This window comes from Pelobates fuscus, chromosome 9 (assembly GCF_036172605.1).
Source record: "Pelobates fuscus isolate aPelFus1 chromosome 9, aPelFus1.pri, whole genome shotgun sequence".
NCBI lineage: Eukaryota > Metazoa > Chordata > Amphibia > Anura > Pelobatidae > Pelobates > Pelobates fuscus.
In genome coordinates this window covers 4,531,401-4,675,579 of record NC_086325.1, presented here as the reverse complement: position 1 = coordinate 4,675,579, position 144,179 = coordinate 4,531,401, and the positions used below count along the sequence as shown (strand labels likewise).

Genomic DNA, 144,179 nt, shown 5'->3' with positions numbered 1-144,179 from the left:
ACTGGGAGTATTATTACTGTGGGGCTCTGTTATACACTCAGACACATTACTGGGAGTATTATTGCTGTGGAGCTCTGTTATACACTCAGACACATTACTGGGAGTATTATTGATGTGGAGCTCTGTTATACACTCAGACACATTACTGGGAGTATTATTGCTGTGGGGCTCTGTTATACACTCAGACACATTACTGGGAGTGTTATTCCTGTGGAGCTCTGTTATACACTCAGACACATTACTGGGTGTATTATTACTGTGGGGCTCTGTTATACACTCAGACACATTACTGGGAGTATTATTGCTGTGGAGCTCTGTTATACACTCAGACACATTACTGGGAGTATTATTACTGTGGAGCTCTGTTATACACTCAGACACATTACTGGGAGTATTATTGCTGAGGAGCTCTGTTATGCACTCAGACACATTACTGGGAGTATTATTACTGTGGAGCTCTGTTACACACTCAGACACATTACTGGGAGTATTATTGCTGTGGAGCTCTGTTATACACTCAGACACATTACTGGGAGTATTATTGCTGTGGAGCTCTGTTATACACTCAGACACATTACTGGGAGTATTATTGCTGTGGAGCTCTGTTATACACTCAGACACATTACTGGGAGTATTATTGCTGTGGAGCTCTGTTATACACTCAGACACATTACTGGGGGTATTGTTGCTGTGGGGCTCTGTTATACACTCAGACACATTACTGGGAGTGTTATTGCTGTGGGGCTCTGTTATACACTCAGACACATTACTGGGAGTATTGTTGCTGTGGGGCTCTGTTATACACTCAGACACATTACTGGGAGTATTATTGCTGTGGAGCTCTGTTATACACTCAGACACATTACTGGGAGTATTATTACTGTGGAGCTCTGTTATACATTCAGACACATTACTGGGAGTATTATTACTGTGGGGCTCTGTTATACACTCAGACACATTACTGGGAGTATTATTGCTGTGGAGCTCTGTTATACACTCAGACACATTACTGGGAGTATTGTTGCTGTGGGGCTCTGTTATACACTCAGACACATTACTGGGAGTATTATTACTGTGGGGCTCTGTTATACACTCAGACACATTACTGGGAGTATTATTGCTGTGGAGCTCTGTTATACACTCAGACACATTACTGGGAGTATTGTTGCTGTGGGGCTCTGTTATACACTCAGACACATTACTGGGAGTGTTATTCCTGTGGAGCTCTGTTATACACTCAGACACATTACTGGGAGTATTATTACTGTGGAGCTCTGTTATACACTCAGACACATTACTGGGAGTATTATTGCTGTGGAGCTCTGTTATACACTCAGACACGTTACTGGGAGTATTATTGCTGTGTAGTTCTGTTATACACTCAGACACATTACTGGGAGTATTATTGCTGTGGAGCTCTGTTATACACTCAGACACATTACTGGGAGTATTATCGCTGTGGATCTCTGTTATACACAGACACATTACTGGGAGTATTATTACTGTGGAGCTCTGTTATACACTCAGACACATTACTGGGAGTATTATTGCTGTGGAGCTCTGTTATACACTCAGACACGTTACTTGGAGTATTATTTCTGTGTAGTTCTGTTATACACTCAGACACATTACTGGGAGTATTATTGCTGTGGAGCTCTGTTATACACTCAGACACATTACTGGGAGTATTATTGCTGTGGAGCTCTGTTATACACTCAGACACATTACTGGGAGTATTATTACTGTGGAGCTCTGTTATACACTCAGACACATTACTGGGAGTATTATTGCTGTGGAGCTCTGTTATACACTCAGACACATTACTGGGAGTATTATTGCTGTGGAGCTCTGTTATACACTCAGACACATTACTGGGAGTATTATTGCTGTGGAGCTCTGTTATACACTCAGACACATTACTGGGAGTATTATTGCTGTGGAGCTCTGTTATACACTCAGACACATTACTGGGAGTATTATTACTGTGGAGCTCTGTTATACATTCAGACACATTACTGGGAGTATTATTACTGTGGGGCTCTGTTATACACTCAGACACATTACTGGGAGTATTATTGCTCTGGAGCTCTGTTATACACTCAGACACATCGCTGGGAGTATTATTGCTGTGGAGCACTGTTATACACTCAGACACATTACTGGGAGTATTATTGCTCTGGAGCTCTGTTATACACACAGACACATAACTGGGAGTATTATTGCTGTGGAGCTCTGTTATACACTCAGACACATTACTGGGAGTATTATTGCTCTGGAGCTCTGTTACACACTCAGACACATTACTGGGAGTATTATTGCTGTGGAGCTCTGTTATACACTCAGACACATTACTGGGAGTATTATTGCTGTGGGGCTCTGTTATACACTCAGACACATTACTGGGAGTATTATTGCTGTGGGGCTCTGTTATACACTCAGACACATTACTGGGAGTATTATCACTGTGGATCTCTGTTATACACAGACACATTACTGGGAGTATTATTGCTGTGGAGCTCTGTTATACACTCAGACACATTACTGGGAGTATTATTACTGTGGAGCTCTGTTATACACAGACACATTACTGGGAGTATTATTACTGTGGAGCTCTGTTATACACTCAGACACATTACTGGGAGCATTATTGCTGTGGAGCTTTGTTATACACTCAGACACATTACTGGGAGTATTATTGCTGTGGAGCTCTGTTATACACTCAGACACATTACTGGGAGTATTATTGCTGTGGAGCTCTGTTATACACTCAGACACATTACTGGGAGTATTATTGCTGTGGAGCTCTGTTATACACTCAGACACATTACTGGGAGTATTATTGCTGTGGAGCTCTGTTATACACTCAGACACATTACTGGGAGTATTATTGCTGTGGAGCTCTGTTATACACTCAGACACATTACTGGGAGTATTATTGCTGTGGAGCTCTGTTATACACTCAGACACATTACTGGGAGTATTATTGCTGTGGAGCTCTGTTATACACTCAGACACATTACTGGGAGTATTATTACTGTGGAGCTCTTTTATACATTCAGACACATTACTGGGAGTATTATTACTGTGGGGCTCTGTTATACACTCAGACACATTACTGGGAGTATTATTGCTCTGGAGCTCTGTTATACACTCAGACACATCGCTGGGAGTATTATTGCTGTGGAGCTCTGTTATACACTCAGACACATCGCTGGGAGTATTATTGCTGTGGAGCACTGTTATACACTCAGACACATTACTGGGAGTATTATTGCTCTGGAGCTCTGTTATACACACAGACACATAACTGGGAGTATTATTGCTGTGGAGCTCTGTTATACACTCAGACACATTACTGGGAGTATTATTGCTCTGGAGCTCTGTTACACACTCAGACACATTACTGGGAGTATTATTACTGTGGAGCTCTGTTATACACTCAGACACATCGCTGGGAGTATTATTGCTGTGGAGCACTGTTATACACTCAGACACATTACTGGGAGTATTATTGCTCTGGAGCTCTGTTATACACACAGACACATAACTGGGAGTATTATTGCTGTGGAGCTCTGTTATACACTCAGACACATTACTGGGAGTATTATTGCTCTGGAGCTCTGTTACACACTCAGACACATTACTGGGAGTATTATTGCTGTGGAGCTCTGTTATACACTCAGACACATTACTGAGAGTATTATTGCTGTGGGGCTCTGTTATACACTCAGACACATTACTGGGAGTATTATTGCTGTGGGGCTCTGTTATACACTCAGACACATTACTGGGAGTATTATCACTGTGGATCTCTGTTATACACAGACACATTACTGGGAGTATTATTACTGTGGAGCTCTGTTATACACTCAGACACATTACTGGGAGTATTATTGCTGTGGAGCTCTGTTATACACTCAGACACGTTACTGGGAGTATTATTGCTGTGGAGCTCTGTTATACATTCAGACACATTACTGGGAGTATTATTACTGTGGGGCTCTGTTATACACTCAGACACATTACTGGGAGTATTATTGCTGTGGAGCTCTGTTATACACTCAGACACATTACTGGGAGTATTGTTGCTGTGGGGCTCTGTTATACACTCAGACACATTACTGGGAGTATTATTACTGTGGGGCTCTGTTATACACTCAGACACATTACTGGGAGTATTATTACTGTGGGGCTCTGTTATACACTCAGACACATTACTGGGAGTATTATTGCTGTGGAGCTCTGTTATACACTCAGACACATTACTGGGAGTATTGTTGCTGTGGGGCTCTGTTATACACTCAGACACATTACTGGGAGTGTTATTCCTGTGGAGCTCTGTTATACACTCAGACACATTACTGGGAGTATTATTACTGTGGAGCTCTGTTATACACTCAGACACATTACTGGGAGTATTATTGCTGTGGAGCTCTGTTATACACTCAGACACGTTACTGGGAGTATTATTGCTGTGTAGTTCTGTTATACACTCAGACACATTACTGGGAGTATTATTGCTGTGGAGCTCTGTTATACACTCAGACACATTACTGGGAGTATTATCGCTGTGGATCTCTGTTATACACAGACACATTACTGGGAGTATTATTACTGTGGAGCTCTGTTATACACTCAGACACATTACTGGGAGTATTATTGCTGTGGAGCTCTGTTATACACTCAGACACGTTACTTGGAGTATTATTTCTGTGTAGTTCTGTTATACACTCAGACACATTACTGGGAGTATTATTGCTGTGGAGCTCTGTTATACACTCAGACACATTACTGGGAGTATTATTGCTGTGGAGCTCTGTTATACACTCAGACACATTACTGGGAGTATTATTACTGTGGAGCTCTGTTATACACTCAGACACATTACTGGGAGTATTATTGCTGTGGAGCTCTGTTATACACTCAGACACATTACTGGGAGTATTATTGCTGTGGAGCTCTGTTATACACTCAGACACATTACTGGGAGTATTATTGCTGTGGAGCTCTGTTATACACTCAGACACATTACTGGGAGTATTATTGCTGTGGAGCTCTGTTATACACTCAGACACATTACTGGGAGTATTATTACTGTGGAGCTCTGTTATACATTCAGACACATTACTGGGAGTATTATTACTGTGGGGCTCTGTTATACACTCAGACACATTACTGGGAGTATTATTGCTCTGGAGCTCTGTTATACACTCAGACACATCGCTGGGAGTATTATTGCTGTGGAGCACTGTTATACACTCAGACACATTACTGGGAGTATTATTGCTCTGGAGCTCTGTTATACACACAGACACATAACTGGGAGTATTATTGCTGTGGAGCTCTGTTATACACTCAGACACATTACTGGGAGTATTATTGCTCTGGAGCTCTGTTACACACTCAGACACATTACTGGGAGTATTATTGCTGTGGAGCTCTGTTATACACTCAGACACATTACTGGGAGTATTATTGCTGTGGGGCTCTGTTATACACTCAGACACATTACTGGGAGTATTATTGCTGTGGGGCTCTGTTATACACTCAGACACATTACTGGGAGTATTATCACTGTGGATCTCTGTTATACACAGACACATTACTGGGAGTATTATTGCTGTGGAGCTCTGTTATACACTCAGACACATTACTGGGAGTATTATTACTGTGGAGCTCTGTTATACACAGACACATTACTGGGAGTATTATTACTGTGGAGCTCTGTTATACACTCAGACACATTACTGGGAGCATTATTGCTGTGGAGCTTTGTTATACACTCAGACACATTACTGGGAGTATTATTGCTGTGGAGCTCTGTTATACACTCAGACACATTACTGGGAGTATTATTGCTGTGGAGCTCTGTTATACACTCAGACACATTACTGGGAGTATTATTGCTGTGGAGCTCTGTTATACACTCAGACACATTACTGGGAGTATTATTGCTGTGGAGCTCTGTTATACACTCAGACACATTACTGGGAGTATTATTGCTGTGGAGCTCTGTTATACACTCAGACACATTACTGGGAGTATTATTGCTGTGGAGCTCTGTTATACACTCAGACACATTACTGGGAGTATTATTGCTGTGGAGCTCTGTTATACACTCAGACACATTACTGGGAGTATTATTGCTGTGAAGCTCTGTTATACACTCAGACACATTACTGGGAGTATTATTGCTGTGGAGCTCTGTTATACACTCAGACACATTACTGGGAGTATTATTACTGTGGAGCTCTTTTATACATTCAGACACATTACTGGGAGTATTATTACTGTGGAGCTCTGTTATACACTCAGACACATTACTGGGAGTATTATTGCTCTGGAGCTCTGTTATACACTCAGACACATTACTGGGAGTATTATTGCTGTGGAGCTCTGTTATACACTCAGACACATTACTGAGAGTATTATTGCTGTGGGGCTCTGTTATACACTCAGACACATTACTGGGAGTATTATTGCTGTGGGGCTCTGTTATACACTCAGACACATTACTGGGAGTATTATCACTGTGGATCTCTGTTATACACAGACACATTACTGGGAGTATTATTACTGTGGAGCTCTGTTATACACTCAGACACATTACTGGGAGTATTATTGCTGTGGAGCTCTGTTATACACTCAGACACGTTACTGGGAGTATTATTGCTGTGGAGCTCTGTTATACATTCAGACACATTACTGGGAGTATTATTACTGTGGGGCTCTGTTATACACTCAGACACATTACTGGGAGTATTATTGCTGTGGAGCTCTGTTATACACTCAGACACATTACTGGGAGTATTGTTGCTGTGGGGCTCTGTTATACACTCAGACACATTACTGGGAGTATTATTACTGTGGGGCTCTGTTATACACTCAGACACATTACTGGGAGTATTATTGCTGTGGAGCTCTGTTATACACTCAGACACATTACTGGGAGTATTGTTGCTGTGGGGCTCTGTTATACACTCAGACACATTACTGGGAGTGTTAATCTTGTGGAGCTCTGTTATACACTCAGACACATTACTGGGAGTATTATTACTGTGGGGCTCTGTTATACACTCAGACACATTACTGGGAGTATTATTGCTGTGGAGCTCTTTTATACACTCAGACACATTACTGGGAGTATTATTACTGTGGAGCTCTGTTATACACTCAGACACATTACTGGGAGTATTATTGCTGAGGAGCTCTGTTATGCACTCAGACACATTACTGGGAGTATTATTACTGTGGAGCTCTGTTATACACTCAGGCACATTACTGGGAGTATTATTGCTGTGGAGCTCTGTTATACACTCAGACACATTACTGGGAGTATTATTGCTGTGGAACTCTGTTATACACGCAGACACATTACTGGGAGTATTATTGCTGTGGAGCTCTGTTATACACTCAGACACATTACTGGGAGTATTATTGCTGTGGAGCTCTGTTATACACAGACACATTACTGGGAGTATTATTACTGTGGAGCTCTGTTATACACTCAGACACATTACTGGGAGTATTATTGCTGTGGAGCTCTGTTATACACTCAGACACGTTACTGGGAGTATTATTGCTGTGGAGCTCTGTTATACACTCAGACACATTACTGGGAGTATTATTACTGTGGAGCTCTGTTATACATTCAGACACATTACTGGGAGTATTATTACTGTGGGGCTCTGTTATACACTCAGACACATTACTGGGAGTATTATTGCTGTGGAGCTCTGTTATACACTCAGACACATTACTGGGACTATTGTTGCTGTGGGGCTTTGTTATACACTCAGAAACATTACTGGGAGTATTATTACTGTGGGGCTCTGTTATACACTCAGACACATTACTGGGAGTATTATTGCTGTGGAGCTCTGTTATGCACTCAGACACATTACTGGGAGTGTTATTCCTGTGGAGCTCTGTTATACACTCAGACACATTACTGGGAGTATTATTACTGTGGGGCTCTGTTATACACTCAGACACATTACTGGGAGTATTATTGCTGTGGAGCTCTGTTATACACTCAGACACATTACTGGGAGTATTATTACTGTGGAGCTCTGTTATACACTCAGACACATTACTGGGAGTATTATTGCTGAGGAGCTCTGTTATGCACTCAGACACATTACTGGGAGTATTATTACTGTGGAGCTCTGTTATACACTCAGGCACATTACTGGGAGTATTATTGCTGTGGAGCTCTGTTATACACTCAGACACATTACTGGGAGTATTATTGCTGTGGAGCTCTGTTATACACTCAGACACATTACTGGGAGTATTATTGCTGTGGAGCTCTGTTATACACTCAGACACATTACTGGGAGTATTATTGCTGTGGAGCTCTGTTATACACTCAGACACATTACTGGGAGTATTGTTGCTGTGGGGCTCTGTTATACACTCAGACACATTACTGGGAGTGTTATTGCTGTGGGGCTCTGTTATACACTCAGACACATTACTGGGAGTATTATTACTGTGGGGCTCTGTTATACACTCAGACACATTACTGGGAGTATTATTGCTGTGGAGCTCTGTTATACACTCAGACACATTACTGGGAGTATTATTACTGTGGAGCTCTGTTATACACTCAGACACATTACTGGGAGTATTATTGCTGTGGGGCTCTGTTATACACTCAGACACATTACTGGGAGTATTATCACTGTGGATCTCTGTTATACACAGACACATTACTGGGAGTATTATTACTGTGGAGCTCTGTTATACACTCAGACACATTACTGGGAGTATTATTGCTGTGGAGCTCTGTTATACACTCAGACACGTTACTGGGAGTATTATTGCTGTGGAGCTCTGTTATACATTCAGACACATTACTGGGAGTATTATTACTGTGGGGCTCTGTTATACACTCAGACACATTACTGGGAGTATTATTGCTGTGGAGCTCTGTTATACACTCAGACACATTACTGGGAGTATTGTTGCTGTGGGGCTCTGTTATACACTCAGACACATTACTGGGAGTATTATTACTGTGGGGCTCTGTTATACACTCAGACACATTACTGGGAGTATTATTGCTGTGGAGCTCTGTTATACACTCAGACACATTACTGGGAGTATTGTTGCTGTGGGGCTCTGTTATACACTCAGACACATTACTGGGAGTGTTAATCTTGTGGAGCTCTGTTATACACTCAGACACATTACTGGGAGTATTATTACTGTGGGGCTCTGTTATACACTCAGACACATTACTGGGAGTATTATTGCTGTGGAGCTCTTTTATACACTCAGACACATTACTGGGAGTATTATTACTGTGGAGCTCTGTTATACACTCAGACACATTACTGGGAGTATTATTGCTGAGGAGCTCTGTTATGCACTCAGACACATTACTGGGAGTATTATTACTGTGGAGCTCTGTTATACACTCAGGCACATTACTGGGAGTATTATTGCTGTGGAGCTCTGTTATACACTCAGACACATTACTGGGAGTATTATTGCTGTGGAGCTCTGTTATACACGCAGACACATTACTGGGAGTATTATTGCTGTGGAGCTCTGTTATACACTCAGACACATTACTGGGAGTATTATTGCTGTGGAGCTCTGTTATACACAGACACATTACTGGGAGTATTATTACTGTGGAGCTCTGTTATACACTCAGACACATTACTGGGAGTATTATTGCTGTGGAGCTCTGTTATACACTCAGACACGTTACTGGGAGTATTATTACTGTGGGGCTCTGTTATACACTCAGACACATTACTGGGAGTATTATTGCTGTGGAGCTCTTTTATACACTCAGACACATTACTGGGAGTATTATTACTGTGGAGCTCTGTTATACACTCAGACACATTACTGGGAGTATTATTGCTGAGGAGCTCTGTTATGCACTCAGACACATTACTGGGAGTATTATTACTGTGGAGCTCTGTTATACACTCAGGCACATTACTGGAAGTATTATTGCTGTGGAGCTCTGTTATACACTCAGACACATTACTGGGAGTATTATTGCTGTGGAGCTCTGTTATACACGCAGACACATTACTGGGAGTATTATTGCTGTGGAGCTCTGTTATACACTCAGACACATTACTGGGAGTATTATTGCTGTGGAGCTCTGTTATACACAGACACATTACTGGGAGTATTATTACTGTGGAGCTCTGTTATACACTCAGACACATTACTGGGAGTATTATTGCTGTGGAGCTCTGTTATACACTCAGACACGTTACTGGGAGTATTATTGCTGTGGAGCTCTGTTATACACTCAGACACATTACTGGGAGTATTATTACTGTGGAGCTCTGTTATACATTCAGACACATTACTGGGAGTATTATTACTGTGGGGCTCTGTTATACACTCAGACACATTACTGGGAGTATTATTGCTGTGGAGCTCTGTTATACACTCAGACACATTACTGGGAGTATTGTTGCTGTGGGGCTTTGTTATACACTCAGAAACATTACTGGGAGTATTATTACTGTGGGGCTCTGTTATACACTCAGACACATTACTGGGAGTATTATTGCTGTGGAGCTCTGTTATGCACTCAGACACATTACTGGGAGTATTGTTGCTGTGGGGCTCTGTTATACACTCAGACACATTACTGGGAGTATTATTGCTGTGGAGCTCTGTTATACACTCAGACACATTACTGGGAGTATTATTACTGTGGAGCTCTGTTATACACTCAGACACATTACTGGGAGTATTATTGCTGAGGAGCTCTGTTATGCACTCAGACACATTACTGGGAGTATTATTACTGTGGAGCTCTGTTATACACTCAGGCACATTACTGGGAGTATTATTGCTGTGGAGCTCTGTTATACACTCAGACACATTACTGGGAGTATTATTGCTGTGGAGCTCTGTTATACACTCAGACACATTACTGGGAGTATTATTGCTGTGGAGCTCTGTTATGCACTCAGACACATTACTGGGAGTATTATTGCTGTGGAGCTCTGTTATACACTCAGACACATTACTGGGAGTATTGTTGCTGTGGGGCTCTGTTATACACTCAGACACATTACTGGGAGTGTTATTGCTGTGGGGCTCTGTTATACACTCAGACACATTACTGGGAGTATTATTACTGTGGGGCTCTGTTATACACTCAGACACATTACTGGGAGTATTATTGCTGTGGAGCTCTGTTATACACTCAGACACATTACTGGGAGTATTATTACTGTGGAGCTCTGTTATACACTCAGACACATTACTGGGAGTATTATTGCTGTGGAGCTCTGTTATACACTCAGACACATTACTGGGAGTATTATTACTGTGGAGCTCTGTTATACACTCAGACACATTACTGGGAGTATTATTGCTGAGGAGCTCTGTTATGCACTCAGACACATTACTGGGATTATTATTACTGTGGAGCTCTGTTATACACTCAGACACATTACTGGGAGTATTATTACTGTGGAGCTTTGTTATACATTCAGACACATTACTGGGAGTATTATTACTGTGGGGCTCTGTTATACACTCAGACACATTACTAGGAGTATTATTGCTGTGGAGCTCTGTTATACACTCAGACACATTACTGAGAGTATTGTTGCTGTGGGGCTCTGTTATACACTCAGACACATTACTGGGAGTATTATTGCTGCGGAGCTCTGTTATACACTCAGACACATTACTGGGAGTATTATTACTGTGGGGCTCTGTTATACACTCAGACACATTACTGGGAGTATTGTTGCTGTGGGGCTCTGTTATACACTCAGACACATTACTGGGAGTGTTATTCCTGTGGAGCTCTGTTATACACTCAGACACATTACTGGGTGTATTATTACTGTGGGGCTCTGTTATACACTCAGACACATTACTGGGAGTATTATTGCTGTGGAGCTCTGTTATACACTCAGACACATTACTGGGAGTATTATTACTGTGGAGCTCTGTTATACACTCAGACACATTACTGGGAGTATTATTGCTGAGGAGCTCTGTTATGCACTCAGACACATTACTGGGAGTATTATTACTGTGGAGCTCTGTTACACACTCAGACACATTACTGGGAGTATTATTGCTGTGGAGCTCTGTTATACACTCAGACACATTACTGGGAGTATTATTGCTGTGGAGCTCTGTTATACACTCAGACACATTACTGGGAGTATTATTGCTGTGGAGCTCTGTTATACACTCAGACACATTACTGGGAGTATTATTGCTGTGGAGCTCTGTTATACACTCAGACACATTACTGGGGGTATTGTTGCTGTGGGGCTCTGTTATACACTCAGACACATTACTGGGAGTGTTATTGCTGTGGGGCTCTGTTATACACTCAGACACATTACTGGGAGTATTATTGCTGTGGGGCTCTGTTATACACTCAGACACATTACTGGGAGTATTATTGCTGTGGAGCTCTGTTATACACTCAGACACATTACTGGGAGTATTATTGCTCTGGAGCTCTGTTATACACTCAGACACATCGCTGGGAGTATTATTGCTGTGGAGCACTGTTATACACTCAGACACATTACTGGGAGTATTATTGCTCTGGAGCTCTGTTATACACACAGACACATAACTGGGAGTATTATTGCTGTGGAGCTTTGTTATACACTCAGACACATTACTGGGAGTATTATTGCTCTGGAGCTCTGTTACACACTCAGACACATTACTGGGAGTATTATTGCTGTGGAGCTCTGTTATACACTCAGACACATTACTGGGAGTATTATTGCTGTGGGGCTCTGTTATACACTCAGACACATTACTGGGAGTATTATTGCTGTGGGGCTCTGTTATACACTCAGACACATTACTGGGAGTGTTATTGCTGTGTAGCTCTGTTATACACTCAGACCCATTACTGGGAGTATTATTGCTGTGGAGCTCTGTTATACACTCAGACACATTACTGGGAGTATTATTAATGTGGAGCTCTGTTATACACTCAGACACATTACTGGGAGTATTATTGCTGTGGGGCTCTGTTATACACTCAGACACATTACTGGGAGTATTATTGCTGTGGAGCTCTGTTATACACTCAGACACATTACTGGGAGTATTATCGCTGTGGATCTCTGTTATACACAGACACATTACTGGGAGTATTATTACTGTGGAGCTCTGTTATACACTCAGACACATTACTGGGAGTATTATTGCTGTGGAGCTCTGTTATACACTCAGACACGTTACTGGGAGTATTATTGCTGTGTAGTTCTGTTATACACTCAGACACATTACTGGGAGTATTGTTGCTGTGGGGCTCTGTTATACACTCAGACACATTACTGGGAGTATTATTGCTGTGTAGCTCTGTTATACACTCAGACACATTACTGGGAGTATTATTACTGTGGGGCTCTGTTATACACTCAGACACATTACTGGGAGTATTATTGCTGTGGAGCTCTGTTATACACTCAGACACATTACTGGGAGTATTGTTGCTGTGGGGCTCTGTTATACACTCAGACACATTACTGGGAGTATTATTGCTGTGGAGCTCTGTTATACACTCAGACACATTACTGGGAGTATTATCGCTGTGGATCTCTGTTATACACAGACACATTACTGGGAGTATTATTACTGTGGAGCTCTGTTATACACTCAGACACATTACTGGGAGTATTATTGCTGTGGAGCTCTGTTATACACTCAGACACGTTACTGGGAGTATTATTGCTGTGTAGTTCTGTTATACACTCAGACACATTACTGGGAGTATTGTTGCTGTGGGGCTCTGTTATACACTCAGACACATTACTGGGAGTATTATTGCTGTGGAGCTCTGTTATACACTCAGACACATTACTGGGAGTATTATTACTGTGGGGCTCTGTTATACACTCAGACACATTACTGGGAGTATTATTGCTGTGGAGCTCTGTTATACACTCAGACACATTACTGGGAGTATTGTTGCTGTGGAGCTCTGTTATACACTCAGACACATTACTGGGAGTATTATTGCTCTGGAGCTCTGTTATACACTCAGACACATCGCTGGGAGTATTATTGCTGTGGAGCACTGTTATACACTCAGACACATTACTGGGAGTATTATTGCTCTGGAGCTCTGTTATACACACAGACACATAACTGGGAGTATTATTGCTGTGGAGCTTTGTTATACACTCAGACACATTACTGGGAGTATTATTGCTCTGGAGCTCTGTTACACACTCAGACACATTACTGGGAGTATTATTGCTGTGGAGCTCTGTTATACACTCAGACACATTACTGGGAGTATTATTGCTGTGGGGCTCTGTTATACACTCAGACACATTACTGGGAGTATTATTGCTGTGGGGCTCTGTTATACACTCAGACACATTACTGGGAGTGTTATTGCTGTGTAGCTCTGTTATACACTCAGACCCATTACTGGGAGTATTATTGCTGTGGAGCTCTGTTATACACTCAGACACATTACTGGGAGTATTATTAATGTGGAGCTCTGTTATACACTCAGACACATTACTGGGAGTATTATTGCTGTGGGGCTCTGTTATACACTCAGACACATTACTGGGAGTATTATTGCTGTGGAGCTCTGTTATACACTCAGACACATTACTGGGAGTATTATCGCTGTGGATCTCTGTTATACACAGACACATTACTGGGAGTATTATTACTGTGGAGCTCTGTTATACACTCAGACACATTACTGGGAGTATTATTGCTGTGGAGCTCTGTTATACACTCAGACACGTTACTGGGAGTATTATTGCTGTGTAGTTCTGTTATACACTCAGACACATTACTGGGAGTATTGTTGCTGTGGGGCTCTGTTATACACTCAGACACATTACTGGGAGTATTATTGCTGTGGAGCTCTGTTATACACTCAGACACATTACTGGGAGTATTATTACTGTGGGGCTCTGTTATACACTCAGACACATTACTGGGAGTATTATTGCTGTGGAGCTCTGTTATACACTCAGACACATTACTGGGAGTATTGTTGCTGTGGGGCTCTGTTATACACTCAGACACATTACTGGGAGTGTTATTCCTGTGGAGCTCTGTTATACACTCAGACACATTACTGGGAGTATTATTACTGTGGGGCTCTGTTATACACTCAGACACATTACTGGGAGTATTATTGCTGTGGAGCTCTGTTATACACTCAGACACATTACTGGGAGTATTATTACTGTGGAGCTCTGTTATACACTCAGACACATTACTGGGAGTATTATTGCTGAGGAGCTCTGTTATGCACTCAGACACATTACTGGGAGTATTATTACTGTGGAGCTCATTTATACACTCAGACACATTACTGGGAGTATTATTACTGTGGAGCTTTGTTATACATTCAGACACATTACTGGGAGTATTATTACTGTGGGGCTCTGTTATACACTCAGACACATTACTAGGAGTATTATTGCTGTGGAGCTCTGTTATACACTCAGACACATTACTGAGAGTATTGTTGCTGTGGGGCTCTGTTATACACTCAGACACATTACTGGGAGTATTATTGCTGCGGAGCTCTGTTATACACTCAGACACATTACTGGGAGTATTATTACTGTGGGGCTCTGTTATACACTCAGACACATTACTGGGAGTATTGTTGCTGTGGGGCTCTGTTATACACTCAGACACATTACTGGGAGTGTTATTCCTGTGGAGCTCTGTTATACACTCAGACACATTACTGGGTGTATTATTACTGTGGGGCTCTGTTATACACTCAGACACATTACTGGGAGTATTATTGCTGTGGAGCTCTGTTATACACTCAGACACATTACTGGGAGTATTATTACTGTGGAGCTCTGTTATACACTCAGACACATTACTGGGAGTATTATTGCTGAGGAGCTCTGTTATGCACTCAGACACATTACTGGGAGTATTATTACTGTGGAGCTCTGTTACACACTCAGACACATTACTGGGAGTATTATTGCTGTGGAGCTCTGTTATACACTCAGACACATTACTGGGAGTATTATTGCTGTGGAGCTCTGTTATACACTCAGACACATTACTGGGAGTATTATTACTGTGGGGCTCTGTTATACACTCAGACACATTACTGGGAGTATTGTTGCTGTGGGGCTCTGTTATACACTCAGACACATTACTGGGAGTGTTATTCCTGTGGAGCTCTGTTATACACTCAGACACATTACTGGGTGTATTATTACTGTGGGGCTCTGTTATACACTCAGACACATTACTGGGAGTATTATTGCTGTGGAGCTCTGTTATACACTCAGACACATTACTGGGAGTATTATTACTGTGGAGCTCTGTTATACACTCAGACACATTACTGGGAGTATTATTGCTGAGGAGCTCTGTTATGCACTCAGACACATTACTGGGAGTATTATTACTGTGGAGCTCTGTTACACACTCAGACACATTACTGGGAGTATTATTGCTGTGGAGCTCTGTTATACACTCAGACACATTACTGGGAGTATTATTGCTGTGGAGCTCTGTTATACACTCAGACACATTACTGGGAGTATTATTGCTGTGGAGCTCTGTTATACACTCAGACACATTACTGGGAGTATTATTGCTGTGGAGCTCTGTTATACACTCAGACACATTACTGGGGGTATTGTTGCTGTGGGGCTCTGTTATACACTCAGACACATTACTGGGAGTGTTATTGCTGTGGGGCTCTGTTATACACTCAGACACATTACTGGGAGTATTATTGCTGTGGGGCTCTGTTATACACTCAGACACATTACTGGGAGTATTATTGCTGTGGAGCTCTGTTATACACTCAGACACATTACTGGGAGTATTATTGCTCTGGAGCTCTGTTATACACTCAGACACATCGCTGGGAGTATTATTGCTGTGGAGCACTGTTATACACTCAGACACATTACTGGGAGTATTATTGCTCTGGAGCTCTGTTATACACACAGACACATAACTGGGAGTATTATTGCTGTGGAGCTTTGTTATACACTCAGACACATTACTGGGAGTATTATTGCTCTGGAGCTCTGTTACACACTCAGACACATTACTGGGAGTATTATTGCTGTGGAGCTCTGTTATACACTCAGACACATTACTGGGAGTATTATTGCTGTGGGGCTCTGTTATACACTCAGACACATTACTGGGAGTATTATTACTGTGGGGCTCTGTTATACACTCAGACACATTACTGGGAGTGTTATTGCTGTGTAGCTCTGTTATACACTCAGACCCATTACTGGGAGTATTATTGCTGTGGAGCTCTGTTATACACTCAGACACATTACTGGGAGTATTATTAATGTGGAGCTCTGTTATACACTCAGACACATTACTGGGAGTATTATTGCTGTGGGGCTCTGTTATACACTCAGACACATTACTGGGAGTATTATTGCTGTGGAGCTCTGTTATACACTCAGACACATTACTGGGAGTATTATCGCTGTGGATCTCTGTTATACACAGACACATTACTGGGAGTATTATTACTGTGGAGCTCTGTTATACACTCAGACACATTACTGGGAGTATTATTGCTGTGGAGCTCTGTTATACACTCAGACACGTTACTGGGAGTATTATTGCTGTGTAGTTCTGTTATACACTCAGACACATTACTGGGAGTATTATTGCTGTGGAGCTCTGTTATACACTCAGACACATTACTGGGAGTATTATTGCTGTGGAGCTCTGTTATACACTCAGACACATTACTGGGAGTATTATTACTGTGGAGCTCTGTTATACATTCAGACACATTACTGGGAGTATTATTACTGTGGGGCTCTGTTATACACTCAGACACATTACTGGGAGTATTATTGCTGTGGGGCTCTGTTATTATTATTATTATTATTATTATTATTTTTATTATGTTATTATTTATATAGCGCCAACAAATTTCGTAGCGCTGTACAATGGGTGGACTAACAGACACATAATCAGACCACTGGACGTACAGGAACAGAGGGGGTTGAGGGCCCTGCTCAATGAGCTTACATGCTAGAGGGAGTGGGGTATAGTGACACAAACGGGTTAAAGTAGGGGAATTAAGTAGTTTGTTAGAGAAGGGTTTATTGAGTGCTTGGTAGGTCATTTTTGACAGTTGCAGTAAAGGAGTCATGGGGTGGGGGATGAGAAGCCTGCTGACAGTTTAATTGATACGCTTTAACGAAGAAGTGAGTTTTCAAAGATTTTTTGAAGGAGTGGAGGCTGGGTGAAAGTCTGATTGAGGAGGGAAGGGAGTTCCACAGAATAGGTGCAGCCCTAGAGAAGTCTTGAAGGCGAGCGTCAGAGGTGGGGATCCGGGCAGAGGATAGGCGTAGGTCTTGGGATGAGCGCAGGGGTCTCGACGGGACATACTTGTGTATGAGGGAGGATAGGTATGTTGGAGCAGCATTATGTAGGGATTTGTAAGCAAGTGCCAGAATTTTGAATTGGGCCCTATATCTAACTGGAAGCCAATGCAGGGACTGACAGAGCGTGGAGGCGTGGGAGGTGCGACCGGACAGGAAAATAAGCCTCGCAGACGCATTCATTACAGATTGCAGCGGTGCAAGCTGGGAACATGTAAGACCGGTCAGAAGGGGATTGCAGTAGTCGAGGCGAGAGAGAACAACAGCATGAACCAATATCTTAGCCGCGTCTGGCGTTAGATATGGGCGGATGCGCGCTATGTTCTTGAGTTGGAAGCGACAGGATTTGACTATCGATTGGACATGGGGAATAAAAGAGAGGTCAGAATCGAAAAGAACCCCTAGGCAGCGAGCCTGCGAGGTAGAGGTGATAGTAGCGCCGTTGACTTGGATGGAGACAACAGGAGTAGCAGCACTTGAGGGAGGAAAAACTAGAAGTTCTGTTTTGGACAGGTTGAGTTTAAGGAAGTGAGCAGCCATCCAGTTGGAAATAGCATAGAGGCAGTCAGAAACACGAGTCAAGGTGGGCGGAGAGAGATCAGGGGAGGACAGGTAGATTTGCGTATCATCTGCATATAAATGATATTGGAAACCAAAGGAGCTGATGAGTTTACCAAGGGAGGCAGTATAGATGGAGAACAATAGGGGGCCGAGGACAGATCCTTGGGGGACGCCGACAGAGAGGGGTTGGTGAGAAGAGGCAGAACCAGAGAAATAAACACTGAAAGAGCGCTGGGAGAGGTAGGAGGAGCACCAGGAGAGAGCAGTATCCCGTAGACCAAAGTTACGAAGAATGTGAAGAAGCTGTTGATGATCAACAGTGTCAAATGCGGCAGAAAGATCAAGGAGGATTAGGATAGAGTATTGGCCGTGAGATTTAGCAGCAATTAAGTCGTTGGATACTTTGGTCACAGCAGTTTCGACAGAGTGACCAGCGCGGAATCCAGACTGAAGGGGGTCAAGCAGAGAGTTGGATTCGAGAAAGTCTGTCAATCTGGCGTACACAACTCTCTCGAGGATCTTGGAGGCAAATGGGAGTAGTGAGATAGGGCGGTAGTTGGATGGGGAGTTGGGATCAAGGTTGGGCTTTTTCAGAATCGGGGTTACGGTTGCATGTTTGAAGGGTGAGGGAAATGTGCCAGAGGAAAGGGAGAGATTGAAAATGCTAGCAAGAGGAAGAGCAAGAAAGGGAGACAAAGTGCGGATGAGATGCGAGGGAATAGGATCGAGAGAGCAGGTGGTGGGGCGGGAGGACAGGAGCAGTGCAGAAACCTCTTGTGCTGTAGCAGGTGCAAATGTGCATAGGGTGGCAGGGGGAGTGGGGTTGGGTGATATAATGATAGGGGAAGGAGAGAGATTAGAGATCTCTTTCCTGATTGTAGAGATCTTCTCAGTGAAATGAGATGCAAAGTTTGTGGCGGACAAGGTGGTGGAAGGAGGGGTAGTCACAGGGCGAAGAAGAGCATCAAAAGTGTGAAACAGGTGTTTGGGTTGATGGGACAGTGTGCTTATGAGGGTTTTGAAGTAGTTTACTTTTGCAGAGGAAAGAGCCATGCTGTAGGAGCGCAGCATAAATTTATAGTGGACAAAGTTAGATGCAGAGTGAGACTTTCTCCAGCAGCGTTCAGCAGTTCTGGAACATTTTTGGAGGTAACGGGTCAGCTTAGTGTGCCAGGGTTGTAGTTGGGGGCGCTTGCTGCGTTTAACTGTAGGAGGTGCCATGATGTCAAGTTGAGAGGAGGGAGTGGAGTTGTAGAGTGAGGTTGCAGAGTTAGGGCAGTTGAGATTTGAGATGGGTAAAAGGAGTGTTTGGAGTGTGGTGGAGAAGTGCTGGAGATCGAGGGAGTTGAGGTTTCTGCGAGGTTGGAGAGTTGAAGGTGTAGAGATTTTGGTATGAGGTATGCAGATGTTAAATGTTAGCAGATGGTGGTCAGACAAAGGAAATGGATCAGTGGAGAGATCAGAGGTGGTACAGACAGGGGCGGACTGAGAACCCTCAGGGCCCCCGGGCAAAATAAATCAAGGGCCCCCTTACAGGCCCCACCCATACTCCGCAGCAAGCGCCACCCATGTCCCGCCTCCATGCACCGCCTCCAGCCACACCCTACACAATCTTTAGACACAAGGAACAAAAGTGCAATAATCCCTTCAAGGCCCCAGTAGAGACTACAATTGAGGGCTAATGGGCCATGGAGGGGGGTCTTTCTAGCAGAGGCTCTCAGTGTCCTTTAGAGAGTGTGTTAGAAAGAATCCCCTCCAGGCCCTATTAGAAACTACAATGGAGTCTAACAGGCTTGGAAGGGGGTCTTTCTAACAGAGGCCATCTCAGTGTCCCTGCTGGAAACAGTCGCCTCCAGGCCCCAGTAGAGACTACAATTGAGGGCTAATGGGCCATGGAGGGGGGGAGCATTCTAGCAGAGGCTATCTCAGTGTCCTTTAGAGAGTGTGTTAGAAAGAACTTCCTCCAGGTCCCATTAGAGACTACAATGGAGTCTAATGGGGCCTGGAGGGGGGTCTCTCCAACACTCTGGTTCCTATTCACAATATAGCAACACAACATAGCTGATACCTAGGCCAAGTTGGCTCCTCTTACCTTAATTACTGTTGCTGGCTGGCAGTCTGTGGGCTTGCTGGAAGGCTGTGGGCTTACTGGCTGCGGCTGGCAGGCTGTGGGCTTGCTGGCAGGCTGTGGGCTTGCTGGCTACTGCCGGCAGGCTGTGGGCTTGCTGGCTGCGGCTGGCAGGCTGTGGGCTTGCTGGCAGGCTGTGGGCTTGCTGGCTACTGCCGGCAGGCTGTGGGCTTGCTGGCTGCGGCTGGCAGGCTGTGGGCTTGCTGGAAGGCTGTGGGCTTACTGGCTACTGCCGGCAGGCTGTGGGCTTGCTGGCTGCGGCTGGCAGGCTGTGGGCTTGCTGGCTGCGGCTGGCAGGCTGTGGCTTGCTGGCTGGCAGGCTGTGGCTTGCTGGCTGCGGTTGGCAGGCTGTGGGGTTGCTGGCTTTAAGCCTAACTGGTGGCCTGTAGGCTGGCTGGCTGTCTACTGGCCAGCCTGTGGGCTGGCTGGCCTGTGGGTTGGCTGGCTTGCTGGCTACTGGGGCACTCGTAGATTATTTAAAGAAATAATCCATGCACAATAACCACTACTACTCTGTGTAGTCGTTATGGTGCCAGGAGGGCCGGGCCCCCCTCCCAGAGTAAGTAGTCAAACCGTTTAAGAACAGTTTGACAACTTACCTGGGGTCTGCTGGGATATGAGGCTGTAGTAGGGTATAGGAGCAGTGGTGCAATGTGTAAGGGGTGCAGTCTGTGTGAAAGGTTCAGTGTGTGTGAGGGGGTGTAGTGTGTGAATGTGTAGGGTGTGTGGGGCAATGTGTGTACGAGGGGGCTGTGTATGTGTGTGGCAATGTTAGTATGGGGGGCTGTGTGTGTATGGGTGGGCAGTGTATGTGTGTGTGTGTGTGTGTGAGGCAATGTGTGTAAATGTGTATGGTGTGTGTGGGGGCAGTGTGTGTGTATGGTGTGTGTGGGGGCAGTGTGTGTGTATGGGGGGCAGTGTGTGAATGTGTATGGTGTGGGGGCAGTGTGTTTATGGGGCTAAAGTTCACTCTCACCACTGCGACCACCAGGAATACCTGGTGGTCACAGTGTTGAGAGTGAACTCTAGCCCGTAGCTCCAGGGCTAGAGTTTACTCTTGCAAGAGCCGTAACGTTGCCGTGGTAACCGCGGCAACGATCTGTGCTCGCGCAAGAAGGACCCAGAGGAGCTGCAGGCTGAGCTCCCGGGTCCTCTCTTCCTCCCTCCCCTGCCGGCTGCCCGCACGGTGCCTGCGGACAGGGGAGGGGGCAATTGCCCTCCTCTTACTCCCCCCTCCCCCTCTTCTTACCCCCCCTCCCCCTCTTCTTACCCCCTTCTTACCCCCATTCTTACTCTCCCCTCTTCTTACTCCCCCCTCCCCCTCTTCTTACTCCCACCTCTTCTTACTCCTCCCTCTTCTTACTCCCCCCTCTTCTTACCCCCTCCCCCCTCTTCTTACCCCCCTCCCCCCTCTTCTTACTCCCCCTTCCTCTTTTTACTCCCCCCTCCCCTCTTCTTACCCCCTTTACTCCCCCCTCTCTTCTTAATCTCCCCTCTTCTTACTCCCTCCCCCTCTTCTTACTCTCCCCTCCCCCTCTTCTTACTCCCCCCTTCCTCTTTTACTCCCCCTCCCCCTCTTCTTACCCCCTCTCTCTCTTCTTACCCCCCTCCCTCTTCTTACCCCCCTCCCTCTCTCTTCTTACCCCCCTCCCTCTCTCTTTTTACCCCCCTCCCTCTCTCTTTTTACCCCCCTCCCTCTCTTTTAACCCCCCTCTCTCTTTTAACCTCCCCTCTCTCTTTTAACCCCCCCTCCCTCTCTCTTTTAACTCCTCCTCTCTGTTTTAACCCCCCTCCCTCTCTTTTAACCCCCCTCCCTCTCTTTTAACCCCCCTCCCTCTTTTAAACCCCCCTCCCTCTTTTAAACCCCCCTCCCTCTCTCTTTTAACCCCCCTCCCTCTCTCTTTTTACCCCCCTCCCTCTTTCTTTTTACCCCCCTCCCTCTTTCTTTTTACCCCCCTCCCTCTTTTAACCCCCCCTCCCTCTCTCTTTTAACCCCCCTCCCTCTCTCTTTTTACCCCCCTCCCTCTCTTTTTACCCCCCTCCCTCTCTCTTTTAACCCCCCCTCTCTCTTTTAACCCCCCCTCCCTCTCTCTTTTAACCCCCCCTCTCTCTTTTAACCCCCCTCCCTCTCTCTTTTAACCCCTCTCCCTCTCTCTTTTTACCCCCTCCCTCTCTCTTTTTACCCCCCCTCCCTCTCTCTTTTAACCCCCCTCCCTCTCTCTTTTAACCCCCCTCCCTCTCTCTTTTAACCCCCCCTCCCTCTCTCTTTTAACCCCCCCTCCCTCTCTCTTTTAACTCCCCCCCCCTCTCTCTCTTTTAACTCCCCCCCCCTCCCCTCCCCCTCCCCCCTCCCCTCTCCCTCCCCCCTCCCCTCCCCCTCCCCCCTCCCTTCCCCCTCCCCCCTCCCCTCCCCCTCTTTTTACCCCCTCCCCGTAGCGTGGCCGAGAGGCTCTGTGTCCGCGGTGCCGACCGGATTGATAGGAAGGTGCACACACACTGAGTGTGCACCTTCCTGTCAGTCCGGCCGGGTACAGGAAACAGAAACTCCTGTTCCGCGCGGAACAGGAGTTTCTGTTTCCTGTACCCGGCCGGACTGACAGGAAGGTGCACACTCAGTGTGTGTGCACCTTCCTATAACTCCGGCCGGCACCGCGGACGCAGAGCAGCTCGGCCACGCTACGGGGAGGGAGGTGAGAAGCTGCAGCCGCCTGAGCGCTCTTAAGAGAGCGCTCAGGCGGCTGCAGCATTTAAAGAGGCGGCCGGGCCCCCTGATGGCGGGCCCCCCTCCCGGCCGGGCCCTCGGACCATGTCCGAAGTGCCCGACCGGTCAGTCCGCCCCTGGGTACAGAGATTGGTGAAGATGAGGTCAAGAGTGTTTCCTGCGGTGTGAGTTGCGGAGGAGGAAATCTGTGTGAGTCCAAAGGAGGAGGTTACAGAGAGCAGACGGGAGGCATCAGGGCAGTTGAGCTTGTTGATAGGGATATTGAAGTCCCCAAGTATGAGAGAGGGAGTGCTAGAGGAAAGAAAATGGGGTAACCAGGAGGAAAAGTGTTCTATAAATAGTTTAGGGTGACCGGGGGGGCGATAGATGATGGCAATTCTTAAAGGAGTGGGCTTAAAAAGGCGTACAGTGTGAACTTCAAAGGAAGTAAAGGATAGGGCAGGGACAGGGAGGATAGGTTGAAAGGTGCATTGAGGGGAGAGAAGGATGCCTACACCACCTCCTTTACAGTCGAGTCTAGGAGTATGGGAGAACTGTAGACCACCGAAACATAAAGAAGCAGGAGTAGCGGTATCGGATGGGGACAGCCAGGTCTCAGTGAGTGCCAGTATTGTGAGCGAGTTAGAGATGATGAGGTCATGTATAGCTGTAGATTTGATGTTAGTGCAAATGGAGCGAGCGTTCCAGAGTGCACACTGAATTTTGGTAGAGTTGGATAAGCTGCAGGGTATTTGGAGGAGGTTTGCATGGTTTCTATTTATTTTGGTGTGAGCAGATGAGGTGTGGGGCCCTGGGTTGGGAGAGACGTCACCAGCTGCCAGAGGTAGGAGGAGAGATAGTGACAGGAGGTGTGAATGGGTTTTATATGGACGGCGACTAGGGTGAGATTGGGTTTGAGCAGGAGAGAGAGAATAGAGAAATGAGTGCAGGGCTTGAGATGAGAGAAGGGGGGAGTGTAGCAAAGAGGGATTGATGTAAATGTGAGTGTGTTGAGGGAGGTGGGTGGAATTAGATATTTTGATTCTGAGGGAGATAAGAGAGAAGGAGAGGAGGAGAGTATAGACACTCAGACACATTACTGGGAGTATTATTGCTGTGGAGCTCTGTTATACACAGACACATTACTGGGAGTATTATTACTGTGGAGCTCTGTTATACACTCAGACACATTACTGGGAGTATTATTGCTGTGGAGCTCTGTTATACACTCAGACACGTTACTGGGAGCAGGGCCGGACTGGGATAAAAATTCGGCCCGGGCATTTTTTTATCACAGCGGCCCACTAAGAAGGGGCGGTGCAGAGAGGGCGTGTTTTGTCGTCACTAACGACAAACACGCCCCCTTCTCAAAGTGCAGGCCAGGGCAGACCATGCGCAGAGCTCTGCTAAAGAGCTCTAGCATGAGAAAAAAGCCCTGTATTTGTTCTGCACAGTGCAAGCAAATTTAATAACATGCTTGCACTGTGTTTCCTTGCAACTTGTCTCTGGTGTCTCTATAAATGGATACCAGGAGACAAAAATGCCAGGAAAGAGTATCGTGCTGTGTTTGGAGCCTGCTTGTGGGATTGTGTGTGTGTGTGTATAGAGTGAGCTGATTGTGGTTTGGTATTGTGTAATAAGGTCGGTTTTAGTCGTGTTGTGTTTGTGGTGTAATGTAATGCATATGTGGCTAGGGTCTGTAAAGAATGTGTGTATAGGGGATGTAGCAAGTGTGTGCATACAGGCTATAGTGTGTGTGTGTGTGTGTGTGTATATGTGATGTAGTGTTTGTAGAGAGTGTGTGTTTAGGGGTGTAGTATGTGTTTGCTTACAAGGAATCTAGTGTGTGTATAGGGTATCCAGAGTGTGTATGTCAGGAATGTAGTGTGTGTGTGCGTGTGTGTGCGTGTGTGTATATATATATATTATATATATATATATATATTTGGAAGTATTGTGTATGTGTGTGTTGGGGAGGTTCGGTGTGTATGTGAGGGGTGCAGTATGTGTGTATGATGGATGCTGTGTGTGATGTGTGTGAGGGTGCTGTGTGTGATGTGTTTTGTGATAGTGCTGAGTGTGATGTGTGTGAGTCCTGAGTGTGATGTGTGTGAGAGTGCTGAGTGTGATAGTGCTGTGGATGATGTGTGTGAGTGCTGAGGGTGATGTGTGTGAGAGTGCTGTGTGTGAGAGTGCCGAGTGTGATAGTGCTGTGGATGATGTGCGTGAGTGCTGAGTGTGATGTGTGTGAGAGTGCTGTGTATGATGTGTTTTGTGATAGTGCAGAGTGTGATGTGTGTGTGTGTGAGTCCTAAATGTGATGAGTGTGATAGTGCTGTGGATGATGTGTGTGAGTGCTGAGTGTGATGTGTGTGAGAGTTCTGTGTGTGATGGGTGTGAGAGTGCTGTGTGTGAAAGTGCTGTGATGGGTGTGAGAGTGTTGTGTGTGAAAGTGCTGTGATGGGTGTGAGAGTGCTGTGTGTGATGGGTGTGAGAGTGATGGGTGTGAGAGTGCTGTGTGTGAAAGTGCTGTGATGGGTGTGAGAGTGCTGTGTGTGATGGGAGTGAGAGTGCTGTGTGTGATGGGAGTGAGAGTGCTGTGTGTGATGGGAGTGAGAGTGCTGTGTGTGAAAGTGCTGTGATGGGAGTGAGAGTGCTGTGTGTGATGGGAGTGAGAGTGCTGTGTGTGATGGGAGTGAGAGTGCTGTGTGTGATAGTGATGTGTGTGCTGTGTGTGAATGTTAGAAGGGATTGAGTGTTGGGGGGGTAAAATAAATAAAAAAGTATGCATTATGTCCCCCTCTCCCTTCTTACCTTTAGCCTGGGAGGGGGGGACCGGCATGCTGGTGAGTGGGTGGGGGGGACCGGCACTCCGACACCATCCCTGGTGGTCCAGTGGTGAGTGAACTCTAGCCTGAGGGCTAGAGTTCACTCTCGCGAGATCCGGTCGTTGCCATGGCAACGCGCCGGATCTCGCGAGAGGAACCCGGCGGAGCTGCAAGATAGAGCTCCGCCGGGTCCTCTCCCTCCCTCCCCAGCCGCATGTCTCTCCACGGGGGCCGGTGAGGGAGATCTATGATCTCCTCACCGGCCCTTCATTGAAAACAGCGGGGCCGGCGCTCGGATAGTGCCGGCCCTGCATAGACCGGCAGGGGAGATCCTGGGACCTTCCCCTGCCGGCCTCGGCCCATGGCCACCGCGGCCCACCGGGCATTTGCCCGGTGTGCCCGATGGCCAGTCCGGGCCTGACTGGGAGTATTATTGCTGTGTAGTTCTGTTATACACTCAGACACATTACTGGGAGTATTATTGCTGTGGAGCTCTGTTATACACTCAGACACATTACTGGGAGTATTATTACTGTGGGGCTCTGTTATACACTCAGACACATTACTGGGAGTATTATTGCTGTGGAGCTCTGTTATACACTCAGACACATTACTGGGAGTATTGTTGCTGTGGGGCTCTGTTATACACTCAGACATATTACTGGGAGTGTTATTCCCGTGGAGCTCTGTTATACACTCAGACACATTACTGGGAGTATTATTACTGTGGGGCTCTGTTATACACTCAGACACATTACTGGGAGTATTATTGCTGTGGAGCTCTGTTATACACTCAGACACATTACTGGGAGTATTATTACTGTGGAGCTCTGTTATACACTCAGACACATTACTGGGAGTATTATTGCTGAGGAGCTCTGTTATGCACTCAGACACATTACTGTGAGTATTATTACTGTGGAGCTCTGTTATACACTCAGACACATTACTGGGAGCATTATTGCTGTGGAGCTCTGTTATACACTCAGACACATTACTGGGAGTATTATTGCTGTGGAGCTCTGTTATACACTCAGACACATTACTGGGAGTATTATTGCTGTGGAGCTCTGTTATACACTCAGACACATTACTGGGGGTATTGTTGCTGTGGGCCTCTGTTATACACTCAGACACATTACTGGGAGTGTTATTGCTGTGGGGCTCTGTTATACACTCAGGCACATTACTGGTAGTATTATTGCTGTGGGGCTCTGTTATACACTCAGACACATTACTGGGAGTATTATTGCTGTGGAGCTCTGTTATACACTCAGACACATTACAGGGAGTATTATTGCTCTGGAGCTCTGTTATACACTCAGACACATCGCTGGGAGTATTATTGCTGTGGAGCACTGTTATACACTCAGACACATTACTGGGAGTATTATTGCTCTGGAGCTCTGTTATACACACAGACATATAACTGGGAGTATTATTGCTGTGGAGCTCTGTTATACACTCAGACACATTACTGGGAGTATTATTGCTCTGGAGCTCTGTTACACACTCAGACACATTACTGGGAGTATTATTGCTGTGGAGCTCTGTTACACACTCAGACACATTACTGGGAGTATTATTGCTGTGGGGCTCTGTTATACACTCAGACACATTACTGGGAGTATTATTGCTGTGGGGCTCTGTTATACACTCAGACACATTACTGGGAGTATTATTGCTGTGGAGCTCTGTTATACACTCAGACCCATTACTGGGAGTATTATTGCTGTGGAGCTCTGTTATACACTCAGACACATTACTGGGAGTATTATTGATGTGGAGCTCTATTATACACTCAGACACATTACTGGGAGTATTATTGCTGTGGGGCTCTGTTATACACTCAGACACATTACTGGGAGTATTATTGCTGTGGAGCTCTGTTATACACTCAGACACATTACTGGGAGTATTATCACTGTGGATCTCTGTTATACACAGACACATTACTGGGAGTATTATTACTGTGGAGCTCTGTTATACACTCAGACACATTACTGGGAGTATTATTGCTGTGGAGCTCTGTTATATACTCAGACACGTTACTGGGAGTATTATTGCTGTGTAGTTCTGTTATACACTCAGAAACATTACTGGGAGTATTATTGCTGTGGAGCTCTGTTATACACTCAGACACATTACTGGGAGTATTATTGCTGTGGAGCTCTGTTATACACTCAGACACATTACTGGGAGTATTATTACTGTGGAGCTCTGTTATACATTCAGACACATTACTGGGAGTATTATTACTGTGGGGCTCTGTTATACACTCAGACACATTACTGGGAGTATTATTGCTGTGGAGCTCTGTTATACACTCAGACACATTACTGGGAGTATTATTGCTCTGGAGCTCTGTTACACACTCAGACACATTACTGGGAGTATTATTGCTGTGGGGCTCTGTTATACACTCAGACACATTACTGGGAGTATTATTGCTGTGGGGCTCTGTTATACACTCAGACACATTACTGGGAGTATTATCACTGTGGATCTCTGTTATACACAGACACATTACTGGGAGTATTATTACTGTGGAGCTCTGTTATACACTCAGACACATTACTGGGAGTATTATTGCTGTGGAGCTCTGTTATACACTCAGACACATTACTGGGAGTATTATTACTGTGGAGCTCTGTTATACACTCAGGCACATTACTGGGAGTATTATTGCTGTGGAGCTCTGTTATACACTCAGACACATTACTGGGAGTATTATTGCTGTGGAGCTCTGTTATACACTCAGACACATTACTGGGAGTATTATTGCTGTGGAGCTCTGTTATACACTCAGACACATTACTGGGAGTATTATTGCTGTGGAGCTCTGTTATACACTCAGACACATTACTGGGAGTATTGTTGCTGTGGGGCTCTGTTATACACTCAGACACATTACTGGGAGTATTGTTGCTGTGGGGCTCTGTTATACACTCAGACACATTACTGGGAGTATTATTACTGTGGAGCTCTGTTATACACTCAGACACATTACTGGGAGTATTATTACTGTGGGGCTCTGTTATACACTCAGACACATTACTGGGAGTATTATTGCTGTGGAGCTCTGTTATACACTCAGACACATTACTGGGAGTATTGTTGCTGTGGGGCTCTGTTATACACTCAGACATATTACTGGGAGTGTTATTCCTGTGGAGCTCTGTTATACACTCAGACACATTACTGGGAGTATTATTACTGTGGGGCTCTGTTATACACTCAGACACATTACTGGGAGTATTATTGCTGTGGAGCTCTGTTATACACTCAGACACATTACTGGGAGTATTATTACTGTGGAGCTCTGTTATACACTCAGACACATTACTGGGAGTATTATTGCTGAGGAGCTCTGTTATGCACTCAGACACATTACTGTGAGTATTATTACTGTGGAGCTCTGTTATACACTCAGACACATTACTGGGAGTATGATTGCTGTGGAGCTCTGTTATACACTCAGACACATTACTGGGAGTATTATTGCTGTGGAGCTCTGTTATACACTCAGACACATTACTGGGAGTATTATTGCTGTGGAGCTCTGTTATACACTCAGACACATTACTGGGGGTATTGTTGCTGTGGGCCTCTGTTATACACTCAGACACATTACTGGGAGTGTTATTGCTGTGGGGCTCTGTTATACACTCAGGCACATTACTGGTAGTATTATTGCTGTGGGGCTCTGTTATACACTCAGACACATTACTGGGAGTATTATTGCTGTGGAGCTCTGTTATACACTCAGACATTACAGGGAGTATTATTGCTCTGGAGCTCTGTTATACACTCAGACACATCGCTGGGAGTATTATTGCTGTGGAGCACTGTTATACACTCAGACACATTACTGGGAGTATTATTGCTCTGGAGCTCTGTTATACACACAGACATATAACTGGGAGTATTATTGCTGTGGAGCTCTGTTATACACTCAGACACATTACTGGGAGTATTATTGCTCTGGAGCTCTGTTACACACTCAGACACATTACTGGGAGTATTATTGCTGTGGAGCTCTGTTACACACTCAGACACATTACTGGGAGTATTATTGCTGTGGGGCTCTGTTATACACTCAGACACATTACTGGGAGTATTATTGCTGTGGGGCTCTGTTATACACTCAGACACATTACTGGGAGTATTATTGCTGTGGAGCTCTGTTATACACTCAGACCCATTACTGGGAGTATTATTGCTGTGGAGCTCTGTTATACACTCAGACACATTACTGGGAGTATTATTGATGTGGAGCTCTATTATACACTCAGACACATTACTGGGAGTATTATTGCTGTGGGGCTCTGTTATACACTCAGACACATTACTGGGAGTATTATTGCTGTGGAGCTCTGTTATACACTCAGACACATTACTGGGAGTATTATCACTGTGGATCTCTGTTATACACAGACACATTACTGGGAGTATTATTACTGTGGAGCTCTGTTATACACTCAGACACATTACTGGGAGTATTATTGCTGTGGAGCTCTGTTATACACTCAGACACATTACTGGGAGTATTATTACTGTGGAGCTCTGTTATACATTCAGACACATTACTGGGAGTATTATTACTGTGGGGCTCTGTTATACACTCAGACACATTACTGGGAGTATTATTGCTGTGGAGCTCTGTTATACACTCAGACACATTACTGGGAGTATTATTGCTGTGGAGCTCTGTTACACACTCAGACACATTACTGGGAGTATTATTGCTGTGGAGCTCTGTTATACACTCAGACACATTACTGGGAGTATTATTGCTGTGGGGCTCTGTTATACACTCAGACACATTACTGGGAGTATTATTGCTGTGGGGCTCTGTTATACACTCAGACACATTACTGGGAGTATTATCACTGTGTATCTCTGTTATACACAGACACATTACTGGGAGTATTATTACTGTGGAGCTCTGTTATACACTCAGACACATTACTGGGAGTATTATTGCTGTGGAGCTCTGTTATACACTCAGACACATTACTGGGAGTATTATTACTGTGGAGCTCTGTTATACACTCAGGCACATTACTGGGAGTATTATTGCTGTGGAGCTCTGTTATACACTCAGACACATTACTGGGAGTATTATTGCTGTGGAGCTCTGTTATACACTCAGACACATTACTGGGAGTATTATTGCTGTGGAGCTCTGTTATACACTCAGACACATTACTGGGAGTATTATTGCTGTGGAGCTCTGTTATACACTCAGACACATTACTGGGAGTATTGTTGCTGTGGGGCTCTGTTATACACTCAGACACATTACTGGGAGTGTTATTCCTGTGGAGCTCTGTTATACACTCAGACACATTACTGGGAGTATTATTACTGTGGGGCTCTGTTATACACTCAGACACATTACTGGGAGTATTATTGCTGTGGAGCTCTGTTATACACTCAGACACATTACTGGGAGTATTATTACTGTGGAGCTCTGTTATACACTCAGACACATTACTGGGAGTATTATTGCTGAGGAGCTCTGTTATGCACTCAGACACATTACTGGGAGTATTATTACTGTGGAGCTCTGTTATACATTCAGACACATTACTGGGAGTATTATTACTGTGGGGCTCTGTTATACACTCAGACACATTACTGGGAGTATTATTGCTGTGGAGCTCTGTTATACACTCAGACACATTACTGAGAGTATTGTTGCTGTGGGGCTCTGTTATACACTCAGACACATTACTGGGAGTATTATTGCTGTGGAGCTCTGTTATACACTCAGACACATTACTGGGAGTATTATTACTGTGGGGCTCTGTTATACACTCAGACACATTACTGGGAGTATTATTGCTGTGGAGCTCTGTTATACACTCAGACACATTACTGGGAGTATTGTTGCTGTGGGGCTCTGTTATACACTCAGACACATTACTGGGAGTGTTATTCCTGTGGAGCTCTGTTATACACTCAGACACATTACTGGGTGTATTATTACTGTGGGGCTCTGTTATACACTCAGACACATTACTGGGAGTATTATTGCTGTGGAGCTCTGTTATACACTCAGACACATTACTGGGAGTATTATTACTGTGGAGCTCTGTTATACACTCAGACACATTACTGGGAGTATTATTGCTGAGGAGCTCTGTTATGCACTCAGACACATTACTGGGAGTATTATTACTGTGGAGCTCTGTTATACACTCAGACACATTACTGGGAGTATTATTGCTGTGGAGCTCTGTTATACACTCAGACACATTACTGGGAGTATTATTGCTGTGGAGCTCTGTTATACACTCAGACACATTACTGGGAGTATTATTGCTGTGGAGCTCTGTTATACACTCAGACACATTACTGGGAGTATTATTGCTGTGGAGCTCTGTTATACACTCAGACACATTACTGGGGGTATTGTTGCTGTGGGGCTCTGTTATACACTCAGACACATTACTGGGAGTGTTATTGCTGTGGGGCTCTGTTATACACTCAGACACATTACTGGGAGTATTATTGCTGTGGGGCTCTGTTATACACTCAGACACATTACTGGGAGTATTATTGCTGTGGAGCTCTGTTATACACTCAGACACATTACTGGGAGTATTATTGCTCTGGAGCTCTGTTATACACTCAGGCACATCGCTGGGAGTATTATTGCTGTGGAGCACTGTTATACACTCAGACACATTACTGGGAGTATTATTGCTCTGGAGCTCTGTTATACACACAGACACATAACTGGGAGTATTATTGCTGTGGAGCTTTGTTATACACTCAGACACATTACTGGGAGTATTATTGCTCTGGAGCTCTGTTACACACTCAGACACATTACTGGGAGTATTATTGCTGTGGAGCTCTGTTATACACTCAGACACATTACTGGGAGTATTATTGCTGTGGGGCTCTGTTATACACTCAGACACATTACTGGGAGTATTATTGCTGTGGGGCTCTGTTATACACTCAGACACATTACTGGGAGTATTATTGCTGTGTAGCTCTGTTATACACTCAGACCCATTACTGGGAGTATTATTGCTGTGGAGCTCTGTTATACACTCAGACCCATTACTGGGAGTATTATTAATGTGGAGCTCTGTTATACACTCAGACACATTACTGGGAGTATTATTACTGTTGAGCTCTGTTATACATTCAGACACATTACTGGGAGTATTATTGCTGTGGAGCTCTGTTATACACTCAGACACATTACTGGGAGTATTATTACTGTGGAGCTCTGTTATACATTCAGACACATTACTGGGAGTATTATTACTGTGGGGCTCTGTTATACACTCAGACACATTACTGGGAGTATTATTGCTGTGGGGCTCTGTTATACACTCAGACACATTACTGGGAGTATTATTGCTGTGGAGCTCTGTTATACACTCAGACACATTACTGGGAGTATTATCGCTGTGGATCTCTGTTATACACAGACACATTACTGGGAGTATTATTGCTGTGGAGCTCTGTTATACACTCAGACACATTACTGGGAGTATTATTGCTGTGGAGCTCTGTTACACACTCAGACACATTACTGGGAGTATTATTACTGTGGAGCTCTGTTATACATTCAGACACATTACTGGGAGTATTATTACTGTGGGGCTCTGTTATACACTCAGACACATTACTGGGAGTATTATTGCTGTGGAGCTCTGTTATACACTCAGACACGTTACTGGGAGTATTATTGCTGTGTAGTTCTGTTATACACTTAGACATATTACTGGGAGTATTATTGCTGTGGAGCTCTGTTTTACACTCAGACACATTACTGGGAGTATTATTGCTGTGGAGCTCTGTTACACACTCAGACACGTTACTGGGAGTATTATTGCTGTGTAGTTCTGTTATACCCTCAGACACATTACTGGGAGTATTATTGCTGTGGAGCTCTGTTATACACTCAGACACATTACTGGGAGTATTATTGCTGTGGAGCTCTGTTACACACTCAGACACATTACTGGGAGTATTATTACTGTGGAGCTCTGTTATACATTCAGACACATTACTGGGAGTATTATTACTGTGGGGCTCTGTTATACACTCAGACACATTACTGGGAGTATTATTGCTGTGGAGCTCTGTTATACACTCAGACACATTACTGGGAGTATTGTTGCTGTGGGGCTCTGTTATACATTCAGACACATTACTGGTTGTATTATTGCTGTGGAGCTCTGTTATACACTCAGACACATTACTGGGAGTATTATTACTGTGGGGCTCTGTTATACACTCAGACACATTACTGGGAGTATTATTGCTGTGGAGCTCTGTTATACACTCAGACACATTACTGGGAGTATTGTTGCTGTGGGGCTCTGTTATACACTCAGACACATTACTGGGAGTGTTATTCCTGTGGAGCTCTGTTATACACTCAGACACATTACTGGGAGTATTATTACTGTGGGGCTCTGTTATACACTCAGACACATTACTGGGAGTATTATTGCTGTGGAGCTCTGTTATACACTCAGACACATTACTGGGAGTATTATTACTGTGGAGCTCTGTTATACACTCAGACACATTACTGGGAGTATTATTGCTGAGGAGCTCTGTTATGCCCTCAGACACATTACTGGGAGTATTATTACTGTGGAGCTCTGTTATACACTCAGACACATTACTGGGAGTATTATTGCTGTGGAGCTCTGTTATACACTCAGACACATTACTGGGAGTATTATTGCTGTGGAGCTCTGTTATACACTCAGACACATTACTGGGAGTATTATTGCTGTGGAGCTCTGTTATACACTCAGACACATTACTGGGAGTATTATTGCTGTGGAGCTCTGTTATACACTCAGACACATTACTGGGAGTATTGTTGCTGTGGGGCTCTGTTATACACTCAGACACATTACTGGGAGTGTTATTGCTGTGGGGCTCTGTTATACACTCAGACACATTACTGGGAGTATTATTGCTGTGGGGCTCTGTTATACACTCAGACACATTACTGGGAGTATTATTGCTGTGGAGCTCTGTTATACACTCAGACACATTACTGGGAGTATTATTTCTCTGGAGCTCTGTTATACACTCAGACACATCGCTGGGAGTATCATTGCTGTGGAGCACTGTTATACACTCAGACACATTACTGGGAGTATTATTGCTCTGGAGCTCTGTTATACACACAGACACATTACTGGGAGTATTATTGCTGTGGAGCTCTGTTATACACTCAGACACATTACTGGGAGTATTATTGCTCTGGAGCTCTGTTACACACTCAGACACATTACTGGGAGTATTATTGCTGTGGAGCTCTGTTATACACTCAGACACATTACTGGGAGTATTATTGCTCTGGAGCTCTGTTATTCACTCAGACACATCGCTGGGAGTATTATTGCTGTGGAGCACTGTTATACACTCAGACACATTACTGGGAGTATTATTGCTCTGGAGCTCTGTTATACACTCAGACACATCGCTGGGAGTATTATTGCTGGGGAGGTCTGTTATAATATTAAAGGGACACTCCACTGCACTGTGTAGGTTAGGTTACAGTTAGTTATACTGGGTGGGTTTATATTATTAAAGGGACACTCCAGGCTCCCACACACGTTAGGTGCATTGTGTAGGTTAGGTTACAGTTAGTTATACTGGGTGGGTTTATATTATTAAAGGGACACTCCAGGCTCCCACACACGTTAGATGCACTGTGTAGGTTAGGTTACAGTTAGTTATACTGGGTGGGTTTATATTTTTAAAGGGACACTCCAGGCTCCCACACACGTTAGATGCACTGTGTAGACTGTGAAACAATAGCTGAATAAAATTAATCTAGTAAAGGTTTAACCACATATGTTTAACCAGTACACTGAAAAAATAAATGAATTTTGGGAAAGATATGTATTATCCCACTGTAGTAGAAAAACTGTGTCAATTATATGTGCAGCCGACAGATTTCTTCAAGTAAAAAAAAAAAAAAAAAAAAAAAAATTAAATTTTTTTTTTTTTTTTTTTTTATTTTAATTTTATTTTTTTACCTGAAGCAATCTGTCGGCTGCACATATAATTGACACCGTTTTTCTACTACAGTGGGATAATACATATCTTTCCCAAAATTCATTTATTTTTTCAGTGTACTGGTTAAACATATGTGGTTAAACCTTTACTAGATTAATTTTATTCAGCTATTGTTTCATTTTTCTTGCCCACATATGGGAAGAAAAGATACAAAAAGCTGAGACATTTGTTACACAATATTGCTATTTTGTGAACTCATATTGCCTTAATAACTATCTCCACAGAGTCCTGCTATTACTATTGATTATTCAATAGACACACTTATATTATTAAAGGGACACTCCAGGCTTCCACACACGTTAGATGCACTGTGTAGGTTAGGTTACAGTTAGTTATACCGGGTGGGTTTATATTATTAAAGGGACACTCCAGACTCCCACACACGTTAGATGCACTGTGTATTTTAGGTTACAGTTAGTTATACTGGGTGGGTTTATATTATTAAAGGGACACTCCAGGCTCCCACACACGTTAGATGCACTGTGTAGGTTAGGTTACAGTTAGTTATACTGGGTGGGTTTATATTATTAAAGGGACACTCCAGGCTCCCACACACATTAGATGCACTGTGTAGGTTAGGTTACAGTTAGTTATACTGGGTGGGTTTATATTATTAAAGGGACACTCCAGGCTCCCACACACGTTAGATGCACTGTGTAGGTTAGGTTACAGTTAGTTATACTGGGTGGGTTTATATTATTAACCCCTTAAGGACCAAACTTCTGGAATAAAAGGGAATCATGACATGTCACACATGTCATGTGTCCTTAAGGGGTTAAAGGGACACTCCAGGCTCCCACACACACGTTAGATGCACTGTGTAGGTTAGGTTACAGTTAGTTATACTGGGTGGGTTTATATTATTAAAGGGACACTCCAGGATCCCACACACGTTAGGTGCACTGTGTAGGTTAGGTTACAGTTAGTTATACTGGGTGGGTTTATATTATTAAAGGGACACTCCAGGCTCCCACACACACGTTAGATGCACTGTGTAGGTTAGGTTACAGTTAGTTATACTGGGTGGGTTTATATTATTAGCACCTTCAGCTTTGCAGGCATATTGGTATATGATGAAATAAAGTATCTTTTAGACCATTGTCCCGTAATAGTACATTTATGTTTTAAACAACAGCAGGAGATAAATGGATCTCCAGAGGATGAGCAGGAATATATAGATACCTGTCTCCTCTCTGTCTGCTGGAGTCAGAATTAGGGGCCCTAAGTTTACCGATGAGCTGTATCTAGTTATTAGAGAAAACCATCTGAAATAAACAGGGAAGGTCTTTAAGAAAATTTAGCATTCCTTTGTGATTATAAGGATTTTTTATATATATATATTTTATATAAAACTTCCAGAATTTACAATGATGTTCCTTAAATGTATGATGAACGTCCAACAGAATTTGAAAGTACCGCTAGCATTTGTTTTTCAGGATCAATACATTAACCAAGTTTACTGATAATGCTGGCGTTAGCTGGAATCCCAATGGCTTTCTCTGTTTCTCCCTATGGCACAAAAACACAAATAATATTTCCAGAGGGGATTAAACAAGACATTATGCTACGTAGCTAATTAATCCACTGTGAGTTACAGTACGGATAATGTGACGTGCTTAATTAACCGCTCACCGGAGATTTCCAACTCATGGAGATGGGCACACAGGGATTTCCAATTAACAAGCGGGAAGCGTAGTGTCTCACTGTACAATAAATAATAATGCAGAGATGCAACCACGAGAGTGACTTAATTATAGCTCTAAAAATGTCAATGAAGTGATATCTATGTAAAAGATATTCCCGGCCCCGGGTAGAATGTCTGTCACTTCTGTAACAACTTTAAGAACCATAGGAAAAAACTATCAGAAAGACATTCAAATAATTAAAAGTAAAAAAATCTAAATGCAAAATAAACTCTGCTTTCTTGTTCTTTGACTCCCTGATTCTTTGTTGCCTTTATAAAAATGCCATCTTCCTGCAGGATTGATAATGTGTTACAATTAGAACGTGTCCGTAGAAATAGCACACACACAACGGGAATAATCTGAAAGAACCAACAGAGAAAAATCAAACTACAAAGAAGAGTAGATAAAGAGAGGCAGAGTGAGCCAACTTGTGTGATGCTGCTTGAATAACACCGAGCTGAGAGGGAGCCTGGTCCCATGAAATGCTTGTTTGGATCACACCAGGCCCATTTAAGCCCAAGAAACCACCACATACTTGTGGGGGAATATACTGGCTCACTGTTGATGTCGGTATAATGCTGGTCACATCAAGTACAGACACCCACCAGCAATCTGGGCCACTCACACATCTAATCCTGATGCCATGCAACTCGACAGACACAACAGGCTGCCCGCTACACGCCAAAGGGGGCTAAAAATACTGACACTGAGTTCACACTGTTTAAGTCATATGGCGACTGGGGTTCTTGCACAGCTGTGCTAAGTGTGTGGCAGGTGCCAGGTGAGGTATGTGAGGACATACGCTTAACAGAAGCTCTGGAAGTGCAGGGGAGGTGCAGGGGAAGTGCAGGGGAGGTGCAGGGGAAGTGCAGGGGAGGTGCAGGGGAAGTGCAGGGGAAGTGCAGGGGAGGTGCAGGGGAAGTGCAGGGGAGGTGCAGGGGAAGTGCAGGGGAGGTGCAAATTCCAGTTAGTTTAGAGATAAGTACAGGAAATTATTGGCCTAATTTGTTAATATTTCCTTTTTCTGAGACAGCTATGAATATGTTTTGGACTCTTGGAGAGGGTGTGGGGCAGTGGGCTAAGCTGCCTCCGAGTGCCCACTTTACCACAGAATACTCTGCTAGATTGCTGTTGCTAGTCCGGGTAGGGAGGGCAGAGGATCGGCACCCTGGAGGGCCCAGCGCTCCCATATTGCTGGCAGCCCGAATGTATCTGCTTGTTTGCTCGTGTTACCTAGTTGACATAGCTCTTTGGATGAGAAGAAGACACCCTCACTTATTACAGAAAATCATTATCTTTTTTTTTTGTCATTTTTACTCTTATTGGCACCTAGTACCGCCCGTGCATGCTTGCAAGGCCTACAAAAACGATAAGCTACTGGTGCTCAGACCCCCCCTCCGCCAATTTCTTTTTCCCCTAAAGCTCACACCCTTACTGCACTGGTGAGGTGACATGATCTCCAGTTATTACTTTTAGGCTTTGCTTTCAGGGTTCTTTGAAACACCCTCTGGCTACGATTGTTATATTGATATCACTAGCACTGTGTCGGAGAATGTGGCCAACTCGATTTATTATTTGTTTGTTTTGTGTGAAATGTCAGAATTTTGTTGTATTAATATGACACAGTATGGATACTACCACTTTGTGCCCCATGTAGTCCTGGTTTCTGATTCATTAAAGGGACAACAGAGCATGTATTGACTGTGGCGAAACCGACCTCGCCACGTGTCCTTGGAGGGGGCTGCTTGCCCGCCTCTTGCCTTTGGACTATGGACCCGACTTTATGTGAATGTGTTAACCCAGATAGCTATGCCATGGAGCCCATTCGTGTAGTTAAAGACTCCATGGCAATTGAACTGTGTGAATAGGATCTGCGCGCTATTCGGTAGTTTTGTGCGCTCAGATCCCAGCTATCTGGGGATATGTGAAATGTCTGTGTGTTATGTGTAAAAGGTGACTTTATGTATTTTAAAGTGTTTTACTGTCTTTGTGTCCCCATGTGCTCAATTGAGTCTGTCTCTGTCCTGGGAGGTAATTAGATTACTTCTACCTTGTCTCCAGGAGAAAGGGCTCTGTAAAACCGGTCTGAGACGGAAAGCCATGCTGGCAGGGGTTTTAAAAGATACTTTACTAACTTTTGAACCCCTGGTCTGATTCATGCCATTTTTTTAATATGTTGTTCCCCTGAATGGATTGATTGTGGATATGTAATTTTATGTGAATGTGATGTATGGTTTTAGAGTTATGAAAGTTGGGTAAAAAGTATGTTTTAACTGTATGCATAATTGAGTTTCCTCTCAGGATAAGGGGAGGGAATATGTGGGATGTAACTGATGTGTGAGTGGTTGTTTTATACCTCCCTGTGGGCGGACCTGTATTTGTAACAACTGCAATAAAAACCAGGCTGGGTGTGCCAGCACCTCAGATTCTGCTTGACCCTCAAAACGAAGTGTCGTCTCGTTATTGGGGGAATTGGATTGTATGCTGACTGCCAGGAGTGTAAGCGAATTGTATGCTTTTCCTGTTCAGCTATTCCAGGGTTCGTGTGTTTCCAGTTCGGGAGTTTGAAGATTCGTACAGTTTGCAGTTCGAGAGATTGGTGCTTGCAGTAGCTGCTGCTCTATGGAAAAGGGGATTATCACCTAAACGTTTTTTATCCTCTTGTAAGTGAAACGGTCCGTTACATTGACAATAGCCTGAGAGCATGAGGTGACACTCTCAGAGTATCCCCAGGAAAACTTAAAATGAGTTTTAACCATAAGTGTTAAAAAATGCACTTAAGAGGGGTATTTCAATAGGAAAATAGTCAATTACAATGTCGGCAGGCCCCCCAGTCGCAGGGGTCCATAGGGCGGCCGGGCCCCCTGGAGTGGTGGGCCCCTGCTACCGTGGTAGTTCCGCGACTGCTTCCTGGAATGGTGGGGGGCTTACTGACGCCAATAGATGCTCACTGAGGACTCCAAGCACTCCACCAGATACCATTAGCACTATAGTCCCCAAGTCCAGCGTTACAGCTTGGCTGGGAACTCACTGTCCTCTGGACCAGGATCCAGCTTCCAGTTTGTGAACCTCTCATACTCCAGAGAGTATAGCAGGAACAGCTCTTATAATAATCCAAGGGAATATAATGAGTATAGCAATCCACAGAGTGAATATAGCTGTCCCCTCCACACATGAGATGATGGATGAGAGATGTTTAATTGTGCCACACTTGGCCTTTTATGACAATCCCCATGCAAGGGGCACTCCCACATGGACCTTGTGGGGAACTACGGTATGCTATGTGTGGGAGCGCATGACTCTCCCACACATAGCATACAATCCCTCCCCTCTGCCTGGGAGATAATTGAGTCACAGATACTGTATTAACTCAATTATCTCCAGGCAGAAAAAACACATTTTTATAAATGCCAAAAAGTAACCCCTAAACACATAATATCCCAACAAATATTGCATCCACTGATAGCCCTGATCTGGGTGACCAACATATCCAAAAATCACCCAGATTAGTTCAGGGGTCCAGGAATTCTCTGGAAGTCACATTTTGACCAACCGCATGCATGGTCCCATGCACAAAACAGTTCCAGAGAATCAGGCTGTGCGGTCGGTCTACTTCGAGGATTCGAAGTGAACTATAAAATATTGAACGTATAGCTTCGGGAGTAGTCTCAGTTCATGTCTCTCATTCGGGAGTTTAGTCTTACCGAACACCGTTCAACTCCCGTTCGTATAGCCGAACATCCGTGGAAGGTAAATAGGTAGCGGTGTTTGTGCCATCGAGTGTCCAATTTGAGTTCCATGAACTCGACGACTAAACAACGCTTAGTGTGCTAGCGGCTTAAGATGACCGCCGCCACGTGTTCGAAGTGCCGCTTCGACCGTTCGGGAGTTCGAAGTGTTACTGTTATATATCCAAAAGGCACAAACAGTCCAAGGTTTATCACAGGGGCCATAGTCACAAGGCTGGCAAACAGACCCCTCCAAGAACCAGTGGCAAAGGTACTTTCGCCACACTGATGGAGGAAGGAAGAAAAAGAGGAGGTGGAACTGACGGATAGTGTGGAACCAACTTCTGGGTTAAACTAATCAAAAAGAGTTTAACCTCTAACAGTAAGGTGGTGCCCAGACATTCCTGGGATGGGAGTGTTCATTCAAACATCTCCCAGAGCAAAGAAAATGGCACATCCTTAACTCTTACTAATGAAAGCCATTCACAAAACTCAGTGATTGGCCAAGAAGGACATTAGCCAGAAAAGCAACCTAGTTGGACATAGTAAGTCTGAAGAAGTTGGAGAGATTTACTGTTGACATACGATAAACCAGTAGTGTCCTTAAAGTTTGGCTTCACAGATTATTGAAAAGTAGAAAACGATTGTTAAAAATGACTCATATCAAATTCTGTTTAGAGTTTGCCAAAGGCATACGGTGGCTAAAGCAAGTAATCCCCAGGGAGTCCCTTTTAATTCCAGGCTGGAACACTACAAAATGTGGACACATCCAAGGGGGGCAAGACGCAGTGTATCCCGCTATATATTATGTTTGGATGCAGGACAAGCCAGGCAAGTGCTTTTATTATTACACATTGGAAACAACTACTTGAACTAGCATTGCTGATCTGGTGATTCAAAAGCCCATTGAGGAAAAGCCCAAGAGAAACATTTACACTTGAGGTTAATTAAAAAAAATGAAAACCTATAAGCAAGTCTGAAATGTGGCTATATATTTGCAGGCAGGTAATGTTCATTACTGATTCCTGAATAAAGTAGATTCACGGCAATCCAGCTACCGTTAGCACCAGTTACAGGATTTTCATTTTCATTCACACTGCATCAGCTTAGAAGTTATCTTTAAAAAATATTTCAATCAACAGAAGTTATAAACTCTTAGCATAAAATCTTTGTTGCTCACCTGTACGCGATATGGGATGACGGAATCACTATACATCAAGTGACACGATACTCTGACACAAACACTGTAAATAATCAGATAACGTTTATTTTAACAGGTAAGTTTCAGGTTAACTGTCAGACTGAACAATTTACAAACATGTCAACTACAATTTTTAATATTGTGTGTAATGTCAGGATAGAATACACAGGGAGATTAAAAGACCGAGCTAAATACCAGCCGAACACAGGCAGCGGTACTTTGTCGTTGAACGCATGGAACTATATTCGGACACTACAGTGCACGAATCCCAATGAACTTGTACCGCCATGTGCTCCACTTACAGATAAGCCAGGAGAGCGCTCTTTGGGGAAAAGACTCGGTGAACTACGAGGAACATTCGCTACCTAAGAGCCAGGGGGAACATTTGGTTGTTTTCGCATAGGAACTCCCGAACATTGGCCTGGCGTAGCCACTTTTTCCCTGGAACTGTTTTAGGCAACGACCTCATAACCGGCCGGTCAAAAGTTTACCCTGGTGGCGATTCTACTACACCGAACGGATCTGAGCACTATTTGACAACTTGGGCACTCAGATCCAGGCTATTCTGGGATATAGGATATGTGGGGTTCCTGTGTGGAATTAATGGAGTTTTGTGTAAAAATTGTACGTTTTCCTGTAACTGGGCGATAATTGAATGACCAGACTTTTGATTGAATTATCTCCCAGACACAGAGATGCCTGGGAGGAGTTTATGTTATTCTCTATGGAGACCCAATAATGGGGGTCTGTGTATAAGTACTGTATGCTTTGGCCGAATAAAACAGATCTACTCCCAACAATAAGTCTCGACTAATGTATGGGGGGAAAGCTAAACCAGCTATAATCACTTCTGTGGTTCGATAGAGCTAATTCACACTGGGAAAGGGAGTCCGTGGTGGCGATGCACTGGTGGTCCGTCACACAGGGTTATTAAAGAGCCAAGTTGTATCCCAGAGAGGGTTCGTAAAAAGCCAAACAAAATGTATATTTCATATGCTCGCCCGTGCCTTTTCTCTAGATTTTTCTTTTGCTTTTTTGTTCTCCAATTATTTTCGCCATCTCCATCTAGAGAACTTTAATAATTTAATACTGTAACATTTTGTATATAGATTGTATCATTGGATTAACACTATTTTTTTCTAGTTTTTTTCAAATACTTGATGTCTACATGAATGGTTCAAGCCAGCCCACAGTGACATATTTTATTATAAGAGGGATTTCTGACCTTACCGATCTGCAAGCTCCAATCTTCCTTCTGGTTCTGGCCATTTATCTCATCAGCCTCACTGGTAACATGACCATCCTTCTCCTGGTCTGTTTGGATCATCACCTTCACACTCCCATGTACTTCTTCTTGGGCAATCTGTCTATCCTAGACATGTCTTCCACCACTATTACTTTACATAAAATCCTTGTTAATTTTGTAACGGGAGACCATGGAGTTTCTTTCTTTGCTTGTATGACACAAATGTATGTATTTTCATCCTTTTCATGTGATGGGTTGTACCTCCTGACAGCCATGAGCTATGACCGCTATGTGGCCATCTGCAATCCCTTGCGATACCCAGTCCTTATGAATCATAGAGTTTGTGCTCTCTTGGCTACTGTGTGCTGGACTTTGGGTTTGACACAAATTCTTCCTATCTTGATCTTTCTATCAACTCTCTCACATTTCAAGTCCAATATAATAAATCACTTCTTCTGTGACATTGTGCCCCTTATAAGACTTTCTTGTAGTGACACCTCTTATATTGAATTATTTATTTTCATCAATGGGCTGTTTCTTTCCACTTGTCCCTTTGTTTTTACATTTTTCTCCTACGTTTGTATTATTAACTCAATCTTGAAAATTAGTTCCAATACGGGAAGACGTAAAGCCTTCTATACATGTTCCTCCCACCTTACTGTTGTTATCCTTTTGTATGTAACTCTCGGAAGTCAATACTTGGTGCCAACATCAGCAGACAAACTGGACTCCAATAAACTGTTCTCTCTTTTTAATACGGCAGCAGTCCCGATGTTAAACCCTCTGATTTACAGCTTAAAAAATAAAGACGTGAAGTCAGCTCTAAGTCGAAGATTGAAATAGAAATGTTCTATTTAATTGTCATAAATTGACTCTGTATTATACAAATATATGCTGTCTATGATTTAAAACATGCTATAGTCACAATATTTGCTGAGATCTCAAATGAACTCATGCTCACTATCACTGGATCTTCCAGTATTATCATGCAGAATAGCATTCTAAAATTCCTGAGATGCTTTTCCAACCTTAAGAATCATGGTAGTTGTAGTCTGCGACAGCTGTTAAATTCCTTTTTTGTTGCGGAAGGTAAAAGGTGCGTTATATCCAGCATTAGATAGTTTATAGCTCTAGAGCAATTTAACTTTTTGAGAGACAGTCTCCAGTATACAAGGTAACATCAATCAATGTTATATTTATTGTACAAAACACCTTATCGTTCATGCTTATGTTTATCTGGAGTAACCCATGGACCCACATATCTAGAAGAGACGCAAAAAAAGTCTCCATCCTAATTTTAGTAATAAGTTAGTAATAATAAACACCCTGTGTGGTGGCCAGAGGCATTATATTAATTATTTTGGGGTCAAATGGTTCTCCCATGTCACTCACCGATACGCTGCAGGTGAGGGGACACAAGCTGAGTGGGAGAGTGACTGTAGTTCTGATGTGCCCCTTCCACCGTCTGCGTACAGTGGGTCATAAACTTTTAAAGGAACACCTATAGAGTTAGGAATACAAACCCGATTCCTATACTTATAATACCCCTGTCCCCAGTACTATCCAGGGCCCCTTCTCCCTGTTTGCAGTAAACATAGTTTATAAAAAGCTTTAACTCTCTCTGTGCTGCTCACCACTCCACCTCCCGTGACATCATCGAGGAGGAGCACTGGGGACCTGCCCTGCACACTTCTGATGCTTCTCATAGGGAAACATTTAATCCAGTGCTTTCCTATCAGCTGCTGCATCACATGACCAAGTTTTCCTCAGTCAATGCAGTAAACGCATTCTATAGACCGATATACTAAAGGTGTGTAAATATTTTACATTCCATGGTTAGGACAGGGACACTGCACCCAGACCGAGTCATTCAGATAAAATGGTCCTTTAACGAATCCATTTGTGTATGCAGGTGATCCTCAGCATTACATTTTATACAAATTCAATGCTGATATGTAGACGATTCCTGTAAATATCACACAGATGTCAGTCACCGTGCTGGATCTTCATTGGATCACATTTTGTTCTGAAGGATGAACAAAACATATCGCATTGACGTGACAGTGACACAGCTCCAAGCAAACAGCACCACCAAGAGTTGGGCCCATGGCAGCAACATAGTTACATAGTTGAAAAAAGACTTGTGTCCACCAAGTTCAGCCTTCCTCACATTTGTTTTTTGCTGTTGATCCAAAAGAAGGCAAAAAAAAAACAGTTTGAAGCGCTTCCAATTTTGCAACAAACTAGGAAAAAAATCCTTCTTGACCCCAGAATGGTAGTCAGATTAATCCTTGGATCAAGCAGTTATTACCCTACATTGAAAGACTATATCCTTGAATATTCTGTTTTTGCAAGTATGCATCTAGTAGCTGTTTGAACATCTGTATGGACACTGATAAAACCACTTCGTCAGGCAGAGAATTCTACATCCTTATTGTTCTTACAGTAAAAAAAACCTTTCTTTGCCTTAGATGAAATCTTCTTTCTTCCAGTCTAAACGCATGACCTTGTGTCCAATGTAAAGTCCAGTTTGTGAATAGATTTCCGCACAATGGTTTGTATTGGCCCCGAATATATTTGTATAATGTTATCATATCCCCTCTCAGGCGACGTTTTTCTAAACTAAAGAGGTTTAAATTTGTTAACCTTTTTTCATAGCTGATATGTTCCATTCCTTTTATTAATTTTGTAGCCCGCCTCTGCACTTTTTCTAGTGCCATAATATCCTTCTTTAGAACAGGTGCCCAAAATTGCCCAGCATATTCAAGATGTGGTCTTACCAGTGATTTATAAAGAGGCAAAATGATATTCTCGGCCCGAGAATGAATGCCCTTTTTCATGCATGACAATACCTTACTGGCCTTGGCCACCGTTAATTCACATTGCAAACAGCGTTTGTTTGTTGTACAAATTCTTCCATTTAATCAGCTGGTTTTACATTGTTTTAAATTGTAGGTGGATTTATTACCTGTGTACAAACAATATACGATGGTGGCAGGTTCGCTGTAAAGAGGAAATATCATGAAATAATTACTTTTGTAGAATATTCAGGTAGTCTATAGACAGCAGTCAGTCTGCATAACTATCTGAATTAGCGGCCGCGGTCTGTTATATAATGCATAGAGGAGGACCGTCACCCATTGACAGTAGAGAAGCTGGAGGGGGGGGGGGGAGGGGTTGAGAGTTAAAAAAAATATATATATCTTTTATATCAAAGGGCTAAAGACACTGTAAATTTGCAAGGAATCCTGTATCAATGGAACATTTCAAACCTACAAAGTATCTCATTTTACATTATAAGAGAAATTGTCTCTATGATAGAGCTCCTAGGCTACCCCTTCCAGGCTGACAGTGAGAGTGCTTGCTTAAAGCAGATGTATAGGAACAGAAATCCAAACCAACTGTATAACACTCTAGTGCTATATACGAATGTATTAATTTATCAAGCTGGAGAGTTCCATTATCGGGATAATACCAGTATAATAACAACGTTACGTTATTGTTACGACACTCACCGCCAGGTAGATGAAGCCGCCGTTTAGTAGATAATCCCTTTTCTCCAGAAATGCAGTTTTAATCCAGCCGATCGTCAAACTCCCGAACGGAGCATACGAACGCGGCAACTCCCGATCAGCAATTCAGTCGAATTCCTTCCACAGCTAGAAATAACGAAAAGTACTGTCCCAATAATAAAACCCTCCACAAACAAGACCAAGCTCCGTCTTGAAGGTCAAACAGGAATGTGTTTAATGGGGGCTACCTGCCCGGTATTTATGCGGGTCTCCACAAGGTGGACACTCCCCTAGGGGACCTTATGGAAGACTGTACAATATATTAGACAGTAGCCAATCACAGTGGCTTCAACATAAGCCCTTCCCATCTTACCCATAAATCCTTCTTCTCTATCCCGGAGATAATTGGGAAGAAACCTAATTATCTCCCAGGATAGAGACAATCGCCATTTTAAAATACAATGACAAAAATACAGTAAAATACATATTTGCAAAAATACCGAATAAAAAGGGTTCGTGTAACGTAGCCTGGATCTGAGTGCATATTTCTACTGAATAGCGATCAGATCCGATGTACCTAGTCCAATCGCCATGGAGTCAAAGTCTTTCATAAGTCCTTCGTTATACGAATGACTCCATGGGACGGCTATCTGGGTAAAGTCCATACGAATGCTATAAAACTCCCGAACTGACCGGTGTTCGTACGCCTCGACGAAATAGAAGGCGGGCGGCAACTTCCAGCGGTGTTCGGTAGATAAAGTGTCCGTTTTTAGTTCCATAGGATTTGCACCGAACACCGCTGATTCTTCTCGTGTCCCAAAATGGCCGCCGCCTCGTGGTCGGCATACGAACGACGACCACCCGCACGAATGGAAAGCCTGGAAAGGGTCTTCTGATTAGAGAAGCCACTTGATGGCGATGGAGGGGTCTGTTACAGTCAGTTTCAGTGTAATTTGTGCTATCACAGGACTTTATATTGTGTCCCATTTTATTTTATTTTTCCATAAAAATAATTACATCATCTCTACATAAATGAAAAAATACATACAAAAACAGGGTTTGTTTGCCCCTTTTAATGTGTCCTACAACAAATCAAATGTTAGTTTGCATAATAATGTCCCACTTTAATTAGACATAACCCAGACTATGTTTATATGGAACAATCTATGTGACGAAGAATCCATAATAAAGAGAAGAGATGTGTATAACTGAGAAATAAATAATATGAGTTCATTTTTAATGAGGACATCTGGGATTTAAATATCCCCAGGCCTGTGATATTCGTGTTATAAAACATAGGTAATACAGGAGAGAAATCCTGGCCCTGTGTGAGCAGATCTAAGATGTGCTACGATATGTCAAAGTCTTCTACTTATCCAGATGTCAAAAAAGTATTGATTTTTAAACCGTTCATGACAAAATCAGAAAGACGACTTCTTTCTCTCCCCGTCACAACCCAAAACATGAAGAGAGATTTCGTTTTCCCAGCTCCATCGTCCTGTTTCCTCACATGCTTGTGAGATTATTATATTAAGTATTAGAGAATGGTAAGTTTTCAAAATGAACTTTTGTTTGAATATTTTTTTGGCTGCAATGTTTATATGTTTAGTTGTTTTTTTTTTCCTAACGATGCACACAAGATAACAGAAGGGGAATTAACATTACGATCTCGGCTTATTCTGGATATTTTCTGAAATGCTTACAGATGCTTCTCAATATCTTCTAAATATCCCCTTTCTAGAACTGCATTGCGTTGTGGCGTAGGTTGTTCCTAAATAAATGCTAATAATAATAATAAACACAATCACTATATTTTAAAAAGCACTTTCAGCTCCAGAATATATCAGTATAATGACGCCAGGCCTCTGTATTAGCAGAAACTTGGGGTCTGAAGTCAATATATTATTTTTTTTGCTTAATACTAATTTGATTTTGTTTTGATCTATGGAGGGGAAAAGCCATCATGGAGTTTTGGGCAGTTTCAGAGAGAATGTGAGGCGTAGACAGAAATTCAGCCAATTTACATAAAAGGAAGCAAACGAAATTGCTCTTCATATTTCCTTTCTATTCTGTTAGAATTGTTTGTGCATTTGGTTCTTTTGACACAAAACAAGAGACAAAATGTTCACAGTTTTCCCTGCATTAATGTGCAGCTAACAAAAAGTAAAAATAATAATAATAATAATAATAATAATAATAATAATATAACAGCGCGTATTTCCATATATTTAGTTCAGAAATGACAAAGGGGCAAACTTGTTTCAAAGCGTAAAGCTTTCAACATGCGTTTGGTAGAAAGGAGCCAAAAATGATATATTTTTATAAAGTAGATATCTGGCATGATTTACCATGGGGTATTTTAATATGTTGTTTTATAGTATTTTCTTTTAAGAAGAACCCAATTATCGCCAGTTATTACCAAATTATCATTTGTTTTATTTTATCTTGTGGTCGTTGTTTGTGTTGTTTGTGTAACTTCTTTCTCACAAGATTTAACCTGACTGATGGCTGACCGACGATCACGTCCCCAATTTATACAACATTCTGATACTACAATCAGGAAGAAATAATTAGACATTAACATTCTCTCTTCTTGGTGATAGTAAGAAATTATAGAGAATAAAAATAGAAATGGGGGATTGAATGACATACATTACCAAAATACACATTATAAAAATATGTTTTACTAATGACAATTCTAATAATTCATTTGTTGAGGAAATGCGTGTGTTGTGTCAGTGAATATAGACAGAACATGCTTTTTTTTAAAAATATTTGAATGGTTAATGCATATTTTATTATTTTTACATTTTCAAAGATTTGGGAACTAAAATGGGGAAAAATACAATTGTAAAGTTAAAATAGTCCCTACAGTTACACAGAAATTTGAAATTGTGAAAAAATGTTTATTTTAAAGCGCCAATTTCTATTTAAGGTCTCAATTTAATATTTCTGGGTAAACATTTCAAATTATTTCATATTTTTGAAAAAGGAAAATATTTCGATTTTTATATATTTATTTATACACGATAGATTTTTTTGATATTTTAAAGGGACAGTATATTCACCAGAAAAACTGCAGCTTAATATAGTTATTCTGATGTGTATAATCATTGCCTTCAGGCATGTTCATGCAAACAATGCCTGTTCAGAGAGAATGCAGTGTTTACATTACAGCAGAGGGACACCTCCAATGGCCACTCCTCAGATGGCCACTGGAGGTGCTTCCTGGGGCAGTGCTGCACAGTAGGCAGCACTGCCGTTCATCGTCTCCGCATTCTGGAGATGCTGAATTTTCCTCATAGAGATGCATTGATTCAATCCCGCTTCCTTGGCGATTTCAGTCAATCCAATGCTTTCCCTATTGGAAAGCATTGGACTTGCTAAAAATCATAAATTCTGATGATGTCACCAAGGAGGCATATCGGAGTGTGGCTGCACCAGCGTGGCACTAGAATTAAGGTATGTTTTAACACCTTATTAGGGGGTGAGGGGATGCCACCTTAAATATTCCCAAAGAAAGTCGTTGGCATTAGGTGGCAGGATGCATTTCCTCTCCATTGTTAATGGTTCTAGTCTCCTAACCCAAACATTTGCTAAAAGCATTGGGATTTCTTTCTCAGCACATGAGGACGGCTCATAGATGGAGCGGAACAATGAAACGGTGGCCTTTCTCATTCTCAAAGGTATATCCACTGTTCCAGAACTGCAGATACCCATCTTCTTAGTGGTTTTCGTCATATATCTTACAACACTAGGTGGAAATGTGACAATTTTATTACTGACTTGGATGGACAGTCATCTTCACACGCCCATGTACTTCTTCCTAAGAAACCTGTCCTTCCTAGACATTTGTTACTCCACTGATACTCTTTATGGAGCGTTGATGATGTACTTCTCAAGTAACAACATAGTTTCTTTCCCAATGTGTATGTTTCAGTTATATTGCTTTATGTCTTTTGTTGGAATAGAGATATTTCTCTTAACAGCCATGAGCTATGATCGCTATGTGGCTATATGCTATCCTTTGCATTACCAGCTCATTATGGATGCCTATGTATATGTCCCTCTGGCCACCATTTGTTGGGTGCTGGGTTTTTTAGAGACTATACCCTATATATGCATATATACTAGATTTACTTGCTTTAAGACCAATCTGGTAAACCACTTTTTCTGTGACCTCAACGCACTCATGGAGATCTCTTGTAACAATACCAACTTTCTTAAAAATGTGATCTTTTACGAGTCCATATTTTCAGGTTTTATCCCATTCCTTCTCACAAGTGTTTCCTACAGCTATATTATCAAAACCATATTGGCAATGAGTTCAAAAGACGGAAGACACAAAGCCTTTTATACATGTGCCTCACATGTGACGGTTGTGGGCCTCTTTTACATAACCTTGTTTTGCTTATACCTAAAACCTGCATCATCATCTTTGGATTCTGAAAAACTTTCCTCCTTGCTGTACACGGCTGTGGTACCAATGCTAAACCCACTTATATACAGCCTAAAAAACAAGGACGTAAAATTAGCGCTGCAGAAAAGGCTCTCCAGCTTTAGAACTCGCATATAAACATGAACTTTATTGATGAGGAACCTCAAGAAGTTCACATCCAATATGTCTTATGCACAATAACTATAATGCTGGATGTCCACCAAAGAAAGATTTTCAATAAATGAATACAGATTTGTGATGTTGAGTTGTAAGAAACAATGTAATATGCCCATAGTTTTCGTGGTAGATCATCTTCGTTCATGGGAAGGAAATCAGTCAAAAATAATAACCGGAATCGGTAATGGCGTATGGGAAAGATATCCAAGCTGTGATATTGCCTGTTTTAAATATTTATTCTGTTTCCCTTCTTTAAAATAGTGACCTTCTCTAAAGGAATACTCCAACCCATAACAGCTTTATCTCAAAGAATGGGGCTGTAGCTAATTGGTGCCATCTTACCATAAGGGGGTTATAGTCACTCTGGAATGTTCTGTTAATATCAGTTGTTCGTGTACAAGTGACGCCCGATGCCATCAAGTCGGATTTTCAACTGTATATAAAACATATAAATATACTTTGGTGTAATGATCATAATGCACAATATTTAATCAAGTTCATAATCAATATAATGATATAGCATACACCAAATGGATATTCTACATCTATGATTTTTGCCATGATTTGGATCATTCAGAACCAATTCTCCAGATAGATATAGCTAGAAATAGATGGATAAATATAGATAGAGATCAGGGGTAGTCAGCCTGGTCCCTACCGCCCACTAGTGCCCCCCTTCACACACACTTCACCCCTCACACACACAGCACCCTGACACACACCCTTCATACACACACTGCACCCTGACACACACCCTTCATACACACACTGCACCCTGACACACACCCTTCATACACACACTGCACCCCAGACACACACACACACTTCAAACACACTACACCCTACATACACACTACACCCTTCTCACACAAACAGCATCCTTCATACACATACAGCAAAAAAGGAAAATAAAAAGATACATTTAAGTACATATTTAACAAAAAAACCTCCTCCGGGCTGCTGTGTGACTGCTGTGGATGCACGGGCCACCGACATGCAGACATGCTGACTCTACTAGGAAAATTGTTGTATCGTTATAGCTGGTAGTATTTAGCAGGTCGGCAGCTTAGCATGATAACCCTCTATTATATGAATACTGCAACTAGCCTGTATTAGGAATAGCAGCTAGGAAGACCTGTCTAGCAATCTTTCGGTTTACTCATGCCTAATATATAACCTGTGCTTGCCTAGTCTTCTATTCCACCAGTATAGCAGGATGCTTATTAACTGCTCAAACAATATGATATATCTGCCCTAATTCTTCTTGCAAACAATATCGCTGTGTAAGCTATGCCTACGTTACGCAACAGGTTAGCGTGTTTCTACTTTACCTAATTAATATAAAACGAGGCTTTCCGAACTAGGAAATGATGAATTATGCTGTGATGTCCCTAACCTGTATACCAATCGTGCATTTCCCTTTCTTCATTCTGTACAACCCCGCTTCAATGCCTCAATAAAAAATAAAAAATAAAACCTTTCTAAAAAAATAATAAATAAAATTGCACTTGCGCTTTAAAATTTGTTACTGTGGCGCTGGTGGGCGGTAAGGAAAATTTACAATCAACAAACATACAAACGTGGGCGGTAGGTATTAAAAGGGAGGGAGGGGGAGAGAGAGAGAGAGAGAGAGAGAGAGAGAGAGAGAGAGAGAGAGAGGGATATATATAGAAATAGATAGAGAGATAGGTATTGTGTATTATTTACAATTTGTGTTTTTATACAAACACTATATATTGAGATTTCTATATATAGTGTTTGTATACAAACTTTGGGCTGAGGAGGGTTACCATAGGAGGCAGGGCCGGATTAAGAGCACAGTGGGCCTGGAGCTGACAATTATGATGGGCCTAATTACGGAATCTTATCGACCAAAAACACTAAAACAGTCATACCTCCCAAGCGTCATGTATCTGATGGAGATGGTGCTGGAGGGAAACTCATAGGATGCAGCTATAAGAAAACACATACTCTATGCTAATCTCTCTCTAATTTATGCTTTCATCTTTCAAGTAAATCCATAACCCCTAACAGTGAAGCAGGAAGTCAATGGGCGGGGTAAAAGGGTGTGCCACTGGCGCGAATCACGTGACCAGACCTGCCAAAAGGGGGTGAACATGCCCAAAAACGGGGGCATATTTGTTCAAAGAATTGGAAGGTCAGTCTGGCATGAATGCATGTCAGGCCGCCTGCCAATCATGCAGGCTGGCAAACTAAGGGCATACTATGCAGGCAGCACCCTGAGCTTGACATAAATGCATCAAATGATGCGCTCGCTCAATGCTTTCTAAGGACTGTCCCCTAGCACTCGCTGGTCCACTTGTCTCCTTACCTTCCTACTAGCAGGCAGAAGTTCCTGGTATATAGTCTGAGACAGAGAAAAGGTGTATGTAGTGAGTGTAGAATAATGGGGACATGCCACAGTGTTAGAGAGAACAACGTCTGCATTAACTAAACTAATTTTATTGTCAGCCAGTCCACACAGGTTTTGTTGCCATACATCCCTCTTAAGCTTCCAAACTTAAAGGGACACTGTAGTCACCAGAACAACTACAGCTTATTGCATTTGTTCTGGTAAGTAAAATCATTCCATTCAGGCCTTTTGCAGTAAACACTGTCTTTTCAGAGAAAATAACTCCACTGGCCATTCCTTAGATGGCTGCTAGAGGTGCTTCCTGGGGCAGTACTGCCTAGTGTGCAGCACTTCCATTCAGTGTCTCCACCCTCGGCATGCAGACACTGAACTTTCCTCATAGAGATGCATTGATTCAATTTATCTTTATGAGGAGATGCTGATTGGCCAGGGCTATGACTTGTGCTGGCTCTGCCCCGATCTGCCTAGTTGACAGTCTCAGCCAATCCTATGGGGAAGTATTGTAATTTGCTCAGACAACTGAGACCCGGGGACACAGAGACATGGGGACACTGAGAGACCCGGTGACACTGGGAGACATGGGGACACAGACATTTAGGGAAACTGGGAGAAATGGGGACACAGACACTAGGGGCACAGACACTGGGAGACATGGGGACATTGAAACATATGTGGACACTAAGACACAAGGGACACAGAGACATGGGAACACAGACACTGGGAGACTAGGGGACACTGGCTGGGAGACATGGGGACAGTTGTGGACATAGACATGGGGACACTGGGACATATAGGAACACTGTGAGACATGGGGACACTAGGCACACTGAGACACTAGAGACACAGACACTGGGAGACATGGGGACACTGAAACATTTGGGGACACTAAGGACACAGAGACATGGGAACACAGACACTGGGAGCCTAGGAGACACTGGGAGACTAGGGGACACTGGCTGGGAGACAGACACTTGGGGGCACTGGGACATGGGGACAGTTGTGGACATAGACATGGGTACACTGGGACATATAGGGACACTGGGACACATGGGGACACTAGGCACACTGAGAAACATGGGACACAGACACTGGGAGACTTGGGGACACAGACACTAGCGACACTGGGTGGGGACATGGGGACACTGGGAGAAACAGCGTCCCCATGTGTCTCAGCATCCCCATGTGTCTTAGTGTCCCCAAGTCTCCCAGTGTCTGTGTCCTAGTGTCTAAGTGTCCCCTAGTGTCTGTGTCCCCATGTGTCCCCTAGTGTCTTAGTGTCCCCATATGTTCCCTAGTGTCTCAGTGTCCACATGTGTCCCCATGTGTCCCTGCTGCCTTTCCCCCCATCCCTCACTTACCTGAGCTGTAGAGCTGCTGTCTGGACTCTGTGCTGTGTTGCTGCTCCCCACGGATCAGTGAGTAGTAGAGAGAGGCAGGGATATGCATAGACAAATAATACCTAGACGCCGCATTGACCGCTACTTCCTATTAGCGCTGATGATCCCAGTGTGATCTGCAGCATATATATATATATATATAAATATATATATATGTCTATGATCTGCAGAGCAAGGTCCTCAAAGTAAATCTGGTTAGTCTTAAAATCCACCTGGAGGGTGTATAGATCCAGTAGCATGATGTTTAATCCTGGGATATTAAATACAATTAACTGACATTTGCTGCTTTAAGACCTCTGTGGTTATTTACGTTATCGACTAAGTTTACTCAATACATTGAAATTATTTGAATTTCCAGATTGAAACTATGCGTTGCATTTGGATTTAGGTTTGCTAAAATTATAAGTCAAATAGGTCTGGTATGCCTAGTGCAACACACAGGGATGAGGGAGTCTGACTTGAAGTGAAGAGCTCAAAAACTGGATATAGGCAGAAATTTCACCAAAAACTGTCTGAAATGTGAAGTATTGTGATGAACACTGTAAATCCCGTGTCATGGATCCAGGAGCTAGTTCACTTAAAAAAGGCTTTGTTAAAATTCAGGATGAAAAAACATAAAATTTGTATATATGGTGTGTATACCTTTAAATCTGTTACGAACAGGATAAAATTAGGTATACGCCAAATACTTCTAGCAAACAGGAAATTAAAATCACCTTCAAGTATAGGAGACTGTTTCCTATGATGTGAGAAATCAGTGTAACACTGATGCGAGATGGCACAAAAATATATATATAGGGTGTCTGTATCTTTAAATTTATGATCCTTGAATAAATAGAGTATATATCAAATGATGTACTTTGGAGTACAGATATATATATATTATAAGGTAAAAATATAATGTAAATGACTGAATTTCATAAAATTGATACAATTCAATAAAGTCCAATGAATTCCAGATAAAGTTTAAAAATACTTCAAAATTTATTAGAAAAAAGGCGCCTATATCAGGGCATTCAAAGTGGTGAAATAAAAATATATAAAAACTGCATAAAAATGAATAAATATAAGTCAGGGACGTATTGCAAGATTGTTACCAGCACATCTGTGTAGGTTGTTCCGTTTTCATAGTGAGGACCGATTAGGATGGATATGGATAGTATATTGCTCTCTCTGCCGGCTGTTTGTGAGGTTGGCGTGCGTCCCAGACCTCACTCTGGATGATGCACGCTGTTGGCCGGCGGGTCCCCCAGATCTCGGAACACTCTACGTTGGATGGAAGAATACTGCAGCTGGATTTTTGATCTGCGTCCGTACCCTGCTTGTATCCTTGTGGTCTAACGCGTTTCGTGGGTGTCAGCCCCACTTCCTCAGAGACGTCTCTGAGGAAGTGGGGCTGACACCCACGAAACGCGTTAGACCACAAGGATACAAGCAGGGTACGGACGCAGATCAAAAATCCAGCTGCAGTATTCTTCCATCCAACGTAGAGTGTTCCGAGATCTGGGGGACCCGCCGGCCAACAGCGTGCATCATCCAGAGTGAGGTCTGGGACGCACGCCAACCTCACAAACAGCCGGCAGAGAGAGCAATATACTATCCATATCCATCCTAATCGGTCCTCACTATGAAAACGGAACAACCTACACAGATGTGCTGGTAACAATCTTGCAATACGTCCCTGACTTATATTTATTCATTTTTATGCAGTTTTTATATATTTTTATTTCACCACTTTGAATGCCCTGATATAGGCGCCTTTTTTCTAATAAATTTTGAAGTATTTTTAAACTTTATCTGGAATTCATTGGACTTTATTGAATTGTATCAATTTTATGAAATACAGTCATTTACATTATATTTTTACCTTATAATATATATATATCTGTACTCCAAAGTACATCATTTGATATATACTCTATTTATTCAAGGATCATAAATTTAAAGATACAGACACCCTATATATATATTTTTGTGCCATCTCGCATCAGTGTTACACTGATTTCTCACATCATAGGAAACAGTCTCCTATACTTGAAGGTGATTTTAATTTCCTGTTTGCTAGAAGTATTTGGCGTATACCTAATTTTATCCTGTTCGTAACAGATTTAAAGGTATACACACCATATATACAAATTTTATGTTTTTTCATCCTGAATTTTAACAAAGCCTTTTTTAAGTGAACTAGCTCCTGGATCCATGACACGGGATTTACAGTGTTCATCACAATACTTGCTAAAATTATAAGTTTAGTGAACTAACCCCACAATCTATCATCTTAATATACATGTTTAAAGTGGGACTGGATCTTTGCCTGATTTGTAATGTATTTACTTTTCACCTATTTTTAACTAATATGGATTTTGGAACTGTGCAAAATAAAATGTAGATATCTACAACTCTTTATTATTGTGAGCTCTGTCTTTTGCACTTTGAAGTCCGCATGGAGATAGCATAAAGAGAATAGGAGAAATCAAACAATCACATCACTATTTACTAAAGTGAGATTTGTCATCAAAGTCAAAGTAAATTAAAAAAAATTAGGGACAGAAGTCCTAATATATAGACATATAATACCACACCGAGTGACCGGTCCAAAATGGCGCCCGCATTTCATGGCCCCCCGAGGTCAATACGTCGTCTAGGTATTATATGTCTATGGGGATATGCTGTAACTTCCTATCCCTGACTCTCTCCACACACAGTGACCCGTACTGGCCGGTGCTGGTATTGCAGAGTAATCTCCATTTATTCTGAGAAAAATACCTGCATTTGTATTGCCGGTTTTACTGCAATACTGGCACGGCCAGGCAGCCTCAAATACCGGCTGTGCCAGTAAAATACCAGTCGGGTGGCAAACCTAAGAGTAGTGTGTGTGTGTGTGTGTGTGTGTGTGTAAAAAAAAAAAAAAAAAAAGTTTTTTGTTTTTTTTTAAATGGGCCTATTCCATGGGCCTAGGCCTGGGCCTGGAGCTGCAGCTCCATCAGCCCCTATGTTAATCCGGCCTTGGTAGGAGGGGGGCGGGCATAGACTGCGAACTGAGCTGTCAGTCAGCTCAGCTTGTGAACGCGCATACCGTGCACATCCGTGGTAGAGTGCTCAGTGTTCAGTCATAGAGCAGCATTCAATGACGCTCTATGAACACGATTGGAGCAGCGCGAATCCGCGCATGCGCACCAGACAGCTGCATCGTCATTTTGACAAAAAAGGGGGTGTGGCCCGCTGAGGATCTCGGCGCTGGAACGGAGGTAAGTTTATAAATTTTTTTGTTAAGGGGAAATTAATATAAAAGCAAGAAAGAATGCTAGGGCATCTGTGTTTCTTGTTTTTACATTTTGACTAAAGTGATGTAACGGAGCTTCCTGTACCCCAGTTAGGTACCTCCGCCGACGAATGCTCCTAGTGCTCACAGAGGACTCCAAGCACTCTACCAGAAACCATCAGCACCGCAGGCCCCACATCCAGTGTTACACCTTGCTTGGGAACTCGCCATCCTCTACCCACCCTGGACCTACGACAAGGCTCCAGGCTCCAGTGGGTGAACCTCTCTTCCTCCAGCGAGTCAAGCAGGAACAGCTCTTAAAAGTGATTATAATCCCTGGAGAGTATAGTGATATAGCAATCCCCAGGGTAGATGCAGCCTTTTCCCCCACACGAGACGAGGCTCTATGTTGAGGGTAAAACAGGAACTCTTTAATGCCAAGCAAGCACTTACAATTTATATACACACATTTAAACCCCCAACAGCCTCATTTGCATACAATAGGTTACATATAGCACTATAGTACAAGGAAGGGTGGGGTCAGAAAATAGCAATAGCAAGATTGAGGAGGGACAAAGCAGCCAGTTTAAACTGGTCTGGCAGTGTCCCTGGGACAACGCCCTGCTGGGGAAACAATAGGACAGGAAAAAAGGGGGAGGGGAAGAGGCATATTTTCCCATGGAAGCACATTTTAACATGTCTTTTTGAAGTGCCCATAGTTTTTGGGCAGGAGGCTGGCAAATAGGCCCCTCCAAAAACCAGTGGCGAGCTCACAGTGCTCCTTTAACATAGTGATAGTGTGGTGGAATCTCGGTAAAAATAAATTTAGTAGGCAGAGATTTCCACGTGGCATATGTGTATGTTGGTGTATCAGTTAGTCAGTTACACGTAGCTAAGATACAATCAACAGTGTACTGAGCAAGTGTAGGAATACAGGATATACGAGTATTTCCCCTCCTCCATTGTGCTGGGCAAGCCATGTGGTCAAACAGGAATTTAGTCTCTATTCGGTTGATGGATAAGAGTATGTGTAGGTTGAACTGATTATGGGAGGAGCTACATGCCTATATAAGGGACCTACACTGTATGATCAGGACTCAGACTTTGCTGTTTTTTGGTGACATTAGTCCCTCTGAGTCCCGGTCGGTGAATCGAATAAAGAATCTCTTCCTTCCTGAAGAAACCTGTGTCCATCTCTCTGTGCTCGGCTTCCATCAGTTTCTCCGGTATCAATAGGCTTACTGTCAGATTATTGCATCAACTAAATTTCACCAGAACAATTACAGTTTAATGTATAGTATACAGCTTAAAGTAGTTGCTTTGGTGTAAGAGAAATGGCATCATTTACATTACTGTCTACTAACACCTCAAGATGCAGTTACTCAGACAGCGACTAGAGGTGATTCCTGGGGCAGTGCTGCACAGTGTAGAGCACTGGCGTTCAACATCTCCCTGCTCTGCATGGAAGTGCTGAACGTCCCCCGTATAGATGCATTGATTCAATACATCTCTATAAAGAGATGCTGATTGGCGCAGTGCAAAGTTTTACAGCGCATGCAAGAGAATTGGATTGGCTGAGATCGTCAAATATGATGCTCTCAGCCCCGGAGCTGGCAGGGCATTTTTAATGTAAAGAAAGGGCGGTTACAACCTAAATATTGTTATGATAGTGTCAGGAATACAGGTTTGTGTTCCAGAAAGTGGATTATATTTTCCCTTAGATAACCACTAGAGACATCCTCCCAGGTTTGCCACAAAGTAAATAAATAGTTCTAGCAGATCCATGAAATAGTGTGTCTGCATAGACTGCCAAGCATCATGTGAGTTCTTTTCTTCTATACGTCAGCTGGAAAACTATACCTGCCCGTTCTCTTCACATCGGAGAATTGGCTTGGAAGCCATAGAAGAATCCATACAGTAACAGCAGACAGACAGGCCGGTAATATATTTCATTTGTTTTGTAACAAAATCTTACAAAATATTCATTAAATGTTACCGGTTTGCAACTATGAAAACTATGCAGGAAATTTATCACGGCAAAACCAGGTGCTATTCTGAGTCAAAGTGCTAAATATGAAGCAGTCACCATAGAAACCATCTATTTGCACCAGGAATAGTACCTGGTTTACGCTTTGATAATTCTGACCCCATGTAAATAATGTGTATTTAGAGAGAATAAAATAAATCCGATCAATAGATCTAAATAGTAATTTAAATTACATTCATTCTACACAAAGTTCATACACCTGTTACAGGGATCACATTGAATTTATTAACTACATTACAGGAATACAAAAATGCTGTGAAATATAGAAACGTGTGGACTAATTTATCCAACAGATCTGAAATATAATGTAATGCACAATACGTAAACTAAACATAATGAGAAGATTTAAGTAAAAAAATTAAAATTCAGAATTTAAAATTACTTATTATCTCAAGTAAGTTTTAAACATGATTTTTACAGCCAAGTAAGGGATACACACATGGCAACACGCTCTATTTGTGGCCACACAACACACTGAGTGACTATTTGTAATAAAGCGCCCATTGAATCAACTTCTCCTCTGACACTTTGCACTTTAACATTTTTAGAGGTTTTCCAAATGATCACAATCTGCAAGAATAATTTTTATAGTTTATCTGCAAAAATCACCATAACGGTGACTTGTGTAAATTAATCTTTTGAAAGTTTTTTCTAACAGAAAGTGATCATTTGAAAAGCTTATCCGAAAATATTAATATTTATCACACTGAGATCTTCGTTGTGTTGCACAATCATATGGGACGTATTCCTTGCAGACAGAGACAGGGTCTGTGTAGAGGCTAATCACACGGAAGAATTAGACTCAGTGATGTCAATGCTATAATATTTTTTAGCAGTATTGTCACAAACAAACGCTTTCTTTTCAATGCAAACATCTACCTGTTATGGTTAGTAATAACTGATAAGTGGTGAAACGAGTTCCCTGTATGTAATTCGTTTTATTTTTAAGACAATAGTGCATTGAATGATGTACCCAAGTGAAACACAAACAACAAACACAGAGATTAATAATATCCTTTTACAATCCCTCGTAGATTATCCTACCCTGGAAAATCACTGTAATCCTGTCTGCCAAAATGTTTTAAATGTCATTTTTTTTATAGTAGTATTAGATTAGACAGACGTCTATTGCAGAATTATTTTATTTATTTCCACACTGTAGTTTTTGGCAACACAAAAGTTTCAAATAAAGCTATTCGCAATAATATCCGAGTATGGGCCCCCTGGCAGTCTCTGAAAGCTACAGCAACTAGTCCGGTTTTATTGAGGGTTTGCGTTTTTAAGGATTCCCTTTTTCTGTACGGATACATCGTGTTCTACAGAACTTCCTCCGAGATGTTTATACACTCCGGGCATCTAAAGTATCATTTTTAACTTGAATTCCAAGTGAAAGATACGTGCTGCCTTGTAATTCCCAATCTAACACACTCTCACACCAAATGTTTAAAAACACTGTTTGTTTCATCAGCAGACATGGCACAGAGGTTAGATCTGAAGAACGCCTCTGGATTAACACATTTCATCTTCGCTGGCATTTCAGAATATCAAGAGATGCAAGCAATCGTCTTCATGCTTGTTTTGATAATCTACTTGCTAACTATTGGAGGGAATGTGACCATTTTCTTCCTGATCTTTATGGATCCTCTGCTCCACACGCCAATGTACTTTTTCTTGTGCAACTTGTCCTGCTTAGACTTAATGTACACAACCGTAACTTTACACAGGATCCTCTTCACTTTCCTTTCTGGTAATAGCAGTATTATGTTCTCTGAATGTTTCATCCAGTTATATTTCTTCATGTCTTTAGTTGGTATCGAGCTGTTGCTACTAACGGCCATGAGTTACGACCGATATGTGGCTATCTGCAACCCGCTGAGATACACAGCGTTGATGAACCATAGAGTGTGCATTGCGTTGGTCGCGACATGCTGGATCTTGGGATTTTTGGATACAATACCTTTCACTTATATCGTTTATGGATTCACATGCTACGTATCGAATACCATTAACCACTTTTTCTGTGACCTTTTAGCACTCATGAAGCTTTCTTGCAGCGATACGTCTGTGTTGGAACACGCCATTCTCACAGAGGCGGCATTCTCTGGTCTAACGCCTTTTCTTCTTACCTCCATCTCGTATGTTTGTATAATAAAAACAATATTGAGTATTCAAACGGCGACGGGGAGGAGAAAGGCCTTCTACACGTGTTCTTCTCACCTCACTGTGGTCATCCTCTTCTATGTTACCCTTTCATGTTTATATCTCAGACCAACCTCCATGTTTTCTTTGGACTCAGACAAACTGCTATCTTTGGTGTACACGGCAGTTGTACCCATGTTAAACCCTCTGATTTATAGTTTGAAAAACAAAGATGTGAAGCGTGCTCTGACAAGTGTGTTAAAACGCTATCAGGTGTCGAAGTTATGGATATAGCAGACTACCTAAATCCATCATTGACAATAAATTGTGCTACTACACTTAAAAAAACGTTTATATGGTATTTTTATTGAATTTCAGAGTGTTACTCTTTGGGAGGTAGACTGGGATAGCCCTATAAGAACTTGGTGAGATTAATGCAGTTTTGCAATATTAACATGCTGTAGCTCAAACCTTTTACATATAGTAAGTTTAAAGTCTTTGGATATTCACACACAACGGGGGGATTTGCATTTAAAGCTGATGGTGTTAAAATCAATGTTTGATCCTGTTACCATTTAGCATTCATTATGTACATTCTCAAACAATAGCCGAAAACCATTTCAAAGTAACCACTGTAAGCAGTATAAACATTATTAGCAGACGCTAATTTGACTATAAAACGGACAAAGCGTCATGTGAATTGTCTGATGGGTTTTCCTGCAGTAAACCAACATTTATATTTATTTGGCAAGATAACTGGTGATTTATTAAAATAAATTAAATATGTTATTGTTTACATAAAAAAAAGAAAAAAAGCAAAGAAAATTTTAAACACATTTTTATTTAGATTTTCTGTTTTGTAACAAGATTTTAACGGTGTTTTGAAAGCTGTCAATAATATTGTTAATATTGCCTTAACGGTTATTTTGCACAAAAAAAAACACAAAACACTTTTTGCACCAATTTCAGAAAAACTGAATGTTTGGCACAGTTTGCAAAGTGTGACCTGCATAAATTAATTTCAGAATGATCAGTTTTACTCAGATAATGCGAAGAATATCAATATATTTTATCTAGGATAGATAGTCTGCTCTTTATATACAGAGATATATTACATGTATGTTGAAGGTGTGAAAGAATGAATTGACAGACTGCGGTTAACACGTGGTAGTAGAAGAATGGCCCTGGTTAATTTGAATCTATTAACTCTATCCAGTCCCAACGATCAATTTATATTAAGTGCACTAGGAACTCTGGTGGAACTAAAATACTATCAATCCCAGCCATCAGGGAGGCTTGTCAGGAGCCAAGATGCCAACAGACATGAAATACAATCATCTATTCAGGGATATTGCCTGATCTGCAGTATAATATCATTTGCTAAATTTTGAAAATACAATATGAAAAGAAAACAAAATTGACTGTTCCCCTTTAAGACATGGCTAATCCTCCTGAATTTTATCTCTTTATAAAGGTAAATCCTTGCTTTTAAATTTTTCTTTAAATTGTGACGGTTTAGAATAACCATATCCTGCACTTTACTTAATGCACACTTTTACTTTTTAAATGATGGACCTCTCACAAAAAGCGCTTAGAGGGAACGTTATGTGCGATTATTTTGTTATTTTTAGTGAACGCTTGACTAGCCCAGGGTGTGGTTGAGCCGTCTACTTTTTAACTACATGTTTGTTCCAGAAACGTTCTGTCCGAGTACTGCAGCTCTTTTCTCTCTACACAATACCACCTCCATGAAGCCAAATGTCTGCTAAGCTTCTGATAACGCTCAGCCAGCCTTTATTTCATAGCAGTTCAAGTTCCAAATAGCCATCCCTGATGTAAAGTGACGCTGCCTGTTCCACTGGTACAATATATAGAATTTCCTACATTAGCTGATGGGGTGTATGATTTAACATCTCACCAAGAGCTGAGAACAAAGCCTCCCAATATTTGCCTTATTTAGCTCAAATCAAGAGGAGTTGTTTTGCTATTGATAAATCTAAATGATTTCCTCTATGTACACACACTATGAGTTCAATATTTTAATGCAATTTCAGATAAATTGCTACAGTCAAACATTTATGAAATAATACTTAAAAGGCATACAGTATCTGTACCTTATTGTTTGGTGTGAACTGGAGGAAAAGGGTCAATGAAAGACTTCTTTAGCCATATTTGTCTCACACTGGGGCTTCTAAACTGCACCAGAACACGGTGTCGAGATGCTGGACTTTAAGAATAAATTCATAAAATACAGTAAAAGAAAAATGTTCATATCACAAACACTTGTTGTCAATTTTCTTTCGCATCAGGCATAACATCATCTCGGAATAATGTTCAAGTAGATGAAGAGTGGGGTTCTTGGCTTTCCGCCTACTTTCTGGCAGGTCATGGTCGTTCAATGTGCTTGAGCTTTGTCCAATTTCCACCAACTCCATGTCACTCTGAATGTGGTGGAAAGCACTCGAGAACAAAGACCTCAGCCTCATCTTCTCTTCGGGGGAACCATTGCACTCTTCGATCTTTAAGAAGGAACAATTTCATTACAGATGCCAACAATCACACCGCTTTGCCTAATGAAATCTATGTAGGAGGAGCCTTTGAAACTAATGGGGCTTTATTCTCTAATTGTTCCCCACAAATATGTGGTCATCTAAACTGGCGGCTTGAATTTTGAAAAACGAAATGTAGATATCAGTGACAGAGGTACACAATATGGCCCATGTATTTTGCCTGTTCTTTGAGGCTTCATTCCTAATCCAGTTTACTGCTAAGGAGAGCAACATACCAATTTGATATGTCTTGAATTCTTTCAAGACTATGCAGCTACAGAAATTTAGATAAAGTATCATGAAATCTAAAAAACAGAAGCATGGAGGATACAGGACACCAATTTCGTAACTAATCTTAAATAGTTAAACAACACTTGTAGCCACCGTAAAATGCTTCTAAGAGTCATGCTGTAATAGGCTTTTTATGGGGGTTCTGACAGTCCAAATGCTGATAATCAGTACTGGTGAGGGCTTCAGGAAAGTAAAGACCCAAGCTTACCTCATTATAAACCTTCAGGGACTTCTGAAATGTTCTGTGAAGTTCTTCAACCACTGCTTCAACTTTGGATTGCATACCTTTGACAGCTAGAAACCAAATCGAATGTTATAAATGTTTCTTCAAAACATAATTTTTTTTTTATTTTATGCATAAGGAATTATTAAATAATTTACAATTTAAAGAAAAATGTTAAATAAAGCAAGGATTTATCTTTATAAAGAGATCAAATATTTACATGTAGGAAGTCCACTGAACCTACTTCAGTGTATATGTCTTTAGGTTTAGAGGTGCTTCACAATTGTGCACTGAAAATGGGTCAAAGGATGTTTCTCCCTGACCCCAACACAAGCCAGGATACAGTAGAATACTTACTGGATTTTTCATGGTTACTGGAGGGAAGACATGTTCCAAGTGTAGACGTATCTAAACTTGAAGCCGAGACACAAGGAGGGGACTCTACGTGTGACTGGGCAAGAGGGACGCCATTCACAAGTTTAGAGGAACTTCCATGGGTTGGAATCTCCGCTACAGAAAACCTTCGGGTGTAGTCTGGCAAGTCTGCGGTTCTGTATGTAGATGAATACCGTCGTTTGGGGATATCTGGATGTTCCGACATCTTTTCAGTTGAGTGAACACTTTTTGAAGAATCCCATTTGGATTTCAGGGCACAGCTGTTTTGTTCATCTTTGCCATAAGGTTTGGCCAAGTTACTGACAGATTTGGCTTTCTTTTTTAAACGCGAAATGATTCCACAAGTTGGCGGTGGGGGCATTAAAAGGTTATCCGAAATTATTTTAGTGGTGTTGAGTGTAGACTTTTCCTTGGGTTCATGGCTTGCAAATGACATCTGGTTTTGTGTCATGGAGGCTGGATTTAGCTTAGTTGGATGATCCACTGCTTCATGAGGCTTGTTCTTCTCCAAGCAGAATAAGTCCTCACTAGACACTGGTCTGGTCATGTTAGTTACCTTCCTTTGGTCTTCAGCTTGGGACGTGTTTATGTTGTCTCCCATTGATATGCTGCGGAATATTTTGGCCTTGGAGCTAGCAGTCGCCTCCATGTATGATCTTCCTTTACTGGATTTATTTAGAGATCCATTTTTGCTAGACCAGCAACCAGGAAATGAAGATCTCATTGCTGCCTTGTCATTGACCGTCAGTTTCAGCATATTAGGTATTGGTTTTGATGAATCTGCAAAGAACGTATATTATGAGAAAAATATTTGTAGGGTAGAGTTGATAACCGTTTCAAAGTTATGCTATACATAAGCATTGTTAACAAACTAACAATCTAATAAAGAATAATGTCTGCAAACTATTGTGGCAAATTATAGAAACATTTTACATTTGTCTAACCATGTGGAACTAAACAGCTTACAAAATAGCCAAATCAATTGCAGGCAATCAAGAAATGTCAATCATCTTTTGTATATATAAACAAGATGGATAAGTAGAGATTGTAGCCGTATTAGTCCAGTGATGCAGATGTAAAAAAACAGATACAATTTGTATCTTGTAATACCTTTTTTATTGGACTAACAGAATTTATTTAATGACAAGCTTTCGGGAGAACCTCCCTGTACATGAGTGCAGATAAGACAAGGGATCGACAGATATTAATTTTTTTAGAGCCGATATCGATAATCTGTGAACTTTCAGGCCGATAACTTACCGATATTCTTTACATTTACCATTAAAAAAAAAACAAAAAAAAAAAACTATTTCTAAAGGTTAATGCACAAAATATACATGCCACATGTAGTGGATGCAGTGTGTGTGTGTAGTGGATACAGTTTGTATTTGTTTAGTGTGTACATAATGAATGCAAAGTGTGTGTGTAGTGTGTATAGTGAATGCAGTGAGTTTGTGTGTAGTGTGTATATATATATATATAATGAATGCAGAGTGTGTGTGTAGTGTGTGTATAGTGAATGCAGTGAGTTTGTGTGTAGTGTGTATATATATATATATATATATATATATATATATATATATATAATGAATGCAGAGTGTGTGTGTTTAGTGAATGCAGTGCGTTTGTGTAGTGTGTATATAATGAATGCAGTGTGTGTGTGTGATTGTGTGTTTTTGTAGGTATGTAATTTGTGTAAAATGGGGTGGGGGGGGAGGAAGGGGAGGTATTTTTAATTTAATTTAATTTTTTTTTATATTAAATTTAGCTTTATTTTTTTTCAGCCTCCCCCCCACCTGCTTCTTACTTGGCCAGGGAGGGCGTCTATGGCATTTCCTGGTGGTCCGGTGGCATGGACTGTGCAGAGGGGCCCCAGCAAGCTATTACTATCGTTCCCTTCAGCTCCCCTGTCTAAATCTCGTGGCCAGCGTGCCGCGCAGAGTGTTGCCATGGTAACCCGTGGCAACGCTCTGACGGCCCTGGACTCGCGAGATTTAGACAGGGGAGCTGAAGGGAAGGTAAGTAAGCGCTTACTGGGCCCCCCCAGGACATTGCTGATTATACATACCAGGACCGCCGGGCCCATGACATGTATTATCGGCAATATCGGTATCTTAATTGGCCGATACCGCTGAAAATACAGAATATCTGCCGATAATATCGGCCAGACCGATAATCGCTCGATCCCTAGATAAGACACAGGTTTGATAGAAAATAGACTCCATTCTCGCAGAGGGTTTGTGTAGGCTGGATATAGGCCTTCATGCATATCCTGTAGTTCTTGGATGGGAATTCATGCAATTCTTAATATAAGTAATGGTTTTGTTTTTACTCTCCCCTTTTAGCACCATCTTCTGCACTGTTTGCGTGTTTTTTTTTTATTCTCTCTCTCTCGCCCTGTACTCTGATCTTCACACAAGATATTTACGACCCTCTGCAAGAATTGTTTTTAATTTTTTTCAAGCCTGTGTCTTATCTACACATGTCACTTTAACCCCTGTATCCCAACTCAACTTCAAATTCTGTGTCGTCTTGCTCAGAAATGCCTTAGACCTGAGTTAGGGAGGTTCTCCCGAAAGCTTGTCATTAAAAAATTTGGTGAGTCCAATAAAAAGGTATTACAAGATCCAAATATTATTGTTTTTTACATCACCAAAATGGAGAGAAAGTTTTTTAGACAACTCTGCTGAAATGTGTTAAACCTTATGGATTAACCACCTATTTTCCAGGTTTGAGCTACCCCAGAGATTTGCTTCAGATCATGGCTCAACAAGTTCAACGATGGCCAAAACACAGAAAATCTTGGACATAAGGAGAAGACTACATATTGTGTGCCTGGCCGTATCTATAAGGGAGTAGAGTGTTATAACCAGTAAATATTGTTGAAAGGTTTGTTAATGACCCGGGTAAAGGTTCAGGTATACAATGCACCCATGAGTACTGATGGTTATTAGTGTCACTTTCCATAATGCAACTAAAACATTCCCACTTGAGTTAAAGGGACTTTGCAGGCCCTGTAAATGCTTCATCTCATTGAATTGGTTTAGTTTCTGCAGTCCCCTGGCTCCATATTTTCATGCAGCGTTAAACATTTTAAATGATTTTAATGTCTATAGCAACCCATCACCCCTCTATGCTACTTGGTAACCCATCCCCCTTCTATGCTACTTGGGCTAATGAGGAAGCATTAGCCTGAACAGCAATTGGTGGCTGTGATTGTCTCATCGTGTCAGCTGACCGCATTAGCCTTTTACAGCATCCAATGCTAGAATGACTCGGTATAGCTGGAAGGTAGTGTGTAATCTCTGTCTTAGCCACACCTCCAGTGGGGGCCGGGTTTATTTAGTGATAAACTGCTCAATATGATTTAACACTGAGTAGAGGGACAGTGCCAGAGGACTCTAGTCACAATATTCATTGCAATTAGATAAAATGGCTATAGTACCTGCAGGCTGCCTTTAATGACATAATAATATGGTATTTCTACCAGATCTGTTGGTGGTACATTTAATCACAAATCGGCAATAGGTGGCACAATACGCATTTGAATCGAGTTACAATTTCAGACTAAAAAGGGTTATGAGATCCAAGATCCAGTGCAACTCAGCTTAAACTATCCTTTGTTAAGGATCTCACAATATTTCACACCGAAGTATACAACAAGGAAAAAGAAAACTAAACAAATAAATTCCCTGAAATTCCAACCCAGTCAAGAGATATACAGAAAGTCTCTGTAATTCTACTCTGCCTGACTTTCTCTGAACCAAGGCAGAGTCTAAGTGTCAATCTGACACCGGCCGCAGGGAACTGGCTGTATCTTTAAATCCATATACCTCAATGCTTGCATTAAAGTACAGCAGTGACGTCAGTGCCCGCGAGGGTCAGATTCATCTAAGTAAACTCACCTTTATCTAACCCCCTCGGCCACCGGACCCCCAACGGTGTCGTCACCGAAGGGGGATTTTGCATATTCGAAAAAAAGTCTCCAAACAGTGGCAGTGCCGCTTTAAGTTAAAATGAACCATGATTAGGCTTGATACTAGTCTTTGGTCTCTGTTAGACCAAATCTACTAACCTCTTTGTTATATTCAAAGTGTGGTAGCATTTATAAATATAATGCAATTAAACAAGCTTTAATTAGAATGATATTAGCGTTCATTCAGACACGTATACACACCTGGCATGTAAAGACTAGATGATGAAATAGAAAAACCCAGGAGGATTCGCTCGATTTCTCAAATGCCTGGACTGTATTAGAAATTCTATCTGGATTACGTTTGGTTACCATTTTAATGCAGTTAAACTGATGATCTCTAATTAAATAGTAAATTATCACAAAGTCTACATCATATTCGGCATCTCAGTAAGGGTTGTGTTAAGGTTCATCCCTTGGTATTGATCTTTTTGAAGTAGATTTCGGTATTTGTAAATTTGTGTCCAAATGTCCGATTTTCGTATGTCATAACACTATTGTCCATGAAAATCATTAGAATTTAGGATAAGTTTGGATTTTATAATATCGAGTCCTTTTCACCTACACTGCACATAATTGTTAAAAAAAAACCCCACAATAATGCATTTATTGTAACATTTCTACGAAAAAGCATGATTGTTTTTTTACCAATCAATAATCAATATCATGAAAGACCTTTGTGCCGAATACAAGAGATTTTTGTTTCTCAAAGTCTACAATTATCAACACACAGATAAAGAGCTACCTGTAGACTTCCTCTTCTCCAGTCCGTCCGAGAACCTGTTATCTGTACGTTTCTTCAATGGGAAAAAAGAGAGGAACAAATACATACTTATTCATTGGGGGCAATAAACATCCAATTACTAAACTGGAATACATACTATTTAATGAACATTTTACTTTCAAAGTTTTTTTTTTTTTAGTTCTTAAAGGACAACTGCCAAATGTCCCCCCCCCCCCCTTTTTTTTTTTTTTAAACGTTTTTTACTGTAGCGGAGCTCCCTGTACCCAGGTTGGGTATCTCCACCATGGATCGCTTCCTAGCTGGAACTGTGACTGGGAGATAATGGATTTAAAGACCGGTAAGTTATTTATCTCTCAGGAACAGAGAGCCAAACAGAAAAACATAAGAGTACCCCAAAAAAATACAATAACCCCACATGTCCTACATTCCCAAACAGCCCTGAACAGAGTGCCCAAGTTGTCCAAATCCATGTAGTGTAGGGGCAAAGTTCTGACCAGCCGCACCTGTGGTCCTAGCCCAAAATAGTTCCAGAGCGTTTGGTGCTTTTGCCGGTCAACTTCCGGGAGTTCCTGCAGCCCCAATATGGGGTGCTAACTCTGGATCTCAGGGAGTGTTTGTTCCCCTTAGTCTCAGACACCATCCCTCCAAAAAGCATCTCCTGGCGGGTCGCAAAGTGTGACTGCAAGGTCACCTAGCTGAAAACCGTTCCATAAAATCTGTGGCTAAGTACCGCTGAGGTGACCGTGAATCATAAAGTCCTCATGCCCAAATTAGTTCCATAGCGGTTGCGGCTAAGTAAAGCCGAGGAACATTGTGGATTTGTTCAAGCGAATGGACGCCAGGAAGCTAGCGTTTGTGAGAAGGGAAAGTGCCGAACCAAGGGCACCGAGGAAAAGCTGTTAATGGCGGCTGGGCAACTCCCGAACAGGGTCTCAGACCTGTACCATAGTTGGTGGGCAGGAGGCCAGCTTCCACACTCCTCCAGCAGTGCGTGGCAAACGTTTGTTACATGTAATGGAGGTGAAGTGGCATATATTCATATTTTCGAGAAAATATCTTTTTACCTGCCTGAGCGGCCATGTTGGGTCAGACGCTACTGTTATCTGACCAATTGCTGCTCAACCTAACTTGCTGCAGCTGTGATTCTCCGTGTGAACAGGTAGCAGCAAATTTGGTCGAGCAGCAGTTGGTCAGATAACAGTAGAGTCTGATCCAACATCAGCCAGATAAAAAGTGACATTTACAAACATTTTTAAAAACTTTATCAAGTTTCAGGTAATTTAAAAATTAGCAAAATAATCTTGACAGTTGCTCTTTAATAAATAGAAATGACGATGTTCAACAACGAGACTGTGAGCAAGAGAGTGTTATAAATTAGAGTATCTTTAGTATTTAGCGAGTACAGACATAACTCGACAGCGTGTATGCTCACAATCACTAGATCAAAAATCAGACATCTCATACCTCACTAGACTTTTTGTTCGGACATTCCCTTTCTGTGTCCACTGGAGCATTTGTAGTAGATATTGTTGGTTGTTCAATATGAAGATGGTTGTCTGCATGTCTGATTATTAAAAGAAGTATTAGCCAATTAGATTTTAATAAACAATGTGTTCCATGGGTCTGGTATTAACAGACTGACATATTCTGACAATGGTTATTTTGGCCATGGCAAATCTGATGAGTTTCTGGTGGCCGTTGACTGAATACTTATTGAATGTGACGTAGATAAGCCCCGAGTGGGTATAATGGAGTGAAGATGATAAAAACAATTCAAAAGGAAACGGAGAAATGGTCTATGTACTAAACGCTCGAAAACAGTTAATGAGGTGACCATTTTGGAGCTATACCTGGCTGTAATCAGCAATAGAATAAAAGGTGATCACACTGTCAATTATCAGTTCCCTAGTTGTGGAAAACAAGTAATTTGGTTGAGGTTAAACATCTAGTGGAACCGGTTGTGAAAACTGGAAATTCTAGACATCTGATCACTGCAGCCTAATAGAGGGGTATAATACAATTCTGTTGTACTCAAAGGATGAATCCAAAACGGTTTTACAAACAGAGACCCTTATTCCCTTTATAGATATGTTTATAAACAGTTATATACACAAAGGGAGGAAATCAGCACACGTCGAACAAGAACGGCAGCAACTCTATCAACATTACATAAAAACTCCTGAGGGTTCTTTAACTTGTTAAAACATTCAGGACATAAACATCTTGGTTACCTCCAGCAGTCTCTGTCCAGCTGTTCAGAATGATAAAAGTTTTTAATATCTCATTTCCATAAATATTTCTAGCTGCTACCGGTTTACCCACAGACACAGACCTGTCCTGTTTAGAAAGAGACATTACCTCCTCTTCTGATAATGAGATAGAAACTGGGACGTAATACTCAGACGATGGTTCACAAACAAGTCGCTGTCATCATCATCTGGCTTCAGGTCCGTTAAGGAGTTATCAAATCTCTCTGTAGTTACATAATGACACAAAGTAAAGGTTAGGTTTGCTTTTGGGAAGGAAACAGAACTGTTACTAAGATAACTACAATGAAATCATGCAATCACTGAAGCCTTCCAAATATTTCCAAACACCTGCTCCACTTGTTTCTCCTCCATAGCTGCCCATGAAAGGAAACTGGACTTGGAGAGGAGAGACCCAGTGAGCAGTGACCTCTTTATTGAACTCAACATTACTTCTCCAATAACGTAATAAACAGTATATACAGGATTACATGTACACCATAGTGCAGCAAAATTAACCCGTGTAACTGCTGAAAAACAACGACAAGGATGTAGAATGTCCCCTAAAATGGAAGCGTTGTAAACCAGAACAAAATTCCCTAGGGCTGCTGTGAGAGGCAGTAACGTATTCTAAATATACGTTTCCTTCTTTTTAAGGTGATTTTCCTTTAAACAGTGCATCAGTTAGCAGTGAGTGTGGACAATTGAACTGCAACATGTAATCTATCAACGCGCCATTCAATGACCAAATGCGTATAAAGTGAATCCCACTAAAATATAATAAAATAAACTTTTTTGTTAAGCCCCAGTTTTGGCAGGTTGGCATCTCTAGTCTACAGTTGTAGAGCCATGATTTATTTGAAGCATGGTGCTGGCCTACATATAACTATCACAGACATTGCAGTAGAGAGCAGACTGATATATGGTCACCTTCTCCGTACGTGTCATTCAGCGTTTCAAAATGATCCAGTAAGAACTGCTCTTGGTTTGGTGAAGGAGGATGAAAGCTTTCCTGTACGTCATTATCTTCCAAATCCATCTCAGAGCAGCTATCTGACATCAACGAATCGCCATCTTCCAAAGCAACAGGGAATTAAAAGCCAAAGGAAAGTCAACTAATCTGATTTGAATTCTATGGCACTTTAGGTAAAACATATACAGACAGGGGACAGAAATATTTAAAAAGACTGTTGGACTCTATGTAGCAAAAAGACAAGCCGACCCAAACCGACCAATACGCTACATTCAGAAGGAGATCACACACATCCATCTTGGGTAGAAATAACGGCTACATGTTGTGAAGAATCACCTCTATCGTGGAGAGTGCTTGAGAAGAATTCGTTCATACTTGTGCCATCGCCAACGTCAAATGTTTCAGATAATGTGTGATGTTCTTCCACTGCAAAGTCACTGAATGGCAACAAGAAAACTGTTATAAAAAAAATGGCGATTCAAGAACAAAGTTTGCTACTAATACTGTCTGAGCGCAACATCTGATACAACCGTTTACATTCAACTCCAAAATGTAGCACTTGTGTATTGAAAAGAGGAGTAATTTACCAACGATGGATCTACAAAGTTTTGACCCTACATTAGCCTTTATCAAGCCTTCACAAGGTTGTAATTCGCATAACTAAACACTTCTATTAAGCAGGGTATTCACTATAGCATAACCTCTCCAGTCTCCCTATTTAGGAAGGTCAGTTCATGATGGCCCTCTTCTCTAGGAGCTCCATACTGTTGGTGTGTCTGAGTGTATAACAGAGCTCCACAGCAATAATACTCCCAGTAATGTGTCTGAGTGTATAAGAGTTTCACAGCAATAATACTCCCAGTAATGTGTCTGTGTATAACAGCTCCAGGGGGGCGTGGCCTGAGCTGAGACCGAGATGGCCGCATAAACTGTGAGCTCCGCTCCGCCGGCACCTAAAACGGCCCCGACACAGCGATCATAGGCACTAATGGGACGCCACCGACGCACTGATACCCCCCAAACCCCGAGGGGCTCCCAAGCGGGTCACCCACACGGCCCGATGGTCAGGTTCCTCCAGCCTACAGCCGACAACAGCGGGGAGGCAGGCGGATCCAACATGGCGCCGACGGCCTCATCTCCGTGGGAGCCGCATGGTGCAGCGTTGGAGAGGATTGGGGATGAACTCCGCTCTCTAGCCACTGCTATGGCCACCAAGGCAGACCTTCTGGTCCTCACCACCACCATACAAGATGCTCTGAGGGCAGAAATGGCGGGCATCCGCACAGAGGTTGCGGCCCAGGCAGGCCGAATACGGGAAGTGGAACGCACGCAGGAGGCGCATGCCGTGAGGCATACAGCGACGGACACGGCTTTAACACGCCAAGGTGAGCTACTACTTACCATGAGACGGACAGTAGAGGACCTAGATAATCGGGGGCGCAGGTGTAACATCAGGGTCCGCGAGATCCCTGAACCAGACAGGGGAGAAGAAAATATGGATGAAAATCTCACAGGCCTATTTCGGCTGATACTGGGAGAAGACGCACCACGCACCATTAAGTTTGACAGAGCCCATAGAGCCCTGCGCCCCCGGCTGCCGGAGGACGGTCCCCGAGACCGGATATGCTGCTTACACTCTTTCAAAGAGAAGGACGCCATCATGAAGGCCTCTCGTTCCCAACAGACCTGGAAATATGGGGGAGCATCGATTTCCCTATACAATGACCTCTCACCAATTACACTGGAGGCTCGAAGAGCGCTAAAGCCCTTAACCGCGGCCTTACAAGAGAGGAAAATACCCTACCGCTGGGGCTTCCCCTTTGCCCTCCTTGCCCGCCACCAAAATGGCTGGGCATCGGTTCGATGGCCAGAGGAGATACCGAGATTTTTGGAGGAAATGGGCCTACCCTCGATACCCATACCAGATTGGGTACTGGATCCACTGGGGGGCAGACCCCGACCACAGCGAGCACCTAGGAGACGGGGGGAGGACCACCCTCGAGGACCGGCCCCCCGCAGGCGTAATGCCCTGGAGGCGCCGGAACATTAAGCAGCCCTTTCATGAGGTCTCTCACCCCTAGGCTCTCACATTCCAGCCCAACACTCCTAATACTTTAAACATCGGGGACCCCTCTGCCTGCCTCCGGGGATACGCTTTGGAGCTCGCCTCTATTTTTGCCCCGAGGTGCACTCCCTACACTACCCCAGGAAAACGGACCTACACTGCTCGGAACCCTCTGTTCCTCATGGGATTCGGGCGGTGGTGATGGGTACAGCCCCTGCCACTTGACGCGCTCCAGTTCCTCTGGAATTACACCTATTGACAGGAGATCCGACGCGGACACTGGACTCACCCCACTGGATCTTCGTTTGTTGGGAGGGGGACCGGCTGGGGAGGGGAAAGGGAGAAATACCAAGCACAGCGGCATGATTATCTGGGGCTTCCTGACATGGGTCTCTTACTCGCTGTGACAAGGGACACCTCTGCTTGGGTAGAATGGTAGTCTGGAAGAACTCCATAACAGACCCCCGGAAGAGGCTCGTTGTGTACCCATTGAACGGTTCCCGGATGCCGAGCACACATTACTGGTCGTACCACATATGTCTTATACCATGATAATGTTTAATGCACACTTGTTACCTTGCCTATGCCAAACACCCCGCTAATAGGGTATATACCCTCCCTGATAGCTAGTCTGCCTCCACGGCACCTGTAAGCATAACATGTCCTAGCGTACATGACTGCACACTATACTACTCAACCCTTCCACACGGGAGGCGACAAGACAAGGGAGGGGCAAGCGAGAGGGACGGGAGGCTAGCGCCCCTACACTAATATGCGCCTCTGATACCCTGTGACGGGCTCCCGGGAGGTGGGCGGAGGACGACCTGATAGGGAAACGACCGTCGAATGGCCTTCATAGATGTGCTTTTGACTGACAGGCCCACATGACACGACGCGACAGGGTAGGAGAGGACTTCATGAGGGCACGAAGACTGACGGATAGGGGGGGAAACCCCTCGGGGGAAGGGAGGAGACAAGGGAGGTGAGGGCAGTGGTGTAGAGAGGAACACATGCAACCAACCTCACCAAGAGGAACTCCCCCTTAGAGGTTATTGTTATCATATGTCCTAAATGTTACAATGTTGATATGCATATATGTTGTTCCATATTTATCCTACAAGGTGACGTCCCCATGGGGTTGTGGGGCTGACGGGGCGGGAACAGTGGTTACCACTTAGACACCACATTTATCTGACGTACCCTTCCCGGTCTGGGAGGGAGCTACGGACCCCAACTTAGGGTCGTGCATTTCTCCCTGACGGCGGAGCGCCCGGGGGTGCACGTCTCGGTCTGTTTGCCGAGGTGGTTTTAGGGAGGTTCCGAGGTGACCTTTCTTTTCTCATCTACTTTACGGGAGGCACCTCTACTTGGGGATTTGGCTCTATCCCCATTTTATTGCATCATACTTTTTCTTCCCTCCCCCTCTGTGTCCTTTACTCTCCTGGCGACCCCCTCCTTTACTTTAGCGCCAACTCTGCATTCACGGCATACCACCTGCATTGAAAGTTGACGACACACCTGGATCTGACGTGAGTTTGGACCTCACAACTCGACACGACATACAGACCTAGGGGGAAGAGGGGAGAAGACTTCCTAACATACCCTTACTATCACAGCAGTGACCCCTTATCTCGCCTGAGTTTGCACCTCCCGGTCCTCTGGTCCCGTCGCGTCGCCAGACGCCGGCGCCTGGGGGTGGGAGCAGGGGGACTCCTTCAGTGGAACGGGTTGGAGGTCTCCGCGTGCCTGGAGACACCTGCCGCGATGGCCATGTCTTATCAATCTACCCCTCTGCACGTTTTAAGTCTTAACTGCCGGGGCCTGAACGTCCCGGAGCGTCGCACACAACTGCTACGCGACCTACGGAAAGCTCATGTTTTGGTAGCTATGCTCCAGGAAACTCACTTCCTGGAAGGCTCGCGCCGAGGTTGCGGAACCAATATTACCCGCGCAACTCCTTCAGCAATCATCCCACGTGACGCAAGGCGGGAGTGGCCATCATTTTAGCTGCCGAACTGGACTTCAAGGAACTGGACACGATGTCGGACGCGCAGGGGAGATTTCTTTTCCTGAAAGGCACCATTGCCGACAAACTCTACACACTGGTGTCAATTTATGTACCGAACACGAACCAGGCGCGATTCCTACAGGGAACGCTGAACAGACTACGGGGATTCTCGGAGGGGGCGCTCATAGTGGGGGGCGACTTTAACTCCCCACTGGACCCTCGGCTAGATGCGTCAACTGGGCATAGCTGCTTACCACATTCGAGTATCCAGTCAATACGTAAATCAATGACTGAACTGGGGCTTGTCGACTGCTGGAGAGCACTACATCCGGAAGTCAGACTATACCCACTTCTCAGCTCTCCACGGTCGTTACTCACGTATCGATTACATACTGCTCCAACAAGAAGGTCTGCCACGCCTCCGTTCAGCTACCATAGGACCCGCGACCTGGTCGGATCACGGCCCGGTGATGGTGGAACTAGAATCCCCACTGTTTAAGCCAGCACGCTGGACATGGCGCATGAACGAATCCCTGCTCCGAGACCCTGAGGTGGTTGAGGAAATCACACGGGCATTAGACAACTATTTTAAGGAGAACGACGTGGGAGATACATCACCAATCACGATCTGGGAAGCGCACAACAGCATCCTCCGAGGCGCGCTCATCAGAATAGCTTCCCGCAAAAGGAAAGTGGTCATGCAGGAGATGGCAGAACTATACGGGACCATCTCGACTTTGGAACTCCTACACAAACAGACGCAACAGGCAACCACCCACGAGGAGTTGACGGACGCGAGACGCAAGTGGAGGGACCTCATCATGCGCAGGTATCATCGCTCCCTACAGTATTCCAAAAATTTCTTCTACCTTCACGCTAATAAAGGAGGTAAATACCTGGCTCGTCTCCTGAAAGGGGAAACTCCACGAACAAGAGTGCACAAAATACGCCTACCTGGAGGGACAACGTCGTCGTTCCCGGAAGAAATTGCAAACGAATTCCAACGTTATTATGATCGGCTATTCAACCTCACTACAACGACGGAGACGACATCAGGACTAGACATCACTGAGCTTACTGGGACTTTCCTATAGGATAATGTACGCAAGCAGATCAACTCGGACACGACGACCCTGCTAGATGAACCAATCAGCGTTGAGGAAGTAGCGGCGGCCCTGAAGAACACTAAGAGAGGGAAGGCGCTGGGCCCGGACGGGTTCCCAGCGGGATATTACAAAGACTTTTCCGCAACCCTCCTACCTTGGCTGACGAAAGCCGTTAATGCCATCACGGAGGGGAAACGCTTTGGCGCGGAGTCACTGGCAGCCACAATCACGGTTTTACTGCTGCAGTTATCGGCCTATCTCCTTACTAAATGTGGACACATAGCTTTTAACTAAAGTGTTGGCCACCAGAATACAGCGAGTGCTACCGAGTATCATTCATGCAGATCAGACAGGGTTTATCCCTGGAAGAGAGGAGAGAGACAGCACCTTACGCCTGTTCTCAATACAAGATCGAGCACGGAAAGCAAAAGATCGCCTTCTCAGCCTCTCCACGGATGCCAAAAAGGCTTTTGATCGGGTCAACTGGTCTTATATGATGACTACACTAAACACCATGGGACTGGGACAGAAGATGATGTCGTGGATATCCGCTGTGTATGACAAGCCTCGGGCATCGGTCCGGGTCAATGGCGCGCTGATCGACAGCTTTGAGATTAATAACGGGACGAGGCAGGGATGCCCTCTGTCCCCTCTTCTGTTTGCAATGACCTTGGAGCATTTGCTACAGGCGGTGAGACACAATCCTGACATTCATGGCTACACATGGAAGGGCTCGGAACATAAGGTGGCCGCTTATGCAGATGACCTCCTCTTCTTCATCACTAGCCCCCGAATTACAAAACCTTGCCTACTCGCGAAACTGGAACACTATGGTAAGTTGTCAGGATTCAAACTCAACCTGTCAAAGTGTGAGGTGCTGAATGTGACCTTCCCATCGAATGAATACACTGAACTGAGCACTATTTTCCCGTTTCAATGGCGTGAAGAACGGATGAAATACTTGGGTATATGGATAACCACCGACCCCCAGGATATCTACCGACACAACTTTGCTTACTTGCTACGGACAATTACATCAGATTTAGAAAGATGGGCATACCCGCACGTCACATGGCATGGGCGTATAGCAGTTCTCAAAATTAATGTGTTACCAAGAATTCTATACTTGTTTCAAACCATTCCACTGGCACTACAAAGAACCTTCTTCTCGACCCTGAAAACTGCGATTATAAGCTATGTCTGGAGAGGGGAGAGATCCCGACTGCGACATGAGACGATGTGCTTACCCAGGTTCAGAGGAGGCCTAGCACTCCCTGACTTCAAAAAATATCACCAAGCTGCCACTATGCAACACATTCTGGAGTGGCACGCAGCCCCCCCCCCCCCCCCACTGGCAGCCAGAACAGCCCACGCCCCCCCCCCCCCCACTGGCAGCCAGAACAGCCCACGCCCCCCCCCCCCACTGGCAGCCAGAACAGCCCACGCCCCCCCCCCCCACTGGCAGCCAGAACAGCCCACGCCCCCCCCCCCACTGGCAGCCAGAACAGCCCACGCCCCCCCCCCCCACTGGCAGCCAGAACAGCCCCCCCCCCACTGGCAGCCAGAACAGCCCCCCCCCCACTGGCAGCCAGAACAGCCCCCCCCCCACTGGCAGCCAGAACAGCCCCCCCCCCCCCACTGGCAGCCAGAACAGCCCCCCCCCCCCACTGGCAGCCAGAACAGCCCCCCCCCCCCACTGGCAGCCAGAACAGCCCCCCCCCCCCACTGGCAGCCAGAACAGCCCCCCCCCCCCACTGGCAGCCAGAACAGCCCCCCCCCCCCACTGGCAGCCAGAACAGCCCCCCCCCCCCCCACTGGCAGCCAGAACAGCCCCCCCCCCCCCCCACTGGCAGCCAGAACAGCCCCCCCCCCCACTGGCAGCCAGAACAGGCCCCCCCCCCCACTGGCAGCCAGAACAGGCCCCCCCCCCCCACTGGCAGCCAGAACAGCCCCCCCCCCCCCACTGGCAGCCAGAACAGCCCCCCCCCCCCACTGGCAGCCAGAACAGCCCCACGCCCCCACTGGCAGCCAGAACAGCCCCACGCCCCCACTGGCAGCCAGAACAGCCCACGCCCCCACTTGCAGCCAGAACAGCCCACGCCCCCACTTGCAGCCAGAACAGCCCCACGCCCCCACTGGCAGCCAGAACAGCCCCACGCCCCCACTGGCAGCCAGAACAGCCCGCGCCCCCACTTGCAGCCAGAACAGCCCACGCCCCCACTTGCAGCCAGAACAGCCCACGCCCCCACTTGCAGCCAGAACAGCCCACGCCCCCACTTGCAGCCAGAACAGCCCACGCCCCCACTTGCAGCCAGAACAGCCCACGCCCCCACTTGCAGCCAGAACAGCCCACGTCCCTGACCACACCCCCACCCCATAAATTAAAGTGTCCCTCTTTGTCCATTTGACATGTAGGAAGATATGTTGTAAGGAGAATTGCTATAAACTCAAACTGAATTAAAACAATTTATGTTAAAATAGCCAAATTGGAGAAATTCTCTCTAAGTGCATTCAGTTTCCAGTTTGGATATTTTGGCAATTTTAAATTGGCTTTGAATTCCTGGCAAATCTCACTTTAGTGAACAGTCCTGAGTATGTCTCTAATTCCAGGTCACCTTACGGTCAAGCAATGAAGGACTAGTTTTCTTTCCTTCAAGTAAAATTGATTTTCTGGACCAGTAAAAGTAGAGTAGATCCCTGACGGCACCTTATTGTTAAAATGGCAAGTTACCCTATTGCAAGCATTGCGGTTAGCTATTCACTAACAAGCAAGGTGTTTAGCTCAGCAAGGGCTGTAGCTCGAACAGTTGACTATCCTTGTTCTAATGAATACAATGTAAATGTTCACCTTTCTTCCTGGTGGGATAACTGCAGAGACGATGGGTAGAAGATACTTCCATTCGATTCCGCAGACTGAAAATCACCGTCTTCAGTCGTTTCAAATACAAAGGTCCCATTGGACACTTGGTGGTCACGTCCTTCGTCCAGCTGCTAAGAGTTTGAGAGTAGGAACAGGCTAAGCATTATTGACTTTTTTTTACCATGTTTAGGTTAAGTGGCAAAATGTATCTGGCAAACCTAGCTTATGTTTGAAAGCTTTAATTATCTCAAATTTGTAAAAATGTATTATTATATAAACAAAAAATATTTCCTCAGGAGAAATGAGCTAATCCGGACTGATTAAGATATGACAAATACAATGAAATGGTGAAATATCCACCTTTCTAGATATAAACAGATTAGATTGCACCTACATTTTGAAGAGAAGAGATGACTCAAGCAAACTTTCAAATAGGCATCAAACCAATGATTCATTACCTACTTCGAGAACAAGACATCCACAACATCTGACCCACCTGCATCCATGCTCTGTTGCGTGACGTTTGAGGACAGGGTTAGAGAGCACTGGTTTAACTAGAGAGTCTGAAACTTCCAGTGTAACTCACCTCCAGAAGATGCTGTAGATTTTTGGGTTCAACACCCTCCAACTCTGCTGCATGTACAGTGAAAGAGGTTTCAGTTTTTTCATGATCTGGGGTGCAAAAGCAACTCTCACTTTCGGCGTCTAAAAGTTTTCGGATAGTAACGGTGCTGTCACTCTGCGCCCAGCGCCCACGCGGTTGGTATGTATTCTGGGTATTAACCTTGAGGAGATCTGGATTGTCTCCATCCTGTCATTAAATTAAAAAAATAAATAAAATATTTGCCGAGAAATATCTGAAACTCCGACTATTCACAAAGTCAAATCTTTTGACCCACGGACATGTAACACTAGGTGCGCTGTTAGTGCTCTGAAAAAGCCAGCACGTGTCTGACAAATAATGGGTTAGTTTCTTTTACAATCAAGCTCACAGATTCTATTAAAGAGGTTTGGACCTTAAAAGGCACCATAACCACTTCATCCAATTGATGAAGTGGTTCTGGAGCTTGAAGACCCCTGGTGTAGTTCCACTGTTCAGTGTTAAATCCTTTTCAGTCTGACACCCACAGTTTGGTTTCTCTCTGTTGCTTGGGCTTCTGCAGTATTGATCGGCTAAGACTCTTATGGGTTATTGGAATGAAACCGCAGCATGACCTATACCTTCTATCTGGGGGTGGAGTTACGGGAGCCTTGGAAACTCATTCAATATCATACACATTAAAAACAGTTTAACAGTAAACAATGGAACAATGCCAGGGGTACAACACCAGAGGGATTAAGGCACCACAACCACTTCAATGAGACAAAGTGATTACAGTGCCTACAGCGTCCCTTTTTACACTTATTTTATAGGTGGATTTTTAAGGGAATTAGCCCAAAGATGAATGCAGCCAAGTCTCCTCTACATCCCATTTCATTAAATGTTTGGATAAAAATATAATGGCATGTATCATATAATCTACAAATATTTAGGCAGAACTGAAACAAGCTTATTTACTAAAATGTGAGAACTGTTGGGAATTCAAATTGAATGCAAAAAAAAAAAAAACCCAAGTGGACGTATATCTGAAGAATATTTACAGTTTGGCTTCTTTTCTTATAGTTGAAATTCACTGTAAACTCCTATCATTTCCCAGTTTAGTGAGTAGCCCTGTAAATGTGTACGTCGTATAGGATGTAATTACAGTGAGGTTCAGTGATGATCCCAATGTAAAGATAGAAGTGAATGCTTGATATTATACTAACCAGCTTTCTCACCCACAAGGGAAGTCTCCCATTAGTCTTTAGGAAGCTTGGATCTACAAAACAAAGTGAAACAATGACATTTATTGTATTCTCTGTTGCAGGTTAGTAATAGTATGGAACACCATTCAATATTATGCCCTGTTTATGCAGATGTCATTGTGCACCTCTGGTGTGCCATTCTGTATGTTCACCAAACCACAGAGCTGTAATAGGCAACCTTTGGCACACCAGATGTTATTTCATCAATAATGCTTGCAAGGCATGGGGAGAGATGCTTGTATACCCTGCAATAGAGCATTAACTGTTAACCTGTGTCACGCCATGTGATGTCCTATCAGACTCTGAGGCCACAATATTTAGAGTTTCAATGGTTTTTCATCACTGGTTACTTGCTCCAAATTCAAACGGCCTCAAAAATTCAAAAAGGATCTTTGCAGAAAATACAGGTAAAAAGTATGTGTAGTTATTTCAAACATTTTGTAATAAGGCACCCACCTGCTTCAAAGCTTTCTTTGGAAGGGGTCTGTGTTGTTGGATCTCCAATCTCACTGGTTTTATCCATAAATATATCATCTTTAGGACTACCGTCTAGAAATCGAGTAATCCAGGTGTCTCTCCTAAATATAAAAGGACATTCAAAAATGAGCTGCATATTTGTGGATAAAAACTTAAACACATTTTATTTCAAAATATTACAATATATAATGTATGAATTGGAGAATTTAAATATATATATTGTGACGAACTGAGCCTCATCATGGCAAGCCTCTAACCAAAAGACTATGGGCCCTTTAAAAAACAATGTGAACAGACTTGGTTCATGGGATTTTAGATTTGGTTCAGGAACCGAACAGCTGCACGAACCGGAGACCACCCTGGAGCTTGTTAAGCCTAATTGCTACTTTCCACCACAGTGTTCTAAGTGTACATCTGGGTGGCCGCAATTCCTATGGACTACCACGAAGTGGGGCCATCTTGGTCGCATGAAAGCAGGCAGCAGTGTTTGGGCATGAATCTCATGAAACTGAAAAACGGACACTAAAACTCCCGAACACCGCTGGACTTCCAGCATCGCCTGTGTTCGGTTCTACAACACTTAGAAAGACGCTGTTTGGTGGAAACGTTCCCACGAACAAGAGGATCAAGCTCCAGGGTAAAAAACATTGACCGTTTGGTAGTTTGTTCGTTTTTTTTTTACTACCGAACTAGACTGACCGCAAGCCCTGATTCTCTGGAACTGATTTGGGCACGGGACCATGCGGGCGGTCGGTCAAATTATGACTTCCAGGAAATTCCTGAACCCCTGAACTGATCTGGGTGATTTTTGGATATGTTGGTCACCCAGATCAGGACTATCAGGGGATATAACTTTTGTGGGATTTTGTGTGTTTTAAGGTGTTTTGGAGGTTTTGTAAAAGTGTGTGTTTTTTGTGCCTGGATATAATAGAGTTTAATACAGTATTGACTCAGTTATCTCTCAGGCATAGAGGAGGGATTGACCTATTTTGTATAGGAGTGTCCTGGACCTGAGAGCCAATGTAATTGTGTACATGTTTTTACTGTAGTCTACTCTCAGGTCCAGGAGGGAGTGTCCCTTGCATGGGGACCTGCATATAAGGCCAGTTGTGGCTACCATTAAACAGATTTGTTTTACCCTTCATGAAGTCTAGGCTCATGTTTGGGGGATTGGAGAGCTATATTCACTCTGGGGATTGCTATAATCACTATTGTAAGAGCAGCTTGCTTTGCTCTCTGGACTAGGAGAGGTCCAGGGTGGGTGGAGGACAGCGAGACCCCAACCAAGCTGCGGCGGTTTGTGGGGTTCGCGGTGGTTACGGTGTCCGGTGCTCGCAAGTACTAGGAAGCAGCGGCGGTTTGTGGGGTTCGCGGTGGTTACGGTGTCCGGTGCTCGCAAGTACTAGGAAGCAGCGATTGATGGAGGTACCAGGCGGTCTGTCACACATATACATACACACTAAAAAAGCCAGAGCTCAGCACTCTTAACACAATAAATGCTTGGTACAACAACAACACAATATTAAAATTGACGACTTATTGTCTAGTTAGAACAAACGAAAATGACTCCTTGTGTTTTTTTAAGGGGACTGAATTCAAAATATTTTTTATATTCCTGTCAGATCAACGTGGCAGAGCAAAGCTGGGGACCTGTGGCTTTTTGGATATTTACCAGTAAATGAAAAGACCTATTGGTCTAGCCCTGCGTTACAGACTCTGAGAACGAGTGACAGGTAAAGGCTGTGCCAAAGAGAGAAATCTCAGCAAGTGTTAACATCTAGTGGGATTCAGAGTGACACACGCCATGTATCGAAGGATTGGATATCAGTACCGTGTATTGACAAGCTGCTTGGGAGCAATCTCAGCAAGTGTTAACATCTAGTGGGATTCAGAGTGACACACGCCATGTATCGAAGGATTGGATATCAGTACCGTGTATTGACAAGCTGCTTGGAAGCTTTGGGAGCAATCTCAGCAAGATGATGACGCATGTTGGCTGTTATGGCGGGATCTAGCTGCCAGACAAACACGCAACTGCAAATAAATAAATTATTACATTGGGGAAAAAAATATATATCAGATCATCTCAAGAAAGAACTATTTTAAAGGAAAATTCCATATGCATAAAGCCTTCACCTTGCCAAAATGCTTAATGTATCTGGAGTCTGACACATCTGTGACAGTTTCTAAAAGTTTAAATTTGAATAAAAACCAAACATCTCAGGACTAACCTGTCCCCAGATACAGTAATTAATCTCCTGCAGTCTAAAGTAAACTTCATATCCGTTACTATGTCTGGAAAATAAAATGCAAAAGTTATTCAGAATAAATAAATACAAGGCCTCCAAGAGTGAAAAACAAACCACAAAACACAAAAACGTGTAACATTTTTAGACTTATGGTTAGGAAAATTCCTGAATACCTTTAATCACAGCAGTTTGTCCTGAGAGTGCATCAGATAGTGAGTGATAGTGAGTGAGCGTGATAGTGTGTGAGTACGTGTGAGATATTGAGTGGCTGTGTGCATGTGATAGTGAGTGTGTGATAGTGAGTGTGTGCGTGTGATAGTGTGTGTATGCGCGTGTGATAGTGAGTGTGTGGGATAGTGAGCGTGTGTGAGATAGTATGTGCACGTGATAGTGAGTGTGTGCGTGAGATAGTGTGTGCATGCGTGTGTTATAGTATGGTAAAGTAAAGAATATTTATCAGATTCAGTTCGCCGCTGATCCCCATAGACAGGCGAAGACCTAACCTGAATGTCCATATACCACGGCCACGCACTCCCCAGATTGTAAATCAAACAGAGAGATGTTCTTATTGGAGCAGCTGGTGGCAAAATAAGCTCCTGAAGGATCCATCTGCACCTGGTAGAAGAAAGGGTTAAGTCATCAGAATAATTTTCTAAATGTATAACTAGATCAGGGATAGGCAACCTATGGCACTCGAGGTGCCTTGGCACACAAAACCTCTAGAGCTAAACAGGCTCTGGCCTATCAGGTGTCCCAGTGGAACTTCAGATATCTGTTCGTGCAAAAAGGTGGGGAGGGACAATCCTCACTTTATGCCTTACAGCACTTAGAGGAATGATCTGAGATCACTGCCTCCCAGAAGTTTTGGAATCCACACTGGAGTAGAGCTGCCCGCAGCAGCTATTGCAGCTCCTGCCCACAACCTGTATTTGGCCAATCCGGCCCCCATTGAACCCCAGGGAAAGCACACAAACTGCTAGATACGCACTGAGCTGCAGAATAAGCCTCCCCCTCAAACAAATAATACAAACAAACCACACCCAAACACGCACACAGTCCCCACAGACACACCACTGACAATCCACATACACGCACACAACTCCACAAGCAGCCCCACACATACACACACTACCAAACACACAATGTGACGTATCCATTCACAAACAATACAACAAAAATCCCCACACACTACCAAACACACAATGTGACGTATCCATTCACAAACAATACAACAAAAATCCCCACACACTACCAAACACACAATGTGACGTATCCATTCACAAACAATACAACAAAAATCCCCACACACTACCAAACACACAATGTGACGTATCCATTCACAAACAATACAACAAAAATCCCCACACACTACCAAACACACAATGTGACGTATCCATTCACAAGCAATACAACAAAAATCCCCACACACTACCAAACACACAATGTGACGTATCCATTCACAAACAATACAACAAAAAGCCCCACACACTACCAAACACACAATGTGACGTATCCATTCACAAACAATACAACAAAAATCCCCACACACTACCAAACACACAATGTGACGTATCCATTCACAAACAATACAACAAAAATCCCCACACACTACCAAACACACAATGTGACGTATCCATTCACAAACAATACAACAAAAATCCCCACACACTACCAAACACACAATGTGACGTATCCATTCACAAACAATACAACAAAAATCCCCACACACTACCAAACACACAATGTGACGTATCCATTCACAAACAATACAACAAAAAGCCCCACACACTACCAAACACACAATGTGACGTATCCATTCACAAACAATACAACAAAAATCCCCACACACTACCAAACACACAATGTGACGTATCCATTCACAAACAATACAACAAAAATCCCCACACACTACCAAACACACAATGTGACGTATCCATTCACAAACAATACAACAAAAATCCCCACACACTACCAAACACACAATGTGACGTATCCATTCACAAACAATACAACAAAAATCCCCACACACTACCAAACACACAATGTGACGTATCCATTCACAAACAATACAACAAAAAGCCCCACACACTACCAAACACACAATGTGACGTATCCATTCACAAACAATACCACAAACAGCCCCACACACTACCAAACACACAATGTGACGTATCCATTCACAAACAATACAACAAAAAGCCCCACACACTACCAAACACACAATGTGACGTATCCATTCACAAACAATACAACAAAAATCCCCACACACTACCAAACACACAATGTGACGTATCCATTCACAAACAATACAACAAACAGCCCCACACACTACCAAACACACAATGTGACGTATCCATTCACAAACAATACAACAAAAAGCCCCACACACTACCAAACACACAATGTGACGTATCCATTCACAAACAATACAACAAACAGCCCCACACACTACCAAACACACAATGTGACGTATCCATTCACAAACAATACAACAAAAAGCCCCACACACTACCAAACACACAATGTGACGTATCCATTCACAAACAATACCACAAACAGCCCCACACACTACCAAACACACAATGTGACGTATCCATTCACAAACAATACAACAAAAAGCCCCACACACTACCAAACACACAATGTGACGTATCCATTCACAAACAATACAACAAAAAGCCCCACACACTACCAAACACACAATGTGACGTATCCATTCACAAACAATACCACAAACAGCCCCACACACTACCAAACACACAATGTGACGTATCCATTCACAAACAATACAACAAAAATCCCCACACACTACCAAACACACAATGTGACGTATCCATTCACAAACAATACAACAAAAAGCCCCACACACTACCAAACACACAATGTGACGTATCCATTCACAAACAATACAACAAAAATCCCCACACACTACCAAACACACAATGTGACGTATCCATTCACAAACAATACAACAAAAAGCCCCACACACTACCAAACACACAATGTGACGTATCCATTCACAAACAATACAACAAAAAGCCCCACACACTACCAAACACACAATGTGACGTATCCATTCACAAACAATACAACAAAAAGCCCCACACACTACCAAACACACAATGTGACGTATCCATTCACAAACAATACAACAAAAAGCCCCACACACTACCAAACACACAATGTGACGTATCCATTCACAAACAATACAACAAACAGCCCCACACACTACCAAACACACAATGTGACGTATCCATTCACAAACAATACAACAAAAAGCCCCACACACTACCAAACACACAATGTGACGTATCCATTCACAAACAATACCACAAACAGCCCCACACACTACCAAACACACAATGTGACGTATCCATTCACAAACAATACAACAAAAAGCCCCACACACTACCAAACACACAATGTGACGTATCCATTCACAAACAATACAATAAAATACAATATACAATACAATAAAAAATTGAAAAATATATTCTATAATTCAATGACAAAAGGGAACATCGTTTCAATTACCTTCAGTATAGCTCCCCCATTGGGAGAACTTTTAAACGCTTTCTCTTGTTTACCATTTAAAACATTGTATAGTCTGTAAATAAAAGGATTATTAGTATAATAAAACGAGAAATAAAAGTATTAATATGGCACTACAACTCTATATAAATTAACCCCCTCTCCAACCCCCCCAAACTTTGTTGACGAGAACTACAATAGCCTGACGCAAGTAACTGCGCTCAACAAAAACAAACTGATCATCTAAAATGATTCTTGGATCTATATACCTTCCATGCTGGGCAGACGGCTGGTAATTCGTTAATTTAAATGTATTTATTTCAATAAATTGTCTGGATTGACTCGGAGGAGTCGTTATACTAGGGCAAATATTCCCCCCTTAAATGGATTCATTCTGCTCCCATAAATATTAACATCTTGACATAGTGCACTATTATCCCGTCATATGTGGGAGGACGATAAATAAATCAAGGTGTTCCACTGTGTTGTTGTACTAGTGTGCACCAATGTGTTTATTATTATTAATGTAAGGGTTTACAGAAACGATCTGTGGGAAATCTATATATTTAACGACAGACACTATATATCGTCTCTGTAGTGTAGATGAGTCTGGGATGAGCAGGGACTGCAGAAGACCAGTAAGTACACCCTTTAGATTTATTGAAAATACACAAAATAAAACAGACTACAAAACCTGTAGCACAAGTTAAAATTCCAATAAGTATAGAGTGTGTTCGAGAAATAACAGACAAATGCCCAGATATTAATATACCTAGACCACTAAGTCTGCATGTTGGCGTGGGCAGCTCATGTACTTCATTTAGTTAGTTTTCAAGTCAATGATGGTCAGAAACCGCATAGAGTGAAATGGCATTTGAATCTCTATATCTGTGACCAGTTTAGGTGAAATTCGAATCTCATGACAGGGGCTGCAACGCTACCGTCCTTTACACGTCTCACCTGATGGTTTTATCCTGACAAGCCACGGCCACCGTTCTCTGAGTCACATCCACGTCCATGTCATACAGGGTGGTTTTCTCCACAACATGATGTAATCTGAGGAAACTGATCCCATCCGGCAGCTAAACCCCAAGTCAGATCGGAAAGCCAAGGTATGTTCAATAAAGAGCGACACAGGTAAGTTTACAGGGAATTTGGAAGTACAGACTTATTATGGCATAAACCAGGGGTGCCCAATAGGTAGATCTCCAGATGTTGAAGAACTACAACTCCCATGATGCTTTGCGTGGGGATCTACCTTTTGGGCACCCCTGGCATAAACCCGCTATACATTTCATACACTAGTAATGCTAACCTGGAAAGCCTGAAATAGTTATTTACAAAAAGGTGAATTGTCAGGAATTTAAAGAGAATTCTAACAGCCAGTTACGTTTTCAATTTGGCTGTTTTATCCTCTAATTTGAAATTTACTATGAGTCCCCAAAATTCACAGTTTCGAGCATAAACACTGAATACAAATGTATCCTCATAACAACATGTACCACTCCTTAAACAAGTCTCCTCGCCAGAATGATAAAACGGAAAAAACGATATGACATTCAAATTGATGACATATCATATGAATATTCTAAGCTGTGATGTAATCGGAGAGTCTCAGACTTTCTTTAAACGTTCAGAACTGGTTAGGTGGACAGTGTAGGCACAATAAGCATTTCATCTCATTAAAAGTGGTTATAGTGCCTGGAGTCCCCTGGCGCTGTCCTTTCATTCAGCGTTAAACCATTTCCGAGACGTTAAACACCAAGGCCTTGATTTTAGATTTTTGGATAAGCTATCCAAATTATTTAATATTTTTAATAAACGTTTAAGATGACTTGATAGTATGAAAATATTAATAGTGTGATATTTTGATATTTGTTGACATAATATTTTTATAGATATTTTTAGAGATTAGGTTTAAAAAAAACATTTACGGCCTGGTGCTGGAGACCTACAGAGTTGGGTTTAGGTCGTCTACCCAACAATCTGCCGGCATTGTCGTATTTGGTGGGAGAGAGAGCCACTGCCAAGCATGAAGATGGAATGGACTTTGCATCGTGGTTAGCATGTGGCATAGGCTGACTGCCCACCCAAGCCTTATTATGTCTGATTACGGAACTCCGTTCTTTGAACCTACGAGGCTCTATCCATTCTCTTTTCCTTTAGTTAGTACCCAGTGGTAACAGTCTAGTACTTGTTTAACCTGCTCATACCCTCAGACAGAATGTCTATCAGCCTGACCTACTGATAGGCTGTCCGGTGTATGCTCAGCAGGTTGTCATTGTTTTAATACTTAGCCTACACTCTTGTAGTTTGCATACCGGTTTTCATTCGGTTATATATTTTTAAAGTGCTGTGATTTCAATAGCCACACACTGTTATCAATGTTTCAGCTAATTTTGCTCTTGCTGTTTGGGCACAAATAAACAAAGATTGAGAAAATCCACAAACATTAAATCAGCTTATTGGCCAATATTAAATTGAGGCCTAATTAAGGGTCCCTGGCCGCCCATGGCCCCGCCCCCACTGGAGGTGTGGCTAAGGCAGAGATTACACACTCTACTAGCCAGAACGATTCATTCCAGCAATTGGCACTGTGATTGGCTGAAAGTGGTCAGCTGACACTCTCAGCAATCACAGCCGCACATTGCTGCTCAGGCTAATGCTTCGCTGGGGAATCTCGTTTAGCATTAGGGCATTTAAAATAGTCAAATGCTGAATGAAAGAAAGGACTGAACTGACAGCTGAATGGAACCAGTTCAACGACATGAAGTTACAGCGTCCCTTTAAGGCACAGCATTCATTTTAAAGGATCACTAATAGACAAACTCTTACCATTTGGGCCGGACGAAAATAAATACTTTTATCTGCTCCACAGCTAATCATGTGCATCTGGTCTTTTTCACCTTGAACAGACAGAAACGTCACAATAAATAATCTTCCTGGATTGTTACAATGCTATTATAATTTATTCACATGGAACTCGTAACAAGGGTTCGGGGCTCCTGCAAGTTTCCAAATGACTGGAAATAAGATCTTCTGTCACTTATCGATACTGGCCATTTTGAACAATTCTGACTGGCATTTTCGAGGCTTCGGATATCTATTGATATCCTTTTCCATCTTTATAAAGTTCCATTACCTTGTAACGCAGGTCTTTAGACAGTTCTTTCCTGCTCCCCATGGCTCAGTATCTAGCCTGCTCAGTGCATCCACGTGCGAGCTAACAAACTCATTGACTATTTATACACAGACACTAATTGCAATTCAAAAAGGGAAAAAGAGAAATTAACCTTTAATTGCCATTTTAACCTGTGTGTTTCACCTTATGTGTCTGTAACAGGTCAAACATATAAGGGCATGTAAACGTTTGGTCAGTACCAATTGGGTGATTTTTGTTATCATTATGATTTAAAAAGGAATCAAACAAGTATGTGATAATAAATGGCTTCATGTTATCACTACCCTTCAATAAAATACATTTTTGCATAATTAGTCATATTTTCAAAATCATTGCCAGAATTTCACAATTTCTACCAGGGTTTGCAAACTTTTGAGCACAGCTGTATCACAGACCAGTCATAAGTCATATTTAAAGAACGAAAGAGGAAATAGAAATGACAGAAATAATTATATTCAATACATGTTGAGAAGGGATCTGTGATTTGGGGGAACATAATTTACCAGCTTTGATGCAGGACATACCTGCAAACTTCACCGCAGTTATGGAGGCAGAATGATCATCCAGGGTTTGCTGTAGACTATAATCCCTCTCCACGTTAAGGACGTGAATTAATCGGTCCCTGCTCGCAGAAGCCAAAAGCGTCACACCTAAAGTGATTGAGAAAGGGCAAGTTTTTAAATGGAGAAAACAGACGTCTCCAGCACATTCCATTATAGATCAAGAGAGTAAAAAGCACTATCCATATATGGTATGAAACTCTGATTAATAAGGAACTATTAAACACAGAAAAAAATTAACCCTGGGCTCAAACGCTCACTAATCTTGGACAGCAGCAATAGCTATAATATTCATCACCCAAAAATATTTACAAAAGCAACCCACAAAAAGCTGCTGGTTTCTCAAATCCCAGTGCCATGGTCATAAAATGATAATCTTATAACACAGTAAACGTGATCACTCCCTCGTGTTCTTTATTTGGAAAATGAAGCACTAACATCTGTCATAGCACAGCAGGGCTGAAATTAAATAATACCGACCTGTTAGGGGCTTTGAATATTCGAGACACAAAACTTCCCCATCGTGGGCTTCTATTGTCAGATACTCATCAAACTGAGCCAGGTCATATATTCTTAAAAGAAAAAAAAAAAGAGTAATGTATTTTTTGTTATTTAACATTTTTTATATATATATATATATATATATATATATATATATATATATATATATTGCGAAAGGTATGTATCCGTAGTCATTCCAACGGAGCAATTACATTTCCCATCTGAGATACCAGGGTTTTTACACAACAGAAAATATGTGCAGCAATGTTTCCTTAGCACTAGGACAAAATGAGATTTTTATAAATAAAGTCATTTTCCGATCTTAGCATTTGACAAATTTTCTAAGAGCATTTTTTAGATTTTTTGGCAGCTGATACAATGTCACGCCATGCAGGGCGCAGGATGCCAAAACATTTAGCAGAATGAAGCAGCAGTTTATCAATTTGAACTCCCTAAAAGTGAATTCATTAGTATGTTTGATCTACGAAAGGCAATAGCTTTAAAATGTTCCCCATATTCATCTCACATGGGTTTTTCACGGATGTTTTGTGTGCAGCCCCTCCATTCCTAATTCAGGGTTATCTGTGAGCATTCCATCCCGTTATCTCTTATAGTTTCATTTAAGGAGAAAGACACTTACCGGATGTTTCCTGCCCGATCACCTGAAGCTAAATGTTGCCCATCGGGACAAACCTTCAGCACACGTATGCCACATTTAGGGTCTCTAGCATCAGACTTCTCAGTCGTGCCCAAAGAACCTTTCAGATATTGAAGATTATTCTCTACGAAAATTACTTTGTGAAGATCCTATAAATGAAAAAAATAAATAAATCAAAAATACTGGAACCAAATCTCCTAATTCTAATTAAAAATAACAGTTCTATATAAATGTTAATATCTACTTACAGGCAGTATTAATTTTGTCGACTATCCATTCTAGTCAGATTTTAGTTGACTAAAATTTTTGAGATTTAGTCAATTAAAATACGACTAAAACGGCTTTTTAGTCAAAAGACTATGACTAGAACTAAATTGAAATTTGCTGCCAAAATGAACACTGATTACAGAGTGTATATAACATCAGTCATAACGAACCCAAGATAATCAATGTTGGCAGACATGGTAGGATCCCTCTGACCACAAATGGATTTTCTCAGAGACATCAATAGAATATATTCTGGGTAGAATTATCGGCTCGATGCACTCTCTCCTTGCCGAGCGATCTTAGCAAACTATTCGACAGATTTGTAAAATATATTAAAATGAATAAAAGTGTTCTAATAACCCTGGCCTTAATGGCACTCACATTATCGATAATCCCAGCACAGTGAAACACAGGAACAAGATTTATTTTTGGTTGTTGGTTTCCAGGTGACTAATGTAAAGCACATTATAAAACACCTCAGTTTACAATCTTTCTGGTCTGGAGAGATCCCTTTATGGATGGCTCAGGTAATGCTTACATTGCTATAGATATTCCTTCTCGTGTTAAAGAATGAGCTTCTCTCCATGTTCCAGAGACGGATGGTGTTATCAGAGGAGCAGGTGAAAAATGAGCCTTTAAGAAGACACGGTTTCTGTTCTACTTCAGGATAGACCTAAGAAGGCAAAGAAAAGTTAAACGTGGGGGGGGGGGGGGAGGGGGGGAGTACCCCTCTCTTCTATATTTCAATGTGAGCATTAGTATACGTTTTTGGAAAATCTATAAAGCGAGCCTGTTGTCTTTACAACAATTTATTTCATTAAGAACAGCATTAGCTCTTAAATAGTTTCTGCCAGAACGGCCACAAAACCTTGGAATAAATCATTTATATTTAATTAATTATACTGATCTTTAATATATAGAAAGAGTAATAAAAAGAACAAGCTGGAGAATTAAAGATAAACAGCCGTTCACCTCCACGTTCCAGACGTACGAGCTGTGGTACAGAGCCGAGTACACCTTCCCCACTTTCCGAGTGTCATTGACGTCCCAGACGTACAGACTATGGTCATTGTACAAGCAGCACAGCCATTGGTTCGTTTCATCGTATACCAAGGCGGAGGTGTCTGGATAACTTACGTTTGTTTGTTTGGCAAACAACATGCTACAAAAAAAAAGGTGAATATTAAAAACTAGATTAGACAGATCTTACAATGATTCCTAAACCATGGGTCTCCCCAGACGCCATTCCATTGGGTCCTCACTATCTGGCACAGAAAAATCACTCCACATATGCAATTACCTTGGCTCAAGCCCCAGAGTCACATCTACACCCAAATAGTGAGGTTTGGGCAAGTCCGTAAGGTACTGCAGATTCTGTGCGTTAAATATCCTAATGATACCATCCTCACAGCCACAGAAAACAAACTTCTCTGTCACAGAAAGGCAGCTGGACGCAGTTACCTAGAAGAAGTAAGAAAGTCTCAATGGCACACAGAGGGAAGAAAGGACCACAGGCACTCCAAATTGAAACCGTATGCAGATTTATTAGGAAAAAATGCAACGCCAAGCAACGTTTCGACCAACAAAGGTCTTTTTCAATGTCATTAATGGCACACAGAGAACACAATCTGCAGGCTGTCATCAGAGAAGCTTCAGAGTTTCAAGGAGTTGAACAGTTTATAACAATCTGCCTTTGCTTTCTGGGGGGGGGGGGAAGATTGCCCTACAAAAAAGAAAAGGCGATGTTTACATAGCTGCCTACAGTCGCTAGAGAGACTTCCTGGGTTCGGTCCAGCAAAGATTGCAGGAATGGCGTTCAGAGTCTTCACATTCTGCATGCAGACTATGAACGCTCCTCATAGACACGCATTAGGTCAATGCATGTTTATCGGGTGATGCTGATTGGCACAGTGCAGCGATTTGCGCTCTATGGAAAGCATTGCATTGGCTGACAAGTCAGTGATATCAGTTTTATTTTGGCGATTTTGTTACCTTTAATTTGATGCATCTCTCCAGAATTCTCTTCTCACTGAACTGACAAAGGATTCCAGAGGACGAAATGCAGAAAGTGATTCCAGCATTTTTACCTTTACCGCAAGCAACGCCACTAAATATATTATTGTGCAGATCCCCCAATAATCCCGATCTGCCCACCAGAGGAACCGTCCCATTAATCTGTGAGAAAGAAGACATTTAAATATAATAAATTCCCTGAATTAAAGTTTAAAATAACTGATAAATTAGAAAAATATAAACGATGTTAACATCAATAAAAAGTATATATTTCTAGGAGAAAATATCAGCAACAGCCTATGGTAGGGGTTGTGAAACGGCACTGCCACACGTAGTTTGAGTACAATTCCCACAATCCTCTACCATGGTCACATACAGTCACAGCCCAGTGACGTACCTGAAGTTTTTTTGTTGGCTCCAAGTACCAGAATTTAACATGGCGGCTGCCAACTGTAACAAAATAGCTGCTGTCCTCGGAGAACGACACGGCCGTCACTTTACTGGAAACTTTGTTTTTGGCAACAATATTATCAGCCTGTAAAGAAATAGATGCTTCCGTCAAGGAAACACACTCCAGACACAGCTTAATTCGGGAAGTGATCGCACAATTTGTGTTTGACAGCGATTTAAAAAACCCAATCCAAAACCCAAACATAGACAAAACGTAAAACGGCCAATGAAGTCCAACAATGACATAATAACCACAAACCAGTTTGCCTCGCTCATTTTCGGCATGTTTTTCTATAAATTAAATTTATCATCCAACTACCTTTAAAACTCAAGGGTCAGAAGGTCAAAACGTACATAAAAAATACCCAAAATAAAATAAGTTATCTGAATATAAACAGGAAGTCAAAACATCTAGTACCAGGGAGAAAAATCTTATTATTGGGGGAGTATTGACTAGACAGGCAATGGCTAACATTGACACCCTAACGTTTCCCTGTATAGACTAGACAGGCAATGGCTAACATTGACACCCTAACGTTTCCCTGTATAGACTAGACAGGCAATGGCTAACATTGACACCCTAAAGTTTCCCTGTATAGACTAGACAGGCAATGGCTAACATTGACACCCTAACGTTTCCCTGTATAGACTAGATAGGCAATGGCTAACATTGACACCCTAACGTTTCCCTGTATAGACTAGACAGGCAATGGCTAACATTGACACCCTAAGGTTTCCCTGTATAGACTAGACAGGCAATGGCTAACATTGACACCCTAAGGTTTCCCTGTATAGACTAGACAGGCAATGGCTAACATTGACACCCTAACGTTTCCCTGTATAGACTAGACAGGCAATGGCCAACATTGACACCCTAACGTTTCCCTGTATAGACTAGACAGACAATGGATAACATTGACACCCTAAGGTTTCCCTGTATAGACTAGACAGGCAATGGCCAACATTGACACCCTAAGGTTTCCCTGTATAGACTAGACAGGCAATGGCCAACATTGACACCCTAACGTTTCCCTGTATAGACTAGACAGGCAATGGCCAACATTGACACCCTAACGTTTCCCTGTATAGACTAGTCAGGCAATGGCTAACATTGACACCCTAAGGTTTCCCTGTATAGACTAGACAGGCAATGGCTAACATTGACACCCTAAGGTTTCCCTGTATAGACTAGACAGGCAATGGATAACATTGACACCCTAAGGTTTCCCTGTATAGACTAGACAGGCAATGGCTAACATTGACACCCTAAGGTTTCCCTGTATAGACTAGACAGGCAATGGATAACATTGACACCCTAACGTTTCCCTGTATAGACTAGACAGGCAATGGCTAACATTGACACCCTAAGGTTTCCCTGTATAGACTAGACAGGCAATGGCTAACATTGACACCCTACGGTTTCCCTGTATAGACTAGACAGGCAATGGCCAACATTGACACCCTAAGGTTTCCCTGTATAGACTAGACAGGCAATGGCTAACATTGACACCCTAACGTTTCCCTGTATAGACTAGATAGGCAATGGCTAACATTGACACCCTAACGTTTCCCTGTATAGACTAGACAGACAATGGCTAACATTGACACCCTAAAGTTTCCCTGTATAGACTAGATAGGCAATGGCTAACATTGACACCCTAACGTTTCCCTGTATAGACTAGATAGGCAATGGCTAACATTGACACCCTAACGTTTCCCTGTATAGACTAGACAGACAATGGCTAACATTGACACCCTAAAGTTTCCCTGTATAGACTAGACAGGCAATGGCTAACATTGACACCCTAAGGTTTCCCTGTATAGACTAGATAGGCAATGGCTAACATTGACACCCTAACGTTTCCCTGTATAGACTAGACAGACAATGGATAACATTGACACCCTAACGTTTCCCTGTATAGACTAGATAGACAATGGCTAACATTGACACCCTAACGTTTCCCTGTATAGACTAGATAGACAATGGCTAACATTGACACCCTAACGTTTCCCTGTATAGACTAGACAGGCAATGGATAACATTGACACCCTAACGTTTCCCTGTATAGACTAGACAGGCAATGGCTAACATTGACACCCTAACGTTTCCCTGTATAGACTAGATAGGCAATGGCTAACATTGACACCCTAACGTTTCCCTGTATAGACTAGACAGGCAATGGCTAACATTGACACCCTAAGGTTTCCCTGTATAGACTAGACAGGCAATGGCTAACATTGACACCCTAAGGTTTCCCTGTATAGACTAGTCAGGCAATGGCTAACATTGACACCCTAAGGTTTCCCTGTATAGACTAGACAGGCAATGGCTAACATTGACACCCTAAGGTTTCCCTGTATAGACTAGATAGGCAATGGCTAACATTGACACCCTAACGTTTCCCTGTATAGACTAGACAGGCAATGGCTAACATTGACACCCTAAAGTTTCCCTGTATAGACTAGACAGGCAATGGCCAACATTGACACCCTAACGTTTCCCTGTATAGACTAGACAGGCAATGGCTAACATTGACACCCTAACGTTTCCCTGTATAGACTAGACAGGCAATGGCCAACATTGACACCCTAACGTTTCCCTGTATAGACTAGACAGGCAATGGCTAACATTGACACCCTAACGTTTCCCTGTATAGACTAGACAGGCAATGGCTAACATTGACACCCTAAAGTTTCCCTGTATAGACTAGACAGGCAATGGCTAACATTGACACCCTAACGTTTCCCTGTATAGACTAGACAGGCAATGGCTAACATTGACACCCTAAGGTTTCCCTGTATAGACTAGACAGGCAATGGCTAACATTGACACCCTAACGTTTCCCTGTATAGACTAGACAGGCAATGGCTAACATTGACACCCTAACGTTTCCCTGTATAGACTAGACAGGCAATGGCCAACATTGACACCCTAACGTTTCCCTGTATAGACTAGACAGGCAATGGCTAACATTGACACCCTAACGTTTCCCTGTATAGACTAGACAGGCAATGGCTAACATTGACACCCTAACGTTTCCCTGTATAGACTAGACAGGCAATGGCTAACATTGACACCCTAACGTTTCCCTGTATAGACTAGACAGGCAATGGCCAACATTGACACCCTAACGTTTCCCTGTATAGACTAGACAGGCAATGGCTAACATTGACACCCTAAGGTTTCCCTGTATAGACTAGACAGGCAATGGCTAACATTGACACCCTAACGTTTCCCTGTATAGACTAGACAGGCAATGGATAACATTGACACCCTAACGTTTCCCTGTATAGACTAGACAGGCAATGGCTAACATTGACACCCTAAGGTTTTTCCAACAGTGGTCTAGATAATGATTAAAGACAAATTTCATTACTTTGCCCAGTATTCTATGGACAACCCATTCGAGAGATTTCATATAAATGGAACATTTTCAGTATGCGTACAATGAAGATATATTGCCGAATCACCGCACTGGACAAAACGTATACTATGTTCTTACCTTCCAGTCCCACACATTGACGACCATATCGTGTTGATAACCCACAGACACAACATACTTCATATTGGGCGAGAAACACACACATGACACGCCGTATTTGTGTCCAAGCATTTCAGAAACCAAGAGCTTTTCAGCGACATCCCAGATCCGTACTGCTGGTTTGTGGCCACTCTACAAAACACAATTCCCAAAAGAAATCCGAATTTGTTACAATAATCAGAAAATAGTAAATAGCTGATCACTGATCGGGATTGGCAAAGGCCTGGTGTAAGGGTGAAACGTGGGGACTTAATAAAGGAAATATACTGAGCAGTTTGTGCGGAATCGCTAGTCTGGGCGGCTGTTTTTGGAGATTTTAGTCACATGGCTACAAAACACAGAACTTAAAAATTCTAAAAGGATCAACTTACATCTCCTGCGACAATAAACTTCCCATCCGGAGAAAACGACAAAGCACTGAAAGGTTTGCTGTGGGGACAAAGAAGAGGATTCAATACTCTGGACTCCAGGCAATATGACTGGAAGTAAAACCTCATCTCAACACCCCATTATAACCTAAAGATTGTACAAACATGCTGCAAATGGTACAGTTTAAAGGGACACTAAGCACCAAAACCACTCATCTCAGTGTATTGATCCTGGTACATAGATCCTATCCTGCAGTGAAAATGTCGCTAAGTCAATGAATCAATCATTGAAAGCCCCCCATGTTGCAGTGCTTCTCATAGAGACCTATTGGAAGAATTAGATTAGCAGAGGTTAATGATTGCCGCACATGCACCGAAGGGCCCCAATGATTCTCTAAGAGGAGCAGCTCTTATGGCGAGACTGGAATGGAGCCGGATAAATAAATTATAAAGTTCCTTAAAGCTCACAGATCGTACAGTTTAGACCACGGAGCCAGTTTCCCCTGCCTGAGTGTCCCTTTATACATACTAAATGATAATAATTACCCGATATATTACATTACTATATATACTAAAGCTATTATTGACATTCTAAGGAGCAATAGATCTGTTATATTAACGAGAAATATCTCACTCACTGAACAATGCCAGGACTGTACAGATCTGCAAAGCCTACAAAGGCATCCTGTTCCATCAGAGTAGGATTACCCATAAGCCGACCCCAAGCCAGGGGCCCCTAGAACCATGAATTATTTGCCTCGGGCCCTATTAATAGCACTAAGTTATGAGAGGCAACGGAACTAACTCCTGGTGGTATTTAGTAAAATTAAAGCTCCATAGGGGCTGGGTATTTACAGTAGAATAACAATGGAATAAACTGTATATTATATCAATTGATAATACATGCAATCTGTTAGGCATAAGGGTTATATAGCGAAATAATCATTTGGAAGAAAATTTGTAAAGGATTTATTTTTCTCTCTCTTTTTTTTTTCTTATAGTAACAGACGTAGACTCACGAGATAGTAAGAATAATGGCACTAAACGATAAGATGGTAATGGAATTAATCCCGATGATATCTAGTATAATCAAAGATTCACACAGCAGAATAAGAGTGGAATAAAAGGAATACTAAATCATTTTTAATATACACAATTTGTCAGGCACAAGGATCACAAGGGATACATTAATCGGGAAGACAATTGTGAAGCGAAAAAGGGGAGGAAAAAAAGAGAGAAAGAGAAGGGGGAAAGGGATTTTTTTTCCTCCTCTCTCTCACAGTAAAAGATGTAGACTCACGGGATAACAAGTTTAATAGCACTAAGATAAGATGGCCTCGGAATTAATCCCCAATGTTATCTCATACAACCAAATGTTTACAGGGTAAGGGTACTCACAGCAGAATAAGAGTGGAATAAAAAGGAACACTAAACCAATTGATACTATTTGCAATCTGTTGGGTATTAGGATCACAAGGGATATAATAATTCATAATAATATAATTTTATTAAAATTATACAAAGTTGGCCAATTTAGGTTAATAGTAACATGGGCACTGAAACCATCACGATAAAGCGGCTTAATATTATCAATGAGTACATTTATTAGCAGGATTCACATCTAGATTAGAATTGACTAATAGGTTTGAACGTTTGAAGAGGATCTATGAACATTTTTGAACTTTTTTTTTCTTTTCCTCTTCTTCTCTCCTTTCTCTACTGTGGAGGGTGGAATATTGGATACACTACTGCTGACAGTCCTTGAAGGTGGACGGTCTGAGGAGATCGGCGGGTGGAGGAAGGGGGGAATAATGCAGCATAACTAACAAATCATTTTTCCGGGAGTGTTAGTCTTTTTTTTTTTTTCTTTCCACTCCCTTTTCTATCTATATATATTTTCAAAGATCTAAGTTAACGTTTCTGGGAAAATTGGTAGCAAGGCGTTTCTCCTCCTCAATGGCATATTTGTCCCGGCCATGTGTCCAGTTCGAGTCACATTGACCGATACGGTGATTTGGTTCAATTCACCCATTGAGAGAATGGCTCTCCCCTTTGGGTATTTCCTGGTAGGGGAGAGGTCATTCTTTCCAATCTGGTATTTAACCAGAAAGGAAGGGTATGACGGTTTTGTATATGTAAATGTTTTTGTGGTTACTGTACATGCCGGCAGGTATACTGGGGTGGTCCTGTGTGGATCATGGTTAAAATGATATCAGTAAACACTCAGGGACTAAACTCTCAATATAAAAAAGCGTTACTATATGATTTTCTTATTAAACAAAAGGTGGAGGTAGGTTTCCTACAAGAGACCCATTGGAGGTTGGTTGATAATGTAAAGTGGGGGGGGGGGAGATTGATTTCCAATTTTACTCCAGGCTTCCCTCAAAGACAAGAAAAAAAAAAGAGGGGTGGCTATCGTAGTGGCCAACACAGTGAAATTTGAATTATTATACCAATATGCAGATAGAGAAGGAAGATTTTTAATTGTTATTTGTAAACTAAATGAAGTCTAATATACTTTAGTTAATATATATTTGCCAAATACTCGCCAGGTAGTGTGAGAGTACTGAGAGGGATTCTGGAACTAGTGGAATCGGTTAAAACTGGAGTGAATCTGATTGTAGGTGATTAGATTTGTGTGTTGGTTCCAGTTTTGGATAAGAAACTTAGTCATAACTCGAAGGTGAATAGCTCAGTAGTTAAAATAGCTAAAGCTCTTAGTAAAATAATAAATGAGTTTGATCTTTTATGATCTGTGGAGATCTTCCTACCCAGAGAGACTGGACTATACTTTTTTATTCATTTAGTACATTATTCATACTCGCGTATTCATGGTCTGGGGAAATGTAATGGCTGTGGAAAACTTAGAGAAGATCGATATTAGGGACAATACATGGTCGGACCACAGTATTAATATATGGATCATGAAAGATCAATGGAACATCAAAAATAACACGACATGGAGACTAAATTACTCTATAATGAAAAAACTTTAGAGACTATTAGACTCCAGATAGAACAATACTTTGCACTAAGTGTACCCAACAAAATTTCTCATCCCAATAACTGGTGCTCTTCAAAGCTACAATTAGGGGACATTCAATAAGCTTAGAATTGCATCTTTAAAAATCTAAGAGAGCTGAAATAATTCACCTATACGATAAATTAGAGAAAAAAAATAAAAAAAAGAATAAGATTAAGCCCTCAAATCAACCAAATTAACACGGAGAAAAACTCAAACATTTTGGGAAAACTGAAGTTGAAGGAATATAGTACAGGCAACAGGGCAGACAAACTTATCTAAGAAGTTGAGAGAAAAAAAGCATCTAATAAAATAATTAAAATAAAGAGGAATGAGGAGGTCTATATCTCCCCTAAAGCCATCGGAAATTGCTTTAATTCCTATTATAGCGAATTATACTCCCTATCTACAAAAAAATAAGGAGATAGATAAATATTTTGAGAGTATTAAAGTCCCAGAAATATCAGACAGTCAAAAAACTGTATTCAATTCCTTTATAACTGTTCAAGAGGTGAAGGAAGTAATTAAGAATTTGGACAAGAATAAAACCCAGAGTCCAGATGGTTTTTCTAACCTTTTTTATAAAACCTATGGAGATTTACTCATAAACCACTTAGCAGATATATTTAATTATATCGTAGAAAGGGGTCATTTCCCAAAGGAGATGTTAAGGGCGAATATACTACCAATTTTGAAGCAGAATAAAGATCCTGGGGAGGTGGAAAGCTATAGGCCAATCTCCCTTATAAACACCGATGTTAAGATTTTTTCAGCAATAATAGCCAATAGGATGAAATCGGCTCTAGCTAATATAAATCGATTCTGACCAAATCGGGTTTGTCCCGGATAGAATCTGCTCAGATAATACCAGATGTATTGTGGATATCATGGATCTAGCAAATAGAACAAAATCCCTATATCAATAGCTACAGTAGACGCAGAAAAAGCTTTTGATAGGGTGGATTGGGAATTTATGAGCCATACTAACCATACCGATGTGAAGAATAAAGGGGGTGCAAATTGGTAACCTGCCTCGGGCCCCTTCTCTACATTCCGTGCTGGCATAGGATCTAGAACGATCCAACTGTGACGGAGCTTAACATCATGTCGAAATTAGTTACTATTTGAATACAACTTAAAACTTGTCTTTTATAAAACGTAAACACTCTGTTGAAATCATGGGGCAAATGTCAGTTAAGAAAGCAGTTCACCCAATGCAGGCAGAGACTGAGGTTTGGGCTTATCTAACTTGGCCTCCAGCTAGATAAACCTAATGTAACGATAAACCTTTAAAGGGACAATCCAACATTAGAACTACTGCTGGCCCTTCCACAGGCTATTCAGCCTGCATTCACAAGATACTGGGTATAAATTATACTGGGTGCAGGGTGTGATATAAAATCCACTGGCCCTTTAATAGTTGCTTTATAATAAAGTACTAAAAACCTTCAGATGGGAATATCCTGTGATGATGGAAGCAGGTAAAAAATGTATTAGCAGCGAGACAAGCTGTATCCATAGATTGATCCATGCAAAGACGGAGGGCACCCAAAACATTTAGTGCATTGCCTTACGCCTCATAACTGTGTGGGAATAGTGCGGAGACCAGGACCACAGACCATATGGGAGCAGTATAACAAGGGTTAGAACAGCCCTCCCCCCCCACCCCCCCCCCAGTCTCTGTCAGACCGTATGGGAGCAGTATGACAAGGGTTAGAACAGCCCTCCCCCCCCCCCCCCAGTCTCTGTCAGACCGTATGGGAGCAGTATGACAAGGGTTAGAACAGCCCTCCCCCCCCCCCCCCAGTCTCTGTCAGACCGTATGGGAGCAGTTGACAAGGGTTAGAACAGCCCTCCCCCCCCCCCAGTCTCTGTCAGACCGTATGGGAGCAGTATAACAAGGGTTAGAACAGCCCCCCCCCCCCCCCCCCAGTCTCTGTCAGACCGTATGGGAGCAGCATGACAAGGGTTAGAACAGCCCTCCCCCCCCCCGTCTCTCTCAGACCGTATGGGAGCAGTATGACAAGGGTTAGAACAGCCCCCCCCCCCGATCTGCAGATGAGGAAAGTATTATTTGAGTGTGACAATATACCACATTCTGTTTCATTGAAATACATACGAGGACAGTTCATGGTAGTCTATCGACTGAAGCTGTAAGTCACCTGCAGGTATTGAAGATGTGGGTTTGCTTGTTCTTTCTTGGACACAACAGCACAATGACACAACTAGACAAAAAATTAAAAACAGAGTTAGAAAAATACCCGCATCCTGTGTGTGAGGTCGTGGGGGAGAGCAAGATACCAGCTGTGGCTACACTGCACCTTATTGGTGGCGAGAGATAACGAGACAGACAGAACGCGGTGTGAGAGTATTATACAGAACATACAGACAGATACTGGGTATTAATACAGTGACGACACAGAACATACAGACAGATACTGGGTATTAATACAGTGACGATAGAGAACATACAGACAGATACTGAGTATTAATACAGTGACGACACAGAACATACAGACAGATACTGGGTATTAATACGGTGACGATAGAGAACATACAGACAGATACTGGGTATTAATACGGTGTGGATACAGAACATACCGACAGATACTGGGTATTAATACAGTGACGACACAGAACATACAGACAGATACTGGGTATTAATACGGTGTGGACACAGAACATACAGATAGATACTGTGTGGCAGAAGCAGCCACAAGAGACTGTTACTTAAAATGTTATATGTTATTGGAACCGATTGAAAGTGCCGAATGCAAGACCACCCTGCTGTGGCGAGAGATTTACTCATAAACCACTTAGCAGATATATTTAATGATATCGTAGAAATGGGTCATTTCCCAAAGGAGATGTTAAGGGCAAATATACTACCAATTTTGAAGCAGAATAAAGATCCTGGGGAGGTGGAAAGCTATAGGCCAATCTCCCTTATAAACACCGATGTTAAGATTTTTTCAGCAATAATAGCCAATAGGATGAAATCGGCTCTAGCTAATATAAATCGATTCTGACCAAATCGGGTTTGTCTCGGATAGAATCTGCTCAGATAATACCAGATGTATTGTGGATATCATGGATCTAGCAAATAGAACAAAATCCCTATATCAATAGCTACAGTAGACGCAGAAAAAGCTTTTGATAGGGTGGATTGGGAATTTATGAGCCATACTGACCATACCGATGTGAAGAATAAAGGGGGTGCAAATTGGTAACCTGCCTCGGGCCCCTTCTCTACATTCCGTGCTGGCATAGGATCTAGAACGATCCAACTGTGACGGAGCTTAACATCATGTCGAAATTAGTTACTATTTGAATACAACTTAAAACTTGTCTTTTATAAAACGTAAACACTCTGTTGAAATCATGGGGCAAATGTCAGTTAAGAAAGCAGTTCACCCAATGCAGGCAGAGACTGAGGTTTGGGCTTATCTAACTATTAATACAGTGACGATACAGAACATACAGACAGATACTGGGTATTAATACGGTGTGGACACAGAACATACAGACAGATACTGTGTGGCAGAAGCAGCCACAAGAGACTGTTACTTAAAATGTTATATGTTATTGGAACCGATTGAAAGTACCGAATGCAAGACCACCCTGCTGTGGCGAGAGATTTACTCATAAATGTGGCCGTGTGCCTCCCCTTAATAGAAAGAAACAATGTTGCAAGTACCGTAATTGGGTTCGTGGGTGGCCGCCGTTCGCCTAATCTCCACGTGGCGGCGGCCATCTTAACTCCCGAACAGCGGTGTTTGGTCGTCGAGCGTCTGGAACTAAAATCGGACGCTCGACTACCCAGACACCGCTCAGACCTCCAGGACCACCAAAACGCACGATTCAAACTGCCGAACGGCCCGCCGTTCGGTAGGATGAATCCCCCAGACTAGGGGATTCATCCGAACGAAAGATTAGAGCCGGATGGCTGAAATGTTCGGTATTTTTTGTTCAGTGAAATAGACCGACTACAGGGCCAGAATCCATGGAGCTGTTTTCGGCTACCGAATCCCTGCAGTCGGTCAAATCTTTAAATGGCTTTAACTCCCGAACCCCTGGTCTGATCTGGGTGAATTTTGAATATGTTACTCACCCAGAACAGACCTACCAGGGGACCCCTCATTTGTCACCGTACCCCCTGTATTTAAGGGACATCCAGAAACTGGGGAAAACTCTGTTCCCACTAATGAGCTTAACTGTTAATCTAAGGGGAGGAGAGGGAGAGGAGGTGACTATGATGTGATTGGTTATTTTAAGTTACCTCCCTTGCATGGGAAAAAGACATAAAAGAAAATGTGTGAATAAAGCTGGCAGTTGACCTCCAAGCTATGTGTCGTCTAGTTCTTGGAGGGAAGGGATTGTAACTACGCTACCTGTTTATACCTGTCTTGGATTGCTGTTCCTGTCTACCAGCGGAGCTACCTTGGATCATACCTCTACTCCGCTACATACTGGGTATTAATAAAGTGACGATACAGAACATACAGACAGATACTGTACATTAATACAGTGACGATACAGAACATACAGACAGATACTGGGTATTAATACAGTGACGATACAGAACATACAGACAGATACTGGGTATTAATACAGTGACGACACAGAACATACAGACAGATACTGGGTATTAATACAGTGACGACACAGAACATACAGACAGATACTGGGTATTAATACAGTGACGACACAGAACATACAGACAGATACTGGGTATTAATACAGTGACGACACAGAACATACAGACAGATACTGAGTATTAATACAGTGACGACACAGAACATACAGACAGATACTGAGTATTAATACAGTGACGACACAGAACATACAGACAGATACTGGGTATTAATACAGTGACGACACAGAACATACAGACAGATACTGGGTATTAATACAGTGACGACAGAACATACAGACAGATACTGGGTATTAATACAGTGACTGTGGCAGAAGCAGCCACCAGAAACCCGTATTTACAATGTTATTTGTCCCTGTCAATGTATCTTGTATATTATGCCAGCATGTTAAAGAAGAATCCATGTGCACATACCGTTATTGGGTCCGTGGGTGGCCGCCGTTCGCCTAATCTCCACGTGGCGGCGGCCATCTTAACTGCCGAACAGCGGTGTTTGGTCGTCGAGCGTCTGGAACTAAAATCGGACGCTCGACTACCCAGACACCGCTCAGACCTCCAGGATCACCAAATCATATGATCCAAACTGCCGAACGGCCCGCCGTTCGGTAGTTTGCATTCCCCAGTCTAGGGGATTCATCCGAACCAAAGATTGGGGTCGGATGGCTGAGCTGTTCGGCACTTTCTATGCAGTGAAGTAGACCGACTACAGGGCCAGAATCTATGGAGCCGTTTTCGGCTACTGTGTCCCTGCAGTCGGTCAAATCTTTACATACCTGTAACTCCCGAACCCCTGGTCTGATCTGGGTGAAATTTGAATATGTTACTCACCCAGAGCAGACCTACCAGGGGACCCCTCGTTTATCCTCGTACCCCCCGTATTTAGGGGTCATTCAGAAACTGGGGAAAACTCGGTTCCCTCTAATTAATTTACCTGCTAATCTAAGGGGAGGAGAGGGAGGGGAGGTGATTGTGAGGTGATTGGTTGTTTTGAGTTACCTCCCTTGCATGGGAAAAAGCCATAAAAGAAATTGTGTGAATAAAGCTGACAGTTGACCTCCAAGCTATGTGTCGTCTAGTTCTTGGAGGGAAGGGATTGTAACCACGCTACCCGTTTGATACCTATATTGGATTGCTGTTCCTGTCTACCAGCGGAGCTACCTTGGATCGTACCTCTACTCCGCTACAGTGACGATACAGAACATACAGACAGATACTGGGTATTAATACAGTGTGGATACAGAACATACAGACAGATACTGGGTATTAGCACAGTGACGACACAGAACATACAGACAGATACTGGGTATTAATACAGTGACGACACAGAACATACAGACAGATACTGGGTATTAATACAGTGTGGATACAGAACATACAGACAGATACTGGGTATTAATAAAGTGACGACACAGAACATACAGACAGATACTGGGTATTAATACAGTGACGATACAGAACATACAGACAGATACTGGGTATTAATACAGTGACGATACAGAACATACAGACAGATACTGGGTATTAATACAGTGACGACACAGAACATACAGACAGATACTGGGTATTAATACAGTGACGACACAGAACATACAGACAGATACTGGGTATTAATACAGTGACGACACAGAACATACAGACAGATACTGGGTATTAATACAGTGTGGATACAGAACATACAGACAGATACTGGGTATTAATAAAGTGACGACACAGAACATACAGACAGATACTGGGTATAAATACAGTGACGATACAGAACATACAGACAGATACTGGGTATTAATACAGTGACGATACAGAACATACAGACAGATCCTGGGTATTAATACAGTGTGGATACAGAACATACAGACAGATACTGGGTATTAATACAGTGACGACACAGAACATACAGACAGATACTGGGTATTAATACGGTGTGGATACAGAACATACAGACAGATACTGGGTATTAATACAGTGACGACACAGAACAGACACAGAAAATACAGACAGATACTGGGTATTAATACAGTGACGACACAGAACATACAGACAGATACTGGGTATTAATACGGTGTGGATACAGAACATACAGACAGATACTGGGTATTAATACAGTGACGACACAGAACAGACACAGAAAATACATACAGATACTGGGTATTAATACAGTGACGACACAGAACATACAGACAGATACTGGGTATTAATACAGTGACGACACAGAACATACAGACAGATACTGGGTATTAATACGGTGTGGATACAGAACATACAGACAGATACTGGGTATTAATACAGTGACGATAGAGAACATACACAGACAGATACTGGGTATTAATACAGTGACGATAGAGAACATACACAGACAGATACTGGGTATTAATACAGTGACGATACAGAACATACAGACAGATACTGGGTATTAATACAGTGACGATACAGAACATACAGACAGATACTGGGTATTAATAAAGTGACGACACAGAACATACAGACAGATACTGGGTATTAATACGGTGTGGATACAGAACATACAGACAGATACTGGGTATTAATACGGTGTGGACACAGAACATACAGACAGATACTGGGTATTAATAAAGTGACGATACAGAACATACAGACAGATACTGGGTATTAATAAAGTGACGATACAGAACATACAGACAGATACTGGGTATAAATACAGTGACGACACAGAACATACAGACAGATACTGGGTATTAATACGGTGTGGATACAGAACATACAGATCCTGGGTATTAATACAGTGACGATACAGAACATACAGACAGATACTGGGTATTAATAAAGTGACGATACAGAACATACAGACAGATACTGGGTATTAATACAGTGACGATACAGAACATACAGACAGATACTGGGTATAAATACAGTGACGATAGAGAACATACAGACAGATACTGGGTATTAATACAGTGACGATACAGAACATACAGACAGATACTGGGTATAAATACAGTGACGATAGAGAACATACACAGACAGATACTGGGTATTAATACAGTGACGATACAGAACATACAGACAGATACTGGGTATTAATACAGTGACGATACAGAACATACAGACAGATACTGGGTATTAATAAAGTGATGACACAGAACATACAGACAGATACTGGGTATTAATACGGTGTGGATACAGAACATACAGACAGATACTGGGTATTAATACGGTGTGGATACAGAACATACAGACAGATACTGGGTATTAATAAAGTGACGATACAGAACATACAGACAGATACTGGGTATTAATACAGTGACGATACAGAACATACAGACAGATACTGGGTATTAATACAGTGACGACACAGAACATACAGACAGATACTGAGTATTAATACGGTGTGGATACAGAACATACAGATCCTGGGTATTAATACAGTGACGATACAGAACATACAGACAGATACTGGGTATTAATAAAGTGACGATACAGAACATACAGACAGATACTGGGTATTAATACAGTGACGATACAGAACATACAGACAGATACTGGGTATAAATACAGTGACGATAGAGAACATACAGACAGATACTGGGTATTAATACAGTGACGATACAGAACATACAGACAGATACTGGGTATAAATACAGTGACGATAGAGAACATACAGACAGATACTGAGTATTAATACGGTGACGATACAGAACATACAGACAGATACTGAGTATTAATACGGTGTGGATACAGAACATACAGACAGATACTGAGTATTAATACAGTGACAGCCATAATGATAAACCATGCCAATGAAAAATACTGATATGACATTTTCTTGAAACAGACTTTTGCATGGGGAAACAATTTGGTTTGTCCCAAAAACATGTTTATTCCATATTAATCAAATTTCGCTAATACGGCATTTAGAGTTTACTCCATCTGATCATTTGAGGAACAATTCTGCCAAACCGAAAATTTATTGTTCAAATTTCAGATGAATGGTGATTCGCTTGAATCCAAAAGCACAACTCTAGGTGAAACTACTCAGTTATTTGACCAAAAGTCAAGTTTGTGAAGAGCCCCAATGCATGGAGTGAGATCTTATTACCCTGCAGGATACGCAATCAGCCCTGAGTGGGGGTCGCAGGTTATGCTGCTGCTGCTTGTGACAGTTATTCCCAAAACCTTCTCCAGTTCCACCTGTTAAAAAGCATACATTCAGTTACACGAATCTAATTCCTAACGCACCAGCCAATACGATGGCCACAGTGCCACATTCATGTTTTTAGTTTTAGTAGTGTAAGGATATAATATATAGTTTGTAATAATATATAGTACGTGTAAAGATATAATATACAGTGTGTAATAATATATTATATAGTAGGTGCAATAATATAATCTATTATATAGTAGGTGTAATGATAGAATATACAGTGTGTTATAATATAGATTATATAGTAGGTGTAATGATAGAATATATTATATAGTAGGTGTAATAATACAATATGGTAGGTGTAATAATAGAATATACAGTGTGTAATATAATATATAGTAGGTATAATGATAGAATATACATTGTGTAATAATATATATTATATAGTAGGTGTAGTGATATAATAAATAGTATAGTAGGTGTAATGATATAATATACAGTGTGTAATAATATAATGGGTGTTATATTATTATATAGGCTTATTGTGACCTGGCTGTCATAATATACAGTGTGTAATGATGTAATATACTTGGTGTTATAATATTATTATATAGTGTCATATATTATATTATATTATTATTAATATTGTGACGTAGCTGTGATATAAATATACAGTGTGTAATATTTCTATATATAATATACTGGGTGTTATAATATTATTATAAAGGAGTATTGTGACCTAGCTGTGATATAATATACAGTGTGTAATATTAGAATATATTATATAGTAGATGTAATGATAATATAGTGTGTAATAATAGAATATATTATATAGTAGGTTTAACGATATATACATTGTGTAATAATAGAATATACAGTAGGTGTAATAATATATAGTAGATGTAATAATATAAAATATATTATTAATACTGTGACCTGGCTGTGATATAATATACAGTGTATAATATACAGTGTGTAATAATATTATATAGTAGGTGTAATGATATAATTTACAGTGTGTAATAATATAATACTATAATATAATGGGTGTTTTTTATTATTATTATTATAATAATATAGGATTATTATTATATTATATATTAGTAGTAGTAGTAGTATTATAATAACAGTTACTGTGAGGTGGTTGTGATATTATTATTATAATATACTGGGTATTATATTATATTATTTATATTATTATTATTGGTATCATTATTATATTATATATTAGTAGTAGTAGTATTATAATAACAGTTACTGTGAGGTGGGTGTGATATAATATACAGTGTGTAATAATATAATATACAGTGTGTAATAATATAATATACTGGGTGTTATAATATAAATTATATACAGTGTGTAATATTATAATATACAGTGTGTGATAATATATTTAATATACTGGGTGTAATAATATAATAATACAATATATAATATACAGTGTGTAATAATATAATATACTGGGTGTTATAATAAATTATATACAGTGTGTAATAATATAATATACTGGGTGTAATAATATACAGTGTGTAATGATATAACATACTGGGTGTTATAATAAATAATATACAGTGTGTAATAATATAATACTGGGTGTTATAATAAATTATATACAGTGTGTAATAATATAATACTGGGTGTTATAATAAATTATATACAGTGTGTAATAATATAATACTGAGTGTTATAATAAATTATATACAGTGTGTAATAATATAATACTGGGTGTTATAATAAATAATATACAATGTGTCATAATATACTGGGTGTTATAATATAATATTATTATTATTATAATTTCTGTGACCTGGCTGATATTATTATTATTATTATTATTATTATTATTATTATTATTATTATTATAATAATATCACAGCCAGGTCACAGACATTATTATAATAATAATAATATAACACCTAATATACTGTATTATTATTATATCACAGCCAGGTCACAGACATTATAATAATATAACACCTATTATACTGTATTATTAATAATAATAATAATATTATTATTATTATTATTATATCATCGCCAGGTCACAGACATTATTATAATAATATAACAACTAAAATACTGTATTATTATGATTATATCACAGCCAGGTCATAGACATTATATTAATAATAATAATAATAGCAATAATAATATAACGCCTAATATACTGTATTATTATTATAATAATAATAATAATACAGTATATTAGGCGTTATATTATTATTATTATTATTATTAATATAATGTCTATGACCTGGCTGTGATATAATCATAATAATACAGTATTTTAGTTGTTATATTATTATAATAATGTCTGTGACCTGGCGATGATATAATAATAATAATAATAATAATAATAATAATAATAATATTATTATTATTATTAATAATACAGTATAATAGGTGTTATATTATTATAATGTCTGTGACCTGGCTGTGATATAATAATAATACAGTATATTAGGTGTTATATTATTATTATTATAATAATGTCTGTGACCTGGCTGTGATATAATAATAATAATAATAATAATAATAATAATGTATATTAGGTGTTATATTATTATTATTTATATTATTATTATTATAATGTCTGTGACCTGGCTGTGATATAATAATAATACAGTATATTAGGTGTTCTATTATTATTATTATTATTATGTCTGTGACCTGGCTGTGATATAATAATAATACAGTATATTAGGTGTTATGTTATTATATTATTATTATTTATATTATTTTTATTATAATGTCTGTGACCTGGCTGTTATATAATATACTGGGTGTTATTATATTATTTATATTATTAGTAGTAGTAGTATTATAATAATGGTTACTGTGACCTGGCTGTGATATAACATACTGGGTGTTATATTATTATTTATGTTATTATTATTGGTATTATTATTATATTATATATTAGTAGTATTATAATAACAGTTACTGTGAGGTGGTTGTGATATTATTATTATAATATACTGGGTATTATAATATATTATTTATATTATTATTATTGGTATCATTATTATATTATATATTAGTAGTAGTAGTATTATAATAACAGTTACAGTCTTTTGTTTGTATGAAAATAAAAAATCTAAATGTGAAAATAAATAACAGTTACTGTGAGGTGGTTGTGATATAATATATAATATACTGGGTATTATATTATTATTATATATTAGTAGTAGTAGTATTATAATAACAGTTACTGTGAGGTGGTTGTGCTAATATAATAATAATAATAATAATAATAATAATAATAATAATATACTGGGTATTTTATTATTATTATTAGTAGTAGTATTATAATAATAGTTACTGTGGGGTGGTTGTGATATAATAATAATAATAATAATAAAAATAATAATAATAATAATAATAATAATAATAATAATAATAATAATAATAATAATAATATACTGGGTATTATATTACATTATTATTATTTATATTATTATTAGTAGTAGTAGTATTATAATAATAGTTACTGTGAGGTGGTTGTGATAGAATACATAATATACTGGGTGTTATTATATTATTATAATTATAGTTACTGTGAGGTGGTTGTGATATAATATAATATACTGGGTGTTATTATATTATTTATTATATTATTATAATAATAGTTACTGTGAGGTGGTTGTGATATAATATACTGGGTGTTATTATATTATTATTATTTACATTATTATAATAATTACTGTGAGGTGGTTGTGATATAATATACTGGGTGTTATTATATTATTATTATTTACATTATTATAATAATTACTGTGAGGTGGTTGTGATATAATATACTGGGTGTTATTATATTATAGATTATTAGTAGTATTATTATTATTGTAATAGTTACTGTGAGGTGGTTGTGTTGTGGTGTAATATATTAGGTGTTATTATTATTATTTATTATTATTATTTATTAGTATTATTATTATTAAAGTTCCTGTGACCTGGTTGTGGTGTAATATATTAGGTGTTGTTATATTATTATTTATTAGTATTATTATTATTATAGTTCCTGTGACCTGGTTGTGTTGTGGTGTAATATATTAGGTGTTATTATTATTATTTATTATTATTATTTATTAGTATTATTATTATTATAGTTACTGTGACCTGGTTGTGGTGTAATATATTAGGTGTTATTATTATTATTTATATTATTATAATAGTTACTGTGAGGTGGTTGTGGTATAATATATTAGGTGTTATTATATTATTATTATTTATATTATTATTATTTATTAGTATTATTATTATAATTATTTATAGTTCCTGTGACCTGGTTGTGGTGTAATATATTAGGTGTTATTATTCTTATTTATATTATTATTATAATAGTTACTGTGAGGTGGTTGTGGTATAATACATTAGGTGTTATTATATTATTATTATTTATATTATTATTATTTATTAGTATTATTATTATAATTATTTATAGTTCCTGTGACCTGGTTGTGGTGTAATATATTAGGTGTTATTATTATTATTTATATTATTATTATAATAGTTACTGTGAGGTGGTTGTGGTATAATATATTAGGTGTTATTATATTATTATTATTTATATTATTATTATTTATTAGTATTATTATTATAATTATTTATAGTTCCTGTGACCTGGTTGTGGTGTAATATATTAGGTGTTATTATTATTATTATTTATATTATTATTATAATAGTTACTGTGAGGTGGTTGTGGTATAATATATTAGGTGTTATTATATTATTATTATTTATATTATTATTATAATAGTTACTGTGATGTGGTTGTGGTATAATATATTAGGTGTTATTATATTATTATTATTTATATTATTATTATTTATTAGTATTATTATTATAATTATTTATAGTTCCTGTGACCTGGTTGTGGTGTAATATATTAGGTGTTATTATTATTTTTATATTATTATTATAATTATAGTTACTGTGAGGTGGTTGTGGTATAATATATTAGGTGTTATTATATTATTATTATTTATTAGTATTATTATTATAATTATTTATAGTTACTGTGACCTGGTTGTGGTGTAATATATTAGGTGTTATTATTATTATTTATATTATTATTATAATAGTTACTGTGAGGTGGTTGTGGTATAATATATTAGGTGTTATTATATTATTATTATTTATATTATTATTATTTATTAGTATTATTATTATAATTATTTATAGTTACTGTGACCTGGTTGTGGTGTAATATATTAGGTGTTATTATTATTATTATTTATATTATTATTATTATAGTTACTGTGACCTGGTTGTGGTGTAATATATTAGGTGTTATTATTATTATTATTTATATTATTATTATTATAATAGTTACTGTGAGGTGGTTGTGGTATAATATAGTAGGTGTTATTATATTATTATTATTTATTAGTATTATAATTTATATTATTATTATTATAATAGTTACTGTGAGGTGGTTGTGGTATAATATAGTAGGTGTTATTATATTATTATTATTTATTAGTATTATAATTTATATTATTATTATTATAATAGTTACTGTGAGGTGGTTGTGGTATAATATAGTAGGTGTTATTATATTATTATTATTTATTAGTATTATAATTTATATTATTATTATTATAATAGTTACTGTGAGGTGGTTGTGGTATAATATAGTAGGTGTTATTATATTATTATTATTTATTAGTATTATAATTTATATTATTATTATTATAATAGTTACTGTGAGGTGGTTGTGGTATAATATAGTAGGTGTTATTATATTATTATTATTTATTAGTATTATAATTTATATTATTATTATTATAATAGTTACTGTGAGGTGGTTGTGGTATAATATAGTAGGTGTTATTATATTATTATTATTTATTAGTATTATAATTTATATTATTATTATTATAATAGTTACTGTGAGGTGGTTGTGGTATAATATATTAGGTGTTATTATATTATTATTATTTATATTATTATTATAGTTCCTGTGACCTGGTTGTGGTGTAATATATTAGGTGTTATTATTATTTTTATATTATTATTATAATTATAGTTACTGTGAGGTGGTTGTGGTATAATATATTAGATGTTATTATATTATTATTATTTATTAGTATTATTATTATTATAATTATTTATAGTTACTGTGACCTGGTTGTGGTGTAATATATTAGGTGTTATTATTATTATTTATATTATTATTATAATAGTTACTGTGAGGTGGTTGTGGTATAATATATTAGGTGTTATTATATTATTATTATTTATTAGTATTATTATTATAATTATTTATAGTTACTGTGACCTGGTTGTGGTGTAATATATTAGGTGTTATTATTATTATTTATATTATTATTATAATAGTTACTGTGAGGTGGTTGTGGTATAATATATTAGGTGTTATTATATTATTATTATTTATATTATTATTATTTATTAGTATTATTATTATAATTATTTATAGTTACTGTGACCTGGTTGTGGTGTAATATATTAGGTGTTATTATTATTATTATTTATATTATTATTATTATAGTTACTGTGACCTGGTTGTGGTGTAATATATTAGGTGTTATTATTATTATAATTTATATTATTATTATAATAGTTACTGTGAGGTGGTTGTGGTATAATATAGTAGGTGTTATTATATTATTATTATTTATTAGTATTATAATTTATATTATTATTATTATAATAGTTACTGTGAGGTGGTTGTGGTATAATATAGTAGGTGTTATTATATTATTATTATTTATTAGTATTATAATTTATATTATTATTATTATAATAGTTACTGTGAGGTGGTTGTGGTATAATATATTAGGTGTTATTATATTATTATTATTTATATTATTATTATAGTTCCTGTGACCTGGTTGTGGTGTAATATATTAGGTGTTATTATTATTTTTATATTATTATTATAATTATAGTTACTGTGAGGTGGTTGTGGTATAATATATTAGGTGTTATTATATTATTATTATTTATTAGTATTATTATTATAATTATTTATAGTTACTGTGACCTGGTTGTGGTGTAATATATTAGGTGTTATTATTATTATTTATATTATTATTATAATAGTTACTGTGAGGTGGTTGTGGTATAATATATTAGGTGTTATTATATTATTATTATTTATTAGTATTATTATTATAATTATTTATAGTTACTGTGACCTGGTTGTGGTGTAATATATTAGGTGTTATTATTATTATTTATATTATTATTATAATAGTTACTGTGAGGTGGTTGTGGTATAATATATTAGGTGTTATTATATTATTATTATTTATATTATTATTATTTATTAGTATTATTATTATAATTATTTATAGTTACTGTGACCTGGTTGTGGTGTAATATATTAGGTGTTATTATTATTATTATTTATATTATTATTATTATAGTTACTGTGACCTGGTTGTGGTGTAATATATTAGGTGTTATTATTATTATAATTTATATTATTATTATAATAGTTACTGTGAGGTGGTTGTGGTATAATATAGTAGGTGTTATTATATTATTATTATTTATTAGTATTATAATTTATATTATTATTATTATAATAGTTACTGTGAGGTGGTTGTGGTATAATATAGTAGGTGTTATTATATTATTATTATTTATTAGTATTATAATTTATATTATTATTATTATTATAATAGTTACTGTGAGGTGGTTGTGGTATAATATATTAGGTGTTATTATATTATTATTATTTATATTATTATTATAGTTCCTGTGACCTGGTTGTGGTGTAATATATTAGGTGTTATTATTATTTTTATATTATTATTATAATTATAGTTACTGTGAGGTGGTTGTGGTATAATATATTAGGTGTTATTATATTATTATTATTTATTAGTATTATTATTATAATTATTTATAGTTACTGTGACCTGGTTGTGGTGTAATATATTAGGTGTTATTATTATTATTTATATTATTATTATAATAGTTACTGTGAGGTGGTTGTGGTATAATATATTAGGTGTTATTATATTATTATTATTTATTAGTATTATTATTATAATTATTTATAGTTACTGTGACCTGGTTGTGGTGTAATATATTAGGTGTTATTATTATTATTTATATTATTATTATAATAGTTACTGTGAGGTGGTTGTGGTATAATATATTAGGTGTTATTATATTATTATTATTTATTAGTATTATTATTATAATTATTTATAGTTACTGTGACCTGGTTGTGGTGTAATATATTAGGTGTTATTATTATTATTATTTATATTATTATTATTATTATAGTTACTGTGACCTGGTTGTGGTGTAATATATTAGGTGTTATTATTATTATAATTTATATTATTATTATAATAGTTACTGTGAGGTGGTTGTGGTATAATATATTAGGTGTTATTATATTATTATTATTTATATTATTATTATTATAATTATTTAAAGTTCCTGTGACCTGGTTGTGGTATAATATATTAGGTGTTATTATTATTATTATATTATTATTATTTATATTATTATTATTATAATTATTTAAAGTTCCTGTGACCTGGTTGTGGTATAATATATTAGGTGTTATTATTATTATTATATTATTATTATTTATATTATTATTATTATAATTATTTATAGTTCCTGTGACCTGGTTGTTGTGGTGGTTCCCCCTGGCTGGCGGTGCCTGCGGTCCCCGGGACGATCTCCTCCGGCCGGGCGGGGGGGAGTGGGGATGGGGGGCCCCCCGGCTCGGACCGACCATCTCCGCCATGTCTCACTTCAAACCGCGCGCCTACACCGGCTCCAACGGCCGCCGCTCTGATTGGTCAGCCGGGAGGAGAGGGCGGGGCTTCAAAGCAGCGACAGCACACAACGCGGTGATTGGTCAGCCGGGAGGAGAGGGCGGGGCTTCAAAGCAGCGACAGCGCAAAACGCGGTGATTGGACAGCAGGGAGGAGAGGGCGGGGCTTCAAAGCAGCGACAGCGCGGCTGAGAGGGCGGGGTTTCTACTGCAGCGACAAAAAACTGCGCAATGATTGGACAGCGATGGGGAGGGGGCGGGGGCTGCGACTGCTGCTTGTAATGGCATCTCCCGCGGTGGGTGCTCTGACTTGAGGGCGTGGCTTCTCCCCAAAGAGGGAGGTGGATCATGGGAGGCGCTGTGCGGACTCTGTCACCATGGTAACGCTAAAACATTGCGCCTGGTGATGGGGCGGGGCCAGGGGCGGGGCTATTCTAATTACTAAGAGGTTACAGTATAGAACTAACATTGAATTAACCCCTTCAGGGTGAACTTATATAATAAATAAATAAATATAAATAATTACTAAATAAATAAATATAAATAAATATAAATAATTACTAAATAAATAAATGTAAATAAATATAAATAATTACTAAATAAATAAATATAAATAATTACTAAATAAATAAATGTAAATAAATATAAATAATTACACGCAGGATTTAACCCCTTCAGGGCTGAGCCAGAATGAACTTATATAATAAATAAATATAAATAATTACTAAATAAATAAATGTAAATACATATAAATAATTACTACATAAATAAATGTAAATAAATATAAATAATTACTACATAAATAAATGTAAATAAATATAAATAATTACTAAATAAATAAATGTAAATAAATATAAATAATTACTAAATAAATAAATGTAAATCCATATAAATAATTACTAAATAAATAAATATAAATTAATATAAATAATTACTAAATAAATAAATATAAATAATTACTAAATAAATAAATATAAATAAATATAAATAATTACTAAATAAATAAATGTAAATAAATATAAATAATTACTAAATAAATAAATATAAATGAATATAAATAATTACTAAATAAATAAATGTAAATCCATATAAATAATTACTAAATAAATAAATATAAATTAATATAAATAATTACTAAATAAATAAATGTAAATAAATATAAATAATTACTAAATAAATAAATGTAAATACATATAAATAATTACTAAATAAATAAATATAAATGAATATAAATAATTACTAAATAAATAAATGTAAATAAATATAAATAATTACACGCAGGTTTTAACCCCTTCAGGACTGTGGCATGCCGGAGGGGGATCCATGGAAAATTACATAGTTGATGCAGAGTCTGGTTTTAATCCATAAAGGGCATAAATCACCGAACATTCCTAAATTGTTTGGAATAACCTGCTTTAAAACATCAGGTATGATGTTGTATCGATCAGGTAGTGTAAGGGTTACGCCCGCTTCACAGTGACAGACCAAACTCCCCGTTTAACGCACCGCAAACAACCGCAAACAGTCCATTTGCACAACCGCAAACTCCCCATTTGCACAAGGTTGGATACCGATCGATGGTTCGATATTCTGAGCCCTCTCTGATTTAAATGGCCCAACCGTTAATAACAATGCCAATGATAGGTTGTACTTCATGTATGAGATTATCATTTCAGGGTTTCTCAATTGACACCCCGATCAAAATGTTGGCAAGAAATGCATGAAAAATGAAATGAAAAAAGAGGAGTGCGACATCCGCAGAAATATTCTATATAACCAAAGTTAATCCTCAAAAAAAACTCCACAAATCAATATCTAGATTAAGACCCCAGAGTTGGAGTGTTTTTAATTTATTTATCCAGAATGTTTCTCTTTGTGAGAGTTTCTTGGTCAAATCTCCTCCCCTCCAGTAGGGATCCACATGCTCAATGCCCATGAAGGAAAAATGTTGCCAACAAAATTGGTTGCATGAATTGCAATGCAGAGGTACTATATGTTTAATCGATTTTTTTCTAATATTATTTTGTCGTTCTAATATTCTTTCTTTGAGTTTTCTACAAGTTCTTCCCACATATTGTTTCCCGCATGGGCATTGGAGCATGCAGACTACATTTTTGGTGTTACATTTTATGTTAGATTTTATTTTAAATTTCTCTCCTGTTGTGAAACTCATAAACTCTTTCTTTTGTGTTTCTCTTTTTTCATTTCATTTTTCATGCATTTCTTGCCAACATTTTGATCGGGGTGTCAATTAAGAAACCCTGAAAGGATAATCTCATACATGAAGTACAGCCTATCATTGGCATTGTTATCAACGGTTGGGCCATTTAGAAATTCCAAAAGAGAAAGTCATATTGGTGGGAAAATATTAGGAAAATATCTAAGCCCTGCAAGAAATGAGATGAAGGGGAGGAGTGTTTAATGTATATACACACAGGGCCGGCCTTAGGCATTTAGACGCCCTGTGCGAAAAATCTTCACAGCGCCCCCCCCCCCCCCCCCGTCATCCATGTATGCTGTTATGTTTGTGTTGTCTGTGTATGTAATAGTACGTGTGATGACTGTGTGTGATATGTATGCTATGTGTGATATTTGTAATGGGTATATTAACAGTGTGTGATATGCGTGTATTGGTTGTATGTGACACACACACACACACACACACACACACACACAGTCAGACGGCCATACACACACAGGAAGACATCCACACACACACAAGCAGACAGTCATACACACACACACAGGCAGACAGTCATACACACACACACACACACACACAGACACACAAAGGCAGACAGTCATACACACAGACACACACAGACACACAAAGGCAGACAGTCATACACACAGACACACACAGGCAGACAGTCAGTCATACACACAGACAGTAATACACACAGACACACACAGAGGCAGACCGTAATACACACAGACACACACACAGTCATACACACAGAGGCAGACAGTCATACACACACACACACACGCAGACAGTCATACACACAGACACACACAGACACACACAGGCAGACAGTCATACACACAGAGGCAGACAGTCATACACACAGAGGCAGTCATACACACAGAGGCAGTCATACACACAGAGGCAGTCATACACAGTCACACACACAGAGGCAGACAGTAATACACACAGACAAACACACAGAGGCAGACAGTAATACACACAGACACACAGTGGCAGACAGTAATACACACAGACACACAGTGGCAGACAGTCATATACACACACACACGCAGACAGTCATACACACACACGCAGACAGTCATACACACACACAGACAAACACACAGGCAGATAGTCACACACACAGAGGCAGACAGTAATACACACAGACAAACACACAGAGGCAGACAGTAATACACACAGAGGCAGACAGTTATACACACACACACACGCAGACAGTCATACACACACACACACGCAGACAGTCATACACACACACACACGCAGACAGTCATACACACACACACAGACACACACAGGCAGATAGTCATACACACAGACACACACACAGAGGCAGTCATACACACACACACAGACAGTAACACACACACACACAGAGGCAGACAGTCATACACATAGGCAGAGAGTCACACTCACCTGACAATCACACAGTTACCTGTGGAGTTCATTGTTGAGGCAGTGCAGCTCCTGGTGACTGTTTGGTGGGGAAGCAGGGACTCCTTCCTGCTTCCCCTGCAGCAGTTTTCCGGCGCTTTTAGCTCCGCCCCCGCCGCACGGTAAGCTCCGCCCCCGCTGCAAATTTAAAAAAAAAAAAAAAAAAAATTTTTTTTTTTTTTTTTTTTAAATCGGCTGTGCGGCCGCATGGCGCCCCCTGCTACATGGCGCCCTGTGCGGCCGCACAGCTCGCACACCCCTAAGGCCGGCCCTGTATACACATATAAACACGGGTTCCACCTCACCTAATCACTAATATATTATAAGGAAAGTAAAGCGATGACATTTGGTTGTCTGTTGGTCTATTTGCTTGTCTTGTACACATTCTCATAATGGGGAATGAAATAATCAGTATATATGGAATAAATGGACTATTACATTCTCTACTTCAGATCTCCTTCTCCATTTTGAATGTGTTAGTTGTAATGTATATATTTATTGTGTTTTATTTTATTTTACTGATTAGGATTATGTGTATATAGTTTATATACAGTATATAGTCTATATTCTTTTTCAGTTATGTATATATTTATGATTCTTTGTGGTTTCCAATAGAATGATTGTGATGTAATTCCAGTAAAATACAAGTTTAGCAGGCTAAGATTGCCACAAGGCATATGTATGTATATGTGTTTGTAGTATCAGTTAGTTAATAACACGTAGCTAAGATACTGTCATCACTGTACTGACCAGGTGCAGGAATGTAAGAACTGGAATTACGCGTCCCTCTCCTTTGTATCAGATGAGCCACGTGGTTAGACCGGATGGATGAGTTTAGACTCTATTCATTAAATAGGTTAAGGGTATGTGTGGGTGTAGTTAATTGTGGGAGGAGCTACAGTGCTATATAAGGAATGTACTCTATGTATTCAGTACTCAGACTTTGCTGTATTTTGGTGACGCTAGTCCCTCTGAGTCCCGATCGGTGATCCAATAAAGAATCTCTTCCTTCCTGAAGAAACCTGTGTCCATCTCTCTGTGCTTGGCTTCCGTCAGTTTCTCCGGTATCATTTGGTGCATTGTCCGGGAAGCTCATCGTTCAACGGTAGCTGAGAGGCAGAGGCGTGAGACGGTCTATCTTTGCCCACGTTCTCTACGGCTGCACCCCTGAACTTCTGCGTGGACCTCCCTTCGTCTCGGCGCCACTGGTCTGTTGTCCAGGAGATCATCGGCCTCTACGTGAGAAGTGCTGGGGTGTCCCCGTCGATGAGTGTGAACTCAGGTTCAGGAACGAGGAGGTAAGATAACTGCTGTTTTAGACGGCAGGACCCGCTAGGGGTATACCGATTGTGCGGTAGGCCCAAAGGGGTTTTTGAATCTGTATCTGCCCCCTCTGTCGGAGGGAAGGAGCGAAGGCGCACCGCTCGATCGAACGCTCTTTAGTCAGACCGTTTGATTTGGTTAGTCAGGCGGGGTCCTGGTGTAAGATAGCCCTAGCCGGACACCGGTGTCTTGTCTAGACTAGCGTTCTAGGGTGTATATTACGTTCGCTAGGTCGGAGGGACCGGGAGACTAAGCGGCGCCTGTGTAAATTCGGTTCGCTAGTTCTCATCCTATCTGGGCTAAGTGGGAAGGCGTGTAAATTTGGAACCCACTAGACTTTTGATAGTACGACTAAGAGGCGCCTGTGTAAATTCGGATCTCTAGCTCGTTGTATAGTGCGACTAAGAGGCGCCTGTGTAAATTCGGTTCTCTAGCTCGCTATGTATATGTGGTGATTGGGCAGTGTGGCTAACCAAAACGGGTGTATATAGTTTTAGGTAGTCCATTCAAGGTACTGGCCAATAGTTTAGTTGGGAATTGTAAATGTGTTAACGATTGTTTAGTAAAGTGTATATCTTGTTAGATAGCGCGAGCTCAGCCGTCTAGCGAGAGTGTTAATAGTGTGTTGCTGTATTATAGTGCACGGTACCATAACCCTGTATATTTACTGACATTATATAATAAGTACTAATCATTGTCGTCCATTGCATGTTTAACACCATAACCACTAATAATTGTATTGTGACCTTAACTTGTGCTTTGACCTATGCTAACTGTACTGTAACCGCTATTTGTAAAAGACGATGTTACTGGGGTGTGTTATAGACGGGTAATTCGTATATAGAGAATTATAGCGTGGGTGACTGTGTAGTTACGCCAAAGGGCATAATATTGATTATATAGTGACTGGTGTAGCAGCTGTGTGTGTATGGGAATTCCCTGAGTGTTTATTGTTATTGTGTACGTTTCACTTGGTAACCGTACCACGTGGTGCTGTTGCCAGAGGAAACGGGTGTGACTGTTGAATAGTACGCGTGTATAGTAATCGTTGTCGACGACGTTCCACTGTTAAATATGGGTGCGTCGCAGTCAACGATTCCGGATCCCTTAGGATGTATGGTTAAGAATTTTAAAAAGGGATTCAAAGTTTGTGATTTTGGGGTAAAGATGTCTCCTGTACGTTTGGTCACTTTGTGCACTAGGGAGTGGCCTACTTTGGTTGCGGCATGGCCGCCACGTGGCAGTTTGGATCCAACTCTGGTACAGCGCTTACACGTGGCTGTATCAGGTAGGCCTGAACTTTACGGCCAGTTTCCTTATATTGATTGTTGGAGACAGGCCGTAAATGACTCGCCAAAATGGCTCCGGACATGCCACGAGGAACAGTGTCGCCTCATGGTAGCTAGGACTTGTTCGTCCACTAGGGCTGGTGTTAGGCCCATTTTGGACACGCCCCCTGAGTCCGAGATCCCTTTGCCGCCCCCTTACTTTCCGGTAAGAGGAAGTGACGCAAATACAGGAAGTCCTGTAACCCTTCCCTCATTACCCTCATCCACTTCCGCTTCCTCCTCCAGTACAGGATCCACCCCCCCTCGTACTAAATCTCCCCTTCCGGAACCAGAACCCACCCCCATTAGAAACGAATATCCTGATTTGGCGCCACTTCAGACTTCCGGTCAAGCTTCATCTAGCTCGGCCCGAAGTGTTCTATTCACTACCTTTTCCCAAAACCAACCTCCCACATCCCCATACCCTATATCTCCCCGACCGGAACCCATGACTGACGCTTCCCTACGTAGCCCCATCCAAACCCGACAGTTGACTGGTGCCCAACAATTAAAGCACTATCAGATGCCTCTTCGCTTAAATCCCGGGTCAGCTTATATCGATGCCGCAGGTCAAATGGCACACGCTGACCCTGTCTTCGTATATGTCCCTTTCACCACTACCGACCTTTTAAACTGGAAGACCCATAATTCCTCGTATACTGAGAAACCACAAGCCATGACTGATCTGTTCACCTCAATAGTACAGACGCATAATCCGACATGGGCTGATTGCCAGCAGTTACTAATGACTTTATTTAACAATGAGGAAAGGACAAGAATAAATCAAGCAGCCATTAAAGCATTAGAGGATAGAGCCCGTGCTTTGAACCAAGCTAATCCAGCAGCATGGGCCGCAACACATTATCCCAACACTGATCCCGATTGGAACGTAAATGGTGCTGATATGGTTCAACTCAGAGCCTATAGAGACGCTATAATTGCTGGCATGAAAGCCGGAGGAAAGAAAGCCATTAACATGTCGAAGACAGTTGAGGTGATCCAGAAAAGCGATGAAGCGCCCAGTGTCTTTTATGACCGATTATTGGAGGCGTACCGCTTGTACACCCCCTTTAATCCGGAAGACGCAGACAATTCCCGAATGGTTAACTCTGCCTTTGTCAGCCAAGCTTACGGAGATATTAAGCGCAAGCTACAAAAGTTAGAAGGGTTTGCAGGTATGTCAATCTCCCAACTAATGGAGGTAGCTAATAAGGTCTATATGAATAGGGAAACAGAAAGCAAGAAAGAGGAGGAGCGCAAGATGCGTAAAAAGGCTGATATGCTAGCGGTAGCGATCGCAGGCGTAGATAAACGGGGCCCAGATAGAGGCAATAATAGATGGAGTAGGGAGCCTTTGAGTAGGGATCAGTGTGCGTATTGCAAGGAAGAAGGGCATTGGAGGAACGAATGTCCGCAAAGAGAGCAGTACGAGAGAGACCAACCCAGGGCAGGCTACGGAAACTTTAGAGGCAGAGCGAGAGGTAGAGGAGGTCCCGGAGGGAGTAATGGTTATAGAGGGAGTAATGGGAACAGAGGAAGTGTTAGGGAAGACAGATATATTCCAGCAGCGCAAAGGTCCCGCGATAGAGAAGGTAGGGACTTCGTAGGATTGGCTGACACGGTCATGGAGGACTATTGATACCGACCGGGCTCCATCCCCCTTGGTCGAGCGGAGCCTATGGTCGATGTATCAATAGGGGGGAAAAGGAGTGCGTTCATGATCGACACTGGTGCTGAACATTCAGTGGTGACTAATCTAGTTGCTCCTCCATCTGGAAGGACTATTACTGTGATAGGAGCAACTGGAAGAAGTGCTGAAAGACCGGTTCTTAAAAGTCGACTCTGTACATTGGGAGGCCACGTAGTAAAACACCAATTTCTTTATATGCCTGAATGTCCAGTCCAATTGCTGGGACGTGATATGCTATCCAAATTACAAGCGCAGATTACGTTCCTACCAGATGGAACAACATCTTTAAAGTTTAATGGACCTTCAGGTATTATGACTTTATCCATACCAAAGGAAGAAGAGTGGCGACTTTATACAGTGTTGACTAGCCAAAACCCTAGGAGTGATGAGACATTATTTAACATACCAGGAGTTTGGGCAGAGAACAACCTACCAGGACTGGCCCGCAATATTCCACCTATAAAAATTGAACTTAAACATGGGGTTTATCCAGTGAGCCTGAGACAATATCACATCCCGCAGAAGGCTAAGAAGAACATCCAATCCTATCTGGATAAGTTCATACGGTATGGTATCCTAAAATTCTGTACTTCCCCCTGGAACACCCCATTGCTGCCTGTTCAAAAGCCCGGCACAGATGAGTATCGACCTGTGCAGGACTTAAGAGCAGTCAATGATGCGGTTGTTAGCATACATCCAGTTGTACCCAATCCATATAACCTGCTTGCTTTAATTCCGGGCGGGGCTACTTACTTCACAGTCTTAGATCTCAAAGATGCCTTCTTTTGCCTCCGAATTGCCGCAGAAAGTCAATGTATTTTCGCTTTCCAATGGGAGAACGCTGTAACGGGCTCAAAACGCCAAATGACTTGGACAAGACTGCCCCAAGGGTTTAAAAATTCACCTACCCTATTTGGTTCAGCCCTAAGTCAAGATCTATTGGATTTCGAGTCCATCCCAGGAGAGTGTGTATTGTTACAATATGTAGATGACTTGTTGATAGCAGCAGTTACAAAAGAAATCTGTCAGCAAGCAACGCACGATCTACTACACATTCTCTGGAAGGCAGGATACAAGGTGTCTAGAAAGAAGGCTCAGTTGTGTTTGCCAACTGTCAAGTATCTAGGATTCCATATCTCTGAAGGTCAAAGAATTATGGGGCCAGAGAGAAAAGAAGCTGTCTGCCAAATACCAATACCCAAGAATAGAAGACAAGTGCGAGAATTCTTGGGGGCAGCAGGCTTCTGTAGGATATGGATTCCCAGCTATGCGATACTAGCAAAACCTCTGTACGCAGCTATCAAAGGTACAGAGCACGACCCCTTCTTATGGACCCAAGAACAGCAAACGGCATTTGAAGATGTGAAGAAGGCTTTGATGAGTGCCCCAGCATTAGGTCTACCTGATCACACACGACCATTCTACTTATATGTACACGAGCAAAGAAGAATGGCTGTGGGAGTATTGACACAGTACTTGGGATCATGGCAAAGACCTGTTGCCTACATGTCTAAGCAACTGGATGCAGTGGCCAGCGGACTTCCACCTTGTCTAAGAGCCGTAGCTGCAGCCGCCCTGCTAGTAGCTGAAGCCGATAAACTCACTCTGGGTCAAGAACTTTATGTACGAGTCCCACATGCAGTACAGACGTTGTTGGATTACAAAGGAAATCATTGGTTTAGTAATAGCCGTATGACCAAGTATCAAGCAATGTTGTGTGAAAACCCAAGAGTGCATTTAGAGACTGTAAACACCTTAAATCCAGCTACCCTTTTGCCACAACCTACTGAAAGTCAACATGATTGTTTGGAAGTAATGGATGAAGTATTCTCAAGTAGACCAGATCTTCGTGATTTTCCCATCCAGAACCCCGATGTTCAATATTACACCGACGGCAGTAGTTATGTGAAAGAAGGGATCCGCTATGCAGGATATGCAGTGACAACAATAGACAAGGTGATAGAAGCTCGGCCACTGGCGAAAGGAACATCAGCACAAAAGGCAGAATTAATAGCACTAACACGAGCGTTACAATTGGCTGAAGGTTTAAGAGTAAATATCTATACGGACTCTAAGTATGCGTTTTTAACCACTCATGCCCACGGAGCTTTGTATAAAGAAAGAGGACTACTGAATTCAGAAGGCAAAGAAATCAAGTACGCAGCTGAAATCCTACAACTATTGGAAGCAGTGTGGGAGCCGAAAGAAGTCGGTATCATACATTGTCGAGCGCATCTGAGAGGAGATGGTGATGTAACCAAGGGAAATCGGATGGCAGATAGTGCAGCTAAGCGTGCTGCTGAATCAGGAAGACAGGAGTATGTAGGGCATATAGCTGCTCTTATACCAACTCCACTGTCCCAATGGACTCCAGTTTATACAGCTCAAGAAGAGGAGTGGTTAAAGACTGAACCGGGAAAGTATCTGGAGAACAAGTGGTATCAGCTAGAAGATGGAAGAATAGTTATACCAGCATCGCTAGCGGTAGAAATTGTCCAAAATTATCACAACGGGACACATTCTGGGAGAGACAGTACTGAAGAATCTCTTAGAAAACATTTCTACATACCAAGATTGTCCAACTTGACTCAGGCCATTGTACGCAGATGTGTAACGTGTGCTAAGAATAATGCAAGACAAGGACCAGTAAAGCCACCAGGAGTTCAGTTTATGGGGGGACTCCCCATGTCCGATCTACAAATAGACTTTACAGTGATGCCTAAGTCGGGTGGACATCGTTACCTGCTGGTAATTGTGTGCACCTATTCAGGCTGGGTAGAAGCATGTCCTACTCGTACAGAGAAAGCAGGAGAAGTTGTGAGATTCCTGCTACGAGAAATAATACCCCGATATGGACTACCCTGTTCTATAGGATCGGACAATGGTCCAGCTTTTGTTCACCAGTGCCTACAACAACTGACTCATATGCTTGGTATAAAGTGGAGGCTTCATACTGCATATAGACCCCAGAGTTCTGGTAAGGTAGAGAGAATGAATAGAACTATAAAGAACCAGTTGGCTAAAATGTGTCAGGAAACCCAACTTAAGTGGAACGTTCTCTTACCTATAGCCTTATTGCGAATCCGCAGTACCCCTACCAGAAGGATGGGCCTCTCTCCTTTTGAAATCATGTATGGGCGACCACCTCCCGTACTTGGTAACTTAAGGGGGGACTTGAGTCAGTTGGGAGAAGGAATTACTCGGCAGCAGGTTGTAGAGTTGGGTAAGACTATGGAGGAGGTACAGAAATGGGTACAAGATAGATTACCTGTGAATATTTATCCCCCTGTTCATAGTTATCATCCAGGAGATCAAGTGTGGATTAAAGAGTGGAATAATGTACCGTTAGGGCCCAAGTGGAGAGGTCCTTATGTTGTTCTTTTGTCTACCCCTACAGCAATAAAAGTAGCAGAAGTGACTCCGTGGATACATCACTCCAGGGTTAAACCAGCAGCAGTCGATTCTTGGCAAGTTACAGCATATCCAGAGAATCCCTGCAAGATCCGGTTAAAACGCACTACTCAGTCGGAGTAACGAGGAATTATTGTGGATTACAAATTTTATTGTTACAGGTGTGAGTGAGAAGGCCATAATAAAGCCTGTCCGCTTACCATCACATAGTGTATAAGCCAGGAAAGTCTCGAAGGGACACCTGTGAAGATGAGCAGAACTCCATTCCCTGCAGCCCCTCACATCCTGGAAGCTGAGGCGCCATCGCACGGACGAAGACTGAGGATGACGGCGAAAGATGTGCTTTTGATAGTGTTTATTTATATGTGTTTTTATATTCAGGAAGGTAGAGGTACCGACATTCCTAGCTGTGAGGTATGCATTAAGACTACGAGAACAGGTAACCATATTTCCCAAACCCTAATTTGGCATTCACAATACGAATGTAAAGGAGATGTATCGAGATGTAGATACTTAAATATAGATTATAGTGTGTGCCATTTAGGAGTAGGAGAACCTAAGTGCTTCAGTCCGGAGTATCAGCCTCGTACAATTTGGTTGACTCTCAGGAATGGAGATCCTCAGGGGACCCTAATTAATAAAACGGTGTTAGAATCCGTACATTCTTCGGGTGTTCTGCTATTTGATGCGTGTAAAGCGATATCGAGTGGTAGAAAGCCGTGGAATGTATGTGGGGATCTTAGATGGGAGAGGACGTATGGGTCTAACGATAAATATATTTGTCCCAGTAGCAAAAATAAATATGTAAGTCCTAGATGCCCAAATAAAGACTATAACTTTTGTCCATATTGGTCTTGTGTGGGGTGGGCAACTTGGGGACAGACAGTAGACAAAGACATGATAGTGACTAAGTTGCCGACTAGCCCTTATTGTAAGTCTATGGAATGCAACCCAGTCCATATACTCATTAATAACCCCGACAAGTTCTTAGATAAGTATGGAAATTTATTTGGGTTTCAAATATACGGGACGGGTTTAGATCCTGGGACATTATTGTTTATAGGAATAGAGACTGATACGGTATCCTCCCAGACTCATCAAGTATACCATTCCTTTTACGAAGAGATGAGTATAGATAATAAGATCCCCCATAATGCTAAAAACCTGTTCATCGATTTAGCTGAAAGTATTGCCGGTAGTCTTAATGTTACCAACTGCTATGTGTGTGGAGGTACTAACATGGGAGACCAATGGCCTTGGGAAGCAAAGGAGGTAATGTCCGGTTCTGAGGCAGTTGACCAATTAATATCTACACAAGCCGATTATCATATGAGTGTTAGAGGTAAATCTGAGTGGAGATTAAAGACCTCCATCATAGGTTATGTTTGCATAGCAAGGAAAGGAATAATGTATAACACTTCTGTAGGAGAGTTAACTTGTCTAGGGCAAAAAGCTTATGATGATGATACAAAGAATACAACTTGGTGGTCGGCTTCAAATGTCTCAGAACCATCAAACCCGTTTGCTAGATACGCCAATTTAAAGGATGTGTGGTTTGATCTATCCATCACATCTACCTGGAGAGCCCCAGCAAATTTGTACTGGATCTGTGGTAAGAAAGCCTATTCGGAGCTGCCACAGGACTGGGAAGGGGCATGTGTGTTGGGTATGCTCAAACCATCCTTCTTCTTGTTACCAATTGAAACAGGTGAGACTTTAGGTGTTAAAGTGTATGATGTGAATCATAGGAAGAAAAGGGGACCCATAGAGATAGGTACCTGGGAAGATAACGAATGGCCTCCCCAGCGTATCATAGATTATTATGGGCCAGCCACGTGGGCTGAGGATGGTACCTTTGGTTACAGAACCCCTATTTATATGCTCAACCGTATTATAAGATTACAGGCGGTGGTTGAGATTATCACAAATGAGACATCACAAGCGCTCAATCTTCTAGCGAAGCATAACACCAGGATGAGGACCGCAGTCTACCAAAATAGATTAGCCTTGGATTACCTTTTGGCAGTAGAGGGAGGTGTATGTGGGAAGTTTAACCTGAGCAATTGCTGTCTTCAAATAGATGACGAAGGGCAAGCAATAGCTGAGCTTACTAGCCATATGGTTAAACTAGCGCATGTGCCTACTCAGGTATGGAAAGGGTACAATCCAAGTAGTTGGTTTGGTAGCTGGTATGAGTGGTTTGGAGGGCTTAAGGCAGTGGTAGGTGGAGTCCTACTGATTTTACTGTTGTGTCTACTCCTACCGTGTCTTATACCCTTAGTAGTTAGGTCTGTGCAAAGCCTGATAGGAAGTATAGCAGAGAGGAAGGCTGCTGCACAGATAATGGCGATATATAAGTATAAGGCTCTAGATCAGGGAGAACCAATGCAGGAAGATGAGTGTTGAAAAGATTCACATCATAAGATAAGTCTGGTCTGGTTCATGGTAACCTGAGGTATATGCAAACCAAGGTTAAGTGATGCCTCAAGTAATTGTGAAATATCAGAGGCATCAAAGGGGGGAATGTGATGTAATTCCAGTAAAATACAAGTTTAGCAGGCTAAGATTGCCACAAGGCATATGTATGTATATGTGTTTGTAGTATCAGTTAGTTAATAACACGTAGCTAAGATACTGTCATCACTGTACTGACCAGGTGCAGGAATGTAAGAACTGGAATTACGCGTCCCTCTCCTTTGTATCAGATGAGCCACGTGGTTAGACCGGATGGATGAGTTTAGACTCTATTCATTAAATAGGTTAAGGGTATGTGTGGGTGTAGTTAATTGTGGGAGGAGCTACAGTGCTATATAAGGAATGTACTCTATGTATTCAGTACTCAGACTTTGCTGTATTTTGGTGACGCTAGTCCCTCTGAGTCCCGATCGGTGATCCAATAAAGAATCTCTTCCTTCCTGAAGAAACCTGTGTCCATCTCTCTGTGCTTGGCTTCCGTCAGTTTCTCCGGTATCATGATAAGGGATATATTCTTATATCCATTAAATATTGTGCTATCCAGAGTCTTTTTAATCTCTTTCCCCCTCATATGCCTCTATCTACTCATATGTCTCAGAGAGAATTGAAAAGCTATGATCGCTACTCACTTCCGGGTATGTGGAACGCACGTTTGGAACGCAAAGGGCGTGCGTGATGACGACATCCCGTCCAAGCAGAAAGTGCCGCCCGAACAGAGAAGCAACACCGGCCGGGAATAATTGAATAATGAACACTTGGAGGGGATATATAAGAACTTGAGGGGGGGGGGATGTTTTTTATACACTTTCTTGCTGTCATTGATGTGTTATGGTACTTTTTAGCAGTAAACCAAAATGTTTAAATGTCTATCTGTTCCTGTCCAAATCAATAAAATTAAATTGCGTATATACGCTGAAGTAATTAAGTCTGACACACAAGGTTCAGGTTAAAATAACTTCGAGAAAATTTATTGGCAAGTGGTTAAAAAGCGGACGCGCAGGCCCTTTTAAGAGACATTTTACGTCATCATTGATTATTAGAATATCAGCAAATAAACATCATTAATTGGATTAATTGTTAAGTGTCGGGATTAGTGTCCTCCTATCAATATTATTAATTGGCTCAAAAACTAAGTGGTTAGTCCCGTGCCCACCCACCAAGAGGTGGGATTGTTCTGGACACGGGTGGGGACAAGGGGGTCTTGAGCGTCATTTTACACGGTCGGTGATCTCAGGCCTCGTGGCCAGGTGCAAGGTCTCTTATGAATAGAACATTTCATTACTACTGTGTTCTCATGGCCTTCAAATTATACTATGTTGCAAGTTTAAGGAAAAGTCAGCAATTCCTGTGTTAATCATGTCTTTATAGAAAATACAGTCTTTGTCTATTGTATTAGATGTGCTGGGAAATTCTGTCATGTAAGGTAGTTTTAAAATGAACAAGTTAGGTTATGAGGACAAAATGGAGGATTGAAGAAGTCAGGTTAGGAGGACAAAATGGAGGATTGTCACAGTATAAAGTTAAAATGGAGTTAGTGCAATAATTGAATACAAGTACAATAAGGATTTTTAAATAATCCCACATCAGTCCCCCCTATGAAATGTTAGATTCTAAGAGATAAAACTTTATTAAGTTAGTACCAGGAAGACGTGTTAACCCAAAGGCACAGAAACCCCGTGGCTGCTAGCTAGGTGTTAATGCAAAGTGCAAGACTGTCCCTAGATCTGACCCTGATAGGCTGACTCATCCGTCAGTATGGCTCTCGAACACTTCACACCCATGGGTGTCCCATGGCGGCTAACCCACCACTTCTCCACACGGGGCCTTTACCATTCACTGACAGATGCTGTCCCTAAGCTAGTCCCTTCCTAGAATTCCTGCACTTTATCAACAAAAGGGATTGTTTGCAGCGGCAGACAGGGTGAGTTGATGTCTTGGAAATCTTGGTCATCAACTTCGAGATGGGTGAAAGTGGGTGCCGCTTGGTCAACAGTCTTCATGAGGGATTTTCTCAGACATGGGAGGATACAACAAAAGAGAAGAGCAAAGATAAAAAGAAAAATTAGTATAGCCATACCAATATGCATTAAAGCCTTTTGCCATCCTGTCATCCAACCAAACCATCTTTCCCAGGGATCTTGTATCCCAGAATTCCTTTTCAACTCTATAGACAGGTCATTTAATTTTTCTATGGCTAATGTAACTTTACCATTAGGGCCTGTGTTTTCTGGGATATAGGTACAGCATGTCAAGGTGTCGGGCAAAATTTTACAAACCCCTCCTTTTTCGGCTAGGATCATATCTAGGGCCATTCTATTCTGAAAAGCCATTTGGGATGTGGCCTGCAATTGTTCGGCCAATCCCTGGAGGGCGTCTTGGGTATAATTAACAAATCGCTGTTGATTATAATAAATGTAATTTATCCAATTTAAATTCTTGTTTGTGGTAACTATGGCAAAAAGTGATTCAAATCCTGCAGCAACTTCATCTCTTGCTTTAAACTCATTGGGCACCCCACTAGGCACTCCAATGGCATCAATATACACATGAGGATCAAAACTTCCTTTCACTGGGGCGTCACGCTTAACCTTAGTGTGCCTGGACTCATGGGTGACGAGGTGTGTGTCAGAGATGATATGTATAGGCATAATGGCTTTAGCCAAAGTACACTCCCCCCACCACTCCTTGTCCATTCTGGATCTTAGCTGTAAATCCCCACACAACCAGTAGATATCCCCTAATGACCTGGTGTGAAACTGCAACAAGTTCATAGAGACACTTCTGTAGGTAGCACAATACCCCTTAGAGAAGTTACCCAAGAATTTACCAATTCCATCATAATTAGCATAACAAGTGTAATTACCTTTATACACGGTAATACCATCTGGGGGTTTGACATCCTTGGTTAGGAGAGGATACTCCTTTGTCCATGCAATACATATGGACCTGTTAAAATCATAGTGATAGGCAAAAAGGCTTAAAACACATTCCTCTACATCTACTGGCAGGATTAGAGGTACAGTACCCAGGTGAGGCCGGGCACCACCACACACATAGCATGCAGTCTTATTATGCTTATTGGCATTATATTTCATCCATTCTAACCATAAATTTACATAATTAAAACCTGTTTCAGCGGCCATGGTATCTTCAAAGGTGGGGTTAGCAATGGCCATCATGTCTTGAAAGGTCTGAATATGAGGTTTTAATGGGTTAGGGACCATATGGGTGGCCCCTTGCCACTCAGAAGAGTTGCACATATCTTTTAAGAAGAAATGCCCTAATTTACGGTAGGAACCCTTTTTCCAATACATTCCCATCACATACTGGTCTGCATCCGTTGGGCTTGGATGCTCAATGTTAAGGATTAATTTAATTGGTGTACCCCCCCCAGGCTTTCTCAAAGTCATTCTCTGGAGAAGGGATCTACCTTGATCATCTACTTTAGATAAGGCACTTTTTGGTTTGTAACCCCAGGCAGGCCCGGCATTCCATCCCGCCGCCCCCCAATGGTTACAATTGTGCCCCCATTGCTTGTCAACTACACAAACATATGGGTCTTTTGAATGAGGGATATCTCTATAGATACTCTGGATTTGTGATGTGGGAAATGGGCATTCTACAATATCACAGTAGTCAAAGGTGTAAGTAGCCACATGGGTGCATGATGAATTGTACCAGAAGGTATACCCACTAATATCTTTGGTGATGGCTACTTGCTGGGCCTTTATGAGGCTAATTAAGGAGAAGGTGTACCAGAGGTACATGTTTGTGCGATATCTGCTTCCTTGGGGGCAGGAGATTTCTTGAAATGGGAAGCGTGGATCCAATTTGGCCTACCGGCCAGTTTGACGGAGGTTGCGGTAATCAGGAGAACTTGGAATGGACCGTCAAATCTTGGTTCCAGGGTATTTTTCCGCACAAACTTCTTAACCAGAACCCAATCTCCGGGAAGCAGGTTATGGGTACCTGTATCCAATTCGGGATCTGGAATTGAAGAGAAAACTTGGGCATGTATTTTGTCTAAGGCATTTGCAAGTTCAGTTACATAGTCTACTAAAACATCTGATTGGAGCTGTAACTGCTGCGGATAATAACAACCTAGTCTGGGTGCTGTCCCAAATAGAATCTCATATGGGGACAGTGAATGCTTCCCTCTAGGTGTGTGCCTAACACTAAATAAAGCTATTGACAGGCTTTCTGGCCAGGGCATTTTCGTTTCTTGTGACATTTTTAACATTCTGGCTTTTAGAGTGCCATTCATGCGCTCTACTTTACCACTACTTTGTGGGTGGTAAGGGGTGTGGAAGGCTAGGGTCACCCCTAGAGCAGTCCAAATTTCTTTAGTCACTGTTGCTGTAAAGGCTGGGCCTTGATCACTTTCAATGACTTCTGGGAGTCCGAACCTACATACTATCTCTGTAAGTAGGCGTCTTGCGGTTGTTTTTGCAGTGATATTGGCCACTGGGTAGGCCTCTGGCCATCCTGAGAACATGTCCACTATGACTAGTGCATATTCATGGGGCCCACTCTTGGGCATTTGGATGTGGTCAATTTGAATTCGCTGGAAGGGGTACATGGGCTTTGCCAGGTGTTTTGCAGGCACCTTGATTGGTCTTCCTGGATTGCATTTTGCACAAATGACACAGGCCTTACAGAAGCTGCTGATCAATGTTGTGATTCCGGGTGCTTCATAATACTTCTGTATGAGGGCGGCCATCAATTCCTTTGACAGGTGTGCAGGCCCATGTGCCCATTGGACAACTGCTGGATATAAATTTTTTGGAAGACAAAATTTGAAGTTGTTGTAATATACTCCGTCCTTTTGGACAGCTCCTTTCTTTTTCCATTTCTGGATTTCTTCAGGAGTGACTGCAGCTTGCTGTTCTCGCAAAATTCGCAAATCAGTAGGAAGAGTTTGCAGAGCAAAAATAGGGACTTCTTCTTCTTCTTCTTGTACGGACACTTCTTCATCCACTTCCTGCAGATCCCTGGCTGCTAGCTTAGCAGCCTGATCAGCCAAATGGTTGCCCTTTGCTTCATCTGTATCCAATTTCCCATGGGCCTTTACCTTCAAAACGGCCACTTCTTTAGGGAGTAGGAGGGCATCCATTAGCTCCTTGATTGCAGTACTATGCTTGACTGGTGTACCGGCGGTGGTAAGAAATCCTCTTGTCTTCCAAATTAGGCCGAAGTCATGTGCCACGCCCAGAGCATATCTTGAATCTGTATAGATGTTGGCACGTTTTCCTTCGGAAATTTTGCATGCTGAAGTCAGAGCCTGTAATTCAGCTTCTTGCGCAGACATTGCTGGCGGTAAGGATGATGATTTGATAACTTCATCTGTTGTGGTTACGGCATATCCTGTATGATATCTTCCTTCTTCATCAGCATATCTTGAGCCGTCCACAAACAGGGTAAAATCTGGATCTAGTAATGGATTCTCATGCACAGTTGGTAGGTGCACTGTCTCCATTTTCATCTGTTCAAAACAGTCATGAGGTGTTTCGGGGTCATAATCATTCACTATGACCAGATCTTGAAATTCTTTTTCTAGGAAGTGGCGTGGCCATGCTTCCAGAAGGTCGGTTGTTGGGTATTTGACAATACCATTTTCCTGTAGCTGTTCTTCATCCATGGTGGCCCATAACTTTGCCATGGGCCCAAGATCATTCCACGACCTTGTCTTCAATTTGGTAACAGGAATATGTGGGATAGCAGTATCCCAATGGCGGTAGAGGTAGTTAAGTTGTAGAGGTAGTTGGACCAAGACCATGCTATTGCCTTCAGAGTCACAATAGAAATCTTGAGCAGTGAGCTTCACATCAGTCCAGTGGTAAAGCTCATCTTCATAGCAAGGTTCGGGAGTAATGTTTGGTTTGTACCACATGGTACAGAAGGCGTAATCTGGGCCTTCACAGAGAGGCTTCTCATCTTCATAAAATGTCAAATGTGGATGCATGACTTTCTTGATACATCCACAAAGCAGGTAAATGTAGGTTTCATCTGTGATAAATCCATAATAGATACCCCCCTCAGGGAGTGGAAGAAGAGTGGATGGGTTAAGAACTTGACATCTTTGGATGGAAATGTTGTCAGGTAGAAGAAGATGGCACTGGAGGCGTAGGTGTCTGGCTGGAGACACGTGCTTGAGCTGGACTTGGTTGATGATGGCAGAAATGTCATGAGGGGCCAAAACAACCAGAGGGTGGCCAAGGACCAGGTCTGAGGTTCTTTCTATGAGCTCTCTTGCAGCAAAAACAGCCCTGAGACAGGAAGGAGTCCCTCTGGCCACAATGTCCAGTTGACATGAGAAATATCCAATAGGCCTCTGGCGGCCTCTTAAGTCATTAGTTTGGGTGAGAACTCCTGTTGCGTGGCCTTGTCTTTCAGAGACAAATAATTTGAAAGGTTTGGAGTAGTCAGGTAGGCCCAAGGCAGGAGCAGAAGCAATGGCACGTTTGAGAGCATTGAAATTGTCCAGAGCTTCATTAGTCAAACAGAAAGGGTCAGACTTAAGTGCGTCATAGAGAGGTTGCATGAGCAGGGAGGCTTCTGGGATCCATGCTCTGCAGTAGGAAATGAGGCCTAGGAAGGCATGGAGAGATTTTGAAGTCCTTGGAGTTGGAATATCCAGTACAGCTCTTACCCGGTCCCGAGTAAGATGTCTGGTACCTTGAGATAGGCAATGTCCAAGGAAAATTACTGAGGGTTGGCAGAACTGTAGCTTGATGAGCGAAGCTTTGCATCCTTGTTCTGCCAAATAACAAAGCAGACTAATTGAGCACTTTTCAGTA

The 144,179-nt window shown here is 41.3% G+C and overlaps 3 protein-coding genes across 3 annotated transcripts; 2 read left to right on the top strand and 1 right to left on the bottom strand.

Annotated features, from left to right (window-relative positions):
- Positions 1-44,451: 44,451 nt before the first annotated feature.
- On the top strand, positions 44,452-45,372 carry LOC134573377 (olfactory receptor 8A1-like). Its single transcript, XM_063433106.1, has one exon. It carries the CDS (start codon positions 44,452-44,454, stop codon positions 45,370-45,372), a length of 921 nt encoding a protein of 306 aa, XP_063289176.1.
- Positions 45,373-63,209: 17,837 nt separating this feature from the next.
- Positions 63,210-64,169, top strand: LOC134572995 (olfactory receptor 5V1-like). Its single transcript, XM_063432351.1, has one exon. It carries the CDS (start codon positions 63,210-63,212, stop codon positions 64,167-64,169), a length of 960 nt encoding a protein of 319 aa, XP_063288421.1.
- Positions 64,170-64,817: 648 nt separating this feature from the next.
- On the bottom strand, positions 64,818-118,939 carry WDR62 (WD repeat domain 62; the record flags this gene model as incomplete). Its single annotated transcript, XM_063432350.1, has 31 exons — positions 64,818-66,394; positions 66,924-67,009; positions 67,296-68,114; positions 72,053-72,104; positions 73,517-73,616; positions 74,411-74,525; positions 75,229-75,372; positions 75,608-75,708; positions 83,299-83,441; positions 83,897-84,121; positions 85,117-85,169; positions 85,612-85,733; positions 87,565-87,666; positions 87,864-87,927; positions 88,385-88,496; positions 91,416-91,488; positions 92,373-92,494; positions 94,248-94,318; positions 95,118-95,243; positions 95,634-95,725; positions 96,295-96,461; positions 97,118-97,252; positions 97,552-97,741; positions 97,880-98,040; positions 98,572-98,754; positions 98,990-99,127; positions 102,546-102,716; positions 102,956-103,013; positions 108,137-108,199; positions 114,698-114,789; positions 118,922-118,939. Coding segments are annotated over 31 exons (4,344 nt in total), but the record flags the coding sequence as incomplete, so codon positions are not given.
- Positions 118,940-144,179: the final 25,240 nt, after the last annotated feature.

Excerpts from the sequence above, each read along its gene's own strand:
- LOC134572995 (XM_063432351.1), top strand. The coding sequence starts at position 63,210 with ATGGCACAGAGGTTAGATCTGAAGAACGCCTCTGGATTAACACATTTC.
- LOC134573377 (XM_063433106.1), top strand. The coding sequence starts at position 44,452 with ATGAATGGTTCAAGCCAGCCCACAGTGACATATTTTATTATAAGAGGG.